This window comes from Rattus rattus, chromosome 6 (genome assembly GCF_011064425.1).
Source record: "Rattus rattus isolate New Zealand chromosome 6, Rrattus_CSIRO_v1, whole genome shotgun sequence".
Classification (NCBI taxonomy): Eukaryota; Metazoa; Chordata; class Mammalia; order Rodentia; family Muridae; genus Rattus; species Rattus rattus.
In genome coordinates this window covers 134,042,414-134,186,592 of record NC_046159.1, presented here as the reverse complement: position 1 = coordinate 134,186,592, position 144,179 = coordinate 134,042,414, and the positions used below count along the sequence as shown (strand labels likewise).

Here is a 144,179-nt window from a genome sequence, read left to right as displayed (position 1 = left end):
ATGTCTTAATTTCTATCATTTATATCTGTTTACTCATCACTTCTTTGTTGAGCAATACCTGGACTCCTACTCCCTCAAAAAGTGACTTCCATGTGGAGCAATGGTTCTCAAAGAGAAAGTTATGTAAAAATAGAATGCTATAATGAGACTCAATCCAATCTGACTGCTATTCTCCAAGAGATTAGGGTTCAGAAGACAGAAAAGAAAGCAGCTAAGGAAAACAAGTGGAAATCCAGGCAGTGCAGAGTGATGAAGCTAAAGACAGATTTGGGGATACACTGAGGAGGAGGTGTCCAATTTGACTTTTGCTAGGACATTTTGGTTTGGTTGTTTTGTTTATTTTTACTTTGTTTTGCTTCGTTTGTTTGTTTTGAAATGTTTTCCTGCGTAGCCTAGGCTACCCTTGAATTCATGACTTTACTATTTAAGCCTTCCAAGTCCTGTGATTATAGGTATGCCCCACAGCACTCAGATCTCTAAGAAGCTTTCCAGTACTGAAATTTCATTCTCCAGAAGTTTCTGAAAATTCTGTAGTATTTCTTAAAACTAAATGTCTTCACTACAGGACTTTTAGCAACCCTAACATAATAATCATGCTTACAGGAATTTATAATAAAGATGGACTATTTCCTCAATATATTTGAGTTCTTGACTCATTTTTCTTTGCAGAGTAGATCTCAGGTCCCACAACTGTACTTTGTACAGTTCAGGAAACCCAAAGCCAAAGCATTGTGCATCAAAAGACAGGATTAAGCTGTCATCCAGAAAACTGGGTCTATATTTGGGCATAAGTCAAAGTCTTCAGAATATAATAGATATCATTTAATTATTATAAAGAATTATGATGAGGAACAGAAAGAATTTTTAATAGACTAGCATGACTCAGTAAATATGCTATTTGAATATCAGCAGCCACCTGGGTAAGAGATTGCAACTTTAAATCACATTTTAAAATTAAGTCTTTGGTAACCTTAATTTAGGAAACTTTAGAAAATAGGTAAGCCTAAATGTAAGTAGAATTTAGCATGTCCTCTTCATATCAGTCAAGATCCAGAATTTAATGGGAGAGATAGATGATCAATTATTTAAGTCACTCACATACTTTGTATGTTGAGTCAGACCAGTACACAGAAATAGGTGACAACAGTGTTTGGAAAGATAAAATAGCCCTGTTGGTACGTAGATCAGCTCAGAATAGAACTATGTGTAGAATTAATTATATGTAATAAATAAGCTAAAGTCACTTTTATTCAACAAAAATGTAGTGTAGACTACATAGGTCTATGATGATCAAGGGTTCTATTTCCTCCTATGTCACCGTCCTGAAAGTTGGCCTTCATCTTTCTTGGTCAGTTCATGGTCAAACCTCACAAAGAGAGGAAGGCAGAAAGTTAGAAAGCTTCAGAACAAACCCAAGTTCCACAGAAATCTTTGTGTTAAGTAGTTCTCTTGAAAGTTGCACACATTGCTTTCCTTTTCCTGGGTGGATGTTGACCTCATGACCAGTTCTAATCCCTGTCCCCAAATTTAGGAAATGTCACTCATCCAGCCTGCTGCTACACTAAGTATGAATGAAGACCTGTCACTAGAAGGCATCTGGCAGCCATTGGAATGTCATCCAGGAGAAATAGGAACAAATATACAAATGACTAAGTTAAACTTAAGTCATATTATTAACTTGTGAATTATATATAGGGGCATATATGTTTAGCAGGTTTATATTTTGGTAATAATAGAATGTGAATTATCTTTTGCGATCTCCATTTAAATTATATAATTAAGTAACTTATTTTAATTCAAAAGCAGAAGAGATTTGTAGAAAGTTTATAAACAGAATCAAGGCATTTACAAAGGACTTGAGCTTAAACATATTTGAAAGCTTAATTTAATGTAGTTAAGATTAACTTAAGTAATTTAAAAGACATTATTTGCTAATTAGATAGCAAAACTTAGCCACTTTAAATTTATATATTCAGCTTAAAATATTTAAACAATTTAATTACTTATATTTCAAAGAATTGCTTGAAAGTGATTGCTGAATTGCTACATTTTAATACAGTAATAAGATTTCTAAAGTGAATGTAAAATAAGGAAATTTTAAGATATATCTTTAATAAGTTAAACAGCAATTTTAAAAACTCTAAGGTTTAGAAGCAGAAAGTACTATGGGAACATTTGGGTTTCTCTGGGAGATTCTGATGGACATAAACGATTCTTCCAGACTTTCCATCTAGGTGATTTCCTGTGTATTTTCGTGGTGTGTGTGTGTGTGTGTGTGTGTGTGTGTGTGTGTGTGTGTGTGTGTAGTGTGTTTACATGAAGGTGCACATAGAGAAGCCAACTTCAAATGTTGTTCCTCAGAGAGTGAACATCATGGTTTTTGAACCAAGGTTCTGACTGGCCTGACGCTCAGCAGTTGTATAGAAAGACTGGTTATGGAGCCTAGGGAACTGCATGTGTCTGCAACCCTGCCTGAGAATTATAAGTACACCATACTAACACTGTTTTGTTTTTATGTGGGTTCTTGAGATTAGATACATGTCCTCATGTTTGCACAAGTATTTTACCAGCTGAGCTATCTACCCAACTCTTTCCAACAAGTCTTAAAGGAGCAACCCCAACACTAACATCTTCATAAAATTCAACTGCCCCAGGCAACATTTCCCGGACACATCAGTGCATTTGACACATCTTAGATAATGAGCATCTCATTCTATTGTAGTTATCTCTCTGGAATAAACCATAAAGCAATACCATTGTATACAGTGTGTGTGTGTGTGTGTGTGTGTGTGTGTGTGTGTGTGTGTGTGTGTAAGACAGACAGACAGACAGACAGAGAGGGAGAGAGAGAGAGAGAGAGAGAGAGAGAGAGAGAGAGAGAGAGTCTAATATAGAACCATGAACTCCATAGTCAAGCACACACAGAATGCAATTGAAATGGAATCTTAGGACTCCACTCTGAACACTCTAAATCCAGTGCACTCCTACGAGGGGGCAGACATTATTACCAACAGCATCTCTACTTAAGGAAGGGCAAGCCCTCCTTCCCACCTCATTCCCCGTTACTGTGGCAATTGCAATTAAATGAATAAGAAGTCTAATTATTAATCATTTTTGTCCATGATGCACCACAGAAAGAACTGTCCCCTGCAGCATGCTCTTTCAACAGGCTCTCAGCTGTGTGCTCACTTGCAGGGCATTACACATTCTCGCAGGAATGAAATGTGTTTTGGTTGGAAATAGTCCCAGCAGACCCAAAGGGTGGGCATTTGATTCCTTGATGAAAAGCCAAATCCACTGTCTGCAAAGAAGCAATTTTTTTAAAAAAGAAAAAGGCAAAGGACTATTTGCTTCAGGGCCCAAGATCACATCAATTTCAGCCACAGCTCTGAAATCAGGCAGTGGCGTCCAACAGAAAAGACAAATTCCTATGAGTTCTTTATCCACAAAAGATCTCAGGAAACAACTTCAAAATAATTCCCCAACCCAAGACAACATTTGGAGCAGGATTATATAGAAAGGCACCTTAGCAAGATGCTTTAAAGAGCATTTAACGTAGGAGAAGATGTCACTGTTTCAGATCACAGAGAGGAAAACAAATATCCAGACATCAATAAAGCCATTGAGGCACCTTTTACTCCTGAGATAAATATAATTATCCTAATATAAATTCTGTATGCCTTACTTCTTTCCTTTAGTGTGTATGTATATGTCCCTTTCCAATTCTACCTCTCTCTCTCTCTCTCTCTCTCTCTCTCTCTCTCTCTCTCTCTCTCTCTCTCTCTCTCCCTACTTAATTATACTGTAAAAATCAAGCCAGCAGGAATCGCTTCTTCACATTTAATCATTATCCTCCCTGGCTGTTGCAATTTTTTTTTTCTTTTTCTTATTATAAAGAAATTTTTCTTTCTATTGCCTATACTTCTCTCTAGCACATTAATTATCTTCCCTGTGACAAGGCCCTAATCCATGTTTCCCCGTGAAATTCATAGCACTTAATGACGATCATTCTCACTTTGCAAAAGCTTTAGAGGGAGACTCTTTCAGATCCTGCCTAAATGAGGCCTCAAGTCATCTGATGAGCTTAGATTGGCGTTCAGGTCTCTTAGATTTGATTAGCGGATCCCAATGGCCTGCTACGACTTTCTGAGGCTCTGTGATTTTAGCAGGGGCATGCTCGGGGGTGGGGGGGCGGGAGGTTGTAACGAAGGAAAACAAGAGTAGCTGTCTGGCTAATGGCAGGAAGCCTCCTGAGAAGGAAACACACACCTGCCCCATGCTCTATAACCGAATACAGTCATTAGCCAAAGCTGTCTGGTCATTTGAAATAGAGACCTTTACACCTCTTATCGGAGGTAGCCTCTGAGTTGAGGCCAGTAAAAAAGAGCCTATTGATCTTCCAGTGGGAGTTGGAATTAGTCATCCTAGCCTGTACTTTCCCCTTTCTGAATCTTCCTGACCTTTCTGCCTCTTAAACAATCAGTACTGCATGCCCATGGTATGCTTAGGTCTGTGCTTGCTGTCCTCGACCAGGAAGAGAAAGGCATAATGCATTTACTACAGTCCTGAGAAAACAAGTTCCAATCTGAAAGCAGAAGCCATTGTTTATCTCCCACAAAGGACATTGAGGACACTCTCCCTGCCTTCTCTCACAGGCTTACCTTACCAGGCACTTATTTATTAGTTTTGGGGTTTCTGACATTCCTTCGAATTTGTAGCCAACACGTACCCAAGAGTTTTAAGCTAGAACTCTGTATTCTGCAGCCCAGAGACTGTCTACCCCTCTTCAGCAAATCCAGAGCATGGGGATGAGATTTCATCATTGCTCTCTCCTGCCCTGTGGAATCAGATGGTGTGGGAGGGAGGAAATAATAACAGAGAAAATAATATCGATAGCAGACCTTTGCTTTACTCATCCTTTCAAATATTGGAACAAATCTTTCTTTTTCTCCATCTTTATTAAATTGGGTATTTCTTATTTCCATTACAATTGTTATTCCCCTTCCTGGTTTCCAGGCCAACATCTCCCTAACCCCTCCCTCTCCCCGCCTATATGGGTGTTCCCCTCCCCATCCTCCCCTCATTACCACCCTCCCCCCAACAATCACGTTCACTGGGGGTTCAGTCTTGGCAGGACCCAGGGATTCCCCTTCCACTGGTGCTCTTACTAGGCTATTCATTGCTACCTATGAGGTTGGAGCCCAGGATCAGTCCATGTATAGTCTTTGGGTAGTGGCTTAGTCCCTGGAAGCTCTGGTTGGTTGGCATTGTTGTTCATATGGGGTCTCAAGCCCCTTCAAGCTCTTCCAGTCCTTTTTCTGATTCCTTCAATGGGGTCCCGTTCTCAGTTCAGTGGTTTGCTGCTGGCATTCACCTATGTATTTGCCATATTCTGGCCGTGTCTCTCAGGAGAGATCTACATCTGGTTCCTGTCAGCCTGCACTTCTTTGCTTCATCCATCTTATCTAGTTTGGTGGCTGTATATGTATGGGCCACATGTGGGGCAGGCTCTGAATGGGCGTTCCTTCAGCCTCTGTTCTAAACTTTGCCTCCCTATCCCCTCACAAGAGTATTCTTGTTCCCCTTTTAAAGAAGGAGTGAAGCATCCACATTTTGATCATCCTTCTTGAGTTTCATGTGTTCTGTGCATTTAGGGTATTTGAGCATTTGGGCAGTACATCTACACAATGGAATACTACTCGGCTATTAAAAACAATGACTTTATGAAATCATAGGCAAATGGATGGAACTGGAAAATATCATCCTGAGTGAGGTAACCCAATCACAGAAAAACACACATGGTATGCACTCATTGATAAGTGGATATTAGGAACAAATCTTTTTAAAAAGTATTTTTTGTTATTGTTTTTGTGTTGGAGATCTGTGGAGTGTGAATCACAACATTTTGTTAACTCGCCCAAAGGTATAGGCTTCGGGAATAGAACGGAGATTGGGACTTCTTATGTCAGCACTTGTGCTTGTCATCATCATCCTCGCCATTTCGACATCTTCATCATCCTCATCATCCCTGCCTCCTCTTCACCACAGCCTCATCCTGACTCATCCCCAACCTTCATACAAGGCTTTGCCCACACTTGTTCCCCGACACCCGACCCAGCCCAGGCCTACACATCTGATAGAATTCCACTAGTCAAACCATACAGAAGGAGAATATCTATACTACAAAAGGGTTGTGCCTATCCAATGAGACATAAATCAGAAAATAAGCAAACAGGAATACCGCGCCTTTCAGAAAATACCACCCGTGGTAGCTGATCAGGGCAGTTGAGGCCTTTCCTGTGAAGTGGTCTTAAATCCATCATTTGACCTTCATCCACTACCAGAGCTCTGGGATTACAGCTTTGCATGGCTGCACCAATTGACATGGTCACTTTGCCCATCAATTTCCTTCACCCTAATGCTGACTTCACTTGAAAACTCCTGTGTTTGATTCATACTCAATAGATAACTCATTTGTACTATCAACCCTTGCCTGATACTCTGGCCAGGAGTGAAGTGCCCATTCCAGCTTCCTCCAGCCCCTACACTTGGCTTATTACAACATACACACACACACACACACACACACACATACACCCACACACACATACACACATACACACACACACACACACACACACACACATACACACACACACAGACACACACACACTCATACACACACAGACACACACATACACACACAAACACACACACAACACACAACACACACACACACACACACACACACACACACACACACACACACACACACACACACACACACACACACACACACACACACACACACACACACACACACACACACACACACACACACACACACACAGACACACAGAGACACACACAGACACACACAGACAAAGACACACACACAGACACACACAGACACAAACACACACAGACACAGACATACACACAGAGACACACACACACAGAGACACACACACACACACACAGACACACACACACAGACACACACACACAGACACACACAAACACACACACACAGACACACACACACAGACACACAGAGACACACACAGACACACACAAAGACACACACACAGAGACACACACAGACACAAACACACACAGAGAGAGAGAGAGAGAGAGAGAGAGAGAGACACACACACACACACATACACACACACACACACACATGCACACACACACACACATACACGCACACACACACATAAAATCACTGACTGCGCATGCTTCCTTATCCTTCTTCACTGGCTTTTAAATTCTAGTCATCCCACCATCTGGTTTATTCCTATGTCATCCTGTGCCTTGCATGACTAACTTGAAAAGGAGAGTGCGGGACTGAACAAACAAAGAAGAAGCATTGCTACTCTTGGCTGCACCAAGCACTGAATTCCAAGGTACTTTTTACAGGAAAAAGATAGAGATGTCTTCCCTCTGTAAACTCTACAAAAAGCATCAGTGACTTCCCAGATGAACCAACAGTCTTGTCTCGGCCCTTTCTTGTTCTCTAATTTTTTCTTTCTCTCTCTCTCTCATTCTTTAAGCCAACATAATTTTTAGATTAATGCTAGCGTCATGGTCATTATTTCGCCACTTCAGTAGATGAGTGTCTGAGACAATGAGTAACAGGACCAGCCGTCATCTAATCAAGACCCAAGCGGCACTTGTCACGAGGTGTGATGGCTGCCACCCTACTTCTCAGCATTATTGCCATTAGACCGAAGAGGCAATAAGGGGGTGGGGGGTTGTTAAGTAGAATTCTTCAGACTGTGTAATTTTACCCTTCACCACTGATTAATTTACCAGCCACACATCTCTGCTCCAGGGCATACTTTTTTTTTTTTTGTAAAAAAAATGAAATCCATGCTATGTGAATTTATGCACAAACAATTCTTTTTTCATGTTCACCTCACAAAAGTTGCTAATTTGGGACATCGCTTTTAATCACCCCAATCAATACTACTGATTAATCTGCAAGTTCTTCAGAGTCAGATAACTGGACAGACCAATTTGTTGGATAGCTTTTAACATAGTGGAAAGGATATTATGTTGGTTCACAGACAGATTAGGGTCTATTGAGAATGGATGTTTGTATTATTTTTCCGTGGGACTAACCATAGGACTTGATGGCCTATTGTTGAGTATATGAGCTGAATATTCAGCAAAAACTAAAAACGAGAGAGGAAAAGCATCGAACAGAACTAATAGAACGCCCTCCTTCTAAATCCCTACATTCCCCAAAGGAGCCACTTCGACCCATTCTCAGGTGAGCAAATAGAGGCACTGATGGGGCCCCAACATATTTCGATAATCTAATGTGACAAAAGAAGCTAAACATATAATGGTTACATTATAAAGAGCTACAAATGACTTCATCTCAATTTAACGATCACAGAGGGAAAAGTGCCTCTCTCCTGGCGTCCATGTGTAAAACCTGACAGTGGAACACTGGATATTGGCCAACACTCTGGGGCTGAACTAATCGTTATTGCCAAGAAAAAAGAACCACTGTGATGAATCAGTCATAAACGTGATCACAGTGCCCGGAGAACTGTAGGTATCCTTTACAGAATTGGCACAAAGATGATTTCTTAGGATGCCCTGGAGCCAGAAGGAATGGTTCCCGTTGTCTCTACCCTTGGTAGGGAGGCACAAGGTTCAAGGTCAACCTGAACAACATAATGAGACCCTATGTAGAAAGAGCAGCTAGGGAAATACTAGGATCGGGATAGAGAAGGATGCGATATTGTGCAAACAAAATGTGGTGGTTCATTTGACACCCCTTTCCTCAGTATCCTAAACCTATTGCTAGCTATCAATTGTAGGCCTAGTTATACTAAATGCTTCATATACCCAGAATATGGTTCTATCAAGATAGGTTGAAGGGTCTTGTGAGCCATCCCTAGTTATAGCTTCCTGGAAAATAAGAGAAGGTGAAAAAAAAAGAAGGAAAGAAGGAAAGAAAGGAAGAAGGAAGGAAGGAAGGAAGAAAGAAAGAAAGAAAGAAAGAAAGAAAGAAAGAAAGAAAGAAAGAAAGAAAGGAAGGAAGGAAGAAAGAAAGAAAGAAAGAAAGAAAGAAAGAAAGAAAGAAAGAAAGAAAGAAAGAAAGAAAGAAAGAAAGAAAGAAAGCAGTTTCAAAATCTGATTCTTGATGAGATTCTTTATTTCTTATTTAGGCCCTCTCTCCACCTGTTACATAAAAACGAATGAATAAATAAATACAAAGGAGCCACTAACCCAATCACTTGGAGCAAGACACTGCTTATCCACCAAGTGTCAAAATAACGATCACTTCAGTCATGTGCGAATTTGAATCCAAAAGAAGGAATAGACTGCATCATTTTTCTTCCTGTTTATCAAGATAGACATCTGGGAAGTAGTTGGCAAATTCTGTCACACACAGGCCTTTGACTCTTTGTCCTCTACCATGCTGTTTGACATCCAACCATTCTACACACACTGGAGGTTAGTATGTATGAGGACAAGAAATAAACGCTGCTTTTCAAACACAAATAATGACCCTTCGCCTCTAAGAGTCAATACTCGATTTCACCACCAAGAAATGTTGGAGTACTGAGATGATTCACCGGGTAATGCCACCATGAGATGCCACCATGAAGGCTGAGAGCCTGAATTCAGTCTCTCAAATGCACGTGCCAGGAAAGGCTCACTGGTTACTTCAAACTGAACTCTGACCTCTACAGGTCCACCCCCACTGAAACATTATATAAGTGTAATATTTATTTAAAGAAACATTGGGGAGGATTCTTGTTTCCTGTGTTCTGGTATCACAGCTTTTTTTGTTTACATTTAGTATGACGTCTATACAGCACAGTATCTGTCACAACATTGTCACAACTGTTAAGCCTCAGAAAAATCCTGAGACCCACAGAGGATAAAAAAAAAATAATAATAATCCATGAAGAAACTAGAACCTAAAGAAAAGTTCCAGTCAACCTGTTTGCATTCTCAAGAATGACTACTCCCAACTGCCTCCTTAACAAGGTGTCTTAAGATTTGGTTAAAGAATCCTCGGTTGAGTTATGCAAAGCGCCCCGAAATGGTAGAGAAATCTAAAGCAGAAGTAAACGTCCTTCTGCCTCCTTGGAGCTCCCAAAATAAAATGCAGTCATTTGGAGCCTTTGCCTCCTGTGCTACAATAGATTAGAGGTGTTGCAAAGCCGGGTATAAGACTTTATTCCTAAGTGTTCTCTCTGGGTTGGGGGTGGGGTGGGGTGGGGAGTGGGGGCTGCTCAGACAAGTCGTGACTTCTTTGACTTTCCCCGTCTTCCGCTGGATTGTTACTAAGTCTGCTCAGGTAGAGAGAGTTTTAGCTGGGAATGGACTAACCTAAGAACTGAGGTCACTAGGAATGTAACTTCTCCTTTTTTTTTTTTTTTTTTTTTTTTTTTTTTTGCTGACCACAATAGTGAAGAGGCTATTTTGATGGTTAATTAAATGTAGCTCCACTTTCTTCCTCTTTGGGCAGACAAGGAAAACAGCAGTGGGATAGCACAGTCTGCAATACTGTGGTTGTGGAGGAATGAGTGCAAACGTGGCCTCCTCCCTCTTGGAACCAAACCTATATCATTTGGAAAACCTGGATCCAACGTGTGGAACTGTGTGAAAACGTGTGGAAGCTGAGAAACGCACTGGGCTTCTGCTGGTTTGGGAGCCAAATGCTTCCAACAGCCGTCTCCCAGTGCCTCCTCCCTTCCTTTCTCCAACTCTTTCCATGTGCATTTCTTTCCTTTTCCTTTCTTCCAGAAGATTGAATTTCACCTTCTGGAATTTATATTTTGCATACCCTGTGCTTAGAAAGTTGTCTTTGGTTTTATTGTTGTTGGTGGTTTCTTTTCTTTTCTTTTTTTTTTTTTTTAATGGTAGCAACTAGAACTCACTGGACAAATTTAAGCTTAGAACTTTGACAACTTTCCTTAAGGTGATTAAAATGTGTGTGGCTGAGCTGGACCTGCTGAGGTGCGTCTGTAATCCCAGCATTCCGAGGCTGAAGCAAATGGTTCACAAGTCTGAAGCCAGACTGAGTTAAATATCAAATGGCAAGCCAGAAGGGAGAGGAGGAGAGAGGGAGGGGCTAAATTCCTGTTGCTACTGACCTAGAAGGTCTGCATTTTGTAGTTTGAATCAGGACATATGAGATATAGAGACAGCACCCAGGAGGAACAGAACTACAAAGAAAACAATAATGTACTCTACCCAAACAAGATCAGTCACCCCAAGATTTTTAGTGTGGCCTCATGCAGAACTGAAGGAAAAAGACAATAATTTAGCATAGACTAAGCATGGTTAAAACAAAGAAGAAACGACATAATTCTGCAGTTATGAGTTTTTGTTAATATATTCTGGAAGGAAATAACTCTCCTGAGAGGAAAAGAAATTTAAGTGGAATACAGTTTAATTCTTCAAAAATAAACAAACAAAATCAGAAAGCACACAAAATCCCAGAAATACACCAAAAGTGTTTCCAGACTCTACCACCACTTATGAGCTTTTTAGTCGTCTTTAAACCATGTCTGGTAATAAAGAGAAAGACATTGAGAGTATGGAGTTACTACAGTGCAGCTGATGCGGGCTTGCCTGTCCGGAGATGGCAAGTGTAATGGCATATGATTTCAATTAAGCCCACAGTTCCATAGAATATTCTTTCTGCAAGATGGAGAAAGAGTTAGAATAGCTTACTAAGGAGACTTTGATTTATCATGGGCATTTCAATACATTTTCCCAGAAAGGTCCCCAATAACAACATGCATCCTCTAAACCTCAATCAGATTCACACCTGATCCTGACCTTTGTCAAGGCAAAATTGGGCTGAAAAAATGGATGTCTAAATGAGCAAATACCTAACACCCCTCTTAAGGCTCAACAGAAAATCAGACAGTGAATAGCTGTGCTATATATATCTTGGCTTACATTTTCTAAATGTCAAGGTTTTGTCCTGTGGATAATGGTCATCTCTCTCTTACTTTAATTTATTCTCAAAAGAACTTTGTGAAACTAACTTCATTAGTTAGAATTCCATAAAATAGTTTATATACAACAAATGCAAATTTAAAGATACCATCCTATGAATACCAAGCTTACATAGGTGTCACATTAGTTCCATTAAGAACAAAAATCTATAATCTTTTCCGTTAGTCATGTAATCATATCCCAGAAACCTTAAGTAGTCAATTGACTGAAGGGTACCTCTGACAAAACACTATTTGTTCCAATTCTGTATAAAGATTGTCTTTAAATGCCAGCTAATGTTATAGTTTGATAATTATACTTAAGGAAAGTTCATAAGGAAAGAATGATTCATTAACTGAGATGACATCATAACAGATAGTCAACTTAAACTAACTCCTAATTCAAGTTGCTATTACTCACCAGTATCATTGGTTAAAGACAATGAAGGACTCATCACTCTCAAATTAAAAGTATGCATCATACTAGTCTGGACACAAGTGTCCTCCAAACACACTTGGGTTATTAACATTCTGTCTCTTGTAATCAGTCAGAACCAGTTTCTAAGGGCTATCACAAGACTTTCAAAGGGCTAGAAACGTATTAGCTGCTGTGTTTATACATTCGGTTTTACCACTTGCTGTAATTGTATAACAGTAAAGATAAGGGAGTGACACGTGTCCTAAAGGCACACTTTCAACTCAAAAGTCTCATTTAGACAGCAAAGTCTGTGAACCAAACTGTAGTATATTACCACAAAAAAACTCAACGGAAAGAGATCTGTCCTTCACAAAGTCTGGAGTGTATGCCTCCAATCATCAAATCTCATGTAAATATTTCATAAAATAGAAGGAGCTCTGAATCCAAGGATATGCACCTGATATTTCTACCATAAGAAACGCAGTTGAGAACATGGAGGTCCTCGGTCACAGCCTCTCCATTTTACAGATGAGGAAACCAACATCTAGAGAATTCAGCTTCTGCTTTAAAGGCTTCTCAACAATTCAGTCAGCCAATTGGCAAAATGAACAAACTTTTAAATTAGACTTATTTCAGAACCATAAAATTTGCCTCAGCATATAATCTGTGCTGTGTTTTGGTATTTAATATAGGAACTAGGGCTTCTGGGAAAAAAATGTGTCTCAATCCCTTTCTCCAATAACAGGTTCTCACACCCAACCCTACCAACTATACTTCTGCAGGGTTAGATTGGTTTGATAGGATGTGGTTTTGCTTTGTTTCATATGTCAAAGGTTAGCATGTCTCGTTTCCAAATTTTGTAATGGGGGACTGATAAATAGGAAATAAACAATTTTTCTGTTTCCTAACCCTTGTAGATGCAAATACAAGATATGCTGCATCTACTCAGGGTAGATAGATGATCATTTTTAAAAGGGTAGCGCGGAAGTCTAGTTTAGAAGATGAAATTTGAGGAATGGCTTGAAGAGACACGTGGGCATCAAGGGAAGAAGTTTGTAGGCCCATGCATTTACTTTGATTAACAAGAAGACTAGCAGAGCTGGTGCTGGGCAACAGAGTTGAGAGAAATGTCAACCTGGCAGCTCATGCAAAGCCAGGTCAGGGAGAGCTTTGCTACCAACACAAGAACCACCACACTTACACCGACTGAACTACACAGTCTCTCAGATTCTGAGCAGAACTTCTGGTTCTTCTCAATGAGTCAGTCTGAGGGCTTTTAGGGCTTCATTGACAGTGAACTACAGTGGACAAGGTCTGAAGTGCTGAGGCTCTCCAAATGAGTCCAGAAACAAACAAACAAACAGACAAAACAACAAAGCCCAACTGGAGGGGCTCAGGCTGAAATAATAGAACAGGGTGGCGAGAGGTTAGACTACTTAAACTGTACGTCTTATGGGAAAGAAGGCAAAGAAAGAAGAGGTGAAAGGCAGCCCCCACGTTTCCAGCCTGAGCAAAGGACGAAGTAACTGATGGAAGTGGGAAGATGTTTAGGGGGTTGTGTATGCCAAGAACAGCTCCATTCAGGGTACATGATGCTTGAGGTGACTGTTATGCACACAGCAGGGGTGCCAGTGGACATTTTAATGACAGAAGGAATCAAAGTTTAAGTTTGGGGTCAGCTGCCTCATCATCCTAACTATCAGAAGACTACCTATTTTTCTGTTCGAAAATACAACAATCATGTTTCAGCTCATTTTCTTGCACATTCATTAGATTGTTCCACGCATGACTACAGTCATTATATGAAATATGAGCCCATTTTCTAATTCCTGTGTAGAATCCTTAGTTTGACACTTAATTACAATTTTCTTCACATCTCACGATCATAGAAAATCAAGAGATGCGGATGAAAATACACAAGAACGCATGAGAGCATTCGCATTTTGCCAACAGTTGACAAGATTTGACCAACTATACGTCAAGAGCGTCATGCTCTCTCTGTAAAAGAGCATTTCAGAAACCACCTGAGATGTATTTCATGAGTGTGTAATACCTGTTAACCAAACTGGAATTATATATTAATTAATCGTGAAACTTTCCCCACTGGCTATTTTGGCTGATATTCCCATGATAGTCACTGATGAAGGTACACATGCCATGGTTTCATCTTCAAGAGAGTACATACAAAATCCTTAATGAGCTCCCTGTGAATGCATTTGGATCTCTTACCTACTCAAAAATTTGAATAACAATCTCCCCTTACATTTGAGAACCATACTCCTCTAAAGAAAAGGGATTGGTGATAGTTAATATCTAGTTGTGGAAGGAAAACCCTCTTGTTGCTTCCATTCTAAACTGAAAAAATATAAACAATTAGAATGACATTGAAGGGGGTTGGGGATTTAGCTCAGGGGTAGAGTGCTTGCCTAGCAAGCGCAAGGCCCTGGGTTCGGTCCCCAGCTCTGAAAAAAAAAAAAAAAAAAAAAGAATGACATTGAAGGAGACATTCAACACGCCAAGAATCATTGCAAAAGAACTAAAATCCATTGGTGCCATCCATAAACGCCTGACAGTAAATTCTTGTGCTGGGTTGACTGACTTTTGCTTTCTCCTCAAATTCTGCTTCTTACATCCACTAACACCTACTTATATTTAAAAGAAATAGAAGGCTTTTACCAGGACCTACCAACATGGACCACGTTCCCAGCAAAATCATGAGGAAGACAGCCTGGGTCATCACCTAGAAGTATTAAAAGCATCTGGGTAAAGGCTTCCACCTCAGCATATGTTTGTTTGAGGGGATTCCCCAGCAAGAATCTCTGAACAAGGTCGCATATCTGGTGAGCTGATTGACAGTTCCTTCGAGAGGTGTCTCCATCTTGTTGCAGAGGGAAAGGGTGTGAAATGACACACTTATGTACCTGAGGCCTTACCCTGGATCAGGGCAGCACAGAAGTAGGTTCGATCTAAGGCAGTGCTTCCATAATCTCTGTAACCTGCAGGTCAATCAGCCCCTAACTTCAAAATGCGACATGGAGCCATTTGAATCTCCCCTGCTATTCTGAAAAAGAAAAAATTCAATAAACCTTGATACAACTGAAAAGAGAGAGGGGGAGTGGAGGTTATGAAACAATACTAACGACAATCCAAATGGGGGCAGCTGTTGGACTTATTTTGTTTGGCAGAAAAGGTAACTAAACAAAAAGAAAGGCATGTGGGAGGAGGCAGGGAAAACAAACAAGATTTATGAAGACATAAGCCATCCAAACACGCACAGCAGAAATCAAAACAGTTTCAGCAGCAACCTTCATCATGGAGTAAGCAATCTGTAGACGACATGTGTTCCCCTTGCCTACTCTCAGTGTGACAGACTCAACTGCAATGTGTCAGTCGATCAATTAACAACACCCCCCTCCAGGCTCCTGTTCTGGGCCTGGCTATGCTAGGAACTGCAGGCCCAGCAGAGGACCACCTCAGGGCTTTCAACCCAGTACACAAGATACGTGATAAGATGGACCATTGGAGAAGGGTAAGAACTTCTCCAAGGGAACCTGGGACTTCTTCCCTAAGTCTCACCACCACCACCAATCACAACTGGATCTTTTGCCAGTGTCTGCCATTAGAGCTCTGAGAAGCATTTCCTGCTTACCCATTCCCTGGTGTTCAGAATCCTGCTTCCTGAGCAGATGGTGGTGACTTCTCCATTTCTTGGTGTGTGCCTTCATCAACTGCTTGCTCAGAGAAATTCATCCCACGTAGGTGTCTGCCCCCATGTTCAAGCTACTGGAAAGAATAAACCATGTTGTCTGTTATTATGACGCTGACCTCCTGAGTAGGCTCAGGTATGAACATGAATAATTCTCAAATATATCACCACAAAATAGCACATCCCCAAAGTGATGCCTAAATGACATTGTTTGAACAAGCCAAGGTTAAGGGAGGAAGCATTCAAAAGGACTACAATATAAATGAATCAAATCTAAGATAGACTATTGCAGTGCTCAGAATTTCAACAAGCAGGGAAAAAAAAGGGCAATCCAATCTAGTGAGAAAGACAGCAAACTCACAAATACAAAACAGAGTAGAGTGCAGGAGTGGCCAGGACCCCAGAAGAGCAGGGGCATGGAAGGAACATTTCATCCAGTCTTTCTGTTTGTCTGTGGGTGCTTTGGAAAATGTATTTTCTGAATACCGTCACCTCTATCACTTTCTGAAAGTATTTTGGTGATGAATTACTAGCGGCTGGGGAGATAGCTCAGCCTGGAAAGTGCTTGCCTTGTACTCCTAAAAAAAAATAAAGCAGATATAGTGGTCAGTGTTTATAATAATGTTTATAATTCCAGTGCTAAGGGGAAGAAGACAGACAGATTCCTAGGGCTCCAAAGCTCTCAAGCCAGCCAGCCTACCAAACTTAGTGAGCTCCAAGCCAGAGAGAAAACTGTCTCAAAAACAGAGAGAGAGAGAGAGAGAGAGAGAGAGAGAGAGAGAGAGAGAGAATACCTGCATATGCATATACCAGCATACACAATGCATACCCATGTGTGCATGTCCTCTCTCTCTCTGTCTCTGTCTCTGTCTCTGTCTCTCTCTCTCTGTCTCTGTCTCTCTCTCTCTCTGTCTCTCTCTCTCTCTCTCTCTCTGCCTCTCTAATGGAGCACTACCACTTAGAGCATCTGTAGGCCATGCTCTCCTTCTGTCATCAATTCCCTCTTTTTCTTACGAACTGGGGGAGATAATCCTGTCTTACAAAAGCCTGTAGTCACAGTGTTATAACACCTCCCACAACATCCCACACCACAAACACCGTAGCACTCCTTAAGGAGTGCCCATTTCTGGGCCCTAGTGGGTACCCAGAACAGTGCTCAAACAGCACAATGACAGCCAAAGTCTTTATTTCAAGTTAGCAGTGGTGCCTTGGCAGTATCACCACAGGTCACTGCATCATGTGAAACTGAATGTGCCGTGATGCTTCTGAGAGGGTTCTCTTGTCACAAAGCACCGGCACGCGTATCAACATCATCTGCAATACTTAACTGGATTTTAATGTTTGGTTTGAGATTTCTGTTAGGGAAAGATGGTGTATCGCTTTTATTAAAAAATAAGGCACAACATCTAACATGGCTGTTATTGCTTCCTGTAGAAATATTACAGTTTGCGAATGTTCAGGAGAGCACCCATAAATTCTTAAAATTGAGGAGGAAGAAGAGGAAGTGCGGCAGGATGAAGGAATGGCTAAGCAGTAAGATTCCTCCGTTTCATTTCCTCTCCATATCTGGAAGAGGTCTCCTGCAAAATGGAGAAGTTCAGAAACTGAGATAAGAAACTTATTGTTTTTAGCTCATAAGTCAGCACAAACTGTAATTATAATCTAGATTAAATTCAGGCTCTAGTTCTTAAGTACTCATCTTAAAAGTTGGAGGGTTTCTCCACTATAAAAGTGTACTGTTAAACTAAGCTTTTCGCAAGTACACAGATTCTGTGAGCTTGGTCCCTATCAGGCTGCCTTAGGAGCACCTACTGTGGCACGGTCTAGAGCAGTTTTTGTTTTCAACTCCCATTCAGACAGAAGTTCAATATTAATTATTTTAATGCTACTTCCCCAATAGTAATCAGATATTACTAATATGTGTTCAACATTCCTTTTCGCCAATCTAAAAGGAGACCCAAATCTCAGTGAGATAAATGCTATTTTGTATGGTTCATGCTAGCAGAAAATTGAGCTAGAAACATTTGTTATGTGAAAATAAAATAGTTACTGTCCAAACTGAGCATTCCCTATTCGGGCAATGCTTGATACAGGCCTTGCATAGATCGAATGAAGCCCCGATGTGGAGGACAAGAAAACAAGGCAGAGTCTCTCATGTGAGCACATGAGCCATTCAATGCTGCAGGACATCATAGAAAAAGGCAGTGGCTTGAAAACCGAGAAACCTCTGCTCCTTTCAGACTGCACAAACATGGGGAAGTCCCCTGCAGTTTTGGACCTGTTTTCCTTGTTAACTAAATGAGAGGCTACCCTGGCAGAATTCTCCAAAAGAAAAAATACAGTAATTACACTTATTGTCTACTCTCAAGTCATAAACAGGAAAGAAAGAGAAAGTCGAAAGCTAATTGCCACAGAAAGTTCCAGAAACAAAGAACAGAGAAGGAAGGAAGGACAGAGGGAGGGCAATAAAGAAACATATCGTAAGAATTGCAGGTCTTGGCTTCCTTGTCTTTTCTCTCTGTTGTTTCCACCTATTCATGATATAGGGAAATGGAGGAAGGAAAGTATATGAATGAGGTTCTGAGGGGACCCTGAAAAATCCTTACCTTGTGCTACCCTTGGACTATAGGCTGATATAGGTGACTGCATTTTAATTAAAAGAACATGGGGAAAATGATAAGCTCTCATCTCACTCCTCGACTTAGTTAACTTGCTTGGCACCATAGCCCTTTCACAGTTCTTAATCTAGAAGAAGTGAGCAACCATATTGCAAATGGGGCTATTGGGGAGTACACAAAGAAAGGAACCTCAGGCCAGAAACCTCTGTAAGAACACTGACACACCCGAGGGGAAGCTTGGAGGAGAAATCAGCCTTGAAAGGACAAAAGCTGAAGCCGACATTTTGCTGTATGATCCTAAGCAGAAAACCCAGTGAAGCCATGTCCAGACTGGTGTCTTGTGATAACTGAAATGGTCAATATTTTAAAACTGCTGGACTCGAGGGCAAGTTTACTTAGTAATATGTAACCGATGCAGTTAACAAAGCAATGTGAATCTCAAAGAAAAAGAGGCTGTTTATGAATGTAGTGTCCGGGGGGTATATAAGCTTTAAGTATTGATTTGCTTTGAAGGCATGTTCAGAAAAAAAGAAATCCCTTTGCTAGGCTCCCTTCCATTACTCCAAACACATACAAATCTTCAATTAAAATGGACCCCCAAACTTTCTGCACTGAACATAACTTTTTGTTGGCCTATAAATATATCCCTATACTTTTAAGAAGATCAATATTGGAGGTAGGAAGCAGAGAATGGATAAGCGTATGTGTTATCTAAACTAATGAAATTCTTAAGGCTATGCTGTCATCCACAGATACTGTCCACTGAAGAACAAGGCTTTGAAGCTGCTGCCCAATCTGGTTTGACAACCCATGGGCCAGCTACACAGAGCTTCTGACTGGAACTCCTCTCTGTACAGTGTGCTGGAGGCAGGTAGTATCGATGTGGAAAACAGCCCCCCCTGTTCCACAGCCTTAATGAGTAGAAATGAAACCTTATGCTTATCCCTCTTCTTTGAGTCAAGCCCATACATTCAAAAAGAAGGAAGCATTAATGTTGGTGGTAGTCAGCACTAGAAAAAGTTGTTAAATATAAATATATTTAAAGAACGAACCTTTAAATATATTCTTTCTGGGAAAGGGAGATAAATAAGAGAAGTGGAGGAGAAAAAGGAGATAGGGAAAGAAAAAGGAGGAGATAAAGGAACATCTGGAATTTTCGTTACTGCCCAGTAGTTACACTGTTGTCATTTGTGAGCCACCCTGCTTAAGAGATGTGATCTTTGTTTGGATGCTTTGACGTTTTCTTGACTTTACCTCCCCATATTTCTCAGTCACTTAGGGTACTCTTTGGTTCAGATGTGCAATGTTTTTGAGCCAGGAAATCCAGGTTTAACTGCCTTGGAGATACAAAGTACACCGGAAGAACAACAACGTAGTCTCAGTCTTTATGGTGTGTGTGAAGTTCTGTGGTAGAAGCTGCCTTACTGCTAACTCCTGGGCACTTACCCCAAAGCTTTCTACATTAGAAGCTCTCAAAGCTGAAGGTGTGATTGGCCAGTGTATACAGATCCACAGCACAGGCCCCAGGAGGTCTGGGTTTGGGAGGTTCATCTCAACTTACCTTTTCAACATAACCCCTTCAACACCATGAACCATGGGACTGTTTTCTGATTTGGCGTCATACACACCTCACCACTTTGAGTTATATCTTTTCTACCTGAAGCCGTAGTTCCTTGTCTTCAGCTTTGAAGCATTGGTTGTACACAAAAAAGCAGCTTCTCGGCTTTGAGGTCTGAGCTGCAATAGAACACATCTCTCCTGTATCAGGGAATAGCTCTTGTTTCCTAATAGCATATCCTATCACCTTTTCTTGCTGCTTAATGATCCTGTAGAGGACTTACCTATATTGTCCACAGATTGTATGTGTTGGAGGACGAGACCTCCTTTTGAACACCACTGTACTCCTAGTAGCTATACAGGTAACAAAACATACACAGTTCTTCAACTGTCCATGATTCCCAAACGTAACATGGGGCTAGAGAGTGGAAGTAAGAGAGATTATAATCAAGCAAATCTACACATACAAACTAGCGCCTACAATACCACATGTGCCTTGCTGTAGACATTTGTTGTCCTCTGCTCCCGAAGTCCCACAAGGCAAGAAGCAAACCTCACACTAGCAATAAGAGGGGCTGGAGTCAGAGCTGGGGACCAGAGACTAGAAGACTGATTACAAGAGATGCAGTATTTAAAAAGTTGTGTCTCTAAGACTTGATGATTTATTATAGGAGGAGGCAAGGGAGCTGAAGAGCGAGATGACTCAGAAAATGGTAAAATGGAACTTGTGTGGGGAATAGCTTTATTTTTCTCTTTTACATCAGAGAGATGAGTAATGTAAACACTGGAGACTCTGGGTATTCAAGATTGAAGATGCATCTCTTGTTCATTTCCCTGCAATCTTGATACTGGCAATCAGGTAAGCCATGGGGACGCTTACACCCCCACAGTCAGAGAACTTGAAATTTGAAAGAACTACTTTGTAATTAAAATACCAGAAAACAAGCTAGATACTGTTACAAACAAAAGAGACCAAAATCAATCATCCTTAAATTCTTTAAGGACTAGATTGTATGTGGAATTGAATCACTAAATCATGACGCAGAAAAATGACAAATCCTCCGGTGGTGTTTCTCGTTGCACCTCACCTTTAGATCACAAATAATTTCACCAAAGTGGAAAAAAAAATTCCTTTCCGGAAAATGCCATCCATGTAAAAAGGCCGAAGAAAGAAGACTGTGGTGGGGACAGGGAGGACATCTGGACTCAAAGAGGACAGTCCTGAGTAGGAGGGAGGAAGCTCATCCTCTGAAAATATTTTTTGAAGGTCACATGACAATTTGTTTGCACAGGGGCAGCGGGAGAGCATGAGTAGAGAGTAGGGGATCTAAAGGAGAATGGTTATTTAAAACACAGGAAGAAAATAAAGGGAAATGGGAGATGGGGTTTATTGGGGAAATGCCTTATTTCTCACTCCACCCCCTTCTTATCCTGATCTGGAAAAGACAAGGGGGTTAAAACAGGTCTTGAACTCAGAAAGGCATGTTTCAGTCTCCTCCTTTGTATGAAAGGGATCCATTAAGGCTTATTTTAGTTCCCACTAGGTTGCTATTACAAACTATCATCAGCTGGGTAGTATAAGCAACAAAGACTTTTCTCATAGTTCTGGAGACTTCGAAGCTAGGATCAGTCTCTTATAAGGGCTCACTTCCTGGCCTTCAGATGGCCACCTTCCTGTGGTGACTTCACATAGGGGAGAAGTGAGTTTTATGTCCCCTCATGCTGGGGTGGGGGGTCAGTCCTGCAACCTCACTCATGCTAAGGAAGCCCTCTGTCCCTCAGCCGCCTTTGTGTGTTTTCTTATAACAATACACATCCAGAATCCTACCCTATATCCCCATGTGACTTTCTTTACTAAGCCTTGATCATCTCCAACAAGGTTGCACCTCTAAATTCAGTCTTTTCAAGAGTTAAGCAGTTAGCTGAGGTTGGAGGGGGTAACAGGTCAGCCCACAGTGAGGGCGTTGTAAGAGATGGGTGAAGAGTTGACCAGATGGCTCAACAGGAAAGCTTGCTGTTCAAACCTGAACACCCAAGTTTGGTTCCTGAAACCCACACAAGGTGCAAGCAAAGAGTCAACACCACAAAACTGTCCCCTGACCTTCATATATCTCCTGAGGCACATGCCTAACCCACTCCTATACACAATAGGCACAAAAACTGGAATTATCACTTGCTTGGGGCTAGAGAGGGTGCACTGCCCTAGCAGGGAACCCAATTTCCATTCCAAGCCTCCAGATTAAGTGACTCATACAGTCCAGTGCTCTAACTCCAAGGACTCCGATGCCCTCCCTCTTCAGGCATCGAAGGCACATGCACTCGCATGCACATACCCAAACACAGGTACATGCATACATGCTACACACACACACACACACACACACACACACACACACACACACACACCCCTCACACACAAATTTTAAAAAAATAAAAGTAAATATTTTTCAAACAAAGCAGCTACCTCCATGGTGCTCACTGGAAATCTGTCTGCACTGCGAAGGAGACTAAATGAACCATTAAGACACCCTGGCACACTACTCAGGTTAATCCAGCCAGAGAACGTCTGGAGAGAAAAGCATCTCAGGCAAGCTCAGTAGGAATGGGATTGACCTATAGAAAAAGTTTAGTTTAGGAAGCATGCTGCTACCTTTATTCAACATCAACCGTGTATCTAAGACTCAAATGTTTAGACCAAAGACAGACTTAAAGGGCCCATTGATGTATAGAACATACTGTCAGAGTGACTTTGCATTTCCCACCTCAGATTCTAGAACTGTAAATGAAAATATAAATAGAAAACCACTGTGTTGAAAAATCTAGGTAAACGTAGTCACCGTAAGTCACTTAGGTTATTCAACCCTCTATGGTTCTTTTTTTTTTTCTTTTTTTTTCTTTTTTCTAATTCTACCTTTAAAATGTCCAAGTTGGCAGTCTTCCTCTCGCCTTGGTAGAAATTGCTGGATGCTTTTGGGAGTTTCGCAGTTTGTCTTCTCTTAACGTCTTAACGCTGAAACTACAAGCAGTTAGGGTGCCTCGCGCAGAAGCTGAAGCCGCACTTCCCGGGTGACTCCTCCGGCCAGCCGGGCCCCTCAGGTGAGGGCGGCTCCCAGAAGAGCACCTGCAGCCCAGCTTCCAGCCCCCCATCTGCAGTTGGCTCACCTGCTGCTGCCCCTCCGCAGCCAGGCCTGATGGCCCAGATAGCTACCACTGCAGCCGGTGTGGCTGTGGGCTCTGCGGTGGGGCACACCCTGGGTCACGCCATCACTGGGGGCTTCAGCGGAGGGGCTAATGCTGAGCCTGCGAAGCCTGACATCAGGTACCAGGGGCCTCAGGGAGCCCAGCTTCGGAACCACCAGTCTTTTGGACCTTGCTCTCTAGAGATCAAGCAGTTTCTGGAGTGTGCTCAGAACCAGAGCGATGTCAAGTTCTGTGAGGGCTTCAAGGAGGTGCTACGGCAGTGCAGGATTGCAAATGGTTTAATCCGATCAAGAAATTCAAGCTGGAGAAATATAAACTTGGTTCTGTATAATTGAGAGTTACACGTGTGGACCCTTATTTCTAACAGCTCCATTGCTTCAGAATGACTGAGAAAGAGATCTAACTATAGGCGTTTACTGAGGCTTGTAGTGTTGGTTACTCGGCAAGTGTTTGGCTTCCTTGAACTAACTGTATTGTGATTGAGTTAAAATAAAGTCGTTTATTCTGGAAAAAAAATGTCCATTGAACTACCTGAGGACCCAGCTATACCTCTCTTAGGCATATACTCAAAAGATGCCCCAACATATAACAAAGACACATGCTCCACTATGTTCATAGCAGCCTTATTTATAATAGCCAGAAGCTAGAAAGAACCCAGATGCCCTTCAACAGAGGAATGGATACAGAAAATGTGGTACATTTACACAATGGAATATTACTCAGCTATCAAAAACAATGACTTTACAAAATTCATAGGCAAATGGATGGAATTGGAAAATATCATCCAGAGTGAGGTAACCCAATCACAGAAAAACACACATGGTATGCATTCATTGATAAGTGGATATTAGCCCTAATGCTTGAATTGCCCTAGATGCACAGAACACATGAAACTCAAGACGGATGAGCAAAATGCGAATGCTTCACTCCTTCTTTAAAAGGGGAACGAGAATACCCTTGGCAGGGAATAGGGAGGCAAAGTTTAAAACAGAGGCAGAAGGAACACCCATTCAGAGCCTGCCCCACATGTGGCCCATACATATACAGCCACCCAATTAGATAAGATGGATGGAGCAAAGAAGTGCAGGCCAACAGGAACCGGATGTAGATCTCTCCTGAGAGACACAGCCAGCATACGGCAAATACATAGGCGAATGTCAGCAGCAAACCACTGAACTGAGAATGGGACCCCCGTTGAAGGAATCAGGGAAAGGACTGGAAGAGCTTGAAGGGGCTCGAGACCTCATATGAACAACAATGCCAACCAACCAGAGCTTCCAGGGACTAAGCCACTACCCAAAAACTATACATGGACTGACCCTGGGCTCCAACCTCATAGGTAGCAATGAATAACCTAGTAAGAGCACCAGTAGAAGGGGAAGCCCTTGGTCCTGCCAAGGCTGAACCCCCAGTGAATGTGATTGCTGTGGGGAGGGCAGTAATGGGGGGAGGATAGGGGAACACCCATATAGAAGGGGAGCGGGATAGTTAGGGGGATGTTGGCCCAGAAACCGGGAAAGGGAATAACAATCGAAATGTAAATAAGAAATATTCAAGTTAATAAAGATAAGAAAAAAAAGAAAAAGAAATGTCCAAGTTGAAATAACGCCCCAGCCAATGCCCCAGAGGTCATCTCGTATTCAATGCTACAGTGGGAGGCACTTGACAAATCCCATATCCTTTGTGTATTCTTAAAACTCCTGTTGGGTCACTTATCTTTCCCCACTTTACAAATAAATCGGGCAAAGCGCTTGCCAGACATAAAGCTACTAAAACAATGCAAACTTTTTCTGACCATAAATACGTCTTCTTGCCGTGTGCCAGACTGTTCATCATCCTGAGGGCATAACACGCATAAACATGAATAGGGGAAAATAGGCCAGGCTGGTAAGAGGGAGGTGGAGGGAGAGAAAGATGGCGAGAGGAAAGGAAAGGGGAAGGGGGAAAGGGAGAAGGAGAAAGGGGAAAAGGAAAGGAAAAGGAAGGAAAATGGAGGGCAGGGGAGGGGAAGGAGAGGACAGAAGAGGGGAGGGGAAGGAAGGGGAAAGGAAGGGAGGGGCGGGGAGGGGAGGGGAAGAGAAAGACAAAAGGCACAGTGGTATGCATTCTTGATTAAGTGTATTTATTTTCTAGTGTCATTCTTATAAGTATTTGGTTACTCATTTTATTTTTTGAATCACCAGAGAAATGTTGAAGGATTGTTCTGTCCTTGTAGTCACTTGATCGTATAATTGGCTTTTTAGTTTAGAATCTCAGGCTGAAGAGCCGGGTACAATTCAGCATTGCTACTTCTAAAGTATGTGATTTCAGGCAACTGCTGATCTCCTCCTAGACTCCGTCTCAAGGGAATATTATCATCTATGTCCCAGGGAAATTTTGAAAATTACATAAAGTCTGCAAAAGTGTAGCAAGCTGCCACATTAGCAGGAGTGTTTATATTTTTAAAGTTAATGAAAACACTATCTGTGTCTCTATCCCGGAATAAGGGCAAACAGAAGAGACTTTAAGAATTTTTTATTTTTTTTTTTTTTTACAAAGAACTCCAATGCCCAAGAATCAGGACTCATTACCATCTAAACACCAGAGATAATCAAAGTTGTTTTCAAGCTTCATTGTTCCAATCTAGTTTATCTCTTCTCTCCCCCAGTTATTTTGATGGGTGTTTCACAACTATGCAGACTTCAATAACTCACTCTAATAATATAGTCCGGATAATTGTCAGTTTCATGAAACGCAATTGCCTATACTTTGCGTTGTAATTAAAGGCATTACTTAAACCCTCAAGTGGTCTTTGCAAATTTGGAACTGGAAGCTGAATTCATAAATGCTAGAGAGGAATAGGAAGTCCTGGAAACCCTAAATCAACAGACTCAGCCTCCAGTGCAAACAACTATTGTTGAATCTTTCTCCTCATGCTTCTAGTGGCCAGACTCACACGCCATTAACAGCATTGTTACAAGGACTCAGCAGGAAAACACATGCAGGAAGATCTACTATTTAGCATCCAGTCTACATATGGGGAAAACTTTAGGATGCCAATGAGCAAAGAAAGTGGAGTTTTACAAGTGAACTTCTTCACTAAAGAGCAACTCTATTGCTGAAGACAGTCCAAATGGCTTCTGTGGCCTCTGCAAGGCAATGGTGGGTTTTCAAATTAGGAACCCATGGGTTGGTCAGTAAGGTACCATTTGCTTCCTTTTCCACAGTCGTAATAGCTGTTGTCAAAAAAAAAACTGTATGAACACAGTCTTGTAGAAAGTAGAACATCAGTAGAGACAACTTGAGTTGCCAGAAAAAAGACAGGGCACCAACCATTTCAAATGAGATTACAGTTGAATCACCCTGGTACCTGGCTTGATCTCTCTACCCCTTGTAAGCCTTAATTCTCTATCCACTTGCAGGTATTCATCAAGGTAAATTGCATACATCTTAAATTCTATTCTTTACACACAGACCAATAATATATAAAATTTAGATCTCTAAATATTGAACTAAATTCCCTTTCTCTAATAAAAATCATTGACTCTTACTGTTCAAAAACATACAATTCAATACACATTAACTTTTTTTGTTCTAACACCTAAGTAGTATATTTGGGGCCAGATACACCAAGATGACTAAGCCATGAACTTCATTCGGCTCAGAGATGTCCCTCGAGGGTAGGGCATCCACATACTTAGTGGGGTACAGTTGGCCTATTGTTTCATACTGACGTCTTCATTTCCCATGTCCCTCTTCTCTTTTTAGTTTATTTCTTAGGTTATTTCTGACGATGTCACCTTACAAAACATGATTGTCCTTGCCTCATTATATTTTATGTTTTTTTTTTTTAAATTGGAATTAGACTGATAAAGCTGGAAGATCATGGACTCTAGCCATTCATTTTACCCATGAAGAAAATGAAGTCTTTCTGATTCTGAAAACGCAGAGGATGGAGGAAATAGAAACTCATTCCTCTTAAGTCAAGCAGAAATATATCATAAAACAGAATAAACTGAAGCAATTGTTCAATACACAGCATGCCTCAAAAGAAATAAAATGGAAACCCTACAGCAAATGAGAGAAGGAAAGTTCATTCTACCAAGAATAATAAGCTCTCGGGAACCGCCACAGTTCTAAGGGTTTCTGGGATGCAGAAATCAGATGTGTAGTTCTGCTGCCCTTCTCCAGTCTGTGAAGACTAAGATAATTGCCTTCCCCTATCCATACAGACACACACACACACACACACACACACACACACACACACACACACACACACACACACACGCATATATATATATACATATATATACACACAAAGTACATACATATGCAGACATACATACAAAGACACACAAACTACACACATTTGCACACTATACCCATAGAAACACACATATACATATACACAAAGATATACACACGTACACAACACATAGGCACACATATGCATACTACACACGCACACGCACACACACGCACAGTCACAGAGGGACTTGCTGAGATCCTCAGGAGAACTATTTCATCACTTAGACGTGCTAGGCACAGCTAATTACCTCCCCTGTGGTAATTGTACCCATCCATGCTAAAATGTTGTCTGAGTAAGAGTTAACCATTCCTACATAAAAACTTGATGTTCTCAAACAACAGCCTCTAAATAAGAAATCTCCGTTTACCTGGTGGGTATTTTCTCAGAATGAAGAGTTTCTGTCATATCAGATACCTTCACCCCCTATCATTTGAGATATTTTCCAAGATGAATCTCTTAAGTGTTCGACTCTATCTTGGTACTTCTTTCCTGAAGACTCCCTTCTGAACATGTATTAATACAGCTATGAGGTATGTGAGGTGAGGACCCAGCGTAATCTCTGTTGACATTTTTCAGATACTCACACTGGATCTACTGTGGATTATGTGAAAATAGCAAATTAGAAATGCACAAAATGTTCACAGGGAAAGAGAAAAGTTAGATATATTATTTAACAATAAATAGAATACAGCTAGAATGGTAAGCAAAAACATTTCAAAAATAGCCAAAAATACGACATAATTTGTTAAATTTAAAGACAATTGTAACTGTTAAACTGTAGTGAAAGACTATGAACATGTATCATAGCAGTCTCCATAGTTTCTATGTGTTTGAAGTATTTCCAAGTTTTAAAATGAATAAAAAATTTCATTGGAGAGAGAGAGAGAGAGAATGCCATGGAAGAGGGGGACATTGCCACAGCAGTAGGACAGAGATCAGTGGACAACTTTGGGCAGTCATGTCATGCACTTTTGGCTGATGAGTGACCTTGGCCCCTTTGAAACACATATTTGCCATAAATAAACAAACAAACACATAACTGAAATTCAAAAAAAAACCTAAATAGCTAACGTTCTTGACAGAACAAAGTAAGGCTCCTCCCCCGGCCCAGTGGCTAACAAGCTAGGCTATCTCTGTTGCTGTGTCTGTTGAGCTATGAACAACAACAGGTCATGGTCTTTCAAAGGGTTTTTACCATGGGGCAGAGGGGGGGGCAAAAGGAAGCATGTGTGTACCCTGTCGAGCTGAATAATTAGCATCAAGATTCCAATGTGAATTTATTTTCCCATAGGAGCTATACTTGAACATAAGAAAGCTCTGGCTGCGGTTTGACGGCTGAATGGTCAGAGATGCTCAAGTCAGCAGAAAGCAGAATTATAGGCCCGGGGCCTCATTCCTAGCCCAGAGTTTATGCCAAAAGCACAGAAGAAGGGTTGAGAGACAAAGGTAACCATTCCAGAGGCAGTTAAAGTGCTCCTGCAACACAGAGGCGCTTACAGAGGACGCACCTCCTTCCTCTGCCATTTCTATTTGCAAGAGACCCCGTCACACCCTGCCCTCAGAAGGTGTGCTCAGGACGCCACTTTTTCCAGAATCTGGATAATGCAACGCTCTCTATTCTCTTCTTTGCGGTCTTGAAGTTGTCTCCTTTTCCTGGACAGGAGGTGGAGACATTCTGACTCTACGGGGTCCTATAGAATCCAAATGGAGACAAGTAACACTCCTTTCAAGGAGTCTCTGATCCACAGTAGAAACAGGGTCAGCGGCAGTCAAAACAAGGCGTGCTGAGATATGTTAAACCTGAGAAGCAAAGGGGCTAATTACCACAGACAGAAAAAGACCAATAAGCCTGTACTTTTATTAGGGTCCTTTTGTGTCTTTCTATTGTTCCAGGCAATTATTTTTATAACTTCGAGAAACTCGGTGTCTCTATACTGATTTTGCTGAATTTGAGGTAAATATGTCCTTGAGGCTAAAACTGTGTCTTTCCTCATCTAGAGACTTTTAAAGCTGGCAAAGGACTTGGCGTGTTATTAATGTTTGTTGATTGAATGAAAGGATGAAGAAATGAATGTAAGTGAAATTAAGACATATTTCTTACTGACAGACACTAATGACTAAAAAAGGCTTCCAACAAATGAACAGAGTTGACAATTAAAGTGTAAATAGGAATCTAATGAATGTTCTAATTGATCTTCCCTGCTTTAAAATGTAGCCAGAATTTTTTAACCTTGAGATACAATTCTCAGCAAATTAGTAGACTGTCCTTGTGTGAAAATCTCTTTAATCAATCTAATAGTTGTCTGCTCCACTATAGGCTTTAAGTCTGCTGCCAAATTGGTGTTTTGTTTTGTTCGCCTTAACAAGAGTTATTCATTAATAATACATTTATTTACATGGGCATACTTTATGTTAATATACGTTTAGTTTAGCACCTTGGACTTTTATGAAAATACGTAATATGGAATGCACGCTATTTATTCAAAGCTCTTTGAAGGTAATAAAGCTAAGAAGGAAAAGGAAATTCTTCTTTTCTAAGGATTTGGCCTGAAAGGAAACAATAAATCAGGCTTTAACAGGAATTTCTTTAAATTGATTCTTTCTCTAGTTCTTATGAAGCCTCAAGAATGTGGTTCCTAAACTTGTCTGGAGCCCACTGAGAAGTTTAAGAGCATTTACAAAGGACTAACCATGAGGCCACTTTAAAAAAGTTATTTATCCCGACCCGACCACCCAGGTCCTTGCTACAAAAGTTGGAGGCTAAATGCTGAGCTGCAATGTTAAACTTGGAACCTGTTGGGGGGATGGTGATGAGCCTTATGTCCCCACCTAACAGAGGGGATACAGCTGGTGAGTAGTGCTGTTTTCTGGAACCCAAAGTAGCTCCTTTCCCATCCAGAGGGCCTCTCTGGCAGAAGCCACTAGGGCATAGCAGTCTCTAGCTTACCTCCATCTGATGGAAGACAGGAAAGTTGGTACAGAGAAGGTTGCAACTGTTGCTTGGTGCAAAAGATGAGTTTGGGAGACTGTGATAAGGTTGTTGGGTCCCAAGGGGGTGAGCCCTAAACGCACGAAAATATCAGCAACTCTAGATGATGTTACTTGTAAATACACATATGTGAATACAAGCGTGTGTAAATTAGTAATGATTGATGAAGACGTCATGATTTTGAGTTCAAATGAAAAAATGCAAGATGAGTTAGAAAGGGTAAACGGTGTAAGGTATGAAATTCTAAAACAAACAAGCAAACAAATTGGTTAATTAATTGAATTAAATTAAAGAGAGCCAGTCTTGGAGTTGTCTAAAGGCTACCTAAACTAGCTGTTAGGGAAGCACAGCCCTCACACCCCGAGTACAGGGAGATACTCATATAAGTGGACGACTACAACTATAGCCTACAGGAAGGATTTCTATACAAGTCAAAGGCCTGAAGATTACATTCCCCAGGGATTTGGGGGTTGGAGGCTGGAAAGCTTTCAAACAAAGCATTATAATTTGCCAGGATGGGGGGGGCGTCAGTTCAAAAGATCTACCAGACCCTGAAAGAACAACTATCTACAATTCCGGGAGGGGTAGATTGAAGCCCCTGCTTTCCTATGAATCGGCCAGCACCTCCTCCTGCCACGCCCCTTCCCCAAGCTGTAGTTATCCGGCCTAAAAGGAACGGTGGTTGACCAGAGGCATGAGGCACAGGAACTGCAGATTAACAATCCCTGCCCTTCCAATGCCACCCTCTTCTACAGTCCTGGGTAGGGGGCAGTGAGAAACCTCAACTTCCATTAGCATCACACGAATGAATGTACAGCCTCTAATGACCAAAATAACCCACCCACACACCCACCCAAGTTCGAAGGACACAAGCTGTCTCATTATCTGAGGTCAACCAAAAGAGCTACTGTGTTGTTTCAGAAATTCACCCAGAAAGAGCGGGTGGGAGGGCAGCGGGGAGTATGGAGAGGACCTTTTGACCTCCTGTACTGACTTCACTTGTTTATTACAGCAAGGATGCTTTCTGACATCTAGATTCCAGAACCTTCATTAAACAGGTTTTCCAAGGAAGTGTGAGGGGGACGGGGAGGAGGATGCGTTTCATTGTTTACTTTCGGTGCAGTTCTGTAAAGAAACCCTAAGAAAGATTGAGAAAGATTCTGCCCAGTGCCTCCAGCCCCTCCTGATCTCCCGAAGCCCTAACTCTGACTCTGGCCGCCAGACAACAGTGGAAATTCATTTTGCTGGGAGTTCAGAGCTTGAAACGTGGCTCTGCACTCCCCGCCCCCTTCCCACCACAACTTCTCCTATTGCTCCACTGTAACTGAGGAGCTTTTTCAGACGGTATGCTGGAAATAAATACACGCCAGAGAAACTTGGTCTCCCTGACTCCACCTCCTTCCCTCGCAGCAAGACCCTCCATGAAGAAACCCCCCCCTTGCTTGTCAGATATCTTTGCTTCCTTTCAAGAGGCTGGCCTGGACTTTCCTCTCTTACACTCACAGGGGTAGTACTAGCCTAGCCTTCCCTCCAAGGAATTGTGTCTTTAGCCCCTACCCGCCTGGAGCCTGAACCCATAAGAAGTTGGAACAACACAAACCTGGAGCTTAGAGGACCTCATTTGAAACTCTTTCCTATCACGAGAAGGGGGTGCAACAGTTAAAGAACAGGAGAGAGGAAAATTGGGCTCTTAAAAACCAGGCTGCCATTACGATGTCGAACTAGGAAAGTAACCACAAAGTGTTCTTAATGTGACTCAGTGGTTATCATTTCAAATCAGACCAAGGCCAGGAAGATGCGAGGATAATCATGAAATAAGAGGCCCGCCGCGGCGGAACACCAGTTAGTTCCAAATGTGTTCATTTATTCATTTGCAGTAATGGCCTCAGAAATCAGTGGAGTGGTCTCCAGGATGGAAAGGAGTAAAATACTTTTCCAACCTTCATACTCACAGGACTAATTCGAATTTCAAAAGGAACACTAACTTGCTTAGGGTACTATAAAAAAGAGAAAGGGAGAGAGTGCAAATTCCACCCCAGCGTTAATCGAGGTCCACAGCAAGTTTCCCTAATGACTTCCAGCTGCCTCCATTTGGTGAGTTGCTTTGACAGACCTCTCCTTCAAACTTGGAGCATTTAACGAAAAGGGAGCGGGGCGGGGAGGTTTCCTTTGCCTTCCTTCCACAGCGTTCTAACCAAAAGCAGATTTTTCTTGGATTATATAAGAATGTGATGAGTTGGAAGAATGGGCGGGGGGGGGTATGGGCGGAGCCAAAAGCCTGCCCCTGCTTTTTGCAGTCTCCACAAACCATTCCACAGGAGGCTGAGAGGGAAAAACTGCTCACCCTGGGAGGCCTCACTCTTCTCTTGTAAAAGCCAAAGGTTACTTTTACTTCGGTGTACTCCTAATGTCTGAAGTGAAGAGATTGCTCAAAATTAAGCTACAACAGAATGATTGCAAAAGAGTGTTAAAATTTAAAGATCTTTCCCCTTCTCTCTCTCTCTCCTCCATCAAAATACAAAAGTTATTTACAGCCGAGATTTTACTAACTGAATGGCCTGAAGCTAAATCATCTCTCTCTCTCTTTGCAAAGGAGGAGCAGAGAACAATAAAAATATGGAGAACAATATTACAAAAGATGAGTTATTAATATTTTTATTAACACAGACCTCTCTTGTTCTGTTTCCCTCTCTGCTGCTGGGGACTTGAATGTAGTGTTTCATACATGCCGGCCATGCACGCTGAGTAAGATAGCTTATTATAAATCATGAGCTGAGGTTCCATATTTTTAGAATTTTAATTTTGTTCGGAGTAAGATAGCATACTCTTTAAAAGCAGAAGTCATCACTTCTTAGGGTTCTCTGACCCTCTGCCACAACTTCTAGTAGTAACATCACACCTTAAGATGGCTCCCGTGAAGACAGGTGGGAGAAAGAAAAGCTCTAGGGGATGGATCAAGCAAGGAGAAAAGGATAGACCATTTGTACTTGCAGCTCTCAGCATCTATAATTCTCAGCGTAGAGATAGAGCGCACATTTTTATGGGTAAGCCAGACAGAAAAGAACGTCAGTGAATCTTCATATTTCTCTAGTAAAAATTACCTCAGACATCTGAAAAATCTATTTATCTTTTTAAAAATTATTCCAAATTAACCTGTTGATACTGTTACAAAGTAGGTCAGTAAGAAAATGCTACTTATACCTTATCCCAGATGCTTTGTTTATTAATGCTGCAGGTTTAACACTGAATCCTTGCAAATAGGCGCTTTTGAAAACTAATAAGAATAAATTGTATTTAAATTCTCAGAAGCACAAGAAGTAATAGTTAAGTCAGTCTTAGAGACCCATCTGATACTTATCTACTTTTAACTAGTTTTTTTTTTTTAAACTATTGGGTACAAGAGATATTAAAACTCCAATACATTTCCCTCCTAATTTCTTCTCAGAATTTAGGAACATTTAGGGACATTCAGAATTTAGGCCTCATAACATAATGTCTATCTTCTTAAAAAGAATCTGCAGATAATCATCCTATTGCCTGGAGAAAGCACCAATTCTTGTCTTCAGATGTAAAGCAAGGGCTCCACTTGTATGCACATCCTTCCTTCAGGGAGTTTGGGGGAATCCATTCTTCCTAAAATACAGGAAGTTCTCCCTGTTATGATATTTCTTTCCCACATTCTTAGTTTATATGTCATCTGTTGATTTGCTAATTTACTGTCAACATTTCGTGCCGAGGCTCTCAAGTATGAGGGACCATGTGCCAGGAGCAAACAAATCTATCCATTTATAATGTTGACAACTGGTAAACCCCGGCTTTTGAGTAAATTCTCCATTTCTTTATGACTTGATCATTTCAGCAAAATGTCAGCCATGCGATTGTCCATTTCCAAAGTAAGAATTCTGCCAATTAAATTGGTCAACCATGCAGAATGGGTATGTGCTAAATTTTACATAGATTTTCTTTTGCTAGGCCACCTTTTTAATGTATTTTTAATTCTATTTATTTCTTCATCTTACTTTTCATTAAGGATCAGCAGGCCTCATATATAAAACATTACTTAAAAATATTCCTATGCCTTATTTCTTTTCCTTCCATGGTTTATGTGTCTTACCTGCTTTCCAGATTACAAATTCCTTAATGACATAGGCAGTGCCTGGTCCACCTTTCCATCCTGGGGGCCAGTAGCTGACACAGGAGTAACATCAAGAATAGCTTGTTAAATGAATAAACGCACTGAAGCCTGCTCCCTGGAAGAAAAATATAAAATAAATCTTGAAAACATTAATAATAACTTGACTCAGGAGCAATTTCAGATAAACTATGGGCGAGTTCTCAAGTCTCACACTTCTGGCGTGTCCACTAAGGAGGGCCAACGTAAGCCCATAAGGGTGTAAACACAGCTGTGGTTCTCCCCCGGATATGATTAGTTGTGATTTATTGCACATGTCCACCTGTGAAGCTTCTCCAAGCACAGGGAGTCGTCATCTCCGAAGTCACCTAGTGACAAGTGAGTTGCTGGGTTCCACTGCTCACCTGGCCTCATTTATCCACTTGGCATCTCAGTTCCTAGCCTCAAGGCCTGAAGCTTTAGACTTTGGCAAATCAAATGGGTGATCAAGTACAATGTAGGTAATACCTGTTAAAGGGTAGTAAGTTATTTTTCTTCCTTTTTTGCCCTTTTTTCCTTACAAAATAAAATTCTGGAATTATAGAGTCCATATAGATTTATTGTAAGTTGTCTTTCTTAAGAAGATATGTGTGTTACCATATCACACGTCATTTGAAGATGAGGTGGACTTGGAAGATCTAAGGAACAGCTCAATAGTTCCAAAAGGAAAAGAAAAGAAAAGACTCAGGGCACAATTTAGTTGTCCTCGCCAATAAACAGAAGGTTGGAAATAAGGGAGGAAGGTCAGGACAAGCTCAAACTTGAAATAGAGGTAGAGAGACAAAGTGGCATGGTCCATATAGTCCCAGCACTCACTAGGCTATAGAAAGAGAATCATGAGTTCAAGGCCAACCTGTCTTGCATAACAAGATTCTGTCTGGAAAACTACACAAATGGACATACATACACACTCACATATACAGATTGTCACATTTACTCACATACAGACACACACACACATATACACTCAATCATAAATGAAGACATGCTCTCTAAGATGATGATCCCCAATGAGGTTTATAGGCATTATAGTTTACGTGTACTATAAAATTTGTTCTTATTTTCAAGTAAAATAATTCATAGACAATACTCATTCATATTCAGAGGATGTCATAAGTTGATAGAAAGTTAAGCTTTGTGACTGCCAAGTGGGGGGGGGGACAACTTACTGTAGTTACTCTTCCTTAACACCCCTTCAAATGCAGTTTTCCTTGACAATTAACAGTCTCATCAATATAGGTAAGCTTTCCCTCATCCCTTCTTACCACTCTGTGCAAAGAGAAGAAAGGAAAACTGGAATCAACTAACGGAGAGCCACAGAGATGGCTCAGCAGGGAAAGGAGTTTGCCGTGGAGCCTGATGACCTGAGTTCAATCCCTGGAACTCACAGGGTAGAAAGAGACAACCAATCCCTGGCTCCATAAGGTTTTCTTCTGTTCTTACCACGGGTACTATAGGTGTGCCTACTGCGGCTCCATGCCTCCCTCAAACAATGCACAAACAAATAAATGTAAAACATGCCAATCAATTTTCCCACAGAGATAAAATACATAGCCCCCCACTTGACAGAGGGCAGAAGTAGCCACTAGTTTTAAGTTTTAATGTCACAATGACACTACTTGTTTTCTTGAATTTAGACACAAACTTTATTTGGTAAAGAACCCAGAACTTGGAATTAAAATTTGTGTCCAAATCTGACTCAGTCTATTACTACATGTGTGGTGCTGAATAAACTATTTGAAGATCGTTTGCTTTTTGTTTTTCAGTGATAAAATGAAGGGCTAAGTACAGCTAATGATATTTGATATAGTCATCTCCCATATTGTTGAGTGAATCTAGTAAAATGGAGGAAATATGAGGTTTGTAAACTCTGAAGGACCATGCAAAAACATCTTTATTGGACACATTTGGGAGAATAAATATTTTTAAATGGAATTTTCTATCATGTGAAAGATGGAAAATATTTTTAAATATTTCTTATAAGACAGCACTAAATTAATAGTTATACACAAAGAGCTTTCTTATTACAAAACACTGTCTGTACCTACTAAGAAGAGCTACTCTTGCTCTAACAATAAACAAATTCTTCCAGCAAGTTCCTGCATTTTGCTTCATTGAGCTTTGGGGAAATATTTTATAAGTTGTAGTCTATTTCTGTTAACTGGATTCTAATGTGCATATGAAGGATAACTCTCTAGATACTCACTCTTTCCAGAAAGTATTTACTTAGAGAAAATTAGAATTTAATTTATACTGGATGATCAATAAAGACCTTTATGCATGCAATACATCTAATACACCACAGCCAGATTAATTTCCTTAGTCAGTGATTAATTGCCTACTCTGTCCCTGATGCTGGAGCAGGTGTCTAGAACACTGCTGAGAGCATCGTGGGCAAGGTCTCTGCCCTTCGAAATGTCAAATCCATAGTTTCCCTTCAGAGCTCATCTTTCTCAAGCTCTGTGCTGTTTGACTTGGTTGCCGATTTGCCCCCTCAAAACGTGCCCTTCTCTCAATTCCGAAGGCATTCTTCTCCTGTCTTGTTTGTTTGTTTATCTTTATAACTGATTGTGTTCAATTAGTACTGCCCCTATGTGCACACGTGTCCACTGATGCTCTGGACTTCTCTCAGTAGCCAACCCCGTGAAGGCATGAGATCCATGTTTAATGTAGCAATGGAGACCATCAGTCAAGTACTCCAATATTTTCTCCTGAATTACGTCCCTGTGCTTGGTAGTCATATGACACAGTTCTTAGCGATTCCATATAAAATAAGTCTACCCGGTTTCTGCAAGGTGTGGATATCATGGCTTCCTCTTCTTTATTACTGTTGCTGAATCTGAAATGATGGCTAGAACTTCCCCTGTGAGGCCAAGGAGAAAGTCAATAGAAAGAGGAGGCTGGGTGTCACTGCGTTTAATCTGCTGTCTCCATTGACCATCCATTTCAATGATTTTGTTCTGTTTTATGAAACCAACAACAAAGCTTCTGCTCAATGTGATGGCCCAAGTTCACCATCCCAGCCCTCAAAGGCTGAGGATCCCAGGTTTGAAAACGCCCTGGTTTGCACAAAGAGCCTATCTCCAAAAGGGACTCCAAGAAACCACACAAAACACCTTTTTGCTTAAGCTATCGTGATAAGTTTTCCTATTACTTGACGGCAATTTCTTTCTTGTCCTCATAATATTTACTTCCTACAGAGATTTCCCATGTCACCCCCGACCCCCTGTTCTTTAAAGAGCAGATTTCTGTGGCTCCCTTGTACTCTCTGTGGACAGTCACAATGCAGCTATTTTTCCTGTTGTTGCTGTCGTTGTTCTTGCATTCCGTTATTCCACAGACATTGATGACAGACCACCACATGCTGACACTGGTCTGAGAACTGAACAAGCAGTGGAAGTTCCACTTTGCTGTCAGTGACACCCTGGGAGTAAAAGACATCAACCCGACTCCAACTCATCACCAGCCACAGTTTAACTCTGACAGCCCTCCCCTACATACCTTCACAGTATCCTTTGATTATCCTTACTAGAGCTTATGCAGTTACATAATCCGTTAATTTGCATTAATGTATTTCTCCCATTAGAAAACAACGAGGTAATTTGTGCTTTCTACTATCTCACACATTGCCTAGCACAGTCCATGTGTTCGGCAAATACTTGTTATAATTTGCTGACTTTCTCTACTTAGGTTCCAAATTACATTCTGAGCATCTCTGCATAAATATTCCACAGGGGATTTCAGTACCAAACATCAAAAGTAGATGATATTCGCTTTGAATTTTCACTCTCAACAAGCAACTGCTCTAGCGACCAAACCCAGAAAGCCCTAGGTCACCACTGACTTGTCTAAGACTACGCATGCGCATGCGTGTATGTACGTACGCGCGCGCGTGCGCACACGCACACACACACACACACACACAACTGGGATCCACATCCCCAGCCTCAATTTCACCATCTGGTGTCCCTTATCCCTCTTCATCCTCATACTGTTTATCTTTCCTTACTTCGGACACTCTGAATGCCTGCCTAACCATGATGATGCTATTGCTATTAGAACAGACTGCTTACTCTCCCAGCATGTGAGCGCCTCTTCTCTCATCTTCAATCCAACCAAGCTTTATGCCAAATGTATAGGTTGAAGACATAAGGCTACAAGAATGTAAGTCATTTATGCCCAGACACCAGGGTGATAAGAATCAGAGCAGAGCACTGCCATTCTGTACTCCTAACTGGAATGTGTGTTTACCTAGAGATCGACTATAATGCTTGTCTTCCTAATGTAAGTTCTCCTCATCTCCCACACTTCCCTGGTGGGGTAACTGCTCCACTGTAGCTATCAAAGGATGAGATAAAAGGCAATTTAAAAAGGGGGTGGGGGAGATTAAAAACAAAGGAATCCACCCAGAGGAGAGGAAAGGAGAAGGAACCATTGATAAGGCTTGGGGGAGGGAGAGAGAAGACAGAAACATTGCCTGTGGAAGCCTGGTCAGAAGTTCTCTTTCCCCAAAGAGGATTGAGCTGATGTTTGGCTCAGTTCAACAGGAGGAAAGTTTCAAGTTGGTCTCTTCCTTGGGCACATTTACAAGGCTCGATCCTTGCAATATCCTGACTCAAAGTCAAAATTGGTAACTAAGCATCACGACCCACTCACCTCTACTCTAAAAGCTCTGACCTCTCCCCCTGGCAGAGATTGTGCTCTGAAAAGCCAGGCCTCTGTGACACAGTTCCGTCTTATCACTTAGTGCTTTGAGAGTAATTTGGGGTTGTGTCTAGGGTAGTAATTTCTCTTCTGTAGCAGCTAAAAGCCTTTAAATACACCAGACAATTAACCTCTTATGCCCTTTCACCCAAATCATCTTCTGGAAATTTACCAGTATATCCCACCCACCCCAGTCTTCTCAAGGCACCCCTGAACCACACAGTATCACGTTTGTCACAGGCAGTGACTGAAAGGAAATACACCACATCATTGGAAAACGATCCTGGTTCTGTTGGTTGTATTAGCTGGTCTTCCTTGTTGGCGATACAAGGCAAAGGGGACAGACGGCAGGGATAACTTCCTACTGACAGACAAGAGTACAAGCCACCATCACAGAGGCACACAGCAGCAGTGGTCCTGAGCGTGAGGAAAGCGTCTAACTCCTGGGATTCAGTTTCAATAAAGCAATGTGTATATAGCGCTATATGAGTCCTAGTGCCCCTACACAGCGACTGTACTCCCTCACTCTTGCTCTCCTTCTCAAAGCAAATTTTCACCTCCAGCCAGAGGGCCACAAGTGCAGGAAAGGCACACAGTCCATTTTATTTTGTCACTTTTGGTTTGTTTGATGCTTATTTGGTTTCTGTAATATCAGTAATAAAACACATTAACAGAAGGATCTTCCTCATTGTGCTGGGGTTCATATGAGAGATGCTTTAAATTTTTATAAATTTACTATCACTTTTATTTTCAGCTCTATATTATTTAGGATTTAAGCGTTCCGTTCATGAAATAGTAATGACTGACACGTACTGGGCTTTCCACGTGCTAGGCTCTGTTCTCAGTGCCTCATGCATTTTAATTCTGTCTTCAAAACCATCCTATGAGGTGGCTGCTATTCTTATGGCCCGAGCCTTTGCATACCTAGTCACTGAAGTACAAAGGTTTGAATCATTGGCTCAGGTCATTAGTGCATGGAGCCCACACCACAGAGCCTCCTAATTACAGGCCGTCGTATGAATGCACACTGCTCGCTTTGTCTCCTCCCCATGTTCATTTTAGAGCCGTCCAACATTTTAAAGAATTTTTACCTTTATCGAACAGCATGAATATGCAGAAGAGATACAGGGATGTGCACCCAAGAATTATGGAACTGAAAGTCAATAGCAGCCATACATCATCCTTAAGAGCTTTGGGCAGAAACCATAGAATATCCCTGTAGAACCATGGGTACCTTGCTGTCCTAGTTTTGCTGTGAATTGGATGAAGCTATGTGGTAAGTGTCCGATGGCAGTGTTCGGCAATCTCAGATGCCACTGTTAGGTCAAATAAATAAGACTTTACTACAGGATGTGATAACATCGAAGTTATTGTTGATAGTGTTTAAGAATTTGCTTGTGAAAATTCACTGGATGTATTATTGACTTGGTAGTGTAGAGTATAAGTCATTACTTCAGCCGAAACAACAGAAATAGTGTTTAGAGAATCTGGCCAAGTAACAGAATAGAGCCCCTCAAAGTTCTGCCCCCCTTATTCAACCTACACAGAAACCCATCTTGCCCTTGTCCCACACTATAATCTCACACATTTAGGTCAAGTTCTGCTAAAGAAAACTGTTAACCCATCTTCCTTACTCTACTAGTGCAATACTGCATATCTGCAATGTTAATTATCAGGTTAAAATGGAGTATGCTTCGGAGAACATTAATTGCAAACTTGGTCATGTGATTGGCTTTGGTCAGTTGGACATTAGCAGAGAAAAACTGGGTAGAAAAGCTGGCATTTACCTGAGCAATTGGACTTGGCACCTCTGTGTGCATACATCTTGTTGTGTTAGTCCATGCACGCAAGATTGTTTGGTGGTCCCTCTACAAACCACAGCTAACTGCAGCCTGGAGCAATGTCTGGATACATTAGCCTGCTTCAACCAATGTACAATTGTACTGAGAAACCAATAACACTTTCATTAGAAGCTATTGATTCAATAGTTACATAGCATAGCCTTATTGTGAATAAAGTTGACTGTGACATAATTTGATTTAGAAAACTTTCAACTCTTCTTTCTAAATAAGGTACCATGTTCTGTCTGTACTTTAATTAATTACAAGTGTCAGATTTTTTTTTTCAGAGTATCATGAAGCTGCTCTAAGCAAACTATACAACCCAATTGTGATGTTTGTTCAGTCTCTCTTAAAAATCTATGGAGCTGTTGAAAACTTGAAGAGAGATTAATAGCTAAACCCAATCTCTTCTTATCTCCCAGGCCAACCAGGGGGTAAAATGCACACCAAAATATCACATTCTAATTATACAGTACAACAATTAAAATCACATTCCTGGCTGATTTTATGATGCATGTCCTGACTCCTAATTGAGGACTCTTGGGTCTAAACTGCATTTAGAAATTAAAGGATAATTCAGCATTATAAACAGCTATTTTCTTGTTTCCCTTAGTAGCCATGGTCCTCTTTCTCTACTATATTTTTAAAAATCTACCACCACAGAGAGATGGAGAGTGGTAGGCAAAGTATAATTTTAACTTTGGTCTTTTCCTCCTACTATCAGTCACATTCTCCAAAAATCTGTTTTATCAATAATAATATAGATGCCTGGATGTTTTAATTGTTTCATTAAACTCAATGTGCTCAACAACATCACACAACTGTTGGACTGATACAATGTAACAAGAACTGATCCACTGTAACAACACTTACCCATGGCCATACAGCTAGCTAGCTTACAGAAGGGGAGGAACTAAATCCCAGGATTCAAGGCTCTTCTGAAGCACGCATTTTTCCATTTACAATTAGCAATATGCTTCATGGAGCAAGAGAGAGGAAGAGACAGACAGTGACAGAGACAGAGAGACAGAGACAGAGACAGAGATATATAGAAAGAGGCAAGACTATCTTGATGGCTTCTCTTATATGAATCTGATTTTGATTATTTTTTCAATATATTTTATCTAAAGAGTTCTTTATAAAGTGGAGAAAGCAGCTTTCATATCAGAATTTAATCCACATACTCTTGAGGGATTTCAAAAGTCAGTAGAACATTTATTCTTTCAAGAGGACCATTTCTTCAAAGCATAGGAGAGTCCTTTTCCACAGCTTTATGAAACAAACAAAACAATTCTTTTTGTATATTTAAAAAGCACATTTAATCTTTTCATGTGGAGAGCTCAGTGCTTTTCAAAACAACTCATTAATTCTTGCCTACATATCCTTAGAAGAGAGGACAATGCAGTGCTCCAAAGCTGCCAAGTACTCAAGGTTGCATAGGTCACTAGCCCAGTGCCCCTGAAAAGGTTCGGCAAGCTTTGTATAGAGTGCTATGAATAATGATTTCCACAAAGCCAGCGTTCATTACAATTATGTGGCATTTTACACATCAAAATATAACTTTATATATGTTGGCATCATTCTCTGTATTTATATTGTTATATTTGTAGATATTCGTGTTATATACTTTATTATGTATCACATGTACTATACTACACATTAACATACATATTTACATTAATATATTAATATAGGGAGTCTATGCTAATATATTAATATATGTTCATGGCTATTAGGTTAATGTATATTCTTTATATATGTTAATGTCAATACATTAATACTGTATGCATATATATAATTATGTGATGATGATAATGATACTTGTCTCATTTTATAGATGACAAAAAATCCGAGAGACATAAGCAGCCTTTCTAAATTAGACATAGCAGAATGAATATTCGCAATTTCTGTCAAAGAAGTCTGTAGGTCTCCTACAAAATATTACCAGATAAGGCTACCTCCAGCATCGAAACATGATTAAGACAGTTCGGCAGTTTCCTGTTGTGCTGCTAGAGAACACGCATCTGTTTTGTTAGGGGACTGTGGATTTTTTATGGCCTTCAATTACTTCATTAGAGTAAGTTACAAATGAGTTCTCGGTGTTGGACCTCAGGGATGGGGCTTCCTATAGAGAGGTTGGAGTTACTCTGACCTACAATGATGCCCGAAGAGTGTTTCTCAGTGTAGGCAGTACGCATACCTTACTAGAGCAGGATGGCACACAGTTGTGTTTGATTCGAGAAAATTTGTTGAGCATGGACATTGTGCAGTTTCTGTGTGTATGTTGTCTATCATTATGTTTTTGTTTAAAATGAACCTTTAAGATGGCTAAAGTTTGTTTAGGATAAGCTCACTCTGTGACTCTGTCTATATTCAGCAGCGGTGAGCCAAGGGGAGCCGAATGGCAAAGGTTATACCTACGGGCTTTGAATATGATGGGCCTTGCTCATTTTCTCCCCAATTAAACATTTCTAAGGCTCCATATTCTTCGTAATAAAACAATTGGCTTGAGCTTCGCAACATCTTAGTGTAATGCTTTCGTTCTTCGTTACCTTATCCCCTAATTAAGATTTTTGTTTGGCTTGTGTGTTCACCCCAAAAAAAATTAGACAGCAAGATGAGACTGAATGTGAAATAGATTTATTGAGGAAAGCATTAGAGGAGACTTGAGAGAGATGGCAGACTGCAAAGCAAGTGTGAACTTTGAGAAGGTCAAAGGCCAGGGCTCATCAAAACAATGTGTTTGAAATGAACGGAGTTTGAGGAGGAGGGGAAATAATGAATCCAGCTTTGGTATAATGAGCTTGAGGTGTTTTCAGACGTCAGTTGTGAGATGTCAAATGGAAACGTGCGTCTGAGGTACACTGAGGCTGTGTTCGTGCATCCTAGGAGATAGGCTGCAATCGAAGCCAGACAGGTGATGAAAGAGCATAGGGACAGAACATCAAATGAAGAGAGAAAGTTCTCAAGTGATGAAGATTCTGATAGTTCAAGTCAGGAGACAAAGGAATTAAACTGGAAAGCCAAGTCCATGAGAAGCAGAAAAGACTGTACAGACAGTTAAGGGAACTTAGGAATGTTCAGCCATGACGGATACTGCTGGAAAGTTGAACAAGAAGAGGCAGGCATGGGATGTCCATTGATTTTGGAAACATGGACGTTATAACAGGGATGGCTGCAGGGCAATGCTGGGCACAGGCAAGTACCTCTTAGAGACACAGATAGACACAACACACAAATCTAAACCCAAGATACCAAAACACGGGCAGAAAAGAGAATGGTTCATTGCAGATACAGGCAGAAATATACTTGTTTGGAAATGAGAAGATGAGAGGCCCAAATCTCATCTAAGTTTTCAATTCTCTTTAAAAAAAAAAAAAGAATAAACCTGTAGCCAATGAAAGAAAAGAGAAGGAAAGGATTAAGGAGAGCAAGATTTGAAAAGTGTTTTCACCATCATCGTCATCAGCATCAGCATCATCAGCATTGTTAACAAGGAGATGATCAAAACACACAAGTTCAAAGGCATATCATCTCTCATTGCCTACACACTTGAAATAGGCTCATAGAGTGATTCTGTGGAATCTTCTAGGTGTCGCAGGCTGGCACAGGAAGGGATGCCATTGGAGTTCACCCAGAACTGACTTTATGAAGATGAGCAGAATAAACCAAGAATGAAGGAATTAGTGATATGGCCATAGAACTATTGACGTAAAAGCTCAATAACTGACCCACGACTAGGAAAAATGTACAGAGAGGAAGGAGGGCAGGCTGAGACCATCCAAGGCATTATGAACAGATGCCCAGAGTCTGAATTGAATCTCTTTCACCTTTCATGTTAAATAATTCTTGAGAAGCCAACCAGTTTGATGTTTACAGAAAAGCATGCTATATATCTTATGCTCAAAAAAAAATCAAGTACATCTATTTTGTCAAATACAAAGCAATTTTTCTACCCTCATGACGATGTGATGCAGGGGAAGTTAAGACCGGTGATATTCATTATGAAGAAATTCAATGTAACAGCCATGAAATGAGTTTGAAATTTTCTGGTAATCACATTAAAAGAATTAAAAAAAAAAATAGATTGCCTGATTTCCTTTGTAATGCCAGCCATCTCTGATGAGCATCAGTATGAGTACAGTTTCTCAGAGTGTTTTCTTTCTTCCAAAATGAAAGCACCCTGGAATTATGTACTTCACGGGAGAAACCCAGTAGGAAAGTAATGGAAGGGCTGAAAGCACATGAAAGACAAGTTTGGTTCTGTCCTTTCCCTCTGGGGAAGATCATCTGCATCTAACTTCAGTGAAGTCATTTTCCCCCTCGTCCATCCTTTTGTCTACAAAGTCTGTGCTTTCTACCAGAGTGCATTAGGCGAGACTCCTTGGTTAGCAGAAAAAAAACAGCATGAATTCTAACTCTGCCATTTAATCCACTCTGGACAGAAGAAAAGATAAAAAAGAGCGGCACACAATTCTTTTACTGATGGTTACATTTCTCTGACACAAACAACTTTGGTGCAAAAATATTTGCTGACAAGCCCAATATCCCCCCTTTGAAAAAATCTTTTACTCAGAAAAGACCAGGGCCCTTTGTATCGGTGGCGTGGCTTAATTATGCTTCACTCTTCACTCCTCAAGTTAGCCACCTCTGATGGTCCCATTTGTAAAGTCTCACTCCTTTGTGATTTTAATCTGTTAAAGTTTACAACTCATCATTTCTAATTAGTGAAAAGCCAAATTTTATAAATAATCAAAATAGCAATTGGTTTCTTCTACAGAGGACAATGATAATGTCCAGAGCTTGAACCCATCTACCATCAGTAAGACTGATTCTGTAGTTTGGAAGGTAACAATATATCATAGATTTAGTAATCTTATGGTAATTTATTAATATCTGAGTGTTGAAAAGACATCACTCCAAATGCACGGCTCACTGTGGCTTGTTATGGCATGAACTCTGGAAGACTAACCCAAGAAGAGAGCTCATTATTTGGTGAAGGATCATTCACTCCTCTGGCTTAGCATTTACTGAACACCTAGAAGCTGCGCTTCCATTGGTATATTCATCTCATAAGGATAATCCTTTGGATCTATCACGGTTGGTCTTGATTGTCAACTTGGTGAGCTCTTGAATCGCCATGGGCATTTCTGGGAGGGATTTTCTAGATTGCATATATTGGGAAGGCATACCATAAACATGCAGTGGCAACACCTTTCTGTTTGCTGAGATCACATATTGACTTAAAAGGAGAAAAGTAGGTGGGGCTGAGAGATGGCTCAGGGGTTCAAAGCAGTAAGTACTTTTGCAAAAGACTCAAGCTTAGTACCCAGCCCTGGCATGGTGACCAAAAGTTATACTTCCAGTTTGCGATGGATCCAGTGTACCCTCCTGGCCTCCACAGGCACCAGGCATGTGCACACATTTGTTGTGATAAATACTATATACATAAAAATAAATCAAACCTTTTTTAAGGAGAGAGGAAGCAGAGTGCCATCACTGCTTCCCCACTGCAGTTGACATGTGCCCAGTGATCTCCTCAAAGCCTTATCACCGTGACTACTCCATCATGACGGACTCTGCCCTTGTAATGCAAGCCAAAATAAACTCTTCCTTTTGATGCTTCTTACTGCAGCAACGATACAAGGAACCAACATGGTTCCTCTTTTCTTTAATCTCCAGATTAGTATAACAACCCTAAAGAAAGATAATATAGTCTAGAGCTGGGATATAGCTCCTTTGGTACAATGTTTGTCTGACATCCGTGAAGCCCTTAGTTTAATCTTCAAAACTACAGAGGAGTAAACAACAGCAGCAACAATGACAAGAAAACCGAAAAATGGCTTCCTTAGGGTGGAATCAGAGCCCTGATTGGCAAGGACTTAAGAGTCCTTTACTGAAGAACAGTCATTACTATTTCTATCCTATAGGGAAAAAATCGTCATCATTCTCCAAATATGAAGATAAACCATGCCTGAAACCAAACACGGAAGCCATAACTACTGCCCATGATAAAGTATTTGGTTTCCTAACCCTGTGAGGCTTAGAGAATCAATATGACTGTGCACAATTCTATCATTATCCCTACCAATAGCAAGCAATCCATCGTCATTTATCTAAGAACCTTGTTTCTTCTGTAAGGATGTAGGAAAACTGCGACAGGCATCTGAGGTTACCTGAAAAGTAAAATCTTGAAAACTTCATGGTGATTACCAGTCATCACATAGGAACATATGGAAAAGCATAAAGATTTTTATCTCTAAGTGACTGTGTATGTGTGTGTGTGCTTGGAGGAAGGGGGTGCTTGCATGCATACATGTGTTGAAGGAGAGATAGACTTTTGGTGTCTTCCTCAACTGCCCTTCTCTTTTGAGACAGAGTCTCTCACGGAAGCTGGAGTTTGACTTGGCTAGAGTGGCCAGTATGATCCAGGAATCCTCTGTCTCAATCTCTCTGGCCCTGGGGGTCAAGTGGTTGTACTGCTATGCTAGCTCCATTGGTTCTAAGAGATCAAACTCAGGTCTTCCCGCTTGTGAGCCATTGAACCATCACCCTAGGTCCCCCAAATGCCTATCCCTTAAGCCACGGCTGGAGTGAGCCGGAGACCAAGAGTGTTTCTGGAGCATGGGTCCTGATTTAGTTGCGGCACACAGCTGCACTGCCAGTTCTTCATCAGTGGACAGTGTTAGATGTTAAACGTGGTTCTGCTTCAGCCGAGGAGGTGTGCCGATGGGATGATGCCCCACAGGAAGGATGCTGAGCTAACCTGATTTACGGTGTCACACAGCCTAGACTTGTAAACGATGAGAGCGTGAGGTTCATCTAACATAGAAGGAAAGCTGAGCATTCGATGGGACAAGTGTAGCTTTGACTTCATGGAAGTGGCAGCCTTAGAGAGAAACGCAGTCTTAATTCACATGGAGATGGAAGAGGGCCTCTGTGAAAGTTATACTAACTCTACGAAGCTTTAGTCTGAAAGTTGTTGTCCTTTGTAAACTTCCTGGCTCACCTCTGCATCTCTTCAAATGTGTAGCCTCTTAACCCAAAACGGACAAACAGGTCACAAAGGCAGGAATGGCCAGGACTTCTCCATCTGGCTTATCCATGGCTACTCACAGGGTTCTTAGTCAAAGAACCCCAGGAAAACCCCCCACAAGACCGATTCTCCTAGGAATTTACAAGGTACATCAGAATCTAAATGCATAACCTTTGGGGATCTGACTTGTGCGTACATGGGAACTTGCAAGTCTGCTGCAGGTCGCTACCAAGAGTTGATTTTTGTTTTGTTTGTTTGTTTTCTTTTCTTTTGTTTTTGCTTTTATTTTTTGGATCTGTCAAAAAAGAACCAGCAGCCAATGGTTGGGTAGGGGGTTAGAGTCAGGACTTTGAAGATTCCTGGAGAAGAAACACAGAGATGGGAAGAGGGATCCAGCCATTAGGAGGGCAAAGGAGACCGACCACATAAGAAAAGGTACAGGAAGAAGAGCCCACTGACATGGGGAAAGCTGTCACAGAGGCCACCCCACATTGGGTCTGGGATAGCGGAGGTGAAATATAGATTTAGCAAATATTAACTCAGGCATATCAGAGGGATGTGTTTTCGCCACGTGGATGTTGAAGAGCAGCCCAACCATTGAGCTAGCCAAGGCATATTAAATATAAAGGTTACATGTGCATGTATTTGACTCATGGATCCACAACTCTTGGGCAGGTACATAGCCAGGAGTATAGAGAGGACTCTAATAATTTACCACTACACATAACTGAGCAAAATAGATGAAATATACTTGGTGATATAAAAGCTGTGGGGAAATAGTGTCTCAGTTTTATCTCTCCTTATTAACATCATCAGTGTAGATATTGTATCAAAAGATGAGGGAATTTGTGTCTGGACCAAACCCATGTAAAAAGGTGAGCAGTCATTGATTCTATCTTCCACAGTCAGGCAAAATGATATAATAAAAACCAAAGGCAAATGAGTATGATCCAGCCATGCCTACTTTATCCTAAGAAGAAGTTTAGACCGCAATGTTCCCAGAAGTCATGTTGCTTTCCTCCCTAAATAATATGGTTTAGAAATAACAATAACAGACTCTTCACATGGAAATGGTGACACACTGCGCTAGCCAGGAGGTTCCTCAGGAGGCCGAAGCAAGAGGATCACAAGTTCAAAGCAGGCATAGGTCAGAAAGTAAGTTCAAGACCACCCTGGACAACTTAGCGAGACGCTGATTTACAAACATTTCTGTATCTATGCTATGCCGAAGGCGGAGCTATGGGACAGTTACCCTTCTGACACTATCTGGAGAGCAAAGACTTCTCGAAAATAACTCAGAACTTCACTCTCCACCTTTGCCTAGCAGTAATCAAAGACACGCACAGATTAGGCAAAGGTACTGAGTACCTGCTATCTTACAGTTTTGCTTTGGAAAGGCAAACCCCGTGTTCTCTCTACTTACAATTCCCTTAAAAAAAAACAACTAATAATGCTCTTTTCAAGGAAGTCCAATTTGAAGAGAACTATGTGTTTTAATGATGACTTTTGACCCTTGGGAAATATAAGAACAAACATCCAGAAATTGTGACCATAGATTTTCTGTCTTTTAAACCTGGTGGGAAAGCTTATTTTGAAGAATTTCAATTCTTAATGAAGACACACAGCAGGTGACAGCTCCGTTCTTCCTGGCAATTCAATTTTGCTGCCTTATTAAAATCCAGGATCCAGGTCCATGAGAGCAGGCAAAGAAAACAAGGAAGGTTTCTTGCTTCTAAGCTGCAGGCGTCCAGTCCTGCTTTTACCCACTTTAAGATGATTGCTTGGCTTGGCGGCTTAAGGTGTTTTTACTGGAAACCGCTTCTCCTTTTCTTGGGTTGCACTCCTAAACCACTGGAAGTCCTCTGGCTGAGTAGGAGTAAGAGTCCAATTACTTTTTTTTTTAAATGACTTTACCTGGTCTCTGTGAGCACCCTGCACTTCTTACGAACAGAAAACAAACCCTGGTTGACAACTTCTTATGCCCATATCAGGGCTTGGGGGTAGGAATCTCATTATTACCCACCCCCTTTTTTGCAAATTTTACCTCAGAGGAATGAACGCTGGCCGAATCCAGTTGGTGACTCCCATGGAAAACTTTACCTCAGACACATTTGCAATCAGTTAAGGAGGGAGTCCCAGCATGCTTAGCAAAAGAAGCTGCAGACAATTTGGAGGGGAAATGGAATTCTGTGTGCTGTGAGCCTTAGAGCTCAGACCTCAGACTTCCAGAGTCCCCGCCCGCCCCCTTGAAAAATGCAAACTTTCTACAATGTTTGGTACCTGGTGAAGGAAGGAAGCTATGGACGGATGGAGGTTTATCGTCTGAGTTTGCGTGGCTATCTGCATAAAACATCATCAGCCTCTTGGCAGGTCACCAAGACTTGTGCACATCTGTTTCTGCTTTCCTCTGGTCTCCTCATTCCTCTCTGGACAGGAAGGAAAGGAACTAGAGGTCTGTAAGTGCCACAGAAGCCCATGATCTGAAGACTCCAACAACCTACATTACTGCTTCTCTTCCACTCTCACCCTTCACTTGATTAAACTAATCACGGCAGAGTAGATGTCTTTGTTTACATCCTTGACAGTGACATTTTGTAGGAGCAACCTAGGGAGTGGTCTAAACACTTAGAAAACTGGCTTTTCCTGCTGAGCTGTTCACCACTGAGGGGCAGCTCCTGATTGAGGGGCTACAGGACTCCAAGTTAGACAGTTAATTCCCTTCTGGGTCTGCTCCTGGGTTGGCTATCTAGATATCCAGAATTTTCTCAAACTTTTTTCACTAATGAAAGGAATCCAACATCTAATGGCCATAGTAGAGATGAACCATAAATACACTCCACGTGCTCAGAAAAGGGGTTGCGGTCAATGAAATTATTAAAGTCTGTGGCAACAAAACATACCATTCTGATTACACTCTGCCATTAAAAAAAATTAAAAACTTGGTGGTTATCATCCCTATGAAATCTAATTATTATTGTAACACTGTTTCCATTCTGCCCAACAGAATGTCTCTGGTAATCGTCAAGGGAGCAGAACTTCCTGCGGTAGAGAAGTTTGACTTGCTTCATGTAAGAGACGAGCCTAAGAGTCTAAGAACACATTTACGTTCAGAGGAAACCTAAACAGATTCCCCGTAAAAGCTACAGCACATGGAATGCAGCACAGAAAACGTTTTCCTGGTAAACATGAAAAATAAGTTCTAGTACCCAGAATCAGGGGACATTGTGGCTTGCTACAGAAAATTGGATCAAAGGCCCAAATAAAATGGATGTCGAGATTGACCAAAGTGCCCATCTCTCTCCTCCATTCTCTCAATTGTAGCCTGTTTTGGTTCTAAATAGGAGAGAGAAATGAAGGCCGTAGCTAATAAGCCCAGTATTGGCCTTTGTTAACCATTAGCGGTAATGCATAGCTTTTCTCAGAATATCGTTCTGGCTTGGCTTTGCGAGTACTATAAACAAGCAAAACAAGAGAATACACTTCCTGCCTTTAGCTCACTCACAACTGCGACACTTCAATTAAAAAAGAGCGTGAATGCGCTTTAACAGAAAATGATCCATTTGTGTTCATTTGTGGAGTCAAGTGAGGTTGAGTGAAATACACTGCTATTTTGATGGACTTGAATCAGCTGCATTAAAAGTTTACTTCGTTCACATGGGTAGGAGCGACACCTCGAAGGAGGGACTTATCATACTGATCTCCAAAACTGCGATCATTCTCTGTATTTCCTACCAATGTCTCAGGTGTACCAAAGACAGCCATGGTCATCAATCTGTACTCCCAACCACTGTGGCTTAGTCCTTCCCACTCTCAGGTAAGACTGACATTCATAAAGGGGGACAGCTTCTGACAAACATTGGAATCTTCTCTTTAATCAGTTTTTATGCCTCCTACTTGGTATCACTTTCTTCCCTCTGGGTCATTTCAATGAAATTAGATCTTGCCATACTAAATGAAGGGCAGGGGGAGGGAAGGACTATGAATTAATGAAATTTGGGTAATGTAATTCTTTTAATGAAATTCAGGTTTATTGCTTTAAAGAACCAATGGTAATTAAAACTCGACCGAGAACTGCTTCATCGAGATTCAGATTTAATAAATAACAAAGGAAAATCTGCAATGAGAGTATCATAGCTTGGCCCCTGCACAAATGCTGCCAACATCCGCGAAGATTGTAAGTGCAGCTTTTATTCCTCTGTCCCATTCATTCCCTCAACATGAACTTGTTGAACAGATATTCTCTTCCACGCAGAATGTTGGGGGCACTATTGTTAACCAGACAGACCAACATCTTTACTCACTTTTTCCCTGTCTATTCTGGAAAACTTTTCCTCTCACTAATCTTTCCCCTTATGATCCCACTTATATTACCTGGTGCGTTCACATAATCACAAATTAAGTCTGAATTAATGAGTCTTTATGTGCTTCTTTTCAAGGGCAGGAGCTGATCAGCGCCCTTGTCTGTTTCCATGGATGCACACGAAAGATAAGAAGCCGTCTAAACCTACACTCCTTCCCATCGAGAACCTGAGAGACGTGGATGCCTTTTGACCAGGACTAACCACTAGCTCTATCTTCATGTCTGTTATGCCAGCTATGACAGGAATCTAACCAACGAGAAATTAGGAGCAATACTGTAAAGAAAAACATGTGTCAATTATACGTGTGTGTGTGTGTGTGTGTGTGTGTGTGTGTGTGTGTATCATATATCATATATGTATATAGTCATACATATGGGACAGAATAAACTTGAAAGAATTTGAAATCACTAGTTGTCTGAGGTGGCAAGATGACTGAAGCAGGAAAGAATAAGGCTTATGGCTCTCAGAAGCATATGACTTATCTACAAATATATGAACCTCAAACAGTTCAGAGTCCTAGAAGGGAGACTTAGTCTGATGGACTCAGACCTCTAAAAGATATAGTTTACTTGACAAAATGATGTCTCTTCAGGTTGGTGACTATGCTGAATCTCCTAGCATAGGTGGGCCCTTTTGCTAAAATATCAGCCAAAGGAACCTACCTTCTTCATTTCTAGAATTACAGTAAAGCCCATAATTGAACCCTAGGTAGAATTCTTTTTAAAGTGTCCTGAATGTTAACTATCCCACTCTCCCACGCACTATTCTTTTGAGGAATGATTAAGGGGAATTTCAGCATGTATTGAAACTTAATGTTTAATCTTACTTAAAGGGAGGGTTACCAAAGACCTAGTAAGTTTTAAATGGGGTGATTTGGTTGGGCTGGAAGGCAATATTAGTGTCTTTATAGCACAAGTAAGGTTGTGAACAGATGGACATGACAGGTACTCAATGGGAAGACACAGAACACGGAGGTAGTGAATCAACTAGAGAGCCTAACAGTAGTCCAACCTCCACCCTGGCTCCTAGTACCCTGCTCAGGAAGATCAACATCTGGACCTTAAACTCCCAACCTCCACAAGGGTGAGAGCATGTATGTGTCTTGTTTAAGCCACTAGGCCTACGATACTTGTGTTACACCAGCCCTAGTGAGCTAACATAACCAGTGAGTGCGTTTCAGATGGGGTAGGTGGTGGCAAACATAAGATCTACTTAGCCCCAAGAAGCACAGGGCTTTAATCCTGGCCTCATTGAATCTTCTAAATATAAACCTTAGGTTGAATGCTTCTTGTCCACGATTCCTTTGCCCATGTCTTCCTCTTCCTAAAGCAGCATCCAGCAAATTTTAACTATAGGAAAATAGGCCAATACGGTGTAAAAGACTTCAGTGTTACTTGTCCATGTTTCTCTGTCATCTGATCTTCCCCCAGAATATTCTTCTCTGTGGCCATGCATTATAGCTGCAACCCCTTCCATTTAGAATATCCAGTCAGATATGTGGAGTCAGTAGCTACTGCCTCAGAGACATTCCGAAGAAGAAATGGCGCCATGAAATGGTGCCAGGCGTAGATCATTAGTAGCAATGCAAAACAAGTCTGGAAGGAGAATGAGGGACAAGCTGAGACATGACAATTATTGTAGCAGCTGAAGCAAGTGAAGTGACCAAGCAGCCAGTGGGGGCTATAGGTGTCAGTTAGAATCAGAATCCATTGGATGACATTAAAACACAGGTCACTGAGCCTACCCCTGAAATCTTCCTCTGACTTGTCTAGGGTTAGGTTCACAATGCATACGAATACCATCTTGATTATAAATAATCACGCAAAGTTCTGTGTTATTGGGAAGACTTATTTCTATAAATTGGAGACCTCAGAACCAATTCTAAGGAAAAGATCATGAGCCAGCATCCTCAGATGTGACTACCAACTTTAGTTCAACGTCTAAGTGACGTCTTTCCTGTTCTCCCAGTTGAGAACCACTGAATTTTAATTTGCAAAGCTTTTCCCCTTGATTTTTCAAAGTCAGTGATGAATTCACAAATGCTCTTTCTCATTCTCACTATACCTAGGTAGGCTGAGAAAAGCATTACTCCTCCTTCACAGGTAAAGCTGGAGATGTGGAGTGGGGAATCTTCCCATTCTCTTGTCTCTGTTCTGGCCAGGATTTCATCGATTTGCCGACAGATTAATAACCTAGCTGCAGAAGTTACCACTTAACTCGCAGAATTGGAGCGACAGGACACTGATCATCACGCTCACACGAGCACTTTAAAGCAAAGCGCCACACAGAGTCAGTTAAACACAGCGATCAACACTAATGGACTTCTCCCCATGATAAAATGATGGGTTCTTTTTGAATATCCATCTGATGGGAGGGATCAAATCTGCCTCTTGTTCCGTGCTCTTAATTCTTCTTTTACAAAGCAGCCTCACAAATAGTTCATTGTAAAATGAGGAGGGGGGGAAAAGAAGTTTCTCTTTCCTGATTTCCTTCAAATTCATGGCAAGAAAAATCCCAAGAGCTGTAGTTTCTGTTTAATTGAGAAGACAGATGTGTCATAGGGAAGGAATTCTGTTCAACAATAGCAGCAGTGCCACATAGCTAAGCAGCTGGAACCCTGCCTGGCCTTAGCTCCACAGCCTCCTCCTTCCAAAAAGAAGCCAGCGTGGCTCAAGAGACTCCTCCCCAGAGGAAGCTGGAGCCCAGCCTCCATGCTAAGACCATCCCTTGCGTGCATAGCAAACCTTTCATGACATTGAGCCCTCCCCTCCCTCCTACTTCCCACTCCTCTTCTTCATGAACCCCTACCCCCTTCTTCTCGATGGATCTCCCCCTCCTTTCTTCTCCTGGGCTTCAGCATAGCAACAAGTTAGCTCCACTCCCATTATCCATAGAAACGTAGTTCTTTTACTCAAACTGTGAGGATTACTCTTAGACTTTATCTTCAAGAGAGGTGGGGTGAACCAGACAGGGGAAGAAGGGGGAGGACAGGAGAGACGGGGGAGAGAAGAATTCGCCATTCTAGCCTCTCTTTCCTGAGTGTTATTTAAAGCACTGTTTCCAACCTGGAGAAAATGTAATCTGCAGTTCCTCTGTGTGCTTAGTTAAGGACCTCATGAATCTTGTGGATTTCTCCACAGCCTAAGTGGTTATTATGCTGACCCGAGGGCGTGCCATTTGGTGGACACTTCATCTTACTGTCCCTGTTTATCTGTAGCAAGCAAGTTCAGTTCTGTAAGACATTGATTAGAGGGGCAGTGGGAGTTGTTCTCCACTGTGACTTGTATACAGCAAAAGGCTGTCCAGTGTTGTTCACATAATTGAATGTGTGGGACTTCCTGGCTTGCAGGTGATTTTTGGGGGGTTTGGGGTCTTCAGTTCTACCTCAGTCTCTTTGTGCGGCTACCACAACTCATCTTGAATGTTTAGAAAACAGCAGAGGAGTGGCAGTTCTTGAAGTCTGCAAAGGAGCTGCTGCCTGCTTCTCTTAACTCCATTTGGGCTTAGCTGACCCAAAGCTGCTGCCTTTATTTACACCAGATTTCAACTTTGTGGAGGGAAGCAGTGGGGGCTGGTGTCGGGGGTGAGTTACTTAGTACAACTCCAGGAGCTGAGTGTGAGGGAGATGCTGTACTTTCTTACCAGCTGTTATGCATCAAGTAGAGACAGGCTTGTGTAACCCTTTCTTCTCCTGTACATTTCAAGCAAATGCCAGGCGCTCACGAGGGTTTTGTAAGGATCTTCCTGTGAAGACACACACACACGGCATAATTTTATGCCATAATTCACGTGTAAAGCCCGTAGTGCAGTGTGGCATTGTTCGTGTCTGTGACTTAAACTGTCACAATTACGTGTGAGCACACAGAAGCAATGTACTCTCATTGGCCAACCTCTTAACACTGCTAAAGGCTTCCCTTTGAAAGAAACCAGCCATCTTCTCAAGAAATGTAAGGGGTGGGAGGAAGGACAAGACTGTGAAAAGCCAAAAGCCTAGGGCTGGACCTGCTTTGGCCAAGCCTAGAATCTATTTAAATGCCCTTCCCTGAAGGGTTAATTGTGGAACACCTCCCAGGAAATGACAAATGGCCAGAGTTCAGCCCACTCCCTTCCCCCCATCTTCCAGACATCAAATACTTAGAAACTGTTTGGTTTGAAATGGTTCCTGAGGCTCATACTCACAGACCACATTCTTCTTCTTACCCTCCTCCCCCAGCCCAGTCGGGAGGGGGGCGGGGGGGGTGGTGGTGAAGGGAACGAGCTTGAAATTCTAAAGATAGAATCTCACAAAACTGTCCACGTTGCTTGCTGGAGGGAAGTAGGTAGGGAGAAAAGAGGAGAGAAAGAGAGAGAGAGAGAGAGAGAGAGAGAGAGAGAGAGAGAGAGACAACTTATGGCTGGAAGTAGTATGTTTCAATCAGGAATACCTTTCTCCAATTTTGTTTCTTTGCATCTTGAATTCTTGCTGTAGCTTTCATTTTATGATTTTTCTACCAACAACTTAATTTCATTTTATCACTACCCCCTCTCCCAGGAGTTATTTTATGAAGTCTGTGGTCCTTAGGTGTCCCTTGATCAAGAAGTCCCTTTTACCCTATACATTCTTGGCACCCACCCTAAGAAAATTCTCATTCTGGGAGCTAGAGAGATGGCTCAGTAGTTAAGAGCACTTGTTGCTCTTACAGAAGACCCTAGTTCATTTCCCAGAGTCCACACAAAGGTGCACAACCGTCCATAACTCCATAATTCCACTTCTGACACGCCTTTCTGAGCCTCATGGACACTACACACACACATTACATATACATATACTTATAGGCAAAGCACTCATACACATGAAATAAGATAAATAAACTTTTTTTTAAAATTGCATTCTGTTCAAAGTCTACTTTGGAGACTTGGGAAGGAAAATTCAGCCCTCTAGTAAGGTTAAGACAGAGCCAGATTTTGTATTGTACACACACACACACACACACACACACACACACACACACACACACACACACACTACTCTTAATGACACCGTCAGAGAAGAACATTTAACATCAAGAGTGCTGCTTATAGGCTGTAGAGATGTAGTTCAAGTAGAGTACTTGCTTCAAGATTTTCTGGCTTCAATCCCTGACACCATGAAATACTAAATAAATAAATAAATAAATAAATAAATAAATAAATAAATAAGCAAGCAAGCAAGTAGTTGTGTTTGTAAGTCCATTGTAGAGATGTCTGGTTTTACTTTTATTGCTACACTTGTAAACAAACAAAAAAGATCCTCCTACTCTTACTTCCTAACCACACATTTCATTCACACTGGAGATAATCTAACTTACTCTGAATGACTCCTCTCTCAATAGTCAATAAGTCAACAACATATTACACTTGTAATTTTAAACTATTTATTCGTTCTCCTTCAGCATTTAACATCTGACTCTCTTACCTTAAAAACATCATTCTCCTTGGAATCATGGAAATCTACTAAGCTATATCTCTTTCCCCCTTTCTTTCCTCAAAATCCTCGTCTACCTTGTGTCATCAAATCCTCATCAAATCTATCCTTAACTAATTTGAGATCCATCTTCACAAATTCTGTTCTAGACTGTTCAGTCAGTCATACACTTCAGTGAAAATTTCCTCTCCAGCAAACTCCAGACCTGAATCTCTCCCCCCTGACCTCCCTCCCACATTCCATTCCCACTTGCAAGATTCCTTTACTTCAGTTTCCCACCACATCTTCAGAGTGCCATGCTTTAAGGGAACTTGGTCTTCCCTCACAACCCCACTGTTCATCTGATGATTCTTAACTCCATAGATGGTAGCTCATACCGCTCGGCTACTGAGGACAGAGTAATGATGTCATGTCTTGTTCATATTGCTGGCCTTCACAACCCAAACCAACCTCCAAAGCTGTGAATTATTCCATACGAATGCCTCAATTCAGTCTTTATCTTTCTATTCCCATTACAAGACTTTATTAAAAAACGATATTGTCTCAAAAATGAGGAAAACAGATTTGAAGACCACAAAATCCACTGAAGGACTTAGACGGTTGACTGAGAAACTTGGCTAATCCTCTAGGGTTAGGATGGAGTCTGGTGGAAAGAGAAAAACCAGTATACTGGTACCAGTATACATCTATAAACCCAGAAACAACATGGTGAATGCAATGGACATGCGTCTGAAGCAGGCAGTGGTGGTACAAGCCTTTAATCCCAGGCAGAGACGGGTGGATCTTTCAGTTCATGGCTAGCTACAGATCAAGTTCCTGGACAGCCAGAACCACACAAAAAAAGCTGGTTTCTAAAAAGAAAGAAAGAAAACAAGTTTGAATAGAGTCACGTGTGTTCATTAATCTTCAAAGGCCATGCCTTAAGGAAACATGCTTCCAGATAATCACACCCATAATAACCTGTCTTCTTGTGTTTCCATTGGCACTGTATGAGGCCTTCTCATAGATCACAGCGGAAATGACATTATATACTTGTCAAGAAATTAGTCTTGCAGTTCTTTCTTTCCTTTCTTAAAATATTCTCTCCAGAAGCCAGTGGTAGAGGATCTCATTTTTGTCTTGGGAGCCAGACACAGACATTTCAGTCAATAGTCCGGTTGAGCCTAGCCTTCTAGTTAGCTCTGCTAATTGTCAGCCAGGTGAGCGAGCCATCCTGAAAGCTTTCTAACAGGCCAGTTGCCAGATAATTCCTACCTGTCCACGGCCAGTGCAAAGTAAAGCAGAAGACTGATGCACTTACTTGAATTCCATAAACCAAAACATAAGAATCTTGCTCTTGTAAGCCACTTAACTATAGGATAATCCCTCCGGCGGCAACAAGTAATACAAACCATTTTGTTAAGTAGTAGAAAATAAGGTTAAATACACTGTTAGTTCTAATAATTATAGAAACCCTCTACAATGTCAAGCAGAGATGCTCTTCTTGCTGATGTAGAACATATAGAGCCAAGGAGAGTTTGGGGGGCAACTGTAACATAATTACTTTGAAAGAGATGCACAAAGTGGATGGGTGAATGATGAGACCTTGGTAATTTGATTTAGGAGACACAGGGCATCAACTTGGCTGCTTGTTGTTATTGACAAAATTGTCAAGCATTTCCCAAAGGAACATGGGCATGGCTAAATGGATAATGCATAGGACAGGCTTTGAAAGATCATTCTAAACACTATGGAAACTCTTGTCAAACTTGAATGCTATCCTAGAAGCAGCGAGAGTAGCTACCAAGTTTGAGTGTCAGTTTTGGGGTGTGCAATGCATTCCTATCCTGGGGTGCAGATCCGCTTCAGATGGAGCCTTATTTTCCACTACGCAGTTCCCATGCTAGTTCTGGTAATTGTGGAGGTTCCAGGCAGGCCTTCTGGATCTTTCTACCTTCTCTGCTTTCTTCTCTGCCATCCTATTCCTATTCACCATTAATACTTAGCTGGCATTTGCTTCTCTCTAAACTTTTCCTTGACTTCTCTGACTACAATTGTTTACTCTTTCATTGGGATGGCCACTGCACCTCATAGCCTCTCCATTTGGTTTTCTTATTTGTCCTTTCATTAATCCCTATACACTGATTGCTTTTGAATACCTGGTACATTAGAGGGTCTTAATAATTTTTCCCTCTCTAGTTAGTAAAATCGAAGTGGCAACATAACAAGGGTGAAATAGAGACCTCATAAATCAATACAAGATGCCTTTAAAATCGACATATGAGGAGCTAAGACCACAGAAGAAGTTGAAGTGAGGTTTCACATGTAAGCATCTAGAAAATCATTAATGCATTAAAAGACCCAGAAAAGAATAACAAGGACTATGAGTATTATGAAAGAGTTTTGAGAAGTTAAGATGTGTATGTGTCAAATTAAGAAAGTGGTACAAAATCCAAATAATGACATACAGAGAAAATTAGTTATATAAGGCCAGCATTGATGACCCCCCATTCCAGTCACGGGAAGTTACATGGAACATTTCAAACAAAATATGCCTGGCAAGATAACTCCTTGTTGTTCTTCAATCCCCCATATCTTCCTTTCTTTCCACCAGCATGCTTTGCTTCAAGAAGGCTACTACAAAAAGGCAGAAACCCAAAAGTAAAGTCTGCTCCATTCCTTGTCTTGATTCTCACATCCCAAGGCTAGCTAATTCTCTTCATCTGTTCCCTCATCAGCACCTTGACCTTAGACTTCCCAGAATCCACAGCAGAGAAAAGGAAGTGACTGTTGTTTAAGCAACAAGGTGTGAGGTATACTGTTCTACCAGGTCAGCTGACTGAGAGGTCCCTGAGATTCTCCTGGCATGTCATGCCTTTGTCACAGGTCCCCATACCATCCTGCCTGTGTGCTGAAAGACAGGTAATCAGCATTTACTACACAGGCTCTTTAATATATGGGATTTTTTGGTTGTTGGTGGTGGTTTGGGGTTTTTTGTTTTGTTGTTTTTCACTTGTTTTTTTTTGTTTGTTTGTTTGTTTGATAAACCATAAGGGCAGGGACCTTCAGGCTAAATTCCCAAGGTTTGCCATGGTTTTTGAGTCAAAAAAAAGCATGAAATGCATATTTGATATATTTAATGGAGGAATGAGAGAATAACTTGATTGTACCATATTATTATGCTTTTTAATTTTCTTGCTTATTTCCTGGAATGCAAACCCAGCAGATCTTGGCCGACTAAGACTTATCCTTATCCCTTGGGGTTATGAACTTAATATTTCCTGGACAAGTTAGATCTTCTTTCTGTTTTCTGACACAGAGACCTTTAATACTAATCTGGACACACTGTTTCTCTGCCACTCATCCCCACTTAATTATGAACAATTAATTGAAGGCAGTTCTCCCCAGTGTATTCTCCTATCAGTGCCCATGATCCCATACCTGTCTTGCTAGAGGAGAGAATGAATGATTCACTTATTAGGTAAATTAGGCTCGTATCTCTAGTTCCTCCTAAGGGGTGGGGCTATCCTAACTATTTAAGTGCTTCTAGGTATTTGTTTCCACATCTCAAAGGTTTATAAACATAAAAATCAACATTTTGCATGGAGGAGGGGTGGTTTCCTTTAGTGAATTATGACAACTACTTTGCCCCTTCCTTACGAATCCCTCCATAACTTTCTTGCCCTTTCTTTCTTTCTTTTCTTACTTGTTGTGGATACTGGAGATTTGAACTCAGATTATAACACTCTTTACCAACTAAGTCATGTCCAGAGCCTCCTCCCTATTCCTTATTTTTTTGAAAACAAGTTAGATATTTGAGAATTCTTCAATCCTTCTAGAAAGCACCTGAAACGTTAAAGGAAATCTCAGGGGCATCTCAAGTTTCACAACTCATTTTTAACCAATTTTTCGAATTCTGTAATTCTACTTACTACTGCAGTCATTTGCCTTCACCTTCTGCCAAAGCCTTGGGGATCGAGGCTATAAAAGTAAAAGATTCAAGTTCTAAGACCAGGTCAACCTGCCTGTTTCAGACCTCTGCTCTTAGTGGTCACATGACATTGATGGAGCCACTTATGTCTTCAGAATGACTCCATTATACCTCAAATAAAGTGTAGCAATCAGAACCGTAAAAATAGAGAAAAATGGTTCCTTAACTTGCTCCCCTCTCTGCTCCTGCCATGGACTTTCATTGTTGCTGGGGCTTTATCCAGATAATCTCACAGTTTGAAGAACACTCCGTATTACCAGAGACAATTATTCATTGTCCCCTTTGATTTGCTACCTTTTTACTAGTCATTCTCACAAGGAGAAGTGCTTCCTGTAATAATAAAAGGAGAGATGTGTCCAACTGAAACTCCAAAGTGCTTTTTGTTGTATGAACTCACTCAAAATATAGTTAACTACTTTAATGTGTAAAATCCGGTGTCCTCTAGTACATTGGCGGTGCCGGACGACCAGAAGCAGCACCTAGAGACAGAGTATTTTTAGCATCCCAAAAGCAGTCTCGTGTCTCTCAAGCAATCATTCCCTATTGTCCCCCATCCTTGGCTTCTGCCCACCATTAATGGTTTCTGTCCTTGTGGCTTTATCTATTCTGGATATTCCACACAAGTATGTCATTAAATATCTCACCTTATGTGTCTAATTTTCATCACTCGGCATATTTTCAGAAGTTTGGTCTATTGTTCAGTGTGGATTTACTTCATTCTCTCCAGTGACTCCATAAAGCTCTCTTTAATGAATACACAGTATTCGGCTTCTCCAGGCCTCTGTCAACAGACAGAGTTGTTTCCGCCTTTGTCTATTGCGACTGGGCAATGATCATGGCAACACTGTAAGAAGTAGGACTATTTATGTTGATGTCCTCAAAGCTTATCTATTGACTGTGAGGATCTAAATCAATGCTTTGACAAAGGCTTAAAGACAAACTCCTAAATACAAACATTCAAACCCTGATTTCCTTCCTGTCTCGTCATCCTATGTAATAAAACCCACACCCAAGTCAAAAACGTCATAGATTCCATATTCGACTAACCACAAGGTCCTATCAATTCTAATGCCTTGTCATGTGTCCCATGTGTCCTTTTGCTCTGCCTCCACTGCTGAGCTTTACGCTAGATCCTCACCATCTCTGCTGCCCTGGTTAGCGTTAACTATCAACTTACCACAGCGTGCATTACTTGAAAATGGAATCTCAGCTGAGAAATTGTATTTATCAGTTCGGTATAGGAGCATGTCTTTGAGGGAGTCGTTATTAACCGATGTAGGGGAAGCCAGTTTGCTGTAGGCAACACCGTCTCCAAGGAAAGTGAGGTTGAGTGACCCAGAAAGTGACTCATCCAGCAAGCTTCCTCCATGGTACCTGCCTCTTGATTTGACTCTCCTCCTTGATAAACTGACCTAGAAGTGTAAGCCAAACACACCCTTTCCTCCCAAAGTTGCTTGTGGTGAGAGTTCTTGAGGTTGCTGTTGTTGTTTGTTTGTTTGTTTCGTTCTGTTTTGATCACAATATAAGAAAAGGAAGTAGACTATCTCCCTGTAGGATTATAGTAGTTCCTTACTAGGTAAATGCCCAATCCCTTACTAAGTAAATACTTCCCAGTGAACAAATTACCTTAAGCTGAGAGCCATTGTTCTAGTGGGAGATCAGTCTATAGTACTAAGTAAGGAGCAGTGGGCTCTTTCTGCTGCTGCCTTGTCGCTTATAAAGCCTAAGTCAGGTAGTAAACAGTGTCCGACACAAAATCCTCTCGTGGTCTTCTGGGGGCTAGACATTAAATGAAGTTTCCTGAATATAAAACAAGGTGCCCTTCACTCTTTCTCTCTATCTCACTACCTACCTGATTTTCCAAGTACCCTTTAATTAGGTCTCAACTACTACCTTTAAATATCTATTGTCTCTGACCTCTCAACAAATGTCACCTGAGTGTCAATGATGATACTGAACATGCTAGAGCCCACAGACAACGTGGGGAATGAAACAGGCAAGCAAGATCCCAGCCTTACTCAGTGGTGTCAATGCTGGCACAGATGTAGCAAACTCTTTGTGTGGGGTCCATTCCCTATGAACTGAAGGATGTTGAACGGTATCCTGGCCTTTTCCCTAGATGCCAGTTGCACACACTCCAACTTCTAATTATGACCATCAAAAATATCTCCAGATACTGTCTTTTGGCTTCCCATGGATGGAAAAAAGGTGCCTTAAACTGAGAGCCACCGTTCTTGTGGGAAATCATTACAACAATGGTTACTTGCATGTGCCTTATGAGAGATGCCATCTCCTTCAATGTACACTGTGCCGTATCGCTAGAAATGGATACCTTCCACCTTTTGAAATCTTTCAAGGCTCGCTTCTGCTATTTTCTCCTCCTAGAAGCTCCCTCGACTTCCCCAAACAGAAGCAGTTCCCTCTTCCTCCGTATGAATTCCTTTAAGCCTTTTGAAGACATTGCTCACTGCACAAATACAGCTTTGCTTTAAAAGAGGAACACAGAGTTTTCTCAGTTAGGTAAATGAATCTGTCCCCATCAGTGAATTTACCTTCACTTTAAACATTAGGGAATAAGGTATTTCAGGAAATGCAGATGGAGTTGTGTATGCTTTCTCCCAGCCATGAGAAATTTCACTCCAGTATATAAGAATTATGAGTCACTCCTGTTGGGGATAATTAGAGGAAAATAGGAAATTGGATGTTGGGACTAAACACATAGAGTAAAGCAGATGGCACGACTGTAACAGAGGGGCTTTGCCTCTAGGCTTTAGAAAATAAAGGAATCGGAGGAGACGTAAACCAGGACCTTAAAATGGCACTCCCACAGCTGGGAAGAAGGAGGAAAGTGGTATTTGTGTGAGAAGGGCCTGATGGCATATGCTTCGGGGAGTTTTCTGTGGGGGTGAGTATTCAGGAATCAACAATTCCAAATCATGACATCAGAAACACATTGCACATTTCCAAGGGTGGGGGACTAGACACTGGCAAGATGTCTTCACATGAATATTGTCTTCAGCAAAACTTAGCAAGTGTATGGTCATTTCCTTTAAATGGCAGGGAAGAAAGACCAGAGAGATCTATACTGGGTGAAAAATTGAATGGCAAGTTCGTGCCCCACAACCATCATTAGTAACTGAACGTACACAGAAAGTCAGCGATGATTTTTAATGGGCTGTCTTGAAGATTCTGTTGCAAGGAAGAATTATAAGGGTTTGCGTTGAATCCCTTCCTAACTGGACTTGCCTCCTAAATTTTTAAGTATCTAAAGCTGCAAAAAGAAATTTTCTTATCCTCACAATTGGAGAAAATGTACTGTGCAAGCGACAGTCTTCTGAGATTGGAAATTCTATCTTATCTCTCTGTCTCCACACTCACACCTGCTCTACAATAAGACCTCCACAGTTGTTTGTTGACCATACAGTTCAAACAAGATCACCATCTTGTTTGGGTGGGGGCATGGAAACTCATCCCCTTATCTCTGAATGATATTTGAGAGAAAAGTGGCAACCAGGACCAGGCACAACAGAAGCAAACAGCTGCAGCTAGCAGCTGAAGTTAGAAACAGGCATCACATAGAGACAATATGCCAGGACTGTCATCAGAGAGGGGCCTGCAAGGGGCCTTAAGGTATTAGTGCATGTGCTGGAACAGAGATCCCTGGGGAAGTGCTGTCAGTAACCCAGGCAGGCAAGTCCACCATAGCCAGGGGCATGAACATGAGAGATGAAGCTTAGGGGATCCCACCTTCCAGGGCAAAAGGAAAGGACAATGTTTGGGGGGGAGCTGCCACGAGCATGTCTTGGGGCCCAGTATCTCACATTGTCTTGAAGGGACTATAACATTACTGACAGAATGGACAAATGAATGAATGAATTAATTGGTTTTATCAGTCATCGGGCACAAGGTGAATCACGTATATATGTCTCTGTGTGTCTGTGTATGTGTATGTGTTTATATGATGTATATGTATGTGTATACATTATGTGTATATTAAACAGACAAATTGGAAGGTGAATTGTAGAGACTAGGTACATCATTTGACTCAGACAAACAAAACAAAACAAAACAAAACAAAACAAGTCAATGCAATCAACATTGAAAATGCTGGACCTTTGAGCTTTCTAAGGTTATCTATACAAGAACTCAGCCTGCTTACTGTCTGGGCAAGTGTCTCTAGATGCACATAAATGGCCACACCAGGGACTCACAAGGACAAGTAACAACTTTGGTGACTATATTAGCTTTGCATCTTCCACAATTTTTGAATCTTGTGGGTGCTCTGGAAGGAAATCCCACCTTTTTAAAGGTTCTGAAGTTCCTGTTTTATCCAAGTCTGGACACAAGTCACAGAAACAACAGAATAAAGGCATGTGTCTGTGACATATCATCTGGGCTCCTGAGGGCACCCTGTAGAGTAAACAATGGGTTTGGCATTAACCGGGAGTCTTCTTGACCTTAAATGATCTACTTAATAAGGAGGGATGACACCCCAGGTCTGCAGTGTGCTGTAACGTGACGGACTGTGCCAGGAATAAGTCAAAGGGTAAGGGAAGTGATTGGGGCTGTCACCAGACTCAATAACAGCAGCGTCAGCTGCCGCTCCAATCACTCACCCTGCTTGAAGAGAGAAAGCATATTGTAGGCACTCATTTTCCCATACAAACCTTACTATCCAAATGATTCCACAAAGGCTTGGAATCAAGAAAAGTTTACTAAAATCATCCTCTTTTCACATTATAAGCACTGCCAGCAAGGGACAATTAATAGACCTCCCGGATATTCAGCTTATGGTCTCTGTAACCAAGAAGAATCAAGCATGGAATCAAGTGGTAAAGGCTCGGGGGGAAAAGGAAAAATTATCTGAGAGTAGGAAGTGTAGCTAAGAGGGGTGATCATGGTGACTGTAAGTGCATGTTTGTATTTATTTTTTTTGTAGTACATTCTATATTTCAGCATAGCTAAAAGAGAAGATTTGAAATGTTTTGTACGTAAGCGTATACATACTAATGTGTGTGTGTCTTTAGGAAGAAGAATGGAGTCATTCTTCAGGTACCAAACAACTTTTTAGTTTGGAGACAGGATCTTCCAGTGACCCAAGTAGACTAGGCTGGCTGGCCAGTGACCCTTGGGGATATGCCTGCCTCCCCACCCAAGCACAAGGATTACAAACATGTGCCGCCATTCTCCAGATTTTCTATGTGAGTTCTGGAGATCAAACCCTATCATTTTTGCAAGGCAAACACTGTATGGACTGACCTGTGTCCTCATTCCCCTTAGATGCTTGTGTTTAGCCTGGATTGATCATTTTGTAGTGAACACATATATTAAAGCATATTTTAAACATCATATTCCATTATTAACCTACAATGCAGGGTACTCTGGGAAGCCCAGGACCCCAAGCATCCTAAGCACAAACCTGCCACACCTTCTAATTCCTACATCCATATTATTAGATTTTCAAAGATCTGTTTTCAAAATTATTTCAAATAATTTTCAAAAATCAAAAACAAACTTTTTTTTAATTTTTAGAGACAAAGGGTTTAAAAAGCAGTAAGCGAACACAACTAAATGTGAAAGTGATTTGAGGAGTTAATAGGAGCAGAGAAAAAGAAGCATCCTCTTGACTGACTTCTCCCATGTTTCTCTTGTACTGCTCAGGCCTACCCTTCATGATGCCATCGGAGTGATTTGTCTCAATCCCAGTTTAACTGTAAAGCTGTTCTTCAATACCAACAGTTCTCAACATGGATCCTGATCATAATCACCTGTTGGATTTGTAAAAGCATAGATTATTGATGACCCAGAATTCCTAATTTGTTGGGTCTGACAGGGGACATGAAAATTCATGTTTTCTAAGCAAATTCTTAGATGCTGCCAATAACACGGGTTTCAGGGACCACACTTGAAGAATTGCTGTGGCGAAGGAAGGCTTTATCTTTCACAGGACTCATTTTTCTCTTTATGAAAGAATAGGTATTCAAGTTGCCGCAAAGGTTAAACATTTCAAAACGCCCTTTGTAATTGTTCAGTGTTATTTTAGTTTAAAGCAAAGAGCTGGAGATTACAATTAAGAGATCCGCCATCTGGTCAACAGATCTACCATGAATTGGCAATTCCTCCCCTGATTCCTCATTATAAAATGTATCAGTTGTTGAATAACATTGATCAAATGACTGCCACATTAGAGACTCTTCTTAGAAATATGGCAGAGGTAAATCTTGACTTCGTATCCTGTACCTACAAGGACTTGGAAGATCTTTGAGTTATCTTACAACCCTTCGAGCATCTGTTCCTCATACATTTTTCTTAATAAAATAAAAAGTTTTTAAAGTATTAGGAAATAACTAGATGCTACTTTTCAGTGTACTGGCTTCACTGGCCCTCTGTCGCCATTGTTTTAACGTGTGAGTTAAAGAGTAAAAACAAAATCACTGACACAAAAAAGCTAGTATTTAGATTTAACTCCTTCTACAGTTGTGTGGTGCAAAGTCATTTTCATTATTGGGTAAATGTTAGTTGAGGATCTTTTAATTTGGTAGGCATTTTGCTAGATCTAAGAGTAGATGAATGAATTAAATGGGCAATTTTGGTACAATAAATGTAGTCAACCAAGAAACATTGTGTTCTTTCATTTAATCAAGCAATCAGGCTTGTGGTAGGTATTAGGTATTAAATATTGGAGGAATAAGGAATCTTAAAAGTATGTAGAGTTCTGGAGCGTTGGCCCATGGTGGCATATCCAGGAAGTCTTAGGGAAGTTCCCTTCACCCCTCAGAGACAGTATTTTTTTTCTAAAATTATAAATAACAATACATGCTACACTAAGATTTAGATAGTGATTGTGGATAAGTTGAGATAACAGCATATCATATAATAGGTAGTGTGTTATCCATTAATAAATTGAAATTTTTAGATTTTAATAAGTTTATTGGTACTATCATTAATTTAATTTGCTAGTTATTTTCAGTGAAATATGACTATGTCAATATGTAATGTGTGACAGCACAAACAATTAAATCTTTATAATTCTTTTTCTGGATATAAAGTAGTAACCCCAGAATACATATCTTTACTCAACTTCATGCCTAAATCAATCAATTATTAACATCTTGCCATTGCAATAAAAGTCTCATTTCTCCCTCAGCCACTTGGAAAGAATTTTAAAACTGGAAGTCTGGAAATCAAGCCAACCAAAGTTCTTATAAGTCAGAGAGGGCATCCAGAATGCATCAGCCTTCTGGGACTTGCCAATTGAAGAATGGCTGAGGAACTGTCTGAAGAAAAGCAATCAGTATCTTCTCAAAAAAAAAAGAGGTGGGTTTAATTGAAAGCTGAAATTTGTGAGCCCCAGTACATCCCTCTGAGTTATGGGGCTGAATGTGGTCAATAAAGAGATACTGCAAGACAACTGCCTCCACACCATCCGTACACAAGCACACTCTGACGTAGGCGTAAATAAAAGAGGAGTGTCGACTCCACATTTATAAGCTTGAAAAATGGGGCACTGCGGATGAAACCAGAATTTATAAGAGGTGAGATAAATTTCCTGTCTATTCATTTGGAAGATATTTCGGGAGAAACACTTGATTATTCATTCAGTACCAACTTGGAAAAAAAAATCCATATGCACTTAAATGTCCCTTGCCAGACAGCAAATACCAGAAAGCAAATGAGATTCTGTGTGGAAGCCTAAGGTTACCCTGAAAGACTTTAAAGTGGGGTTTAGCATCAGAATTATACAGCTACTCCAGATGATCTTATTCTATGTGGGGGATAATCCCCTTGCACAGTAATTCATTTAACTACACCTTAATTCCTTAAACTACACCTGGCTCCTTCCAGCCAATGGAGTAATTAAAATTCTGTAGCACGTGGTTTGTTGCCTCCCCTTCCTCACTCACTTTTTCTATCCTGGATTCCATTCCAGGAAAACTCCTTCACCAGTATAGCCTGCAACAGGATGTGTGTACTCTCTTCATCTTGGTTTGGCCCCTCAGACAAATATGAAAACTTTCAGCACCACAAAACTTCCACTCCTATCCTCTCCAGACCTGTGTCCTCTTCCCTGATTTCCTTAGATGCTGGAGCTTGTCAGCAGTTTTTGTTTGTTTATTTTAGTTTGTTCTCTTTTTTTTTCTTTTCTATTATTCTCCCATCCCAATACACAAATGCAACCTACAGGATTTCACACCATGACATCAAGAATGAAGTGTGTTCCTTTACCTATAGATCAAGACCAACATGAAGTACGTACTTCAGACCTAGGCATTGTCTATGAGACCTATTTGCTGGCTGAGTCTGGATAGGAACCCCCGTCTTCTTCTTTCTCACCATAACCATCCTCCACCTGCTCCTGGCACCCTCCCGTCTCACCCCCCAGTTTCCACAAATCAAACGTCAGAGCGGTTTTCTTCCACCTCTAAAGTATTCCTGCAGCTCAATATCTGCTCTCAATTCTAGAATCGCTACCCTACAACAGACTCCTCCAATTTCCTTTGAATTACTCCTCACTGCTTTCCTATCTTGGCTGTGCTCTCCTAATCATTCTTCCAGCATGTGGGCAGAGCCCTTGTTTTTTTTTAAAACATCCTTTGATGGCTTACTTTCTCAAAATCATCCGCCCATACACCTTCTCAAGGCTTAGAAAAACAAGACCACCAAAGTATAGCTTAAAGTTCCGTTTTAACATCGTCTCTGTTATACCTACCATCTTCTTAGCTCAAACTTCTCGCTGTACTTTCCGCCTTCACGATTTAGTCAAAATAAAGTGTCTCAGACTGACAATATTCCTAGAGCTTCTGTGGGCTTTTTTGTTGTTGTTGTTGCTGTCGTTTTGTTTTGTGTTTTTGTTTTGTTGTTGTTCTTGTTGTTCTTGTTTTTAAGTAGGGTCTTGATTTTTTATATATATATATATCCCAGGCTGGCCTTGAACTTGAGATCCTCCTACCTAAGCCTTCCAAGAGCTAAGATTATAACTGGATTATAATTGGATAACTACCACACTCGTTCTCTATCCTCCTTATAAAATCTGTCTTTGGAGGCTTGAATAAGATGTTGCAGCTCCTGAGAAGCCTGACTCGATTCTACCATGTAAATCTAGACCTCCCCGTAAACTCAGAATGATTCACTGCTCTTCTGTCTCTCCTCCAGCAGACGACAGCCCCCACAGGACAGAGCCTTGTCGTCCACTCCTGATGCTCCCAACTGTACAGCACCTAGCACAGTCCTAGACAGTGCTTGAGTGGCTCCAGGTACTCCTAGACATCCAGGGAGAACTGAACGTTCTGTTTGACGTGCTATGTACCAGGAATCTCCAGGCCTTCCAAAGAAATAGAGTAACATAACGAAGGCAACCATAAAACTTTTCCACCAGTTGCTGAAAGCTCAGGAGGAGAACTTCTTTTCTCTCCTCTGAAAACGGTGCAGGGATGTGAACCCAGAAGTCAGCCAGTTAGCAGCAAAGTCACAGAAGGCTTGGATTAGCCCCTGCTCCTTTCCCCCTCTTTTCTCACATCCCACCTGGACCAGCACAGTCAGGTCAGTTCAGGTTTTGTTTCTGCCCTCCCAGTTTCCTCCACCTCATTCCCAATCTTCAATGACAACAATAAATAACTAATTAAAAATGTGTTCTTTCCCATTCAGAGCCTGCCCCACATGTGGCCCATACATATAGAGCCACCCAATTAGACAAGATGGATGAAGCAAAGAAGTGCAGGCCGACAGGAGCCGGATGTAGATCGCTCCTGAGAGACACAGCCAGAATACAGCAAACACAGAGGCGGATGCCAGCAGCAAACCACTGAACTGAGAACAGAACCCCCGTTGAAGCAATCAGAGAAAGAACTGGAAGAGCTTGAAGGGGCTTGAGACCCCATATGTACAACAATGCCAAGCAACCAGAGGTTCCAGGGACTAAGCCACTACCTAAAGACTATTCATGGACTGACCCTGGACTCTGACCTCATAGGTAGCAATGAATATCCTAGTAGGAGCACCAGTGGAAGGGGAAGCCCTGGGTCCTGCTAAGACTGAACCCCCAGTGAACTAGACTGTTGGGGGGAGGGCGGCAATGGGGGGAGGGTGGGGAGGGGAACACCCATAAGGAAGGGGAGGGGAGAGGGGGATGTTTGCCCGGAAACTGGGAAAGGGAATAACACTTGAAATGTATATAAGAAATATTCAAGTTAATAAAAAAAAATGTGTTCTTTTATCACATAAAATGTTTAGCCAATATCTAGAGACAAGTATTAGAGAATGTTAGAGAGAGCCTGTTCCCAGTATGTGGCAGAAAGACTGTCCATAAATGGGTGATATTCAACCTCTCTCTCTCTCTCTCTCTCTCTCTCTCTCTCTCTCTCTCTCTCACACACACACACACACACACACACACACACACACACAGGAGGGAGGGAGGGCAGAGAGACAGAAAGAGACAGAGAGACAGGAAGGAAGGGCAGAAAGAGAGAGGAAGGGGGAGAGAGATAAGACAAAGAAAGAGACAGAGAGACTGATAGAGAGAGGGGTAAGAAGAGAGGGAGAGAGAGAGGAGAGAGAGACACAGAAAGAGACAGAGACAAAAGAGACAGAGAGACAGAGGAAGGAAGGAAAGAAGTAAGGAAGGGAGGAAGGAGAAAAACAGAAAAAGAGAGAGATGGAGAGAGGAGAAGAGAGAGATAAAGAGAAAGGAGACAAGACGGACACAGAAAGAGACAGACAGACAGAGACAAGCAGAAGGAGGGCGAGACAGAGAGAGGGAGAGAGGAAAGCAGGGGGAGAGCCGCTCTTCCCTTGCCCTCACTGTTCAGTCTCGGGCTTCCCACCAAGTGCTGACTCTGCCGGCTGCAAACCCTGCCACGCCAGCAGGGAGGAAGCCCTGCAGCATTTGGTATTTGCATCAGTTCCCAGGGATGCTTTACCATATATCAGTTCACTCTTCCGCCCAGGGTGGAGGGGTTTACATACTCGTGCTTGAAACTTGGTTTCTCTAATCCTCAAAAGTCAACCTAGTAGATTTGTCTTTCTTTCTTTTACTTTATTTTTTTTCTAAAAAGGAAAACATCACACTTTCAAGTGCTGTTCTAGGTTCGAGACTATTTTAACAATCACAGAAAGCCACTGAGCAAAGTAGGGTGTTCAAGGAGTTGAGTAGCTATTGCAAAGCAAGTGATTTTACTAAGTTGTTCCCAAGGAGAGTCACCCAATAACTGCCCTGGGCATTTGGTGGGGGTCGGGGGTGGGGGGAGGTGGGGGTCTATAAACCTGTTTTCTTACCTACCTTTTTGTTCAGAATTCAAGCAAAGACACAAATGACACTCTCTAAAGGCAAGCCAGCTCCTCAGCAAAAATGGTAACTTTTGCTTCTGATTAATATATAAAATAATCAGAAACTTTTTTCTTTGCTCAAAACTTTTTTAAACCCCCCCAATCACTTTCTCACCTAGCCTCGAAGACAGTTGAAGTGCCAGGGTGGGGGAAATACCAAGGGGGGGACACCCACTCAGTGGAGAAGGGCAGGGGAGAAGGAGGAAGGATTGTGGGAGGGGGTGATTAGGAGGGAGTCAGAGAGCAGGATGTAAAGTGAATAAGTAAAAAATAAATTAATTAATTTTTTAAAAATGCTTCCTAACTTGTCTCTCAAATCAGGGTTTTCAATAACTTTATTGTAATGTGTAGTCTCGTCTACTTCTAGCATTTTTTTTCTTTTCAATTTAGAAAGAGAAGCCAGTCCATTTTGCTTATAGCAGCTGCTGACAGAACTAACCTACTTAGATAGAAATTCTTCCTCACCGGGAAGCAGAAAGTGTGGGGGAAGGGGGCTGGGGGGGGGTAAGAAATGAGAAGATTCCCAAGGAGTTCACCCATTCCTGCTTCATGAACATAAAATTGGTCTAAAGATGCTGTTTTTCTGGGAGTTTGGGGAGACTCTGAATAGGTCTCCGCAGCCTCAAGATGCTTGGCAGGTCAAAAAGAGCCTGCCCCCTCCCCCCAACTTGGAGGACATTCCATGAAGCTTTGGGAAGGAGCACTCAGTGTGTCTGTGCCATCAGCCTGGACAACCCAAGTCTCCTACTCCAGTGCTTCAGAATCAAAGCGTCATCCCAAGGTGTGGGGGGAATAGAGCCCTGGATGAAGGCAAAGGATGGGGGAGAGAAGTGTGGGGAGAGGTTTTATCTGTTCTAGAGGAGACAGCTTGGGATGTTACGGAAAAGGCTGTGTATGCCCTAGGTGCCAAATAAAAAGTCTTAATCATTCCCAACATTTTCTCCTAAGCAAGGTGATGGGAGGTGTGAGGAGGAAGGCAGAGGTGCTTGGCACTGGCTGCGGAAGGGGTCATAAAGAGGCAGCAAGGCCAAGGAGGCTGAGTGTTCACTGACCTGTTATCTGCTCCAGGCTCAGCGTCTGGGTCTGTCTGGTAATCCTGCAGGGGTTGGGGGTGGGGGTGGGGGCTGTGCATGGGGGCTTAACTAAAGTAATGTAATTATGTAAAGTTTATTCTTTAGTGGCAGCTCCCCTCCTCAACCCGAGAGAGGGGGAGAGAGGGAGAGAGGGAGAGAGGGAGAGAGGGAGAGAGGGAGAGGGGAGGAGAGAGGGAAGAGGGAGAGAGGGAGAGAGGGAGGGAGGGAGAGAGGCACACAGGCCCCAAAGCAGGAGGGAAATTAGGGGGCAGGGTGGAGCCAACCCAGGAGGGCAGCTTTAGAGCTCGCCACGCTGTCACCCTCCACCTCTCACACCCCAGCCCCCTCGAGCCAGCAGATGGCCCGCAGGGCACAAAGTGAAGCAGGACTGGACAGCTCCTGCCTTTTCATCTTCGGCCTCCAGGTCCCTCAACACCTGCCCCGCTGCCCGGAGCTCTGTAAAGTGCCCACGTAGGTGTCCTAAAGTGGTTCCAAACTTGGCAAGGGAGGGAGAGGGCGGGTGGCTGGGGAGGGCGGAGGTATGCAGACGGGGAGTCAGAGTTTCCCCTCGAAAGCCTCAAAAGTGTCCACGTCCTCAAAAAGAATGGAACCAATTTAAGAAGCCCTGTAGCCACGTCCCTCCCCCCTCGGCTCCCTCCCCTGCGCCCCCGCAGTCTCCTCCCAGCACCGAGGCCTGGGCCCCTGGCCCCTGCCCTCCCATTGGTGGAGACGTTTTTGGAGGCACCCTCCGGCTGGTGAAACTTTTCCCATATAAATAGGGCAGGTCTGGGCTTTATTATTTTAGCACCACGGCAGCGGGAGGTTTCGACTAAGTTGGAGGGAACGGTCACGATCGCATGCCTGCGCCCGCCAGGTGATACCTCCGCTGGTGACCCAGGGGCTCTGCGACACAAGGAGTCTGCATGTCTAAGTGGTAGACATGCTCAGCTTTGTGGATACGCGAACTCTGTTGCTGCTTGCAGTAACGTCGTGCCTAGCAACATGCCAATGTAAGTGTCTTCTGCTTGTTTGGGGGAGATGAAGGAGCGAGGCTGGAGAGGTGGGCACCCTGATCTCAACAGAGGGAAACTTCACCCTTCATTCCACAGAGGAGCTTGTGAGGTCGCCCTCTGCTCTGTGGGGAAAACCCTCGGGTTCATGAGATACAAAGAAAATACTTTAAAAGAATGGAAATATGGAAGGCTTGGCGGTTGCCAAGAGTTGGGGAAGTTTTTCTCTTAAAACTAGACTGCTAGTCTGGATCCCCAGGTTGGTGAAGTTCACAGGGAGGCAAAGAATGTTGCCTCAAGATAGAAACCCGACTGACAGAATGAACGACTCAGAGGGCTTCACTCTTCAATCCCCAGAATTATGTTCGTGGTCACCTTGTGAAACTTGAGGCCTAGTTTAGAACGCCCTTTAATAGAACAATACAAAACTCACCGGACTCCATTTTCTTGTGGGCGGCAGAGTTGGTCTAGATGACGTTGATGGAGATAATAATGAAAACGCGCCCCCTGGAGGGGGTAAAATGAAAGAACAGGGACCAGGCCCAAAGCTCATGAATTCCAGTAAAAGACTCCCCAGGTCCGTGGAATGATTTACACTTCTGGACCATATGTAAAGAACCCAGTCAATGTATATTCTGAGAAGTGGGCTGCTTCGGCCTGTGCTTTTATCTTCTAAACAGTTAAAGCAGCGCCCCAACCCATTACCTCGTCATGGAAATGGTAACCTTTAACTAAAATAAGCTCTGTTCAGTTACACTTCAACATGTTCCCACATGTAATCAGACACGAAAACAACAGATGTGAGAAACATCAGCCTTGCCCTGAGATTCGAGAGCCTGGAATACTCCCCATGAGCCACTGACCATTAGCTTCAAATGAATCAATTGGGCCTTTTTCTAAAATGTGGGGTATAAAGTAAATGTACCAACTTCAGGGCCATTATTCCATTTCTAGGTTGTATAACTAGACTTTCCTGACGAAAAGGTGAAGAAAATCAATCGGGGTTTCCTCTTGAAAATGGCTGCCTACGTTAACTAGACAAAGATGTTGTCTTGATGAGGGCTCAGGAGGGCGTGGCCACACCCAACCCTTCAAAAAACTATCCCAAGCCACATGCCCCATGTCTCCCACAGCCTAATTTGTAATGTGTCTAGGTCCCCTTCTTCCACTTTTATATACCCGCTGAGGATACTAAGAAGAAATTGCATTGTACAAATTAATGTGACAAGTTTAGCTCTATATGAAATCAGAGTAGAAGGGTGGAGCCCCACAGAAAAACATAGTAGACCTGGGGAAGTAGAGCCTTGAAGGTCAGCAGACATCCTAATCCACATCCAGGCATTGTGTAGAATAAAGGTTATCCAACGCACATTGTTCAAAATGGCTCACAAACTGGGGAATTAAAAGGCAAGCTTCCAAAGCCTGTAAGGCTTTCCTTAATTCAGGCAAAACTGTTCTTCCTCCGATGGACACAATAAACCAAACATACCGTTCATCTAATTTAACAATGATTCTCATCAAGTGCCCTTAAGTGTGAATGCAGGACGTGGCCCACTATTCTGAGTGGTGACCACTGCAACAGATGTTCTCGTTCCAAATGACACACTTTGTGACCACCAAATCCAAGCAATCTTTAGGGGTGAATCATCCTGGAGCGAATCTGACCGCAATTATATACCACGCTGTCCTAGAATTACCACACTGTAGGAACGAAACTCAGGCTTTAAAGTCTTAAGGTAACTGTGGCAAAGAAGTGGGTATTTATTTTTCTCATTATTTTTCAAGATTTTAATCCACAATTCTCTTTTTATATAAAGCAGCCCTTCTTAGGGAGCCAACGGGATGCTCCATAGTCAAATGACCTTACCAAATTTAAGTGAATGATTTATAGCAAAAATCAGACTCATGAATGAATTTGCTTTCATGTATGTAAATCACACCTTTGGGGGGAAAGGGCTAAGTCACTCCAATGTTTTATGGAAAACAAGCTCTGCCTTAGGGTGCACTCTCTCCTAAGTTTTCTCAGATTCCTGTGCATTAGTTCCTGGTCAGTCAATTGGTGAGAGCTAGGGATTCATCTACACCACTTCCACCATAATCGCCAAGCACTTGAGGTGTCCTCTAGACACAGTAATGATCCACAGCATTTGAAAAATAGGAAATAATTAACTATTTAGTTAAAAATATTTTTATATATTAAAGCTGCAAACAAGTCACCTGCTGGTCCCTGTGATATTTTTTACCTGAATAATTTGGAAGTTATTGGGATATTTTGAAGGAGAATCAGAAGGGGTAGATCAACCGTATAGACCTGAGTATCATTTGTTAATTACTGTTATTGATCTGTGGAATGATACCAATAACCATTTCCTGTTCTCTCTTTTCTTCAACAGCTTTACAAATGGTGAGTAAGAAATAAGATGCTTGTTCTTTGTCTTGATCACAGCAGTGTCATTTCTGGGGGGGAAAGTTGACCAGTTAGGCTTCCTGAGGAAATGTGAGGGGTGGAGGAGCAGTACAAAGCCTTCTGGCTTCTACTGAAAGGACCCACCCCATTTTCTGAAGTGGGTGGTACTAAGTGAGGCTCGTGTCATAAAACGCCCATAGGCGAGAGAGAGTAAACGAGTCCGTTGAAGTTTGGGTTTTAGCAGCAGCTACTCCAAAGCACAAGGGTGCACTGAGCTTGAGAGATTTTCATAGTTTCCCAGGGTTCATTTGCAACGAATTATGAATAAATTCTTAGCTCACGGATTGAAATTACAGCATAGTTACAGATAAGTATATACATTTGCTTTGTAGAGAACATTTTGTTTATTTGTAAAATTTTACATTTTATTTCAAAATATTAGGTTAACGTAATAGGAAAAAACAATGCAGTTACATCTATAGATATCTTTGTGCATAATATCAAAATAAATCCATTTTAATATATAGATATATATAATTCTTATAATAATCATTTATCTTTCCTTTTCTAGGGATCTGTACGGAAGGTAAGAGATGCTATGTTTCTCCATTAATATCTGAAATTACCAGAATGATTTTGGTTTGACAAAATTTAATGTGAACTACAGAAAGGAAATACTTTGTCAAGATTTTACCCACATGAATATGTTTTCACCAAACCAGAAAACAGAGTACGGTTAATGTTTGATGTAGCAAAGGTTTATTATCTTCCAGAATCATCTCTAATTACATTTACATTATACAAATTAATAATTTACATACTAAAAAGACTTTCTAAATATTTGCTTATATTCTTATAAGGGATACATATTATATTAATTATAGATGGTAAATCCAAGTTTATTTTAAAGGAAGGGCTGACTATAAATGTGCTGTGAAGCCCTAATAAATAGTTCTTAATCTATAGCTATTATCTTATTGAAAGTACAATGAATGGTATCAGTTTGGCCACTACAAATTATAGCATCCTCTAATCCTCAAGCTTGAGGAAAAAAGATTACATATGGTTTCAATAAAAACAATACTCTGCCACCTATTGTTTCGTGCCGGGTCTTCTAGCACAAATGTAATGATATTTTCGTCAGATCCGTCTTAACAACTAATTATTTGCAAAACTGGCTTGCTTGTTCAGCATCAATTACTTACACATGTGGTCCTTGGCCTTTTTGTCTTCTGTTAGGGCCCCACTGGAGACAGAGGACCTCGTGGACAAAGGGTAGGTCACTTTTAACCCATTAAAGGGCTTTGGCCCATATTCCAATAACTGCATATTAGAAGAGAAGGTACAGAAGACCGACAATGTGCAGGATTCTTTCCTACTCAGATAATTACACCACCTTTTAAGTAGATAATGTCCTGCAGAAGAAATAAATGAACGTTATTATATATAATCAATATCCCCTTTCAGTCACAGCTACTCTTTCATAAAGAGAATATTATAGGCGGCCACGGTCTTTGCAGGGTCTGTCTGTCTTTTAGTTTGGCCTGCCCAATACAGGTGTAATGGAAATGTGTCCCTTACCACAGAATCCTCTTTGTGACATGTTTTGTCTCTTTTGAAAAAAAAGAGAACCTCTGTATAGACTGGAAATAATTGTGAAACAGCAACATGTCTCTCTATCCTCATTCATACATGTACATGCGGGGCTGCTGGCCTATTTCCTACACTGCCTTGATAAGTGTCACTAAGTATTTCGCATGATTGGCATTATGTAATAAATAACTGCACCATGTATCTGTTGTGATACGTGGACAACAATGTACTCTACTCCATTTATTAGTGTTATAATTGTATTGTTTAATTATCCTAACAACATGGATAGTGTTAAAGCAGTGTATTTTCCCATTTCTGTGAAAAAATGATCTAACCAGTTAACCTACACACATATCCCCAGTTAAGCTACTCCTCACATATCCCTCTCAAAACAATAGATTCCCTTTACAAAAGTCAGAAACCAGCTTCAATATACATAGTGTCCTTTTCTACAGCATGAAATGTGTGAAGTTCACAGAATCAGCTCCGTAATGAGTTAATACTCAGGGTCTACACTGGCTTAGCTACCATCTGGTAACTTTACACGTCAGGCTTTAAGTGTCCTCCTAAATTAAGCCTGTGTCACAGGTGCATTTCAATCAGTGACAGAGCATATTCTATTTCTACCCTTTCACATCAACAAGTCTAACAAACTGATCTTAGCATGTGTGTTCTTTATGTCTCTGACTTTATGTGACAAACTATGCAGGGTTCCACAAGGCTACTCTAACCCTGTCCTAATTTGCTTTTGTTTTTTTAAAAAAAAATAACAGGGCCCAGCAGGTCCCCGAGGCAGAGATGGTGTTGATGGTCCCGTTGGCCCTCCTGGTCCCGCTGGTGCCCCTGGCCCCCCTGGCCCCCCTGGCCCCCCTGGTCTTACTGGGGTAAGATGCCTTACACATTCTTAACTTAGATCTGACTTTAGTGTCTTTCTCTGTTGGAAAAGAATATATACTCACTGTGAAATTTATTTTTAGCCGTTACGGAAAAAAAACTTCTACTTGGAAATTTAGTATATTTTATTTCATTTCTTTGGTTTGTTCATTTAAGGTTTTGCTTTGCCTGTCTTTTTTGAGGCCTTGTCAATTACAGGCCTGGTCTTTGTGTTCACTGAGGGTAGCCGCAGCCTTCAGCACCATTATTTAATTTGGGGATTTAATATCTTTTATCAGTTCAGCACAAATAAGAGGTGTTGCATTATTAAAGAGTTTGATTAGATTGAATTACGTAAGTGAAGCCCCTGGTCTTAAGCGATTTCACAAACATCCGACCCTCTCTATTCTCCTTGGCTTGGAGACTGCTGAACCAAACATTCAAAGCAGTTTTAGGTTTAATTTGCTGGAAACTAAATTGAGAATTCCCTTTTTCATTAATATCTTCTTTTAGCTTTATGTCTTTGACAATGGTATGAGTGCCAAATGGCCTCACTGCAGGAAGGAAAACATATTTGCTTAATTGGTTAGCACTATGAATCAGATTCCTAATTCTAATACCCAACTGTATGCCAGTAAAATAAGACCTTTCTCTCCCAAAGATCTTATTATGATTGCTTATCTTCTGAGTGCCTTAAAAGCACCTTCTTTAATACAGTTACCACTCGAAGAGAGATCTTTAACAGGGAAGTTATTACTGTGAGCAATTTTTTAAAAGTTTAATCTTCCAAGGGGCATTTTAATTTTCCTGTAACTTGAAAACTTTTCACATCCCCTTTTGAAACTCCAGCCAGAACAAAGAAGTATCTTAGTGACTTGTAGGCTAGGGCAGCAGCTGCTAATACAGCGTGTTCTCCTGAGCTCTGCTTCACTCGAGGGGGTTCTGAGGGACTGTATAGGTTTAGAAAACCATCTTCCCTCGGTCTAGAGGTAGGCGATGGGTGCATAGGAACAGATTTCTCAAGGCAGATGGGTCTTGAAGAATAAGAAGGGGACTCAGCATTCTAAGTCATTTCTATTGACACTTGGATCTCTTTTAAATTGTATCGGGGAATTAATTAATTAAAGTATTAAATAGTATCAGGAAATTAATTAATCGATTGAAAGAAGAATGGACGTTGTAAGCGTATGTATGACCATTGACCTATAAACTTGTGTGTGTTTTATTCCCTCTAGAACTTTGCTGCTCAGTATTCTGACAAAGGAGTTTCAGCTGGCCCTGGACCAATGGTATGCTTGTCTCTTATTATCCTAGAGGGGAAAAACAGCTTGTGTAAGGGAGTTTACGTTAACCCTCACAATACTAACTAAGTTAAAACTCCATGGTTAGATCAAATGAAAACAACTCCTTTTTCTACATTTAAATAGATATCAAAACTGAAGGCCAGGTTAGGCGTTTTCAATTTTCTCTACCTACATGCCTCATAAAACGATGTCTGAAAAAAATGATCTTTGGAGATACAGACCATAATTTGAGCAACTGAATTTAACTCAAAGAATTAATATCTATACATTTCTCCTTTCCACATTCCTTAAAATGTAAAGCAGCACTGAAAAACAGACGTCTTCACATTGCTCCCTGAACCTGTTGGAAAGGACCAAGGAGCTCTAGTCCAGCCCCTTCCCTGTAATGGGAAAATCTGGGGCTTTACCTTGGGTAGTGAAGAGATAACATATGGTTCGTGTATTTAGTCCTTGAATAGAACACTTTCTTAGTCACGAGAATTTACCAGGTCCCCCCGACACGTTCAGAACCACACTATGGATTTGCGCAGCTGGCTGCAAATGGCAGCAGCTCTGAGTCACCCTGAGGGACTTGACGGTATAAGGAATGTTTCCTTTCTCTCCGTTCTGATGAAAATGCCTTTTCTTGTCTATCTATTAAAAGCCAGGATAGAAGAGAAGTCAAATTTAGCATTTGTGTCACTCAGCACACATCCTGTCATTTGCGTAATCATTTATAAAGCTTCCCTGTGTGTCCGGATGGTGACCTGGCTGACAAATGGAGCTTCTACCAAACATTACTGAGATGTGATAAAGAGAAAATAGACATGATCATGAAAAATGTACCAGAGTTTGTAGAAAAGGATGAAAATGTCCCAGAAGCAAAAACATTAGATTGATGAACGACTGCAGAGTTTAATACACATGCACACAATTTGGCGATTTTAATTATCTGTTTTCCAAAGGCATTTATCTGACAGTTATCATGGTCTTTAAACACAACTTTTACCTGGGCTCTGTATCAGTGCTCCATCTGCACGAGACATTATTCTGAACCTAATGGGCCGAAGTAAAGCAATATACTATAAGGGCAAGACAATATTTTCTGTAAATTAAAAGTCTCACTTGTAAAATAATGTAGCTTTAATTGATGATTTCCAATTTCCTGATTTTTCCTGGTAATTTAAAACGTTCGTATCTGAAGTGAAAAATTGAAGCGTTCTTTCAGCTTTGTTTATCTTAGACATTTGAAATGAGTTGTTTCTGCTAATGCCGGGCATTACTCAGATGTAAAGTAGAATCCATTTCTCAAGAAGAGGCAAAGTGGGAAACAAAGCAGGAGTAGATGTCATTTTATTTTAAAAATTGAAATGGTGGACATAAGCCTGAGAAATTAATGTGGATTTCAGATTCCCCTGTCTTTGAAAATTTTTTTCTGGGAATAGCAAAAAGAGTATTCACTTTAAAATATCAGTGTAATATAATTTAAGCTTGTGCCTCTACCCACATCCATAGACAGATGTAACTAACAGATAGGTGTTTAACAAAAAGTGAAGGTAGGCAGCAATAAAGGGTTAAATAATTTCCCATGTTGGAAAATCAATAACTACAAAACCCCACAGGGTTCTTTTCTAAATTAATCAGAGTTCATTTCACAGCCTCCACAAAATAAAATATCCTTTATGTAAATGAAGTTGTTGCAAATACGGGGAAAGATGAATAAATATAATTAAAAATTCATAACGTCAAAAAAATTATACTTAATGAATACCTAAAAAATATTTTTATTGAAAAGTGACAGCTTCTTTTAACATTGAAGCCACTTCTAAAACAAAATAAATAGTTCTCATAATTGAAATATTGTGCTTTTTAAATTAAGTATGTAGTGTCTCACTACAGTCATTTAATAAAGTGGATAGGCTCAACTGTAGAGTCCTCATGGTTGATGCACTATAAGCAAATTACTCAAGACTTATGCATGAGGTATTTTTAGCTGTCTGAGAGATGGGTCCTACAGATGAGTTTAAACAAGCATTGATTACTACAGAGGCAAACCAAAACTACTTTTAGCTCAAAAACTCATTACATTCTCTTTTACTTTACATTTGTGATCCACTAAAGAGAAGACAAAGAAGAAAGAAACACTACCGTCATTTGTGTTGTTTTTAATACCCTATGATAGATTCCTCCAACAGGCTGCCTCAATAATAATTTATTTTTGCTTCACCCCTCATTACATCCACTTTCACTTGACATTTTCATCAGTCATCAAACAGGCCTCAAAAGAGCTTTAAGGTTATAATAAACATCCCTTTAATCATTAAAAAGGACTTTTGATCCTTTTCAATGTATGGCCCAGTGGCAATAAAAGTATCAATTTCTTAGCTACCGTAGCACATAGAAAGATGACATAGGACAAAGGGAATCTAACAAAGTCATCCATTCTGTGTCCTGTTCTTATGCAAAGATCAGCTCTCTTCCTTGCCTTAGAATAATCTCCAGATGCCCAGTTGTGCACATTTCGGGGAACTTATGACTTCCCCCATAGGATTCTCATTGAATTTAGAAGGTTTGGTTGGTTAAAAAAAAAAAAAACCTGAAGATCAGGAGAAGGTGTGGGAAAATTGGTTCATCTGTCCATCAGAAAATTCCAAGGGCTCAGTGACATCTTCTCTAAATCCAGTCTATCCCATTTTGAGACTCCCAACAAGGACATGTCTTCTTGGTGTTAACTATGTGTATACTCTTCACAGGGCTTAATGGGACCCAGAGGCCCTCCTGGTGCTGTCGGAGCCCCTGTAAGTATCAAAATCCTATAATCATTCTTATATAAAAGGGAACGTTCAACATGACTCTCACGTGCTGAGGATGTTGGTGGACGGCAAAGGATTTGCCTAACGTGGCGACTTCCAGATAAATAAACAAATGTTCCTTTTCCTCTACCTTAGGGCCCTCAAGGTTTCCAAGGACCTGCTGGTGAGCCTGGTGAGCCTGGACAAACGGTGAGAACATTTTCTCTCTGTTTTAAAAGAAGAAAAAGTCTCTGAAGAGAGGTTTGTGAACACAGCTTTAACCTCAATGCATCTCCCATTCTCATAGGGTCCTGCAGGTTCCCGAGGTCCAGCTGGCCCTCCTGGCAAGGCTGGTGAAGACGTAAGTGATGGCCAAGCTCTCCCCAAACAACTGTTACAGACTCCCATGTCAACAGGACTATCTAGAGTCAACACGGAATGCTCAACAAACCGAGTCTCCCCATACGGGAAATATGACTTTAATGAAATACTAATTAACTTGCTTATGCTCAAGAGATATCATTGTTAATCAAACGTGTATTCTAGTCCACATAATTACGTGTACCTTTCTCTCCTGATGGCTTACTAACTGAAGGATGACCTTAGGCTGCTTTCCTGTTTTAGGGTCACCCTGGAAAACCTGGAAGACCTGGTGAGAGAGGAGTCGTTGGGCCACAGGTAAGATTGTTGACCACAGGATGTGGTCCAGGATTAGTTATAAGCATGCTTCTGATGGTGGCTCAGATGTCACTCACGCTGGTGACATGGACTGAAGGGATCTGACAAGGGAAAGAACCAAGAAAAGAATGCAGATATTTTATTTATGTTTATAACATAATATCTGTGACAGCAGACTAGGACTAACCAAACTGTGTTAGCATCTTACTTATTTATATCATAGCTGTTAGTTTGTGGCTCCATGCTTTAAAAACATAACACCCGTAGATCCCAACTAAGCTTTGAGGAGAATTGGTTTGGAAAGAGGAAAGCACTGTGTTTTGGCTTCAAAGAAAACCTTACTCACCTTGCTCTGGTCCCCTCCCCAAGGGTGCTCGTGGTTTCCCTGGGACTCCTGGACTTCCTGGCTTCAAAGGCATTCGAGTGAGTGACTTCTTCATCTAAACAAGAAAAATAATTGCTGATGATGGGGGTGGTGAGAACTCAGTGGTATTTAAATTCCTGGATGGGCACCCTAGCTTCCATTTTGAAAATGCTGGAAATTAAAGTGGAGCCAACGCTCATCAAAAATTGAGACTAATGCAGAAACACTATGTAGATTATAGACTGTATATAGACTGTGCGTATCTTTAAGTACTTAGAACTATCTAAAATCCAGAAAATATTAGGGTGAGAGGGATGTAAGGAAGCTTGTCCAGCACCGTTCCCTTCTTACCTGTGTGTAGGCCAAGTGATTGGCCTGGGGTAGTAGTGGAACCAGCTCAACTGACCTGGACCGTTAGATCGTGTTCTTCAGCAACCATGGGATCTGTCTAGAAGATATAATCACTGCAAAGGTGGAAGACTCTGGTCTGACTGACATTACAAAATGACAGCATTTTTGAAAAGTACCTGTTGCCTTTCAGGGACACAACGGTCTGGATGGATTGAAAGGACAGCCTGGTGCACAGGGTGTGAAGGTAAATACTGAGTTAGGAACATTGTCTGTAAGCAAGTCACTTAAATCCTCCATTGCTGTCAAAAATATCTTGTCTCGTCATCTAGCCTTCAAATCCCTCAATGGTGGGACAGTGAGATTCTATGACAAAGGGCCAATTACTAATGTTTACTTAACTTAACGTTTACATCAATAATCAAATGGGAAATAATGTTGACATTTTCTTCCTCCATCCCCTTTCCTCCTCTTATAATGTCATTGGATCTCTGTAGCCAAAATAAAAGTAAATCAACATATTACCAACTATTAGAACGAAAGTGTGCTACTTTAAAGTGTAAATCCTCCTTTGTCTTGCACTAATTAGGTAGGTACATTCATGTCACAATGCACTTTTCAACCTCTTTCCTCTGATTTGTCTGTGCACACTCAAAAAAAATTTTTTTAATTAGGTAATTAAAGTCTCGGAAGTGTATTATCTCTTGGCTAGCCTCTTCTCTGACAACGTTTCAGATCATAAAATGTTCTCTTTCCTATTAAGGAGATAATGTGATGTTAAAGTGAATACCAGTGTAATTACAAATTAATGAGTAACAAATGCAGGCAGGACCAGAGATGAATATGAATATGGAGAATCTGGTCTAACTCCTCAGCTGCCATACAAAGGATAAGGTCAAGTCCATTCTCCCATGAGCCCCAGCATTAGAGCTCAGATTACTGATCACAATGTCGTAAAATTTTAGAGCTAAAAGGCACTTTGTAGGTGCCTTCATTTAGGAGAAACGGAGATTAGGAAGAGCTCATGAAGAGCTCATGACTTGCCCAAAGTCATGCGTCTGGTTAAGAAATCTCATGCCACACCTTCTTCTTTTTTTTTTTTTTCTTTCCGAAACCAGGGCCTTGCGCTCGCTAGGCAAGCGCTCTACCACTGAGCTAAATCCCCAACCCCGTGCCACACCTTCTTAAAGTGGATTCTTCACCTTAGACCTAGAGCTGGAGAAGCAGCTCAGCGGGCGGGTGCTTGCTAAGTAAGCAGGTGCCAACCTTTGATTCATTCCTCAGCATCTCTCTCTAAGCTAGAATACCTTGAAGGAAAGAGCTTTTACATCCTCCAAAGTAGAAAGTGACCCACCAATTCCTAGCTCTCAGAATAAAAAACAAATCTGATGGCCCCCAAAACTATGAAGGTGTCTTGACTTTCCATTCTTCTTAATAAAAGGCGATAACACGGGGCATTCAGATAACTCTGAAAATGGTAACTTTTGTTGCACTGAGAGAAAATGTGTCATTTGTTTCTCTTTTCAAATCATATTCCTAATCTATGGAGTTAGTTCCAAATGTCTAGAATATAGGGAAAATTGGAGAGGGGTATAATTAAATAATCACATGTTTTTAGTACCTTAGCTTTGGCATATTTAAATAAAACTTTTATCATATTTTAAAAGCATAGGTATATGAGATTATTGAAAAATAGTCTGTAAGTATAAAAACATGTTTAAGATGTACAAAAAGACTCAAACTGAGTGCAATCAGAAAAATGATATGTATAATGAACAAAGATTCTATTTTTCTTCTGCATATAGGGTGAACCTGGTGCCCCTGGAGAGAATGGAACCCCAGGTCAAGCAGTGAGTATTGATCAATTCACTGGAAACCGGAACATGCACTCATAGCATTCTGAAACGTTAGAGCTTCTGATAATAGCCATTTCCCTTGGCATTGCATTCTTGATATATTCTTATATCCCTGCACATTCAACTTTTACCTGGTGTTAGAGCGTGATTTGTATTCTTAGTGAACTCTTACATGTGTTAGAAATTGGACAAAGTAAGTGCTACCTGTGACTCTTTTGAGATCTGCACTCTGGATTTTATTAACAATATTTCTGCTTCTAGGGAGCCCGAGGGCTTCCTGGTGAGAGAGGGCGTGTCGGAGCTCCTGGTCCAGCTGTAAGTGGTCCAGATTTTTTCTTCCCTTTTAATCTTTTTAAAACGCTGTCTAATGGGAGTTCCTTGATGTCCACATGACTGTCGGTCTTTCCTTCCTTTATAGGGTGCCCGTGGCAGTGATGGCAGTGTTGGCCCCGTCGGCCCTGCTGTAAGTTCTGACACTGGGGAGTAGAGAGGGGTTAAGACTGTGGGGCAGTAGCTAACTTTTATGAAATGACAACCTTTTGGAGATTTTTGCCAAATGTTTCTCTGGGGTCTGTGGAAGTTTCCCTTTCTAAGTAGCGCAGGCTAATACAAATACCTAGAGCTACTGATACATAGAATAAAACTCATCCTCTGTAGGAAAACCTTGGACTTCTTTCCTTGACAGAACTTTGTGCTTGTTTTCAAGGAAATTTCTTATGCCTTCTGCTTTGATTTCAGGGTCCCATTGGGTCTGCTGGTCCTCCTGGTTTCCCAGGTGCTCCTGGTCCCAAGGTAAAAGCGCTGGGTGCTATCACCATCTTAGTAAATCCTTTAGTACTACCTGAAATAGCAGTACTGTTTACAGGGAGGGGAGACAACTTCATAGCAAGTCCCTGAATCAACCCTACCCTTTAAAATGAGTACAGAAGTGTTTTCTCACTCTACGTTTGCAGTAAATCCCCTAAAGTTGGTGCTGTGATCAATAACAGAGTGTGTTGTCTTGTTATTTACTGCTAATTCACCGCCCTGTTATTTCCATTCTCAGGGTGAACTTGGACCTGTTGGTAACCCTGGCCCTGCTGGTCCTGCTGGTCCCCGTGGTGAAGCGGGTCTTCCAGGTCTTTCTGGCCCCGTTGGACCTCCTGTAAGTAGTCATGGACATAAGACAGTTGAGGAGAAAGACTAAAGGTGTGAGCTCAGGGAAGGTAAGAAATCCTCTCATTCAGTGAGATTTTTCTTCTCCTTCCCCTCATAGGGCAACCCTGGAGCAAATGGCCTCACTGGTGCCAAGGGAGCCACCGTAAGTACAACTGAGTAGCTGGCATGTGCTGTTCTGGGTTAAAGGTGCTTAAAGAGGACTGCCTCTGCAGCCTGCTTCCTCCTGAGGGAACTTTTTGTCTTCCCACAGGGACTCCCTGGTGTTGCTGGGGCTCCTGGTCTCCCTGGCCCCCGTGGTATTCCTGGCCCCGTTGGTGCTGCTGGTGCTACTGGTCCCAGAGGACTTGTTGTAAGTGGTCAATACTATAATATATTTATCTGTACCTTGACTTTTCCTTGCAACTTTTTTGTCTTCCTTCTGTACTGCTGTGCAAAGGCTTATACTTCTTACATAGCCTCATTATTGCCTGCATAGTCCCTCCTCTGTGCACGCACGTAAGCTTCTTCCTTAGCAGCTTGTGGGGAAAAGAAATCGATGAGATAAGCTCAGTGTGTGAGTCTTACCCTTCAACCAATACCATTTTACAGACCTTGAGTTTAAACAACCCAAGAGACCTGTCTGCTGCAGTCTTGACACATTTCTGTCATTTGACCCCCTGTTTCTTTCGGATCTTAGGGTGAACCTGGTCCTGCTGGCTCCAAAGGAGAGACCGGTAACAAGGGTGAGCCTGTAAGTATTCAACTTATCCTTATCAATTTTCAATCCAATTTCAGTAGCTAGATGTGGTATAAAAATATTTTTCTACTCTTCTGATTCTTTTTTTTTTTTTTCATACAAACAGGGCTCTGCTGGAGCCCAAGGTCCTCCTGGTCCCAGCGGTGAAGAAGGAAAGAGAGGGTCCCCTGGAGAACCTGGATCTGCTGGTCCTGCAGGGCCTCCAGGGTTGAGAGTAAGTTCTGAATACTCCAGACACAGCAGGCCGTGAGCCACCCCTTGGCCGGGAACTGGTCAGCATTTCTCTGTGTGTTTCCTAGATGAAAGAGTATCTGCCTTCCATTTGTTTTATTAAATTAGCAACTCAGCTCTCAATTTGGTATGTTATTAAATTGGTCTGGAAACAATGTTGACCTATTTTTGCCAGATGCCCACCTATGCATTCCCTTGGCATTTGGGTAAAGCACTTTGGCTTGGTGTGCACCGGTGTCTTCCTCTTAGGCTATATCATGCCCCGTCTTAGGAAAGTCTACCCAATGGGATCTACAGGTTTCTCTAATCCCCTGCTGTCTCATGCACTTTCCCACAGGGCAGCCCTGGTTCTCGAGGTCTTCCTGGAGCTGATGGCAGAGCTGGTGTGATGGTAAGTCGACCATCCCTTACTTTCCAGGAATGACCTTGGTAATGCCGGTGCTGGATGTGTCCTCAGCCTCTTCATTTGGTCCCTCTCCTATTAACAGGGCCCTCCTGGCAATCGTGGTTCAACTGGTCCTGCTGGAGTCCGAGGTCCTAATGGAGATGCCGGTCGCCCTGGAGAACCTGGTCTCATGGGACCCAGAGTAAGTTTCAGAGAAATTCTCATAAAGTCCTTTCTGGAATTGGGGCCTCCCTTTAAAAATGCTAAACACTGAGGGGTTCAAAAAAACCTCTAAAATTAAGTTTGTCAGTAGACTTGCCAATGTTTGCCTTTTCAACCCAACTTTATCAGAACCCCATAGGAGGTTCCATGCATGGTGCTAGTCCATAGGTTTCCTCTGTATTGTTTGAACCAATGGCTAGGAGAGTTTGGGGAAACTGTATCTATTTTAAAACATCCAAATTAGTTTTGTTCTCTCCTCAGCACGTATCTTTTATCTTAAGTTATGAGTTTTCCATAAGGTATTCATGATATGTATTAAGGCTATACCCTATTAGTTTATTAGATTCATAAGTAAAGCCATTTTTCCATCAATCATAAAGCTCTGTAACGCATTCAGCATCACACCAGCTAGAGAGGGGTGACCTTCTGATTCAGAGATACTCAAATCCATAGCAATAAAGTCATTTTTCCCCTCCATTATCTCTTAAGGGTGAATATCAGCTGTAATTTTATACCATAAACAAGTAATAGGGGGCAACACATATAGCAATAAAAAAAAATCCACCTTGGAAATTGCTTACCAATTTTTTTCCTTCCTGTCCTGAAGTAAATAGTATAATACATTTTGCCCATAAAATAGGTTGCTTAATAGTTTCTTCTGATCCCTATGAATGAATCAGTTGCAAAAAAATTAAACACAAAGGATCACACACACACACACACACACACATGCACACACACACACACACACGCATGCACACACACACACACACACACACACACACACACACACACACACACACACACACACACACACACACCACAGGAGAAAGATTTCAGAGTTCCTTTCATAGTTTCCAGCAAGGCTGCTATAGCTCTAATGAATCTCCCTCAGCAACAAACAAAAAGTGAGAAGAGGGCTCTGTGGAATTTCAATTAATTCTAGCCTTGAGTACAGGAGCTAACGTACCAATATGAAAGGACCCTCATTTATTTTACAGGGTCTTCCCGGGTCTCCTGGAAATGTAGGCCCAGCTGGTAAAGAAGGCCCTGTGGTAAGTATTGCTCATTTTCCATTTCGTTTTCAAGAACACTTATTGTACCCTCCTCAAGTCTATTTTTGAGGCTTATGTATACATGAATACATTGAAAATAAGTATCAGCCACCTCAACATCATCTGGGAACAGAAGGTAATAGATTGTAATTATGGAGTCTAAATAGATGCAGGACTGAAAGCAGAGAAGGGATAAGAAAACCATGACTGGGAAAATTGAAGCAGGTGACAAGGGGACAGAGAAAGAAGAGAGAGGGGAAGATTGCGTGCACATGAGATTACACTGTCTGTCTGTGTACTGACATTCTATTTAGAACAGGGGAATTGAGTCATAATTTATTGGCACTTTCTACGGGAAGCTTTGTGCATACAGAAAACTACCATGTTTTGTTATTTGGCAAAATCCTCATCCTGATAGCTAGAAACCACGGGGACAGGGAATAAACTTGAAACTCTGGTTTCAGGGTCTCCCTGGCATTGATGGCAGACCTGGCCCAATTGGCCCAGCTGGACCAAGAGGTGAAGCTGGCAACATCGGATTCCCTGGACCCAAAGGCCCCTCTGTAAGGATCATGGCTTCCTCTTTCTCTCTCCATACCTATATGCTACATCTCTGCCACAATCAAGTATTTCTCTCCTGATCCTCAGTTTACCTCAAGGCAGGTCCTCTCACCACAAGAAAGCTTTAGCGTAGCCATTCCATTAAAGCTTTACCTATGCTGCAGCCTTACATACTACTGGAAACCTACCTGAGTTACACACCTCTCTCTACAAGGATTCCTCTTGTATAGAGCTTCACAGTATTGGATTACGCCTTAAATAAGTCTTTCAAAGCAGAGAAATAACAGTAAAATACACAAAGCAGCAACAAAAAAAATCAACATTTCAAAACTGTCATAGAAAATCAGATGTAGGACATTCTCTTTCATAGTTTCCCCTTCCCTGACCTCCCTCCAGTTGCTCCATTGTATCTGCCTTTACTTTGTTACCTCTTGATATCATGGCCTCTTTTTCCTTAGTATATGTGTGTGGGGGTCTTTATAGCTTTTAATAATTTTTAATGTTTGTAATATACATATTATTTTTACAGGGTGATCCTGGCAAACCTGGTGAGAAAGGCCATCCCGGTCTCGCTGGTGCTCGGGTAGGTGTTAACTTGTACAGAGAAATTTCCCTAAAAATGCACCTTCTTTGAGGCTACCCGGCATCATCATTACTTTCCAAAGTAGCATCGTAAGGGTCCTTTTACAACTATGAAATGGCTTTATTTTGAACTACATGGAAAAGACAGTGCAAACCAGAACACAACATTCAAAAATGAAGATGCATCTGGTCCCTTATTTTATTCATATTATGCTTAAGAGGTTATGAATATGTGCTCAGTCCTTCATAAACTGCCTCCTATCTGGGAACTTGAACGACACCAGAAGTTAATTTAGAACTGGGTGGAGCTCACCATGAGTTTCTTTAATTCTAGTAATACTAAGCCTGTTTTGAGGAATTAGCTTTCAGGGTACTTTGAAGCCTTACAAGCTATCTGGCATGTGTATAACCATGGGCATTTTTGTTCTATTAAACATTTAGGGAGCTCCAGGTCCCGACGGCAACAATGGTGCTCAGGGCCCTCCTGGACCTCAGGTACGTATTTCCCCCTGATCTGTTCCAAAGCTTTGCTCTTCAGAGAAGCCATCTTTCCATAGTTAAGATAGAGAATTAGCATCAATGCTATCTCCTCTGTCACTGGCATCAATTCTATCTCTTTCTTATTTGGAACGTTTGTTTGTTTGTTTGTTTGTTTGTTTGTTTGAAATTAACCTCTGGTTTCCTACATATCTGGCAACTAACAATGTAATAGGAATACTTGGATTTAAAAGGGAAAACGAAATCTTTATATTTGGGCTAAAATGCAGAGACAAACAGCTAGTTCTCCTTCACGAAACTGGACTTACGAATTTGTCTTTAGAGTCTCAACATCAACACGTGATGTCATGATGTCAAGGGGGCAGTCACTAACATCCACTGCCATCTCTTCTGTCACTTTCAGGGTGTTCAAGGTGGCAAAGGTGAACAGGGCCCTGCTGGTCCTCCAGGCTTCCAGGTGAGTCAACAAGCAAGCAAGATTCTGACTTTCACCACGCTGTTCCTACCAATTCACTATAAGACTAGCAGTACCCCCAGTACCCCTACTGTAACACTAGCAGTACCCCCAGTACCCCCAGCACCCCAGCACCCCAGCACCACCACCGTCCTGAACAGGCAAAAGGCAATTATCTAATGCAGCCATTTTTTGGAGTTACTTAATAACACATAACAATGTCCATGATGTTATTCCTTCTATACGCCCCAATTATCATCATCTCCCCTGAATACAGCCAGAAGATTGAAATTTTCCTATCTCTTCATCTAGGGTCTCCCGGGTCCCTCAGGTACCGCTGGAGAAGTTGGCAAGCCAGGAGAAAGGGTGAGTAGGATGACCTGAGAAAATCTAATAATTTCCCCCTTTATAAATGTCCTATTGCCATGTAATTACAATACAAAAAAAGTCATATTTCACACTAATGATAGCAGTCTACCTTGTTGGCATTGAACAAAATAATGAAACATCTTATTTATATTTTCTCCAAATTGCCTTATTTTGTGGATTGACAGAAACATCACAATAGAAAGCAAAACCTATTGACCGCTTCACGTAATAGCCTTATTTTTTGTTTTGTTCTCTGCTATATTAAAATACAAATTATTTCCTTCTCCATAGTGAAAACGTAAATGCACCGATTTTCAATCAAACCAAGGCCTGGAAAAAAATTGCTTTTAATGTTTTTCTTGGCATTCAGACATGACACTGCTATCCACGATCAGAGCCTGAGTTCTGAGTCATTTTCTCTAATTGTGATGAATGCGTCTCAATTTAGTTACATTCTGTAGCCTCGTCTCCTTTGTCAACAGTGGGCCACATTAAAGAGACAGCTGGTCAGTAATAAAAGAGATACACATGGGGATACAATTAACTAGGTAACATACAGGGTATGGTAATTTCTATTAAGAAGGCAGTAGTTGTGTAGCTAAGATGCACAAGGCCTTGTTGTGTTTGGGACCCTCATGACATTATCAGAGAAGATAGGCTGCTTTGTTGGTTTATAAAAGACAGGGAGCTAAATAATGGCTGATTTTCTGATATCAAGTCTGCAACAGACACGTGTTTCCGAGCAGCAGTCTCTGTTTGAATCTTTCTACAAAGCCAAAGGTTTTGTTGTACACCCTAGCCTGTACATCAAAGTGTTTATGTGAGTAGAGCCCAGACAGCTTTCTTTTCTAAATGGGAATATTTTAGATACTTGAAGTGCAAGTACACATAGGACTACACACAGATTCCATGATTTGTTTACTATTGTGTCTTTACCTAGGGTCTTCCCGGTGAATTCGGTCTCCCTGGTCCTGCTGGTCCAAGAGTAAGTGGCACCTAGTTACATTTCACTTGACCTGTTTTGAAAAGGAGTGCTTGCCCCTCACACGACTGGTCACCTGCCTTAAAAATAGTTCCTAACCTCTTCCATAGACATCGTCAGGTTTCTAAGTTAATAGTAAAAAATTCTGGCTAGCTGATCATATTTCCTATTCAATAACCTTATGGTTCGAGAAACATAAATGAACAAATGTGTATGTTATAGTAAATAATTTATATAAACAAATGTGATGTACTTATTGTAGTTGCTGGCTTTGAGCCAAGTAAGTTAATACCTAATATCTAAGGTGAATACTTACAGGATGTGTTTCTATTGAGAATCTGAAGTTAAATTCAAGAGTCGAGTTCTATGAAGGATTAACTACATTCTGTCTATGCACATTGGCATAGCTAGAAAGACTAGGGTGTTTAAGTCAAAGTATTCCATTATGTCATTAGAAGCCAGAGGTTAACTTCAGAAACCAATAGTTCCATAGAACAAAGTTAGAGCAAGGATCTTTGATATAATTGCAATGTGGAACTATGATGTAAATACTCTCGGCCACAAAATGTAATGTCATGGTGAGGTTTAGGTGCAAATTCAGAGGCATTCAGCTAAACAGACACAAATGAATACACACACACACACACACACACACACACACACACACACACAGCCTCTGTTTAATATCCTGCTACATCATTACTACATGAGGGTGTAAAGAGAGAGGTGATGTTACAATATAATCCTATCCTATCATGACATAGCTTTTCAAGTAAAACTCCATCATCTACCCTTTGACTATGAAGTGTATCTGGCATTTGACTTTGCCTGAAGCACAGAAAAGTCCATCCCTTCAGAAGTAAAGGGATTCCAAAGGTTGAGTATAATGTTTCCACAGCAACAAATTGTGGAATCGCAGTCCGAGCGTATTAGAAGCCTGTGATACCTTAGCAATTATCTCAGGCCTTTCTTCTAGTATACCAGGAGGGAAATGTGAGATGAAAAAACATGCTAATTTTGCTAAAATCTGGTAGAACTCGATCTAAACCTCTAAGCAAGTAAGACTGTCAGACAGTGTCTGAGTGACTTCCAACTGTTGTCTTATAGGGAGAACGTGGTCCCCCAGGTGAGAGTGGAGCTGCTGGTCCTTCTGGTCCTATTGGAAGCCGAGGTCCCTCTGGAGCCGCGGGGCCTGATGGGAACAAGGTAAAACTATTATTTATAGGTCGATGGACTGGGCCCATGTGCTTCAGAATAAATAGATCCAAAAGAACGACCATTTTTGAAAGTTTTTATTTCCAATTGCATGGTGATTTCTACCTCAGTTATAAACGATATGATTCCTGCGAACATAATTATTCTAAAAGGTAATTTGAAGAAGGAAAAAAGTCTTTGTCTAGAAGCTAAGAATGAGTTAGTATGGTTTTACCCTTTTCCAATTACACTGTTCATGCTTTTCATTGAAACCAAGGACTACCCTCTACCTTTCTAGAAAATACATTTTGTTGTATCAGCATCTAACCCCATACAGTCAAATTTCCAAAAGTAGTGTAGCTTTTAATAGTGAATTTATAACTATTTAAATTAACTAAATACTACACTTACCCCAAAGGCACAAGTCTAAAAGTTGGTGTACCAAAGTAGATTTCTAGTTTAGTTTGAGGTGTTTTTTTTTTTTTTCAAGGATAAGCAACTTATATGACTCCCAATTCTGGCCTTTGGGGGAACAAATGTAGAACTTGATTCAAAAAGATATTTCATTATATGGAAGGCATTAGAGGGGGGAATGAAAACAACATAAGAGGGAATCGAAGAAAGGAATATGATGACATTCAGTGGGGCTTTTAAAGGGATCTATTCATCTCAGTGGCTAGCCAACAGGTTTCACATGTAGAGAATTGTGCGGCTTAATATAAAAATGGAAGCTACATTCTCCATTCTTATGGAGACAATCATCTCCCAAACTGATGGGGTCTCCTTCTATGTCACTTGCCTGAGCTAAGAGACTTATCACTGAAAAGGTTTGTGGGCAAATATTTTTCAATCTCTCCTTCCCATTGTCCTGCCTTCTTCTTGTCTGAGCTTGCCTTCCTTAAGAGGACACGATGCAGGCTGCAGGAGAATAGCAGCCACCCACTCTCTGCCCTCTTCTCTTTAGCCATGGTGTCATTAATAGCGGGCCCCCTGTTACATCCTTCCTCCTTTCAGTGACGCTCCTTTGTGTCTCTATGCAGCCAAGAATGCCATCTATTAAACGTTTAAATTGGAATTCTTCAAGAGTTTCAGTCTTGGCTGTCTTCTTTTGCTACTGAAATAATTGATTTCGCATGGCTTTCATTCCAGGGTGAAGCTGGTGCGGTCGGTGCTCCAGGCTCTGCTGGTGCCTCTGGTCCTGGTGGGCTTCCAGGAGAGAGGGGTGCTGCTGGCATACCTGGAGGCAAAGGAGAAAAGGTATTACTCAGTGATGGGCCTGGATACATGATAGCCATGAACTAACTCCAGGCAAGAAAGCTGTGCAAGGATCCACGTTGTTTACAGTCCTTAGCAGGCGGTCTGGTAGCATTTTGACATCTAAATGCCCCTCCCTCTGCTACCCAGCACCTAAGCATGTCTAAACTCCCAAATCTGGCAAAATTCCTTGCTACCATGGAATTTCATGCAAGCAGATGGTGTTGAGTAATACATGAGGCTCATTTTAATGCCACTAACACTAATGCCTCATCCTGCCCTAATTAATGGAAGAAGCTCTGTCGAACAGCTGTCAACCGTGCTATGGCATTCATTATGTTGTAAGAGTGACCAGGCGCCACAGCCCGTTGCCATGTTGTCTTGTGATTTCAACCTCATCAATTTGAAGCTCCCTTCATGATGAATCAGAGGACTGTTTATTTTTTAGTATTCGGTAGTTATCTGAGAGGGGCCAGAAAAGATGAGCTTCCCACTGTTTTCCTCATTCAACATCCTATAAAGTGGTGGGAAATTGGAAAACACTGAAATTCTTAAAGGGTGGCCGGAGAGCAACACGTGGCGCTTGCTTTGTACTTACAGGGTGAAACTGGTCTCAGAGGTGAAATCGGCAACCCTGGTAGAGATGGTGCTCGTGTGAGTAGAATCTCGTGTTTAATGTTTGTTTGTTCTTAAACTCTTTTTTTTGTTTTTTTGTATCTTATTCCATTGGATTCAGCAAATTCACAAAGGAGACCTACGAAAGAATCCAATTTGAGGAAAATTGCAATCCATTATTCCCTAGATCACTAACAATATCATTTTACATGCTCCAAAGGAAAATGGAAGCATGACGCACCTTTGAAAATCACATCTTTCCTTTCCCGACCTTCTTTGGTGTTAAGTACGCCAGCACCAAGCTACACACTGAAAGCTGCAGGTTTAGAAGACCACTAATGAATAATAGAGCTTTTAGAAAAACAATTCTCTCATTTAAAAAAAAAAGCCACAGCCCCCACCAATGTCTTACTATTCAACTTTCCACCTAGGACCTGAGAACTAAGCTGTGACTACCTTAGGTGTCACAGATGACCCCCCCAAGGAAGTCTAATGACCTTCCTGAGCTGCCTACACTCTGGCGCTTCCTTGGTGAGCTCTGTCACCTCTCCCTCCAAGCTGATAACACACTGTGACACATTCCTCCTATGCTTTGCCTTGAGTCACCTCATTCTCATAGTTCCAAATAAGGCTATGTGTTTGCTTCCCTCCAGGGAATCTTACAAAAGTGAAGGAATACAGAACTCCTGAGTCTTCCTCCTGAACTGACCTCTGAGAACCTTGATAACAAGTACCAACATAGATTAGGGCTTTCTCTTTTTCATTATTAATACAAGTGTGTGTGTGTGTGTGTGTGTGTGTGTGTGTGTGTGTGTGTGTGTGTGTGTGTGTGTGCTCTTGTTCACTTGCACCCATTGAGTGGATATGTGCCTGTACCATGACTAAGTGTGGAGGTCAAAGGACAGATGATGAGTGTTTCTTCTCTCCTTCTATGGATCCCATACGGGTCCCATGGCTCAAACTTGGGTCATGAGGCTTGACTGCAAACACCTTTAACTGCTGAGTCATCTCGCTGGCCCTCAGGAGCTTTCTTGATGTCCTACCACAATGTGCAAAGGCCTGTGCATGAGGACAGAGTTCAGTTTGGATGCTGTGTATTATTTTCAATAAGACCTATTTCCTTTTGGGTCCTAGGGTGCTCCTGGTGCTATAGGTGCCCCTGGTCCCGCTGGAGCCTCAGGTGACCGGGTACGTATGCATTTGAAATAAGTTGTATATGTCTTCATTGAGTTGTAACTCTCTGAACGGATAGCACTATGTAGAATTCCCTGCTTGCCCTAGTCCCAAAGAGCCTCAGCAATTCATTTTTATGGCTGGGTCTAAAGCCTGCTTATTTAAAAAAGGAAAGAAAGAAACTGGCCATTGCAGGAAACAAATGCTGCTTGTTTGGTGTTCTCTTTTCCTGCCTATGGACGTGCCAACTGCCTGATCTATACCTTAATCCCTATCATTTGTTTTAAAGACTTTCCCTGTTGCCCATTAACAATATCCTAATGCACTAAGCCTTCTCAAAGCCTTCAATTGTAGAAAGGAAAAAAAATCAATAAAATACATAGTGTGCCCATTTCACATCGAGCAGTTCATTTAAAATAGACCTTATTTATTGTATTGCAAAGATTGCAGCAAATAGATCAGTCCTGCATCCATCTAAAAATTAAAATGTCCTCCTACTGGTATTACGGGGACTGATTTATGGTGTTTCTGCAAGTGAAGCACCAATACCACTCTACCTTTTAAAATGAAGCCAGCATTAAGTAGAGGAAAAATTCACCTCATTTTATTCTCTGAAATGTCCATTAGTCTCTTCCAAGGTAACTGCAAAGTGTGAGAACAACCCTCTTTCTACTGCTCTTCTTTCTTCCTCCCCCATCTACGTGAGGCACATTCAGCAACTCATCACTAGTCTTTGGTGCTGTTACAGGGCGAAGCTGGTGCTGCCGGTCCTTCTGGCCCTGCTGGTCCTCGAGGTAGCCCTGTGAGTAGATACCAGAGCTTTTCGGATACTCATATTTTATGGTTTACAGACATCTAAGGAGCTGTGACTGTAACATCTTTATCTCCCACCTAGGGTGAACGTGGTGAGGTTGGTCCTGCTGGTCCCAATGGATTTGCTGGTCCTGCTGTGAGTATCGCATAAGGGAGATTAATGTGACATCAGAGTGAGTCAGAAGGCCAGTGCTCACTGCTGTTCCTTCCAACAGGGTTCTGCTGGCCAACCTGGTGCTAAAGGAGAAAAGGGAACCAAAGGGCCTAAGGGTGAAAATGGCATCGTTGGTCCAACCGGACCTGTCGGAGCTGCTGGCCCATCTGTAAGTTGAATTCACTGTTGACCAACATACCCAAGCATTTTTATAGTCCAATATGTGCCCATAAAGTGCTCACTGTTTACTAAGCATTCCAGATAAAACATTACATACACACGAGTGCATGTGTGCATTGTGTGCAACACACACACACACACACACACACACACACACACACACACACACACACAGGATTTCTCTGTGTAGCCATAGCTGTTCTGGAACTCATTCTGTAGACCAGGATGGCTTCAAACTTTTCCAAGTGCTGGGATTAAAGGCAAGGCCTGGGTCACCACACCCTGAAAAACTTTTTTTTTCTTTAAGAATTCACGTTAAAACATCCTGTAAAAGTTTTTTTTAAATATCTTGTTTTCATTCCTCAGTAATCCATGGGGTGTTACTAGTTGGAACAGAACAATTATTTCATGTGATGTAGATAAGTGTGTTTCATTTCTACATTTTTCTTCAAGGGTAGAGGACACAGAGGAGAATGAGCCATGGGGAAACAAGCATGACATTTGTAAGAGTTACTTGTTTTGTGATTTGAAGCCACCTTTTTTGCTTGCATTTAGGGTCCTAATGGCCCACCTGGTCCTGCTGGAACTCGTGGTGATGGAGGGCCCCCTGTGAGTATCTACAATTGACTTTTCTTTCTTAGCTTACGTACTAGTGACAGTTTGAAAGCTTCAGGATTCTGGTAAATTTGAACTGTGACAAGGAGGAGCTTGAGAGTCCTGTCCTTTAGATTCTAATCAGAAAAAGTATGAAGTTCACCAGTGCTGAGCTTAAAGTCAGCTACATGAGCACTAACTCAATCCCAACTGCAACTCAGGGCCTCAGAGATTTGCTGCTGCCCAATGAGGGAATAAACAAGGTCAAAAATCAGGCAATTTAATTGGAAAACAGAACTAGAATTTCTTTGGTACCTCTTATCCTTTTGTTAATGTCTTGATTCTTCTGACTAACTGAGTCTCCTCAGCCCAGGTTTTCACCCCAACTCCCTAGAGCCCCAGAGGTCTCCAAGAATGAACCCCTCTAATGTTTCCCCTCCGTAGGCAATACTTAGCACCCTGACTCAATTTCATACTTCCTTCTCTGAGCAACACTCCTTTTCCTACTGTCCCCCCTCTCTCTCCCAGCCAAGAGGTCAATAAACATTCACATATCCTAATGAAAATATCTTATACTCTCCCATATCACCATCAGATAGCCTGCTAGCACTACAGAAAGTACCAACAACCTTAATGCAAAATGCAGGCATTTCATCTAGAAGCATACTGATAAGATGTGTAGACTACTAGAACCTTCAGGATCCTAGTTAACTGCTCCCCTACCTTAAACTGAGTGCTACCTTGTCTGTTTCCATCTTTAGCCCCGTGATAATTTTCCAAGGGGAAAACATCTTGTCTTATCCTAATTCCTAGAGTTGACTTGACTGAGTTTGAACGTGTTTGGTTCTCAGGGTATGACTGGCTTCCCTGGTGCTGCTGGACGGACTGGTCCCCCCGGACCCAGTGTGAGTACATCATGCCCCAATACATCTCATTTATACTCACTAGAAGACCAGGCCTCTGGTAGGAAATTAGGGAAGGAAACATCTATTAAAACAAATTGTCAATATTTGCAAATACTTTCCCAATTTAAAATTATGTTTAATGAGTAAGACAAAACCATTACAAATTATATTCAGGGTATCAACTTAAGTACTGCGATTTATTCATGCAAATACCAGCACCCTTTGGAATGCACAGTCATTTTTCACAAAGAAAAGTGCAACAGGTGCTTTGGTCATGTATCTGCTATTTCTCTGCCTAATTACCCTTTATGGCTAATATTCTGTCTCCAGTCTAAAGCCACAATTTAAAGGAATTTAAAGGTAGTGCGGTCTCTAACTTAATTCTCATTCAGACCCTCCTGTCAGGACTCAAGAGAATTTAATTATCAAGGATTAAGTATTCCACTTGAGGTTTCAAGGGAAAAGAAATAGAAAAGATGTTGATTTCTTAGAACCTTTTACACATTCATAACAGAAAAATCTTTGTTCCTTGTAGGCATTTAATTAAACCTAGTCAGGAGCATATGAGCTCCTCAGTTATGAACAGAACGTCAGGGTTGGCTTTGCTCAAGAAAAAAATGGGCAGAGTCTGCAAAAATCCAAAGTTTCCTTCAACCAAGACTTAATCAGCAGACTTAAATCTCTTCCTGGTTCCGACTCCAATCCGCTGGGGTACCAATGATACAAGATGTCTTGCCTTCATCACTAAAGGTTCCCCCTGATTTTCCCTCATCAATTAGCTTTATTACGGGCAGAAAAGAGAAGTTTAAAAGTTCCAAAAATGCCTGGGATATTGTTTTTCAGAGCGACACTGTTCAAATCCTAGTATCTAGGAGCAGGGCAGCTCCTCTCCAAGTCTGGAACAACCAAGAGAAAACAAATGACCTTATACATTTGATCACAGGGTATTACTGGCCCCCCTGGTCCCCCTGGTGCTGCTGGTAAAGAAGGTATTCGTGGTCCCCGTGGTGACCAAGGTCCAGTTGGCCGAACTGGAGAAATAGGTGCATCTGGTCCCCCTGGATTTGCTGGCGAGAAAGGTCCTTCTGGAGAGCCTGGTACCGCAGTACGTGATTTCAAACCCTTTTTCTTCTTAATACTTGGGTGGAGTTAGAACAAAGCCCCTTTACAAACCCTCAAGTGTTCTGTATCTATTAGTGAGTAATGCAGGCTCTCGAGTTGAGCTCGACTGAGCCAGGGAATCTGTGCAGCACACAATAAGGTGCTGTGGTAGAGGCAGATGCACAGAAAGCACATGATAAGAATGACGGAGGTGAGGGACTGCAGCTTCTCTGTCACAGCCCTTTCTGCTCTCAGGGGGATCTAAGAATTAGCACAGAACCCAACTGCTGTGGCCAGCCTTCTGTAAATTAATCACGCTTCATACGCTGCTGACTCCTTAAACATTCCTGGTTCAGAATTACTACAGTTCCCGCCAAGTGCCCATATTAGACCTTCGAAGTCGAGATCAAAATTTTCTTCCCTGCGTAGAGCCTATGAAGATTAAATCCACACGCCCAATGGCTGTATTAATCTCAATGACACATATACATACCAAAATGTAAATTTGCTGTCATCCTCAGGGGGGGTGGGAAAGACATTCAAGAATGTGTCCCACCAACTATAAGTCACTAGCCTGTTCCTAAACCCAAGACTCCTTGTCTTCATAATCCTTGAGCTAGTCTGTATTATGAAATAGGGTCTTACCAGTAATAATCAGTATTTTTTTCCTCTCATCTAGGGACCCCCTGGCACTGCAGGTCCTCAGGGTCTTCTTGGCGCTCCCGGGATTCTGGGTCTCCCTGGCTCTAGAGGTGAACGTGGTCTGCCAGGTATTGCCGGTGCTCTGGTGAGTTTGACGCCATTCTCATTCTCATTAACATAATAAAAGATTTTAAAAGCTGCCACTTCAGATGTGACAGATTGATCGCTGAATAACTCCACTTAAGATTTTTTTTTTTTATTCATGGCATTTTCTTTATACAGATTTCCTGTCACCTATCCAGGAAGCTTTAATAGTACCTTACTTAGACACATACTGTAAAGGCACAGCTTAACATTATGCAGAATGATTTTTGTTCTTTCTACACGCTTAAGAATGATATAAGCTCTAATTGCATTTACTTCTCTGTGATGTGAAATCCTGGCATCATTTATCCCACAAGAAGAATGGGGCCGTTCACAGGAAGTTCATGAATCATTTCATTTAACCCTATACGTGACAGCAGCTTGAAGCCAGAAACTTATCGACTTTATGAATTAATTTTATTTGGGGTGCATTAGATGCCGTCAGACCCTACTCCTACCCCCATACATAGTTACATCTACATGATGGATCCTCTAAGTGTAGGGAAGACAGAGGGAGGTTGACAGTGATGGTGATTCCTGCCATGTTGTGACCCATCTACATTCGACTTAGCTGCTCTCTTTCAACTAGAATTTTCTGGAGTTGTTTTTGGCATGTGTGATCAGCATTCTATCTTGGGATAGTAATGTCACCTTATCTTCTCTGTCACTCTAGGGTGAACCTGGTCCTCTGGGCATTGCAGGCCCTCCTGGGGCCCGTGGTCCCCCTGGTGCTGTGGGCAGTCCTGGAGTTAATGGTGCCCCTGGTGAAGCTGGTCGTGATGTGAGTACTTGGCTCGTAAAATCAAACCAAGCAGGATTTCATTCTGTGTCAACTTCTAGTGTTGAAATGAGGTTCCATGCCCCGAGTTTCTAAACTAGATAATCTACTTCTCCATATAATGATCTTTCTTTGCAGTAAAACTATGAGAATTGCTTGGATTTGAAAATGGTCTTTAACTGAAAGACTGCAAATTGGGGCTTTAGTATTTAATTTCTAAAAAAAAAATCAAATTAGAAAGTTATTGCGCCCCCCCCCCTTTTTTTAGCTGTCTGAACACTGGGAATAATGAGGGCAGAGTAGCAGAGGCAGTGAGGCCAATGAATCACCAAGGCGTCTTAATTTGCTTGATATTCTCTCATAGGGTAACCCTGGCAGTGATGGTCCCCCAGGTCGTGATGGTCAACCCGGACACAAGGTCAGTACACCTTTTCATCTTTCTCTAATTTAAGAGTGATCAAAATAATGACAGATTAATGCTAAGTTTCACTTTTGCCTCTGATAGGGAGAGCGTGGTTACCCTGGCAACATTGGTCCCACTGGTGCTGCAGGTGCTCCTGGCCCTCATGGTTCTGTGGGTCCTGCTGGGAAACATGGAAACCGTGGTGAACCTGTAAGTATGTAAATGTTGTCACCCTTGTGGACTTTACTGTGGCCTCACACTTGATCACTGAGGACATCAAGAGGATGGTCTTGAACTTGGCTGATGAGTTCTATTTCTCTTCTCTAATTCACAGGGTCCTGCTGGTTCTGTTGGTCCCGTTGGTGCTGTCGGTCCAAGAGGTCCTAGTGTACGTACATGGTGATGATTATTAATATTTAGGAATTAAGAAGAATGATTCTAAACCATCTACTTAGACAATAGATAAATATATAGGCTAGACCTTGGTGTTTTAGTCCAGAGTGAGAAATGATTCAGATGACTTTATTGATTTTAAGTCCATTCGGCATGTTCATGTTAGTTAGTCATAAGGAGGTAGCCCTTTTGTGCACTGCTCAGTTAAGGAGATGGCCAGAGAGGATGGCAGTCCAGTTAGACCTTTGTGTGCTTCAAGTGTTCTTTGTAAATGGATAAAACACCCTTCAAAGAGAGATAAGTGATGTCATTGTAAAAGCAGAAACCCATCTCTTTCTCTTTCTTTATAGGGTCCTCAAGGTATTCGAGGTGACAAGGGAGAGCCTGGTGACAAAGGGGCCAGAGGTCTTCCTGGCTTAAAAGGACACAATGGATTACAGGGTCTTCCTGGTCTTGCTGTAAGCAAAATATGACCTTCTTGCATGAGTTCTAACCCGAATAACCTTCAGGTCCCTCCTCAGATGCCCACTGCTACTATGTAACACACACTACCTTCTAGAGCCATTCCAATTCTCCAGCTAACCCCACCTCTCTCAGAGAGGATCCAGTTTCATACTCTAGCCCAAAGAGGTAAGGGTTAAAGGAGCCAGAAACAGCCGTATATTAACATCTCCAGGCAACAGTGTCCTTCAACCCCACTTAAAATAAATATAATTAGAGGGATGACTAATATTGCACTGTTCAAATGGCTTGCGGAAAAAAATAATTGAGCATAATACATATAATGAAAGAAAAGAGCTCCACTTTACATTCTCAATTTTCTCAATCCGGAGTCCATTGAAACGAAAGTTTTGATTCAATTTGGAAAGGAAAAAAAAAAAAAACCTATCTACTGATGCATGTTCTGACAATACTTTTTTTTCTCTGTTCTCTCTTTGAAGGGGCTGCATGGTGACCAAGGAGCTCCTGGCCCCGTGGGTCCTGCTGGTCCCAGGGTAAGTGAATCAAAATTAAAGTCCTTCTCTTGAACTAAAGAATTATCTAGGCAGTGAGCCCTAGGCTACTGCTACCTGTGGGGTTTTACTCATTCATAAGCACTCGGTATTCTTTCTCTTTAGGGTCCTGCTGGTCCTTCTGGCCCCGTTGGCAAAGATGGTAGATCTGGACATCCTGGACCAGTTGGTCCTGCTGGCGTTCGTGGCTCTCAGGGTAGCCAAGGTCCCGCTGTAAGTATGACTGGGAGGGATAGCTTAGGGCCTCCCTGACCAATGGAATGCTTCCTTCAGACTAAACCAATGAGATTTTGATAGCACATGGGAGTAGCTTCACTTCAGTAGCTCTCTGAGAAGTTTGTAAACTGTGTGTATATATGATGGGCTCTTTCGATCCTTCCCTTTGGGACTGAGATCAAGTAGTCTGTTTACATAAGCTTGTTCCTTTTTCTCGTGTTAGAACATGTACTGATACGAAGCACATTTGACAATTTCCTGTCCTGTCTGCCTCTCCCACCATGAGCCACATTAAAAATCGTCTCTCTGACTCTTGCTTTTTAGGGTCCCCCTGGTCCCCCTGGGCCTCCTGGGCCTCCTGGTGTCAGCGGAGGTGGCTATGACTTTGGTTTCGAAGGAGACTTCTACAGGGCTGACCAGCCTCGCTCACAGCCTTCACTCAGACCCAAGGACTATGAAGTCGATGCAACTCTGAAATCTCTCAATAACCAGATCGAGACCCTTCTCACTCCTGAAGGCTCTAAAAAGAACCCTGCCCGCACATGCCGTGACTTAAGACTCAGCCACCCAGAGTGGAAGAGCGGTGGGTTGAACCATTTAAACCACACTAGACCCCCAAACAGCTGACCTTTCCAAAATCAATGTCCATTGATGTTTACAACGAATGTGTATTTGGGCCCAAAAACTGCACTGTCAAAACTCACACCCAGTTAATGAAACATCATTTTCTTCCTCTGCCCATATCTGGCCTTAAGTCTGTTGACTTGTTTATTCATTTACTCCCAGTACAAGGGATTAAATAGCAGGCCTTAGACATGCTAGGCAATGTCTAGCAAAGAGCTCCATCCCTCAGCTACATTTTACACTTTTTGTTTTAAGACCAGGTCTCACTGCACTGGCCTCTAATTCACTCTGGTCTTAGTAGGACTTTTAAGTTTTGATTTTCCTGCCTCAGTTGGTCTAAACACCCTGATTGGATGTTTCATGAAGAAAAGGGAACTCTTAAAAATAGTAGTCCCCTCCCCACTAACTGTGGAATAGGTGATGTAACAGCACCATCTAAATGTTTTTTTTTAAATGGGAATCAATATTATTGACAAATTATTATTATTAGAACCTGCATTTTGCATTAAGTTTACCAGCTGGTCTTTCTTTCCTGAAAAGATTACTACTGGATTGACCCTAACCAAGGATGCACTATGGATGCCATCAAAGTGTACTGCGATTTCTCTACTGGTGAAACCTGCATCCAGGCCCAACCTGTCAACACCCCAGCCAAGAATGCATACAGCCGCGCCCAGGCCAACAAGCATGTCTGGTTAGGAGAGACCATCAATGGTGGCAGCCAGGTATGGAATCCTTCAAGTATTTGGCCTTTTCCTAAATATGATTTTCCTATGATTATCATTTGCTTTTTAATTACTTGGGCTTTAGTCCTTTATGCACGTGAGCTTATTATAAGAAACTGCTCTTTTTCACGAATTTCAATTCTATCCTAGATTTCACAATAAAAGATGGGACTCATCCATCTAATTCAATATTATTATTCAAATTTGACTTAGTGGGTAATCACTGGAGAAATAGCTAATGTCATTTCATGTAAAGGTGCGCTGGCCAGCAGATCACCCACCCCCCAAGCTATGCATATGTATTTAGAGTGTGAACAGCTTCTCTGAATTTTTAATCAGACCTTCCCACTGATGTTACCAAATGACAGTACAACCCAGTACATCACAGAAAACAGAATGAGCTCTGACCCGTCTCACAGTCACAAATTCTAATGAAGGGATATTCACAGCGATGGAGAACTGAGTAGGGTGCTCTTTTTCGGTGACACTGACCTCACCAGGTAGATCTTATGATCCTTAAAGCAATCGAAGCCTTAACAAGGGTGTTGCGTCTCCTTAAAAGAGCGCCCTTTCCTAAGCCCTAACTCCAACTCCATTATGTCTCCTTGATGCATTTGACTTCTTTATTTGAGTCTTAGTATGCGGGTCTACTTAAGGGTTTGCACCTTCCTCTCCACAGTTTGAATACAACGCAGAAGGGGTGTCTTCCAAGGAAATGGCAACTCAGCTCGCCTTCATGCGCCTGCTAGCCAACCGTGCTTCTCAGAACATCACCTACCACTGCAAGAACAGCATTGCATACCTGGACGAGGAGACAGGCCGCCTGAATAAGGCAGTCATTCTGCAGGGCTCCAACGACGTCGAACTTGTTGCTGAGGGCAACAGCAGATTCACCTACACTGTGCTTGTCGATGGCTGCTCCGTAAGTAATGGGAAAATGGAAGGAGAACGTTTACTTTGGGAAATGAGGTAGAGAGTTCTAGCTTAGGCTATGAAATGAACAGAGGAATGAGAGACTTAATTGGCTTTTTAAAAACACATTTAAGTGTATCCAGGAACTCTGTGATAACTACAGGAATTCATATTTGATACTGACTTCTAGGCAACTCTCACTGAGCTGACTCCCATGCCCACACAGTCCCTACTTGCCCTTCAACATTTAGGGTTCCTAGATATTAACATATACCCAGAATTCAAAACTTACTCGTGTTTAAAGTGCTTCAGTTGCTCCTTAGAGTATGGCCAACATTCTAATTTTTTGATAAAAAATTGTTTCTAGTATAAAGGTATGTAACATGTTTTATGTGATATGCTATAAGTAGAATAAAATTTTAAATGTCAAATTACTGCATACATACCCAACTGTTGGCACACACACACACACACACACACACACACACTGCATACACATAACATATACAAACACATACACAAGATACACAAGTACACACACACACACACACACAAGATGCATACTTACCATATACACAAACACATGCACACAAGATGCACACACACACAAGAGGCATACATAACACATACACAAATGCACACACAAAATACACACAGACTACACACACAAGATACACAAAACACCACACACACACACACAAATACATACATACACACTATATGCTCATCTTGTAAAGAATATGTATCCAAACATATTTGAAACTCACCAAGTTCCAAGTGAGAACCATCCCCTAAAAGACACCCGTGATGCTGGATGCCAACAATGGACTTCTTAATCAGGAACACCTATCTTCAGAAAAGTATAGACCCGCCAAAAAATGTCTTTTATAGACTCTGATGCTTCGATGTAAGTCAGATTCAGCTGTAAGTAACCTTATGTACTCTCCTTATTTCCCATTTTTTTATTATACAGAAAAAGACAAATGAATGGGACAAGACAATCATTGAATACAAAACAAATAAGCCATCTCGCCTGCCATTCCTTGACATTGCACCTCTGGACATCGGTGGTGCTAACCAAGAATTCCGTGTGGAGGTTGGCCCTGTCTGTTTCAAATAAGTGAACTTGACCTAAATTAAAAAACAAAAACCCCTGAAAAAAAACTTTCTCTTTGCCATTTCTTCCTTCTAAAAACCAAAAAACTGAAAGCTGAATCCTTCCGTGTCTTCTATGCACCTACATCTTAAACTGTGGGCAAAAGAGAAGGATTGGTCAGAGCAGTGTGCAATATGATCCAGATAAGTCCCCTCCCTCAAACCCTCCCCAAAACGTTTGCAGTGTTATTTCTGCGGGTTTTTTTTTAAACACTCTGACACCTGTTGTGGACATTGTCAACCTCTGTAAGAAAACCCAAATAAAATTTTAAAAATAAAATAAAAAGAAACCCATGAACATTTGCACCACTTGTGGCTTCTGACTATCTTCCACAGAGGGAAGTTTAAAACCCAAACTTCCAAAGGTTTGAACTACCTCAAGACACGTTCCTGTGAGTGTAGACCACCCCAATGGGAGTTGACAGTCATGAACTGAGGTACTTGTTTTGCTTTCGACACAAAGGTGCTAATTAGTAGTATTTCAGACACTTGAAGAATGTGGATGGAGCTAGAATTACAGAAGACTCGATCCTCCATAGTGATGTGCAGTGAGTGGGATTCTTAATTTGACTTAGCGGCCCTCTCGTTCACCTTATCCCCAACTAAAGGAATGAAGATCACTTGCCCCAGATTCTCTCCTCTCTAGATTCAGCATTCGTTTCTTTGCCAGCCTCATTTTCGTTCCTCCCCATGGTTCCGAAGAAGTCCTGAATTGTACCTATTGTGTATATGTGAGATGTTTAAATAAATTGTGAAGAATAAAATAAAGCATGTTTGGTTTTCCAAAAAGAAAATACTGAGTAAAAGTCCTTGCTTCCATGCTCTTTGACACGTGAATCTAGATCTCGACCAGCCATTAGAACAAGGGAACCTTGTTGGGAAGAAATTATGCAAAAAAAAAAAAAGGTAGAAAGAGCCCAGAAGTATTCAGGAGATCTAAGCTCCAGTTCTGCTGTCTTCCTTGCAGCTAGGTGACCTTCAGGCTCTGTAGCTGGGTCCTGCTTCTATCCTGATAACAAGAGAAGGAATTCTGTTCTGCACAGTGATGCATCTGTGACTCCCGAATGCATGGTACCTAAACGACAAGATACTGTTGATATCTGTTTTCTATAAGCAAAGCTTCATAGAAACTTCGGCTTCATTACCCATCAACCACTCTGTAACTATGGCTGAAAGTTGGTCTATGCACAATTAATATTAACTAAAACACTTTCAAATAGTCAGTAAAAATGCCACACGCTTAAACTATGCTGCAATCTGCGTCCAATGCCTGTTAAGAGGAAATGTGTGCGCTGTCAATCAGCAGAGACAGTTGTGGATAATAGTACCAAGAACACCTACCTGCCAAATCAAGTTCACTTTCCTCCCCTGCACCTTTCAATGACATCTTTCACACACTTGAACATAGTAATGTGTCAAGTGAAATGTTAAGATTCATTTAGAACTTATTCCCTGTTGCAGAACGTAATTGTTATTGTAATATTTGCCTCCTGTTATAAGTCATTTCAAGATTCAATTAGTTTAAAAGCAAAAAGACTGAACATGAGGAAAATTGTAACATTAAAAAGTTAGCGAGGTCTACTAACCAAGTGATAATATCAAATGGAGGCCTTCCTCCCTCTAGAATCTGAGTCCTGGGATACTTGCTAAGGTACACATACATGGACACCATCTCCCAAGTCCAGATCTCCTAACAAGTGGGTGTTTGTACTTCCTGTGCAATTCTGATTCCTGTACCAAGTAGGAAACTCAAGTCTCTATATGCCTTGATGTCTCTAACATTCCACGTCTGACAAGCATGAGTAGAAACACCCAGTCACACAATATAAAGAAAACTAAAACCCTGTCATCAAAATGCTATGACTCCCTCAAAGTAATCATTGGGATAGCAAGGGCAAAGGTGTGTGATGAAATTGTTAGTCTCTGGGCTGAATGTAAGTATGACTTCTGGCTTGTGATGTGAAGAAGAGAGCCAGCGTTTCATGAGTACCAACTGTGGCCCAAATACACATCTGAGCCTCTTCTGCCAATGGATTTCCAAGTTAACAGTCTTAGTAATCACTCTATTCCCCAATGCATCACTACATAAAAAGGAGGAGATAAGTAACACATTAAAAAAAAATAGGTAACAGTGACAAAATGTGCTACGTTCAAGATACTAATAGAATAAAGAATTAAAGTTTTTGATACCCTAATAACAATTATGAAGATGGCTAAAAAAAAAGAAAACCTGCTTTTAAAGCCTGTCTTTACAGATCTATATAGCATGCTTGTAAAAATATCAAGAGCAGGTGCTTGCAAGACAATCCTATCAAGACTGGCTTTTAGTCCTACATTTTCCAAATTTGCTATAGTATAGTCTATGACTGCATCATTTACAACAAATTATCTCAAAAGAAATTAGTAACAGTCTTGATGGAAGAGTGGTCATCTCAAAGCATGAGATGTCTACCGATCCCTCAGCTCATTGTCTTTCGTGCAAAAAAAAAAAAAAAGCAAAACAAAAACTAATATCATTGACAAGGAAGTTCGGAAAATAAATTATAGATAAGAAAATTTAGAAATGTTATTCTGAACAATGAATGACCCATCTAGATCAGTGGTTCTCAACCTTCCTAATGCTTCGACCCTTTTATAAAGTTCCTCATGTTCTGGTGACCCTGAACCATAAAATTATATTTGTTGCTACTTTATGACTCTAATTTTGCTGTTGTGAATCATACATGTTTCCTGATGGTCTTAGGTGAGTCCTGTGAAAGGGTTGTTCAACCTCCACAAAGTGTAGCCACCCCACAGGCTGGGAACCGCTGATCTATATAAAGATTTTGCCTTTGAAAGTGACACTAGGGAAAACTTGGGGGAAAGTGGTTGGCACATCTCATTAAGCTAGCCTTAGAACTCCCATTTAATTACCTAGTTGTACACCTTCTTGTTGTACACAGATATATCTAAACAGTTCCAGAGCCCTCTGTTGGTATTGCAGTACCGCTAAACAAAAGCTAATGCCGACCAACTATCTTTACTTCTTGGCCCTCTGATAACTAAATGTTTTCTAGCCCTTAGGCTGAACCGGCCCGGGATTCAACAACTCCGTACCATTAGGGGGCGCCAGTAACTGCAGCAGTGGTGTGGCCCTAGGCAGCCTATAATGCCTGACTTATCCCTGTGCCTCATGGGTTTACTAGCCTGGAGGTCTTGGGGAAACCTCTGAAGTTAGGGGAAGGTAGAGTTTACATTCTGGCTTTTGCACACTTCTGTGTCACGTCTGCTCTACCCACATCACAGAACCCTAGGTAGCCCAGTAGGCACGCGCAAAGGCGTTGTGTAAAGTGCAAACGGCCCGTTCCTCTTCCACACACAACAGCCTTTTCCTTTAACTTCTAACTCCTAGCCCTCCAATTTAGGGAGAGTCTTGAATTTTAAATTTAATTAGCACTGCTCCTTTACTCAGAACATGTATCTTACAATGTCTCACGCAGAACGTGCTCCTTCGCCTAAGATCTGAGGCAGTCAAACAGCGCCGTCCAAATTAAAACAGACATTGTTCTTTCACCCTTCCGCTTCCCTGGCGTGAGACCTTTGTCCTGTCCCCAGATAGGCTTGATCAAACCAGCCTTGGACTCTGTCACATCGAAATGAACCTATTCCTAGAACCTCTGTAAAAAAGAGCAAATTAAGTAAATAATGATCAATCATTGGCATATCCCCTCCGGGTAAAGTAAGAGTTTGTTAGTTGTTTAACGGTAAACAAACATTTAATCTACAAAAGACTGCAAGGTTTTAAGAACCATGCTGTTAGTACATGCCTAACACTCTAAAAAAGAGAAAATGGGGGTGGGAACCAAGGGCACCAAGGGCATTCTGTGCTACACAGCAAGAACCTTTTTATTTTAAAAGACAATAATTGCTTCCCCGAAACTTTCAAATGTCTTATAACCCTAGTCTCCTCAACTGAATTCTCCTAGGCAAAACTGTATTCTAAGACCAAGATATAGAGACAGTTTGGTCCAGAATTAGTTATCCTGCTGGAATCTAGAAAGAAATTTCAAACTGACAGTCACCGTGTATTAAAATAAATGTATAAATGCAAGATGTGTTTTATCATTGAACTGAGGGTTGTTTTGGGGTGTGCGGTTTACCCAGCACCTTCACTAACCATTAAAAGGTAAAAAGAAAACGGACGCAATCTTTTTCTAATGCAACGTGTTGACTGAAAGGCAAGATAAGATGCGGGACAAAGACACTGAATCTACTGAGTCGATGGACTTTACCCACAGGACGGCACTCCAAGTCCACTGCTCCCCCTGCTGGCCCGATGGTAGAATACCCCCAAGACAGACCATTTGGATGGAAACTCAGTTCCTACAAGAGAAACAAAAGCTCTCCGTTACCTGCCCGAGATGTACCCCTTTGTCCAGATCCTTTCTGGTCCATCTCCATGCATTCATTTCCCCCTCTAACTCTTGCCTACCCCCTCTTTTCAGTAGACCTCTCTATCAATCGTTAATCTTCCACGGAATTAATAAGCAGTCACAAAGCCGCAGATGTTAAGTCCCACCGACAGCAACCATCTGGGTGTAGTAGAGCTGACCAATTCTGCAGAACTTGTCCCAAACTATGGTGAGTTGAAGTAAGCAACCAACCTCGGAGGATTTAAACCAAGGGGGAGGAATTGGGTGTGGGAGGGACGGTGAGTTGCAAAGGCTATTTTTTGAAGAGAGGCCAGAAGATGTTGGGGGGAAAAAAAAAAACAAAAAAAAAAGCAAAGCAAACCCAAGGGCTTCCGACCTAGAGCCATCAGCATTTTAATCCTCTTCATCATCTCCACCGGTAAAATCATGGCACCCTGGTGTGCTCGGTGCTGAGAGCCTCCTTGTGAGGATAAGACAGAGCACTACAGGACGGCTTGTGAGGTTGGTAAAGAGTAGGCAGCCGACCATCAGAGCCACCTGTGTTCTCAGCCCCACAAGAGCTGAATCCCCTCTACCTAAAGACCTTTAAATCCACCATCCAAACTAGCGTGGGTACCATCCTCACAGGGCACAGCGAGATTAAATGATAATGTATCTGGATTTCAATTACTCGTCAATTTCTCCTACTGTAGAGAGGCCTAAACCCTCCAAAGTCTGTTGAGTTCTAGTCAACCACCTAATAAAAACACACCTGGCTTTTATTAACAGTTTCAAATATTTAATATACAAACTATATGCTAGCCTTCCCATCCTCACAATTTTAAAAAATTGTAAAGTACATCGCCTACAGAAATAAAGATCGCTGTAAACTGGCTGCTACGTACTATTAGACACATGGGGTTTCGAAATGAAGGCTCCTGAACTTAGACCCAGCCTTTGTACTGCCTGGGGACCTCTTCCTCCACACAGTGCATTGTAACTCACGCGTCTGCTGAACGACCGACACTTGAGTTTTTCAATTTGATTTTTCTAAACCTCCAGCAGTGGAAATACTAACTCAAGTATTATAAGCCCAAGAAATGATCGTAATTATTAAATTCCTGTCCTCGGGGAACTCTCTTGGCTTATATGAATTTACTCAAGGGCTTTAAACATCATTAAATCACCTATCATCATTGGTGCTTTGCACGGCTATATGAATGATGTTATAATATATCCACTTCAAAGAAGCATAGATGATTTGATTATAATTGTTTCCATCATGGTTTTTCTACCACTGATTATAGATCTACTTTCCCTTCTAATTCAGAGGTCTGGAATAATTTCTAAACTGTTATCAATGTAACTAAATTAAAATTTCCATTTACTATTTTGCTCATCACCATAAGACTAGTTCCTAATCAAATGAATCTTCAAAGAAAAGAAGAGGAAGAAGAAGAAAAAGAAAAGGAGGAGGAGGAAGAGGAGGAGGAGGAAGAGGAAGAAGAAGAAGAAGAAGAAGAAGAAGAAGAAGAAGAAGAAGAAGAGAGAATTGCTTCAGATAAAATGTCTAGAAATTGTCTCCTTTTACAAGTTTCTTCAGATTGCTCACAATGAAAATTTACTCTCAGTTGCTGCTCAATGTGATATATTAAAATTTTAAGGCCCACACATTTTCTAAGATTTTTCCTTCAGCTAAGCTATCACAATAGCAATCACTTGAACACTATAAATTATAAGAAGGAACCTCAATTTTCCTGCCTCTACAGAAGAGGGCTATCTATCACAAAAGCTGCTAACTCCACTAAATCCTTTGAAGCTTTGAAGAGAGAAAGGCAAATTGATGCCCAAAAGGTGTGTTTTCTCACCAATGCACAAATCAAACAGTGCATTTTGTAAGATTTGCAGGGTTACCAGACCTTTCTTCATTCTCACCTTTGTGAGGAATTCGTAACTTGAGACTAATTCAATAAAACAGATTGATTGATTGGGGGGGTGGTTTAAAAACAAAACAAAAAAATCTCTTAATCTCTAGCTTCTTTTTCAGGTTAAAAAAAAAAAGTGCAAATGGTTTAGCCGCCCCATATCACAGATATTATGATAGAATTGGTCCAAAATATTGTTTCTAAAAGTCCTCTGGTAAATTATAATTTACAAGCTATCTTATCAAAATTAGTCTAAAGCCACAGGGCTCTGACATCGTCATTCCACTCAGACCAAGTTGGATGTTTGCATACATGCCTTCTCCCCGGCAGTGTGTAGCATTCTGTAAGGCTTTCCCTGACCCCTACCAAATACTGTCCAAACCAGAATTTCTGGAGTGAGCCAGGATGCCTGAATTGTTAATCATAGGAGCAAGGTAATTCTCACGTACTCTGAAAATCTGGGTATGTTGTTGTCGTCTCCACGTTCTAAGATGATCCTGAACCACTCTCCCCGATTGTGGACTCTCTAAGCAGCTTTAAAAGAGAGCCTGTGACAGCTCACTGAACATGTGAGCAATTAATTTTGGAACAGTTGCAGTATTACAAATGTGATTACTTATTGCAAACCCAATTAATCCAGTCGGGAGGAATGTTAATTACAAAGGAGTATGAAAATTAGCATGAGTGCATGACTAAGTGCCCAGATTTTAGCTTATTACATTGTCTGTCTGCTAATTTACTTTCGGGGTCCTTTTTGGGGGAGTGTCATGTATGTTTGTGCATGTAAACGATGAGGTAGCACTAGTCCTCACTCCGGGCTTGATTAAGTCATCGTGGGGCTCTGGCAATTAGGAAAACTCACAGCTTTAGAAATGGCTACCTTGGCATTTTAAATAGAGATACTGAAATTTACATCCAAGGATGTATTAACCACATCAAATATTTAGAAGTTACGTTTTTATTACTCAAGTAATGGTCCTGAAGCCACAGGGCTAGCTTAATGGCTACGTGGAGTTAACAAAATCATCCCTATCTTCTACCTGCCCCACACAAGACCTTCGAGGGATAGCCACAAGTCCTATCTCCCACCCATCTCCAGAGGGCGCTTCAAGTCACCCAAAACCCTTCAAAGGGCTAACATCCACTCACAATGTGACTCCAAGAAATTAGGAAAAAGCACGACTCGAGACAGGCAGGAAAATGAAATACAGAGCAAGTCAGAGTGTAATTGATTTTAAGAAGTAAGATGAAACAAAACTCAAAACAGTAATCTCATTCCTTGTATGAGCAATGAAATACGAATCAAAATTAATCTAGATCTAATAGAGAGCAATTGGGAAGGCCGCCAAGCTCTCATGAAACCAGCCAATGGAGACAGACAAAATTTACTAGGGCGGTGTGTTGGTGACCAACCCCTTGTAGATATAAAGGTAAGTCACGGGGAAAAGTTTAGCTAAGCTGATTCACTCAGCTTCTCCCTTGTGAGAATTTAAGCCTGGGAGGGGAGACCAGCAGAGACTAGTGGAGCCATTGATGAGAAGGCAAACCAAAGAATGATGACTACAGCCCCACACCAATGGTGCCTGAGCAGCTTGGTGTTGTTTCTTAAACAAGAATCATTTAGAATTCTCTCACTAACTTCCATTTGTGCTCAAGTGAGAAATTTTTTTCTCGACCGTTGAATAAAACCAAAGTACTTTAAAATAAACAGGATGTAGACTGCAAGAGAATATCCAAGCAAGCAGAAACAAGAACCAACCTTTGAAACAGCTGCAGAGATAAAGCACCGGGGAAGGGGCATTTTTGGGGGAGATAATGGATGTTTGTCATTTGCTCATTTACTGCAAGCCAGGGAGGCACTGACGACATTTGTCCCTCGCTATCTTCTCAAGGATGTTTATATAATGATAGCAAACAGCTTTGGAAGACAGAGATAGTGTTTGTCTCCAGAGCAGAGAGCAAGCGACTGTCCAGTATATCAAAGATAATGTCTCTCTCCAGGACGCATCAGACAGGTCTGCTCCGAGCACATTGTAAAAGGCTTAGCTTCCAGATGAGGTGTTACTCAACTGTGACACGTCCCCTTGGGTTACTCAATTTGGTCCTCGTGGGACATGGGGGCAAAGAACCCTAAAGCAAGCAGAAAGCTCACATGCCTTGCCTTCTTGAAATAAAGCACGTCATCTCCGTGACCCCAAGAGTCACATGTCTATGTCAGCATGTATTAAACTGTGGCAGGCTAATAATATCTTAGTATTAGAAATCTAGAAAACTTCCAGGCCCTTCACCGTTTTTTTTTTTTTAACAAACGTTTCAAATAAGTCATCCTGGAATGAAGCCTCTTCCACTCTGTGTTCCTGTCTTTCAAGTTGCCTAGCAACTCCCTGATCACCATCGATCCAGCAGTCTGCAGTCACCACGCTATGTAGAAAAGTGTGACTCGACCATATGCTTCTGGAGATTGCTTGATTTCTCTTCTCTGCCTAACGACTAGTACAGACATTAGTGAGCTTGGCGATTTTACGTTGGGCTATCGTTAAGCAAAAGAAGTAACCATGAAAATGACCAAACCAGGCTATATTCGTGGAGTTACGTTAACTGATATCCAAATCCGCAGCCCACTTCTGCTTAGAACCATTCTGTTCCTTCTGTTTTATTGAAAGGTCGGTGACAGAGACCCACTTGGGGGAGTTCAAGTCGGGGAGCACGCCCAGGGAAATAAGCAGAGGACTTCCTGCTGTGACCAACCCTCTGCTTCAGACACCTCCTCAGGGCTCCTCAGTAACTTCAGGGCTCTCCTCAGCAGGAACAAGTGCCCCTTTTATCCGGTTCATCTGCCTCCTACGGATTTGTTCTTTAAAATTAGCTATTATAAAACTTTATCCCTCTTCTAATTCTGTGAAAAGGATTCAGTCTCAGCTCAGATAGCGGCAGCCTCCAGATCGGTGTCTTCTTAGTTAGACATCCCTTCCTCAACATCCACGGGTTACTAAACATGGCTACCTGGACATCGGATGCCACAGTAAGGCAATCCTTAAGGAGAGATGAAGCTATGGAAACAGCTGCACTGGTACCAGCTACCGTACAAAAGTTACTGTGTTCTCGATAACATGGAAACAGCACCTAATTCAGATATGTTAAATGTGAACACCTATGTGTGAGCCCTTCTGTTCTTCCCGTCTACTGTCTCTTCTGAAAAAAAAAATTACACATTTGTCTTCACAAATGTGAACATTATTTTCATTGAATCTTAAAATACAACAGGTCTTAGATGGACATTTTTAAAAAAAAAAGTCTTGCAGTGAGGCGGGCCCAAAGAAAACGGCATGACATAGGAAAGCAGAATACTGAGATATGAAAACAGAAAGTGCGGCTGCTTTAGTACAGTAAAAGGATCATCCGGGATACTGAGGAACGCTTGTAACTCCAGCCCCTTCTACACAGAGGCAGCAGGGTGGCAAGTTCAAGGTCAGCCTTGGCCAAATTAAAGACACCATCTCTAAAACAGAAAACAGACAGAAGACAAGAGAAGGATACAAGGAAAGGACAGAGAAAGGAAAGGGGGAAGAGGTAAGGGGAGGAGGGACGGGGGAGATGAAAGGGCAGAAAACACAGAGAACAGCTCACATGACTCTTTCTTTTTAAAGAAAATAGTTCTGACAAGAATTTAGATTAAAAGGTGCTTTCATATACATTACTTTAACTATAAATTGGTTCATTCTTTTTTTTTTTTTTTTTTTTTTTTTTTTTGGAAAGGAACGTACCTGTATAGAAAGAAAGGCTTAAAAGTATTTATACTTCTAACATATTTTATTTCACACCCTACACTACACTACACATAGGTAAGTGAAAACCTTTGATTTTTCTAAAGTGTTTGACTCACGGGGCCCGTAAGAAGGTCTCAGCATAAAGGAGTGTGATTCTAGCTTTCTCTCCACTGCTTGGTCCGGACGTCTCCCAGCTGAAGGCCCAAATGGCTTGTCCAGGGCGTCCTACACTACTGAGGGCCAGCACGGTTTTCCAGAACATCCTACATCTGAAGGCAAGCTATGCGCACCCACAGATAACAAACACCACAGGAAGCACAGACATCTTCCAACTCTGAAAGGTGCTGTGACTATTTGCTGCACAAAGCCGACAGAAAGAACAAGAACACTCCAGTGCTTTGAGAACAAAAAAAACCAAAAACAAAAAAAAAAAAAAAACAAAAAAAAAAAAAAAAAAAAAAACAAAACAAAACAAATACACTCTGAGCTGTGACCACTACCCATGTATTCATCTGAACAGATATGACAACAAATGGTCTGAAATAAAGTGTGTGTGTGTGTGTGTGTGTGTGTGTGTGTGAGAGAGAGAGAGAGACAGACAGACAGACAGACAGACAGACAGGGAGACAGAGGGACAGAGGGACAGAGAGAGACAGACAGAGAAAGAGACAGAGAGAGGGAGAGAGACAGAGAGAGAGACAGAGAGAGAGACAGAGACAGACAGACAGACACACACACAGAGACAGAGAGAGAAGAGAGACAGAGAGAGACAGACAGACACACAGAGAGACAGACACACAGACACAGAGACACAGAGACAGAGAGAGACAGAGACAGAGAGAAAGAGAGAGACAGACAGACAGGGAGACAGAGGGACAGAGAGAGACAGAGACAGAGAGAGACAGGGAGAGAGAGTCAGACAGACAGACAGGGAGACAGAGGGACAGAGAGAGACAGAGACAGAGAGACAGAGAAACAGAGAGAGAGAGACAGAGACAGAAACAGAGAGAGAGAGAGAGACAGAGAGACAGACAGAGAGAGAGAGAGACAGGGAGAGAGAGAGAGAGAGTTACGTTTTCTTGCTTTTGCTTCCATCAAAGCCAAGCCCTAATGAGTTGCCGTCGGGTCACCACTTGTCCTTCCAAATGTTCTCAGCAACTGAGAGGGCAAATGAGCCTCAGTGACTGACTCTCAACAGCCTTAAGGACATGCGCAAAATAAGAGCTGCCCCTAACTTCACGTCTCAGGCCAGTTGTCCTGGCTTTATTTCTACCAGCCTTTTGGAAATTAACCAAATGCTTAAGAATAGTGGACTGATTAACGTAACGTGGGGCAGCCCTATGATGGATGGCAGGACAGTTATTTTGAATGTTCTCAACGTGTAGTTAATGATGTGGAAAAAATTAATAAGCATGCTTTAAAATAAACAAGTGGGGCACAATGGAATTGCTTCTAGTGCAGAACTTACACTTTGAAACTACCTCACGGTGAGGCACAAATATCTTACCCAGTCAGTCAATATTACACTTGAAAGTCTCAGACCAGACCCCAAATGCCGTGTGTTCTACATAATTCTCTTCTTTATACTGGATAGCTGCCTCTGTCAATGAGCATTAGAAACTACTTGGTTTGAAATTAGGCCATATATAGCAAAGGAAATATACATATACATTTATGTATATATTTTATATATTATTTGTATTACAAATATATTTGTAAAATTATTATATTTATATATTTATATGAATTTATAAACATAAAATTATATCGTATAATATTTATTTTATTATTTATAAAATATATAAATTTATATAACTATATAATATTATATTTATAAAGATAGTACAAGTAATACATATTTATATATTAGATTATAAATTCTCTATCTGTATCTATATCTAATATATAGATAGAAAATAAATTCTATCAAAATAATAGTCACTGAAACAAAAATACACATAATATGACAGATACAGAAAGTGGAATTGATTTTAAAATACCAAATTTTGAGTTGGGGATTTAGCTCAGTGGTAGAGCACTTGCCTAGGAAGCGCAAGGCCCTGGGTTCGGTCCCCAGCTCCGAAAAAAAAGAAGCAAAAAAAAAAATACCAAATTTTAATGATCATCTCTAGGTTATTCTAGAGCATACATTCATTAGGTAAATAAAAAAAACTTAAAATAAAAGTAGAATTTTAAAAATGTATTTAAACTACCTCTTACACGCAGCACATATGTAAACGGTGTGTAGTGATTATCTGTAGACCTCGTTGCACTGTAAGTTCAGACATTGTGTTTGATGCACATATTCACAAAAACGTAGGAAGCATATGTACAAAAGCATTTATATCCATCATCACTAATGACACAAGGGTTACCTCCAGACAATGGGTCCTTTTATCTCTCTGTAGCCTTCAGGAGGATTAAATGAATATATATTACTTTCATTATAAAGAAAAATGATTATTTTTTCAATGGCATTCACAAAACATTAATATCTTTAACAGTTTAAGCCTTACTTTATTATAAATGCTTAATACGTAGTTTTTAGTGGGCCAGACAAATGATGTAGTTAAAATTTTACTGCTCAATAAAGTATAAGAATACATCTGTGGTCGAGGATGTTTCGATATATATATATTGAATTCGATATATATATATTTGTGGATTATGTAAATAGACCTGTGGAGTCCATAGAGAATTGCTTCAGGGGGACTTTCTGGGCTTTCATTAAATCCTACTGCTAAGGTGCCTGCCTGAAATACCGTTAAGACACATATCACCCCAGTAACTTCTCTCCCATTCATAAAAGACGCATTCACATAAGCGGACGTTTCTTACTGAAATACAAATGTCACTCTAGTAGGTCCGATGCCATGATGAGAAAGAACAAATGCCTCATCTGAGACGGATTTAAATGAGGTCAGTTAAAATTCCTCCCTGATTATGCAAAATTACTAGTGGCTGAGCCATTGTGTCAGATGTGGAATGAAGATTAAATTGTAAGAGTGCGTTTTAAATTATCAGCATTAAACTGAATTAATAAATCGGGCAAAGACATGGTTCAAGTGGGATTGAAAGGTTCTGCAGAAGCTAGGCTGTTTGGAGCTGTTAGCAGCCCAGCTACAAAGAAAGAATATCTTATCACAAAGCCGTGGAGGCTGCGGAAAATTAATAGAGACTCTTAGACCCAATCTTGGTGTAGAATTACATGGAAGGGATTAGGAAGTGAGGGGAAGGTAATTAAATAGAAAGAACGGCCGGAAAGAACCAAAAAGCAAAAAGATCAGATGGTCCTGAAGTTGAGCCTCTCACCATCTGTTGGCAATCATCAAAATTTATTTGATCTTATTGCATATTTACTCTGTAAAAGGAAAAAAAATAAACCTTATTCTAATGAATGAATAAGTGAGGTGAAAGGAGAATTTTATTTCAGCAGAGCTCATTAGTGGAGCGAGGAAAATCTCTCCCCGTTGTAACAGGGCAGATACGATTAATGGAACCTAATTGTTTCCGTCTTTGCCCTGGCCCCTGATATCTGTGCCACGGAAAGGTTCTTCTGTCTTCCCTGCCTTTTGTGATGACATCGGACGCAGCCTTTTGCTTTGTCTGTCATTTCGTCCTCAGTGTTTATTATGCGTTTGTCTACACAATCTGCTCTTATAAAATTTCTGGGGGTGGAGGGAACAATGTGTATCCATCATGAAAGTAGGTCAATCTGCCACTCAAGTCTCCCCCATCTAATTGGCATCAGCACCTGTGGTTTTGTTATCAGTTAAGGGGTTGCTCGCTGCACTATGTGATTCTATGAAGCAGAAAATTCAATATTTTCCTTTCCTTCTGGCCCTTATATCTTATCAAATCCAAAATTCTCCTGTTTCTCCTACCTGCTTTGTTATAGATATGTGGTGGCTTCTCTCCCTGACCACCCCCCCGCCCCCGGCCCCCAACTCATGTTTAACTTGCCTTTCAGGCTTTGATGGCCATAAGGACTTTATGTTTTTTCTCATTCCCAGGAAAGAATCTATCTTCCATTATTCATCGGAAGAAAACATAAAAATACAAATCTCATCTTTCAAACCGTTTTAGAATGTTTGTTTCCGGGACACATACACAGACATCTCAAAGGCTTCCAAAAGACAAAACAAAACAAACAAATAAAAATTAACCTTCAGTCCCACCAAATCTCCTGCCTATTAAACTCCCCCCTGCTCTTCTTCCTCACCTCAGAGTTTACACCCTCCAGCCAAACCAGAGTAATTTATAAAGCAACCACTAATAAATAATTAAGCAATTTTTATCATAATCAACTCCTGACATGCCTCAGGGGTGAATTTTCCCATGTGTTCATGAGCTCTGTGCCATGCATTAGTATTTAAAAATTAGCTGCTTTGGTTAGAGACAGTGAGTAAGCCTCTCAGGGAAAGCAGTGCAGGCCACGCAGCCAGCTGTCCCTTGGCTCATCTGTATAGAAGTCTTCATGCCACTCAGCCCCATCTTCGTATCTCTGAATACATATTAGTGTGACCCGCTAGTCAAGCCAAGCAGGGTGCAGCTGCACAGAGAGCTGTAGGTTTTCCTTTATTAAAAAAATGATTGAAACCGTGTCATTCTTTGTCTAGTATCATCTTTCACGTGCCTGGCAACACTTTTAACGTGCCGGATATTTGAAAGCTTTTTATCAGAAAACCCTGGCTCGCTCAAGTCAAAGGCATCATTTAATTCAGTTCTGGAGTTGCTGGAGAAAAATTAATTCTTTGTTTCTATTAATTTTACCATTATATTTGTGTCGTGAATGGACTATTTAACAGATCACGTAATCAATAAAATTACTGCTAGAGCACCGGGGTGTGTTAATAAGAGACGCTCATATATGAGCTTGTTTCTTTCTTGTTTCTTTTCTCAACCTTTTCCTTTACAAGCCAGCAACTGTCATCTCGTGATGAAAAAAAAAAAAAACAATGGGATGTCACACGAAGCAGTGGCTCCTTGAACATAATGTTCATTCCTCATCAGAGACTCACATATCTTGACAAGTACTTATACTCAAAGCACTCCATCACCTCCCACCACTCTTGCATGTATGAAGAGGTTCCCAGTACCTATTGGTTACTGTGCTAAATGCCACTAAAAAAGATGTTCAAATGTCTGGAGTATTCTACAAAGGAGATGAACTGACCATCAACTTGAAGATAGTAAATGACACTTTCCAATATTTTCCTTTGTAGAGAAAGTAGACAAGTGTTATTCAGATGCTATTGGCTAGTACTATGTTTTCACAGCTTAACTAAGATAGAACTAACACAGTAGACTGCAGGTATTTCATCGTGAAACATCCATGAATGTTATTGCTTTGAAACAGAAAGTTAGAAATGAGCAAAGAAAACTTCTCTATGCTCACACTACAGAATTCACAATTAAAATTTTTGAACATGCCCTTCCAATCTTTAAGACTATATATACACATAAAGTAGATGAGGCATTCTTTCTTTATCAAAATGTAAGTCAACTGTGTATACTGTGGTGTATTTTTCAGATATTTTACTAGTGTCATGGAAAATTTTCATGTCATTAGATATCACCAAAAAGATGATTATTAATATAAATCTCATACATTTTTTTTGTTCAATAGCAAAACAATTACAAAATGAACAATGGAGAAAATAACCGTTAAGGAAACATTTATATCATAGCAACTTTCTACAATGTGGAAGATATTTTTCACAACCTTTAGTGCGAGGAACTATTTAAGACCTTGGCCACATTGATAGAGTGTGTGAGTGTGTGTGAGAGCGTGTGTATGTGTGTGTTTGTGTGTATGTGAGTGTGTGTGTGTGTTTGTGTTTGTGTGTGTGAGTGTGTGTGTGTTTGTGCTTGTGTGTGTGAGTGTGTGTGTGTTTGTGCTTGTGTGTGTGAGTGTGTTTGTGTGTGTTTGTATGTGTGAGTGTGTTTGTGTGTGCCTGTGTGTGTGTGTGTGTGTGTGTGTGTGTGTGTGTGTGTGTAGTCATACACCCTAGTTTGGCTGTGAGGAAAGATAAGGTTTTCAAATGCTGGCAGGCCTTTAGCAGAGATGTGGTTTTTGTCTCAGTCTCTGAGCCTGCAGAGTAGTTTCTTATTTATTTCGTGGGGGAGGCTCACACAAAGTTTTCTTTTATACTTTCCTTGGCATTTTTGCTTTGCTTACACGCATTTGTGTATACATTTCTACTTGTCACATCTGGAAAGTGTTTGGGATGTGAGGTAAGCAAGTATTCTCGCGCCCAGACCGACATGGGGTCTCTATCACATCATTAATTCTCATGCGTGCGTTCGAATTTTGATTTGTGCCAGCGGAGTGACGAAAACCGAGGCTCAACTGGTTGAACTTTCTTCCTCTCCTACCTGTCTCTTTTCATGTGGCTATGATTTAAAGTGGTGGGCTTTTTTCCTTACACGTCATAAAGCATCATTATTAGAGGCTTACATTTTGATTTCTGTACACACATGCAGCTCTGTTCCTGGTAAGGTAGTGCAAACTTTCCATAGTGGTCGTACACAAAAAAAAACCAAGGGCCGAAAGGAAGCAATAACTGCTTTCATCTTAGAATTCAGTAGCAAACAATGCTAAAACACTGCGGCCCTTCTGATTCTGCAACTACTTTTCACTTTCTGGCGTGGTAGAGGTTCCAGGAGATGCAAATGCAACTCTTCAAAGAGTTTCCCAAGAGGAACTGTTTTCTTTCTCTAGTCAAGACAGTAACTGTGAAATTCCTTATTCTCCCAGTAGAGTTTGAAACTGGTCTTTGAAAGGATGTCAACATGCAAATCCACACCCCCGAAAACAGAAGGCCCCCATTACCCAACCCCAGTGACTCGCAAAACAGAAATGTTCTTCTTTCACCAGTGGGTGGCAACCTCCACATACACAGCTTCATCCTGTCAATGGAACCCCTTCGTGAAAAGAAGAAATGGACTTCCAGTGGCTGACACCCTAGCTCCAGCCATAGTCATTGCCCTTTAGTTGCAATAAAAAAAAACAAACCAAAAAGCTCAGACCTGAAGAACTAATCAGAACCAGAATCACTCTGCAACACGCAACAAAATTACTCCCATTATGTGGTTCTAGACAATGAACCATTTCTTTCTGGTTGTGAGTCTAGCCTTTAGCGGCTAAGCCATCTCTAAACACACACACACACACACACACACACACAACTGAAAAGAACTCTGTGTGTGGGTGTGTACGCACACGCATGTGTGCCTCTGTGTGTGTGTGTGTGTGTGTGTGTGTGTGTGTGTAATGTAATATCAATTAATGAGAAAGGGAAGCCATGAATTTGAAAGAGAGAAAGGAAGGAGAAAGTATGTGGGATGGTTGAAAGAGAGGAAAGAGAAAGAAGAAATGCTGTAAGTAGGGGTTGGGGATTTAGCTCAGTGGTAGAGCACTTGCCTAGGAAGCGCAAGGCCCTGGGTTCGGTCCCCAGCTCTGAAAAAAAAAAAAAGAACCAAAAAAAAAAAAAAAAAAAAGAAATGCTGTAAGTATATTATGGGGCGGGGGGAGGACAGAGACAGAGAGAGAGTCTATGCATCTTACATGCTCCTGAGCTCACCCTTACACATTTTCAGATAGGCTTGAAAAGAAAGTTCACAAGAAATCACCTGTCATTTTAACTGTTGCTTAAAGGCACAAGGACGGTGAAGAGGGAGATCACTGTGGCGAGCGAAGCTCACATTTGAGTTGTGGGGGAAAGGTGCGAGGCCCTTAGGTAGCCAGCCTTGTCGTCCACGGCAGTGTGAGTAAGGAGAGCTTACAGGAACAGAAGTTATTTCCTGGGCGATACTTGAGACAGACTGTAAGTCAGCATTTTCCAAAGACTGTGTGAGTCAGCACTTTCCATACATCTCTGCAGCAAAAGCAAAGATCAAATTAAACTAATTGTCTCTATTTTTTATTTAAGAGCACAAGTCTTGTAGTACCAAACATCAGTTCATGAAAAGATAGCAATGTGGGACACTTTCGGGGACAACTGGATCTATGTATTTATACGCTCAGTCTCCAAGAAAAATACAATAGACACAGGGTATTAGTTGGTGGGTAGATGAACCACCCCATTTCTTGCTCTGGTCATTTGAAATGAACTAAATGGCTATTGTTCGACCAATCTAAAACCTCGGAGTCAAGGGCCAAGATGGACTTTATCTTCAAATCTTCTATGTAGTGCTGGGCTCTGGTTGTGTTCATTCCACACAGGCAGTCAGGGCTCTGCGGCTGGCCCTGCGGCTGAGCTGTCTACTGGTCTGTCTGATTTCTATTGAGGCTAAAAGAACAGAAGGATAACAAAGAAATTAATAGAACTATTGACCAAATGGTAGGCACACCTTCAAGCTGAATTGAGTCAATGTTAAAAATAAAAAACCTTCTTAGGCAAAGACCAACGGCAAAGGTGATAAAATTGAAGAAAAAAATAAATTGAAAAAGTTATCCTAGCTACAAGAGTAAGGGCCACTGGAGTAGGAAGTCCCTCAGTTCAGGAAGTCCCTGCAGGTCTCTGATGCTCGACATCACACAGAAATCTAAAGGCTCAAAGAAGGACTTTGTTCACACAGCGTCCAGTGGGGCTCTAGAGTGACGATCCTTTTATCCCTACGGTTTTGCTCATCTCACAGCGTATCTAAGCCCTCCCGTTAAAACCATGTTCTTCTGCCGGACTCTTGTCAATAGTGCAGTTATAAAAAGGGAAAGTTCCCAAGCGCAAGACCCTGGTTCGGTCCCCAGCTCCGGGGGAAAAAAAAAAAAAAAAAAAAAAAAGGAAAGTTCCAGGATGATAAACAAAGGATTTCCATAAGTTGAATATTTTTCATGTGTAGAGCACCTAGGCAGGAGTGGTGCTACACGCCTTTAATCCCAGCACTTGGAAGACAAAGGCAGGCAGAACTCCATGTGTGAAGCCAGCCTAGTCCATATAGTGGGCAGATCATTCAGGGCTATGCAGAGAGAGATTGTCTCAAAAAAACATTATAAAACACTTAATTCTTTGAGCTTTTTAAATATTGACCTGGAACTTAAGTAAATATTGGTTAGAAATCGATTTAGTTGCAAACTGCGCTAACACTGTCAGTCCAGTCTTTCAAGCGCTGTTTAAGTCACATTCAGCCATCTAGAGGCGTAAAGATTGCCTGGGTACACAGTGATGAAGGCAGCGTCACGTGACTGAGCGTCAGTATGAGCTTTCCACATGCCAAGAGCTTTAGGAGTTTAGAGTCGAGGACTTTGGTGCTTGTAGCCAGCAGAAGGGCTTAACAGCTAACTTTCACAGTGTTCGCTTGGTGCCAGACCTGGCCCGCGCCCTCCAACGCATGAGCCAATCCTGTCCTTACAGCCACCCGGTGAGCTAGTCACTATTATTATCCCTGCTTTACACATGAGGAAACTGAGGCTTAGAAATGGTAAGAAAGCCCGTTCAAAAGAACACTGCGAGTTACTGGGGATGTGTGGGTCGTGAACTCAGACAGTGTAACTCCAGAACTCCACAGTTTTGAATCTCGGCTATGCGTGCACTGGGCACAGCTGTGCGCCCCATCCATCTCAGTCATGCCGGAGAAATCAGAGGTGTCTCATTTAGCTTGGTTCATGTGGCTGCTTTCTGATCTACAGGGACTGGCATTTCCCAGCTTCCTTTTTATGTGAAACCAGGCAAACTGGCCTAAATGAAACAGTCTGAAGGTTTGTCACATCTGAGTCCACTGCAATCATGAATCTGGAGCTCACGGTGACAGGTTAGGGCTCTGTGAAAACGAGCAGTGGAAATGTCAAAACAACCCACAATGGAAGATTTTTTTTTGAGGGAGGGTGATATTACAATACATTTCTTAATTCAGGAATCGTAATACATATCACTCAAAGCCGTTTGCATCTGTCTCATTTAAACACCAGGCAAAACAAAGCAGTCGGTGCAGAAGACAGTGTGGTACCAGGCTGGTCACAGCAGGGTCCTGGGAGATAATTCCTTAAGATTTTTTTTTCTTAAATTGGAACTTAAATTTTGAATTCTAAGCACACAAGGTTAGAGTGAGAAGGATCCCAGAGTGGAAAGTCCTACAGAGCACCAGAAGGAAAAATAAACCCACAGGGAAAAGACGCACCCAGGTTAGTTGAGATCTTTATGTCAACCAAAGGCCTTAGACATGTTAAAATAATGTTCACAATCTCAAAAAAGAAAGGTCTCTGAGTAATGCAAAAGGAATTTCAGCAATGGAGACAAAAATACATGGTCCTGGTATATTGCTCACAACGGAGAAAATAGAACAAGATTTGTCCACAAACATGGGACAGGCTCCAATTACGATAATGAAAAGTGAGCAGAAGTGCTGTGAAAAAGTGAGTTTATGTCCCTCGGTAAACAAACTTAAACATTTCTTTAGACAGTGCTATATTTAAGGGGCCAAATTCTGCCTCAAAGAGAACCAGCTGGCCACGAAATACGATCTCCCAGTTGGATGAAGGATAAACAAAGTTGAGTCCTTCGTGCAGAACATGCAAGGAAGACAGAAAGCATTTTGGCCTGGAATTTGTCCTGAGCAGGTGTCAGTAGCCTCCCAGCGGCTGCCAAGTCTCTATTTATCCTTCCTAGCAGGAGAGGGAGAAGAAGGAGGCTGATATCCTTAGGTCACCCGCACACATGTGCCCGGAAGTAGATGTACTTTGAGGCAGCTAGGTTACATCTATAAGCAGAAATGTGGTTATACTGCTGGTTTATACTGCTCCCCAGAAAACAAGAATCTAGAACTTTCCCTCCAGAAACTTCTTCGACACATCCAAGATACTGCCCTATGGGCTGATTAACACCTTTAGGAACACAGTGTAAATACCTTTAAGGCAGACTATACCTTTCCTTTATTTTCACCAAAGCCAGAGAAAGCTGACTCCCACATCAGCCTCCTTAGGATAACATGCTCCAGCAGCAAGCATTTCAGTGCCGCCTGTCTGTGCTGGAGCGAAGGAGGAGGGGTGCTGGGCCAAGGCAGTGAGCACTGTTTGGTTCAGATAGCCGGCAGCTGCTTGTACCTTGTACTTATTCAATTATTCTATTTTTATTTGTGCTAAGACCCCTCAAGGAAAGGTGTCACAAGTCCATGCGAAGGCTAGATTGTTACACTACAATCCTATTTTGCATAACTTTGTCACTGGGGCAAGATGGGTAAAACAAGAATAATTTAGATCTGATTAAAAAAATAAATAAAAGTCCAGAAAACAGTCTTTTCTATGTAGGAGTTATTGGAAAACCATGACCTTTGACTTATGTAGCTACAGTTTTGCTGGTTGTCATAATAATTTAAAACACTTGGCTACCCTTGTATGATTAAAGAAACAATTATGTGTTCTATTTTACCCCAAGTATTTCTCTCTTCTTTCTTTTTTCTTTTTTCTTTTTCTTCCTTTCTTTCTTTTGGTTCCTGCTTGACCCTAAAAAAAATTCTTATAGAAATAAACAGAAAAAACTAAGGATGGAAAGCTAGAATGTTACAAGAAAAAAAAATCTTTCTAATTTGATTATTTTTGTAACAAAACAGACACTTTCGAATTTTACAGCTACAAGATAACACCATTCCCCCCAAAAGCATGCTCTCTGTGTCTTCAGGAGCCAGCCATGTCTGAGACATTTTACTGTTCTTGGTTCCCACCATCTGTCTTCTTTTTATGAACTGAATCTCGTAAGCTTCCATGAGCCCTATCTCTCCTCCTCTGCCCCAATCTAATCTATGTCTTGTGTGGCACCTCATTCTGTTCCTAACACCATGAGTCAGGGTCAAGAACCAAACAGCCCAAGTTTGTTCCCATGATTTGAGTGAAACTTCAGGAAAGGAACATTTTCTCCACTTTCCTCTGGATTCGAACCTGAGAGGAGTTATTTCTAGGTCTAGCCTGAGACTGGTGCCAATCCAGAGAAAGCAGCCAGGAAAAAAGTGACCCATTTGATAGCTTCAGGACCTATTCTGACTATTTCTTTGTCAGCAAATTAGATGCCCAACAGCGCCGTACTTCCTTGCTGCTAAAAGCATTCCTTTCCTGGTCTGTGTCCAAAACTCTTTGAAGATTAAATCATGATGTAGCTGGCACTGCCTGGACATAAATGTATCCAAGTAAAGAAAGAACTTTGCCATTAGGTTGTCACCATGCCACTAGCCTTGCATCCCACAGTATGTGGCTACACAGGGACTTAAATGTAGAGTTCAGATTCTCACCCAAGAGGCTCAAAAGGGTGGCACCATGTAGATGCAATAAGATTAAATGTTTTTATTTCGGTAGAATCAATGTACCGTGATCACATCAAAAGCCAGTGTTCTAGGAAGTATGCATTTCACAGTGTCGTATATGACTGTGGGTGAGAAGGATTTGGAATCAGATATCAAATAAGATGAGTTAAACATAAATGTGTTGAAGTCACAGGCAGAAAATGTCATTGCTTTTTAAAGTCATTAACACATAGGCACTAGGTTTCATGTATACATCCTGGTTCTAAGATTCAGACTAAACATATGTCTTCCTCCATACCAAATAAGAGACAGAAACCAGGTCAAGGGAGGAAAGCCAAGAGAAGAAATTTTATAGATATGAAGCTGTGAAACTGGGAGGTATCCCTAAAAGAAAGATTGGCAGCCATTGCAATTAGTCAAGACTGTAGCTGTAAACATAGTGTAGAGAGCCATCATAATTGAAGGTCATTACAAGCAGGAAATCTCTGGGACCATTTTATCTGGAGTATGTCACAGTCATGGTTACTATGTTAAGGAGTGAGCCCAGGCACTCTGAAAGACGATACTGCTCACGTTTCAGCTATGCCCGATTGTGTACGAACTGCATTTGACTCCACATGGAGTCAAATCAGATCCCGGCATGAGACAGCCACAGCCCAGCCAAATGCACGGGAATTCTGTCATAGAGATAAATGTCCAAAGTAGATTTTGGGAGCCATGGCAGCAACATGGAAGCTGGTCAATAAACTCAGTCCACCAACCACCTCACCAGGATGAACTCACACTCATGAAGTGAGTTGGTAGACAGGATCTCAAAGTATATTGGCTGCATTGGGGAAAAACAAAGCAAAGAATTTAACCAAGTACAGAAACAAATAAGGACAAGAGGGGACACACATCTCAGACATCCAAACTATGCTCGCTCTGATACACGGTTTATCAGGAAACTGAGCAACATTAAATCTACTGCAGGGTGAGCACTTCAATGGGGAACGCCATGCTGGTGAGCCCTTGCAGAACTCGAACCGTTTAATGCAGCATAAACTACTGAAAAACTTGAGACCACAGTTAAGAATTCTGATACCCAACTCAAAGGATTTCTGTAAACGGAAAGACAGAATTGAATATCTATGTCAAAAAAAAACTAGCCACAAAGAGTTTTCAAAAGCAAAAATCCGTGCAGTTCCTTAAGCCAGATGATACGCTCACTAGCAAAAATGTCCAACCTAAAGTTTAACAATTGTATAATTCTAAGCATGGAGACGACATTTCTATTGCTTTTCTTCCTTTTACTTTAGTTTCTTTAGAGATGGCACGATGACAAGGACACAGGAGGTAGGAGAGAACTTGGGACAACAGATTGTGGAGCTATGGGATCAGCGATGGACGTAGGAGGGGTTTCAGGTAGACTTGGTAGCACAGAAGGGAGGAACCGTGGAGAAGGGGTGCAGTTGACCAAAAGGAAGACCACTGTAGTGATGAGATCAAGAGCAGAGGTAAGTGTGTGAACCGTGAGCACCGGATTTCCCCAGCTGTGAAGGGGGAAAGACAACATTGAAAGGAGACGGAGAGGGCTGGAGAGATGGCTCAGCGGTTAAGAGCACTGCCTGCTCTTCCAGGGGTCCTGAGTTCAATTCCCAGCAACCACATGGTGGCTCACAACCATCTGTGATGGGATCTGATGCCCTCTTCTGGTGTGTCTGAAGTCAATGACTGTGTACTCCCATACATGGAATAAATAAATTAAAAAAAAAAAAAAAAAGGAAATGGAGAAAAGGCTGTGAATTGCCACATTACAGTCAGGCACATAAATGTGTTTGTATATATGCAAATGAATACATATGTATACATAAGTGTGTAAAAGCCTGTGTTTCCTAGTTTCACCCACTGAGACAATCTAGAGTCAACTCTAATAACAGCCTGATTGGCGTTTCAAACATTCTTCTTCTATTGAGAAGAAACAAAAACATTGGAGGAAATAGATACTTCCTGGTGTGGAATAAGCCTGGAATAGCTGAGTGTGGTAGAAAATATCAGAAAAACCTATATAATTAGGTACATCTAAACATCACAAGAGCCAACTTTGACCACATCTGTGCCAACACATTTTGAACAATATTAAAATGATGATAGAAGTCCATTGTAAGTGGACTGGATACAGATATTCACACAAAACAGTTCCTATGGTAAAACTACTCCTGAGGAGAACTTTTAAATTTTTTAAAACATTTTTAAATTTTTTTTTAAAAAATTCAAAAGACAGCAATAAAGAAATTACCATTTGATAATTATTGAAAGATAATTATATAGGCTTATATTTTAAATTACATAAAAATATAATTATTAGTAAATATGGCTGTGGCTGTTGACCTCCTTAAACAAATGTGCATACATGCATATGCGTGTATCTGTTTGTATTCAAGTACATATGACTACATACACACATATACAATAAATAGCTAAATAGAATTCATTCTAATAACATTTTATTAAATGGCATGAATATACATATTGAATTCTGTTGTAACTTTATCATTTTAACTACTTCCATAAGATTCATAACTTTGCTTATTTGAGAAATTTGCTTTCAGAACAAAATGCCTTTCCAGAGTAAAGGAATAAATAAAAATAAATATGTATTAGGATGTCATTTCTAATAAAGTATCCACAAATAATAGCATGACCCCACAATGCCTCAGTTCAACTCAAATGGTAAAGAAAACTTTAAACCTTACTGATTTCCTCTAGATTGCCAGGTAATTGATTGATTGTTCTTAGTAGTCTCTAAAATAAAGTCACGAAGGGACGAAGGGACTTTATTTTGTCTAATTTCCAGTTTAAGGGGGAAGAACGAACCTTTTTGAAAAGTGAGGGAAACCCAGATTTTTAAGCAATATAATTAATGAGAAGTGATAAGAATCACAATAAATTGAAATCTTCACTGAGAAGATAAGAAATAATTCTGAACACCAGCAACTACAATAAATATGAATGAGAAAAATATTCGAGATAAGTTTTAAATCAACAAAGCTCTGTCTATGGACAAGAAATGCTGAGTGTTGTTAAGTAACATACTGTGTCTGTTAAACCAAAGGACACACAAGTGGGTTTCAAAAGAGAAGGAAACACCATGACCTCATACATCATGTAGGAGGAAAACCAGAGGTGGGGAAGAAAATGGAAAAAAGAGCATGAATAGGAAGTGAATGTGGAAAAGGAAAGAAAAGGGGGTGAAAGAGGCAGGGAGAGGGGGAAGGGAGAGGAGAAGAGAGGGAGAGGGGAGGGAAGGGAAGAAAAGGGGAGGGGAAGGACAATACAAGAAGTGAAGAGAAAGGAAGAAGAGGAGAGAGAGAAGACTGTGAGTGGGGTGTAGGTAAATTGGCAGAGTGCTTGCCTATCAAGTAGGAGGCCTTGCTTTGATCCCCATCCTGACATAAATCAAGCGTGATAGCATAGGCCTCTAACCCCAGCCTGGAAAGGTGGAACTAGAAACATCAGGAGATCAAAGTTATCTCTGACTAAGTAGTGAGTTAGAGACCAGACTGAGCTATAAGAGACTTTGTCAGATAAAATAAACAAACAGGGAGTGAGGGAGAAAGACAGAAGGGAGGCAGAGACAGAGGGACGAAGGGGCTTAGGGATGAAGGATAAAACAAACAAGAGTTAAAGAAAAATATGTCATTCTTATTAAGGTCGAGAAATGTCAAGAATTAATTATTAAAGAGAAAATAAACTTCAGAATTCCAAGAAGAAACGGACAGTTTAGAGAGGGTTCATCAAGGTCGCTTTCTTTGACAGAAACAGAGTAAGCAGACTTAAAGTAAGTAGAGATGATGTTTGAAAATTAAGAATGTGAATAGAACTCTGATCATGAATAGCTAATATAAATGAGAATTGGGAGGGTTGTTTGTTTGTTTTGTTTCTATGAGAAAGGGATTCTTTCTGTAGACTTGACTGTTCTGGAACTCACTCTGTAGACCAGGCTGTCCTTGAACTCAGAGATTCACCTGCCTCTGTCTCCTGAGTGCTGGGATAAAAGGCGTGCACCACTGCTGCCCGGTTTAAATAAGAATTTTGTAATAATGGACTACATGCTACTAACCACGAAGCTTCAGCAAAGTTTAAAGACCCAATACCATGTACATCATACTCACAATGAATGAAGATACGTATACAACTTAAGATACGGTTAAAATTGTTACATGACAAATAGGAGCATTTGTATTTCAAGTCTCCAACAAACTATTCATTGAACAGATAATGAATATTTTAACTGATTTTTTAAACTCAGGGAAAAGCCATGATTTATTCAAAATTCAAAAACTCAGAAAACTCAGGGAATCTGAAGTAATTTTTAACTTAGTTGATAGCAAAATAAAATGTCCCCTGAAATCATTTAGTAAAACATTTGATCTTAATTAACAAGAGAACATTCATAGACTTTGTCCTGTAAAATGGGAATACTCATGTTTGTATATAATACACATGCATATACATGTGCACGTATATATACCACACACACAATATATATACATATATATATGTACATATATATATATATCACATTACACACACATACAAACATGCATGCTTTTGACTAAAGAGTGCTGCCCAGATGCTCAAGAAGTCATATATGTTCATACACATGTGAATTTATGCTGTCAGTCTAACATCTACAAATGATGTTACAAATTTCAGAATGCACATTAGACCTCAAGCTATTTGTGTAAGGGCTTCTAGACCAGAAGACCTTTTCCTGTTTCAGACCCTAAGGAACACAGGATAATTTAGGCAAGTTTTTAGCTCCAATTTCAATTTTCCACTGCTTCAAACCTCCTAATCAAGGATATTTCTGCCAAGACACCAATTTTGTGACCAGTGTAATAATGCAAAATTCAACTTTTTTGCTTTTTCTTTTCTTCCTTGCAGAGGATAGTGGGATAGACATATTTCTTTTCTCCTAGAGACACGGTTTGAATATTGAGAAAGAGAATTAATATTTTGGCTGGTGATGATTCAGTCTTTAAAGGTAATGATCCATCAAGCTTTCTTGTGAGGAGAACAGAACTACACTGGAGAGAGAGGTCAGTGCCTGACTGGAAGAGCAATCTGAATAGAGAGGAATGGCTTTTCCTCCTTTTCCTCATCCTTGGCTGAAAGGAAATTAGGAAGAATCCACACATGCAAGAGGTCAGAGCTGTGTGGGAACTTAGTCCCCAAAGGCCTAGTGGGGCTTGCTATGTACAAGAACAAGCAGGTAAGCCTAAGGACTACAGCCAAGGGCACCGGTACACCACCCAGTATGAAGGAAGCTAAGGTAGCGGGAGTTTTCGTAGGCATCATATTGGATGCCCTAGTTTATGCCGTCAGTGACAGGAAGACAGAATTTAACTAAAATCCAGTGCTTGACTGGAGATGTAGCTCAGTGGCAGAGAATTTGCCAAGTCAAGGCCCAGCCTTCTGATGCCAAGTACTAGCAAACATCCTCAGGGTTTTACCTGTTGGTTTGGGGCTGTGGTGATGTGTTTTGCATTGTAAGATTTTAATTTGTTTGTTTGCTTGTTTGTTTGTTTTGATGCATGTCTTATGGATTTTGGCTACATCTTGTCTGAATAACATGGATGAGCTCATCCCATTGCAACACTCCAGAACCTCTAAACCTGAGCTGAGATTGAGCATATGCTGAGCATCTAGAGTAAGCAGCAACAATGAGAAACCGCTCCCTATGCTCTGAAACAGAAGAAGGGGCCAGAATTCATGAATTGCCTTTGTTAGTGTCCTAAAAGGTGTCTTACATTGAGGAGACTTGCAAATAAAATAAACCATGCACAGCTGTTTTAGACCCCTTGATTGATATGATACAGAGTATCGGAAGTGCTTGTAATTTCATGAGATAACCAGTAAACTTACAGATGAGTAGAATAAGAAATAACATTAACAGGCAGTAGCACATGTAGCAGATTCAATACAAACATGAGGTAGCCATATATGTACCCAATAATATTGGAATAAACCTCTGAGCCAATTCTGTGATCTTCTTAAATATATTTATTTATTTTCCTTCTCTCACATGTTACATCCCAATCATAGCTTCCCCTCCCTCCTCTCCTCCTAACCCCTCCCCTTTCCCTCAGATCCACTTCTCTTCTATTTCCTGTCAGAAAAGGACAGCCCTCCGGAAATATTAAGCAAACATGGCATAACAAGTTACAAAAAGACTATGCATATACCTCATATCAAGGCTGGATGAGCCAACCCAGTAGGAAGGAAAGGGGTCCTAAACGCAGGCAAAAGAGTCAGAAACAGTCCCTGTTCCCACTGTTAGGAGTTCTATGTGAACACCAAGCTATACAATCTTAACAATTATGAAGAGGATCTAAGTCAGACATGCACAGGCTCCCTGATTGCTATCTAAGTCTCTGTGAGCCCATATAAGCCCTTGTTAGTTGATATTGTGAGTCCTGCTCTCCTGGTGTCTTTGACCCCTTTAGCCCCTAAACTTTTTTCTCCTCTTTTGCGGGTTTTCTCTGGCCCTGCCTAATGTCTGGGTGTGGTCTCTGCTTCTCCTCCTATCAGTTGTTGGATGAAGTTTCTCTGATGACGATTATGTTAGGCTGTGAGTATAGCAGAATATCATTAGAGGAAGCCCAGGCCTGACACTACCTAGATGTCCAGGAACCAGAGACAACACAGCCCAGAGACCCAGAATAGTACCAAGCACAACTGGGAAGAAGTCAACAAAATGATTCCTAATGGTGTCTTCTACGCTCAGTTCTGTTTTCTTACAGCATGCGTTCTTTCAAGAGTTGAATGCTTCAGTACTTCAAGCCTGTGAAAGAAAATGGCCTCTGGTTTGTCTTTACTGGATCATCATTCCACCATTTTGGATTGTTCTAAATTCCATCTTAATCTAAATCATTCTTTTTTAAAGTTTTCCCACAAAAGGTCAAGCCCAAGGAAGCACAAATTAAATGCTAATTTTCAAAAAACTGTAAAGCTACGATTCTCATACAAACACAAACTGAGAGCCTAGGGGATTGCACGAGGCATGATCTGCTTGCTACTGAAGCGTAAGTTCTGAGATTGATCCTCAGCCCATATACAGCAGCTGTGTGTGGTACCCCAGGCCTGGAACCCAATTTTGGTGAGTCTTAAGCAAAAGATCCCTGGGGCTCACAGGCCAGTCAATCAGCCAAATGATGGACTACAAATTCACTGACAGATCCTGTCTCAAAAAAATAAGATGCAGGGAGACTAAGAAAGACACATCACATTGCCCGAGCGCAGTGATTCTCAACCTTCCTAGTGCTGAGACCCTTTAATACAATTCCTCATGTTGTGATGACAGGCCCCACACAGCCATAGAAGTATTTTGGTTGCTACATCATAACTGCAGCTCTGCTACGGTTGCAAATGCTATTGTAACTATCTGATATGCAGCAGGACGCCTGCTATGCAACCCCTGTGAAAGCATGACTCTGCCTTCCCAAGGGATCACAGCCCACAGGTTGAGAACTGCTCCCATATGGCCTCCACACAGCACACATGCATAAACAAACTGAGCGCACACAGTTGTCCTTATTATAAGCTATTTTCTTTATATTTTATTGAGCATAGTATGAAATAACATTATGACAACGTAGATACATTTTATGGATACATATGGCAAAATATATACATTTTATTCTTTCAAGAATTTAGACCCATTAGGCAGATCATTCTTATATCCTTATAGTTTGATGAAAGATGTCCCTCTCCAACCTAACTTTGGCTGCCTAACTCTCCACATTTCTTTGGTTTGCTGTCTGTCAGGAATGTCTCTCGAGTAGAGTCACAAAGGCAATTCACCAATGCTCTGTTGGTCATAGTTTTAAATGTATGAAATACTCCAGGGATTTTCATACCACATGGGATGAACACAGCTAGCAAGGTCTTTATAATTTCAAACAAGAGCTTACTAATGGTCATTTCACTCATTTCCAACAAAACGAACTCCTTCTTGCTTCATGACCACCTTATAAGAAACGTCCTGAGGATTCAGTGCAAGAGCACACCCCACCTAAAAGAGAAGGACCTTTGCAGTCGGGCCAACAAGGTGATGTAACAAAGTACCTGGGGATGCAGATTACTGGTTTCCTAGTGTTAAAGTCGATCATGAGACAGTCTCTATATTTAATTGCTGTCTGATTATGGGAGATGTTGGCTGCTGCAACACATTCTAACTTGATCTGACTTCGTTCATCACAAGGCATCATGAAGAAAAAGTCACAGACATCTGCAATCCCAGTATAATTTATAGCACCCTTTGTCTATGCTCTTTGGAGAACAAATTACATCGGAGGCTACCTGTGATCCCTTAGTCTCAAGATGGAAAGAGTCTGCGATTCTTTGACCAAATCTGTCAGGGCTGCATTCAGATGATGAATAACTATCATCTCTTTCCATGTCTATATTAACTCCATCTATATGTCTTCTGGCCAACTGAACTCTTAGCTATCCAAAAGGCTCCGAAAGTAGGATACCCTTTAGAGACGCGTCTCCTTTAACACAGCTCTGGCTCCTTTTACATGAGCATAGCATGTAAATGCTAACTCCCGTTTTCTAAAAGATATATAATCATAAGATTTTGGATTTTTTTTCTTTCCAGCCTTAGATACAGGATGATTTCAGAAGTCTGTAGCTCATAATGGTGGGGACAGCTGAAGTAGGAAGCTGGCTGACCACATTTCGTCAGCACACCATGAATAATGATAATGTCAGTTGTGGTGATGCAAGCCTTTAAGTCCAGCACTTGGGAAGCAGAGGCAAGGGGTTCTCTGTGTGTTCAGGAGGATCTCCGTGTTTACCTAGCCACATTGGTGTACATGTGGAGTTGGAGCCCAGGCAGGATTCACAGTGAGACCCCATCAGAAACAAAAGTAAATGAAACAAGATGCTATGCCATATTCTTCTTTCCTGTGTTCTACAAGTCGACTCTACAGAGTTGTAAATGGCTTAAAGATAAATCTGCAAGAGCCTTAAACCTTCAATAATCCACCCAAAGTCAAGTATTGCTCTGAAAATATGTGGTAATCTTCTTTGTTTACTTCCTCCTACAAATATCACTTGTGTACAGTCTTTAAACTGTCAAAGCTAGTTCTGCATTTCTACGTCTAGCTGATGGTCTTCCCCAAAGATGATATTCTTTATTCATGCAGATTGTAATGAAATGTCAAGGTTTTTGATAATTGTCAAAGTATCAATGACAACGAGTAGGCAGAAATGATTATTTTCTCTTCTATTACTTGGTTGCTATATCCCCAGTTTGCAAAACATAGGAAAAGATTAAGACAGCAAAAATATTTTTGTCAATCATTACTTTTAAAATAATGTTCATCAAAAGAAAAAATCTCAGTAGTCGTGACTAGTAATATCAGTCAAGACTGATTATATGTGTCATATACATAATCTTGGATAGAGCTATGAGCAATAGAAAGCCTATCAAATATCAAAATGTTTACATGGAGAAGACATGGCAAGTGCTGAGTAGTTGAATAAAAGGGTTTTTAAAAGAGCTGGGTCACGTAAGCTGCCATTCTATAGTTTAGAGTTGATGGTGTATCAGGCACTGATGGCCACTGGCATATTAACTCCAAGTCAGGCTCAGGATGGTTTTGTCTTTAATCGACAAAACATCCCATGTATCGTTTCCCCCTACATACAACATAAAAAGCTAAGTCATCATACCCTTATATAAAGTGCACATCGATTTATAATTGAAGAAATTCATTTATAGAGATTCATTTGTTTCCAAGTGTTTTAGTCAAAATTAAACCCTAAATGATAGTTCCATAAATATATATGATTTGTGCTGTGTGCAGTGTCACATGCCTTTAATCTTAGCACTTCAGAGGCAGGTAGAGTTCTGTGGGTTCAAAGCCAGCCTGGTCTACACTGCTAGTTCCAGGCCAGACAGAGCTACACATGTGTGGCATGAGTGCATTCGTGTATATATGCATATTCATATGTATGTGGACACACATATTTCTATGAAAGCATAAAGAGGATATCTGGACTCCTCATTGGCTGTCTGTCTTATACTTGGAGGCAGGATCTCTCAGTGAAACTCAGAGCTCATGGATTTGTCTTGCTACACAAATCCCTTGTCATCTCTACTTTCTGAAGCTGGAATTACAAGGAGGTTGGCTTCCAAGCCCATCGGGCATGGGTTTTCGGGATCCAGGCTCTAGCCCTCTTGTTTTGTGGCAAGCACTTTAATCAAAGAGCCCAAGCGCAAACATAGGATTCTTTTCACACACAAAAAAAGTAACTATTACTCACTAATAGAACTGTATTGCAGTGTTACACACACACATGGTTCTGGTTATTTATGTTATAGTTGCTGTTTTACTTTTTGAGATGGGGTTTCATATATTCCAAGCTAACATTGAACTTGTCACATAGCCAAAGAAAACACTAGTTTTCTCATTCTCCTGTTTTTACTTCCCTTACTGTTGGCACTATTGTTTTATAGTACTGCACTCTGTTTTATTTGGTGCTGGGAATTGAACCCAGGGCCTTGTGCAGGTTAGGTAAGCAACTGAGACATAACCCTGGTGTCAAACGTATACTGACCATTGTGTGTGTGTGTGTGTGTGTGTGTGTGTGTGTGTGTGTGTGTGTACGCACGTGTGTGTTCAGGTACTAGGGATTGAACTTAGAACATGCTAGGCAAGTGCTGTTCCACTGTAATGTATCCCTCTGATGTATCTCTTAGTGTCAATGAAGTCTGTAATCTTCCTCCTGTGATCTTGACAAACTACAGGTTCATAGCTGTGAAGAGAGAAAGTTACATTGGTCATGCATTCTTAGGCATGGTTTGCTGCTATTTTAACCACTGACTTATTTAATGTACGATTGTCTTTTTCTGTAGACCAAGTTGTCCTCAAACACACAGAAACCCTCCTGTCTCTCCCTTGTCTATGCATTTATTTTGGGATTAAAGGTGTATTACCCATAGGCCCAGCTATCTTAACGTTCTTATTTGAAATATTTCCTCATGAAAGAAACAGTAGCCCTATGTAGGCAACATATATGGCTAATTTTGTTAACTGGGCTGAAATTCTTGGCTCTCAGCAGGTAAGAAACTTCAGTCAGATCTACGGTGAAGGTCTCGTTTCCTTCTCAAGTCCTTTTACTTCTCCCAGACTTTCTATCTTGCCTCTCATACTAAGAATAGGGACCTGCACTATGTAAGTGCAGAGAATTACTAAGATCAGCCCTTCCGTACATTTACGTTAAGCTAATATGGTCTTGTACAATTGAAAACTATATCACAATATATTTTTATAGAGCTAGGTGATTTATAAAGTGCCACAAAATGCAAATAATGACAAAAAAGGAGCTTAAACCACGATCTAAGTTTCCTATAAGAAATAGAACTTGAAACTGGAAGCCAACCAAGTCTATGATCTGCTAAAGCCGAAGAACAAAGACTGGAGGTGCAATTAATCACTGACCTGGCTCAAATGGGCTCTGAATTCAGTTCTCAGCACCCCAAAATTAATCAAAAATTTTGAAAAATAAAAACAAAGCCCATTAAAGACCACAGCAGAACATACAACACAACATTGACAATGTCTGGGGTACAATACATAAAATGCTGAATTTGAAAATTCATATTTCAATTGAAAAATCATGCAATTTCATCATAACCATAAGAATTATCAATAATAAAGGGGGTGAAATTTTGCAAGAGGGAAAGAACGTATATGAG

General features: G+C 41.2%; 1 protein-coding gene and 1 pseudogene across 1 annotated transcript; both read left to right on the top strand.

Moving 5' to 3' along the window:
* Positions 1 to 21,146: 21,146 nt before the first annotated feature.
* LOC116904463 lies at positions 21,147 to 23,812 on the top strand (annotated as a pseudogene).
* Positions 23,813 to 75,506: 51,694 nt separating this feature from the next.
* On the top strand, positions 75,507 to 110,412 carry Col1a2 (collagen type I alpha 2 chain). Its single transcript, XM_032906976.1, has 52 exons — positions 75,507 to 75,695; positions 78,089 to 78,099; positions 78,674 to 78,688; positions 79,342 to 79,377; positions 80,469 to 80,579; positions 81,804 to 81,857; positions 84,605 to 84,649; positions 84,800 to 84,853; positions 84,951 to 85,004; positions 85,268 to 85,321; positions 85,691 to 85,744; positions 86,227 to 86,280; positions 87,839 to 87,883; positions 88,151 to 88,204; positions 88,308 to 88,352; positions 88,628 to 88,681; positions 88,935 to 89,033; positions 89,145 to 89,189; positions 89,298 to 89,396; positions 89,724 to 89,777; positions 89,890 to 89,997; positions 90,352 to 90,405; positions 90,503 to 90,601; positions 91,623 to 91,676; positions 92,141 to 92,239; positions 92,767 to 92,820; positions 93,261 to 93,314; positions 93,721 to 93,774; positions 94,084 to 94,137; positions 95,081 to 95,125; positions 96,230 to 96,328; positions 97,466 to 97,573; positions 98,171 to 98,224; positions 99,320 to 99,373; positions 100,107 to 100,160; positions 100,254 to 100,307; positions 100,387 to 100,494; positions 101,061 to 101,114; positions 101,951 to 102,004; positions 102,948 to 103,109; positions 103,785 to 103,892; positions 104,565 to 104,672; positions 105,034 to 105,087; positions 105,175 to 105,282; positions 105,407 to 105,460; positions 105,816 to 105,923; positions 106,407 to 106,460; positions 106,584 to 106,691; positions 107,019 to 107,277; positions 107,859 to 108,043; positions 108,723 to 108,965; positions 109,929 to 110,412. Exons 1-52 carry the CDS (start codon positions 75,626 to 75,628, stop codon positions 110,073 to 110,075), a joined length of 4,119 nt encoding a protein of 1,372 aa, XP_032762867.1. The 5' UTR covers positions 75,507 to 75,625; the 3' UTR covers positions 110,076 to 110,412.
* Positions 110,413 to 144,179: the final 33,767 nt, after the last annotated feature.

Bases quoted from the DNA above. Each gene is read 5' to 3' on its own strand.
- Col1a2 (XM_032906976.1), top strand. From the start codon at position 75,626: ATGCTCAGCTTTGTGGATACGCGAACTCTGTTGCTGCTTGCAGTAACG. The intron at 92,240-92,766 runs GTAAGGATCATG...TTATTTTTACAG, and splicing joins CTGGACCCAAAGGCCCCTCT to GGTGATCCTGGCAAACCTGG. The intron at 104,673-105,033 runs GTGAGTACTTGG...ATTCTCTCATAG, and splicing joins CTGGTGAAGCTGGTCGTGAT to GGTAACCCTGGCAGTGATGG.